The sequence below is a fragment of the Peromyscus leucopus genome, chromosome 10 (assembly GCF_004664715.2).
Source record: "Peromyscus leucopus breed LL Stock chromosome 10, UCI_PerLeu_2.1, whole genome shotgun sequence".
Lineage (NCBI taxonomy): Eukaryota > Metazoa > Chordata > Mammalia > Rodentia > Cricetidae > Peromyscus > Peromyscus leucopus.
The window spans coordinates 88,379,281-88,514,734 of NC_051071.1; the positions used below are offsets into that span (position 1 = coordinate 88,379,281).

The following is a 135,454-nucleotide window of genomic DNA, read 5'->3' on the forward strand; positions in this document are numbered from 1 at the left end:
TTTTAAAGTTACAATTTACTGTTTTCTTCTTCTTCATCATCATCATCATCGAGACAGAATTTCACTATGTAGTGCCGGCTATCCTGGAACTCACTATGTAGACCAGGCTGGCCTCATACTCACAGGAACCGACCTTCCTCCATCTCTCAGGTGCTAGGATCAAAGTGTCCACCACACCTGGCCCTCTTTCTAACACCTTAAAGAGAGTAGCCTTTGAAGTTAGACTTCTAATATCCCAGCATCTTCTTGGACAGACTCTCTGAGTTTTCTTTTCTGGAAAACTAGGAATTATAAAAGCTAATATTTGAAGTTGTAAGTAAGGGAAACATTGTTTCCTACAGTGTCAACCACATAGCATGCTTATTATATTGCGTCTCTCATTGTTTATCTAGAAGCACGACAAAATGTGTCTTATATATGTACAATGGAATATTACTGAACTATAAATAAGGAAGAAAAATCTGTCATCTGCAGAAATGTGAATGGAATTGGAGGATGTTACATCAAGTAATATAAGCCAGGCCCAGGAAGGTGAATACCATGTTTTGCTCATTGTAGAGCCAAAAAAAAAAAAAATTTAATTATACAGAAGTAGAGAGTAAAACAGGTTATTAGAAAGGTGGCATGGAGAAAAGATCAAGATAGTTTTAATATTTAAGTGCACAGTAGGCTGGCAAGAGTCTAAGAACAACCAATTACACATTTCAAATAAATAAAGAAGAGTTTGAAGACTTTCAACATGAATAAATGATAATTGATGGGCTGGAAATGCTACCTCCCCCAATTTGATAATTATACATGTGTGCAGGTATCACATTAGAACATCGTAGCCTCAGAAGAAGCACAGATAGAATGTGTCCATTAAAAAATTAACAAAGTGCCGGGCAGTGGTGGCGCACGCCTTAATCCCAGCACTTGGGAGGCAGAGGCAGGCGGATCTCTGTGAGTTCAAGGCCAGCCTGGGCTACCAAGTGAGTTCCAGGAAAGGCGCAAAGCTACACAGAGAAACCCTGTCTCGAAAAACAAAACAAAACAAAACAAAAAATTAACAAAGAAATTCAAAAAGCTTTACATGTAAAGCAAAAAGTTATGCATCTGGTGAGTTACAACAAAAAAACTAATGCTTGCTGTTCCCAGTCATTCAGTTTTCCTCTCTCTCTCTCTCTCTCTCTCTCTCTCTCTCTCTCTCTCTCTCTCTCTCTCTCTCTCACTTTTATATTTTTAACTTCTCATATCTTTGAACTTTTTCTGAAAGACCAAACTATAAAGCACATAGGAAACCTTTTTAAAAATGTTGTTTACAGAGGCTTGAGAGATGGATTAGTGGTCAAGAGTGCTTGTTGCTCTTGCGGAAGACCTGAGTTCAGGTCCCAGCACCTACATTGGTCAACTGACTACTGCCTGCAACTCCAGTTCAAGGAGATCTGATGCCCTCTTCTGGCCTCTGCTGGTACCTGCAATTACTTGCTCCCTCCTCCCCATGAATAAAATCTTTTTTAAAATGTTTCTTATTAAACCTAAACCAGCAAAAGATGTCTGACCTCTGGGTTTAGACATCAAGATGTAACGCTGAAGGACTGTTGGATGGAGCTCAGTTCATGGAGTACTTGCCCAAAGCCCTGGGCTCAGTCTTCAGCACTATATGAACCGGTCATGGTTGGTACACACTTGTAATCCCAGCACTCAGCAGGCAGAGGCAGGAGGAACAGAAAGAAGGTCGGGTCATCCTTGACTACACAGAGAGTCAAGGGAGAGACTTCAATACATGAAACACACCTCCCCCGACACCCACCCATAAAAAAAAAAATCTAACACTGAGCTAGGCATGGTATATATCAATCTGGGCAACAGTGAGGCCTGACTTAAAAACAACACAAATAACTAACACAGACTTTCTACCATTAACAACACCGGTAACAGACCCGTGAGTCCGGGGTGTTTTGTTTTGCTCTGGAGTGCCGGAGCGCCAATCCAGTGTCTCATTCTCCCAAGGCAAGTCACACACCTCTGAACAACATCACAGCCCATGGGCAATTGCTTTTGACCAACATCGTTAAAAGCATTTATCAAATACCTCGTGTGTGACAAGCCCCAGGCACAGAAGGCAGAGAAAGCTGGGACAGAGAACATGCTCCAAGAAGGCTAATGCTACGACGTGGATGGCACCGGTATTCTCTGTTCCTTCTGATGGCGTAAGCAGTGGCCCGCACCCTCATCTGCTCCAGCTCTGTCACGCTTTATAGTGAGACCGATGGACTTGACGCTGTATGTGCTTGGCATCAGAACATTTCTGTCATCAAAGGAGCATAGTTAACTGTTGGTCTCTCTGCCAAAGCACTTTTGTCCCCTTCCTTTAGCCGCCCAGGGAGACAATTGGTCACAGTCTCAGCAGACGCAGGCTCCAGAGAGTGGGCAGCAAGCCGTGGGCAGCCTGCTCCGTCAATTTTCAGTAAGATCTCTGTGCTTTTTATTATATTAATTGGTGTCTTGGCAGAGCGGGCCCAAGACTTTTAAACCAGCAGGGGGGTTGCTGCTCCCTCAATTTGCAGCTTGTGACTGCTCTTTTGTTTTTGTTTAATTTTTCCACTCATTAAGCACTTGAACCCCGGCATTAGCTGGAACCCTCAATAATGCTCTGTATTTAGAGACCGATATATGGAGACAGATGGTGGCTGTGGAGATGAGGCAACATGTACTTTGTTTGTGTTTACTGCTGGCCTGTGGTGGGCTGTGACTGTTGTCTTACGGCACAGACAAACATCCTGGCACTCAGGATGAAGGTGAGCGTTGGTCACAGGGAGTGTGAGCAACATGAGCTTGTGTCTGAGGTGGAGACTGAGACTGCAGGGGAGGAACTGAGAAACATCTTCCCTGTGCAGCCAGCAAGGTTTTCTCCCGCTCCCCGGATTATCTTCGAGACTTCTCAACTCTACCGAGGACAAAGATCATCCGATCAGTAATATCTCGGTTCATGAAATCCAGCCTATTCTAACCTAATGCTTCCTTCCAAATTCATATTCCCTCTGTCTCCGTGTGTGTGTCTCTCTGTGCCTCTGTCTCTCTGTGCCTCTGTCTCTGTCTCTCTCTCGGTGTGTGTGTCTCCATCTCTCTCTGTCTCTCTGTATGTGTCTTTTTCTCTCTCGCTTTCCTTACCGTGCTAGAGATGGAACATGGGGGCTTCCCAAATGCTAGTCCCCCATCCTACCACTGAGCTGTACCCCAGCACCCAGTATAAATCTCACCGCTTTCTATTCCTAGGGCAGCAAGACCATGGCCTTGAAGAAAATCACGTGGGCAGCTCGTCTATCTCTCGGCCCAACACCTACAAAAGTAAAGCACTTTAAAATAGCTATTTCTTAGTATGAAAAAATAATCCTAAGCACGGGCCCTGGCTGAGGAAAAAGAGAGGAATGAGTAAATAAATGCTTCACCGTACAACCAAACCACCCACTGAAAAGCAGGTTCCTATCTTTTTTTTTTTTTTTTTTTTTTTTTTTTTTTTTTTTTTTTAGCAAAGGGGCCAGTGAGATAGCTTAGTGAGAAAGGGCATGTATTGTTGTATTGTTCTGGCAGAGGACTGGAGTTTGGTTCCCAGCACTCAGGTCACATGGTTCATAATTGCCTGTAGCTCCAGCTCTGGGAGACCCAACAGCCTCTTCTCGGCTCCACATGTACCTGCACTCAGGCACACATACCACCCCCTGCCCACGCACATATACACATAATTAAAGATTAAAAGTAAGCTCTTTAAAAAAGGTGTTTTGATATGGCTGGAGAGATGGCTCAGTGGTTAAGAGCTCTGTCTGCTCCTCCAGTGAACCCCGATTCAATTCTCAGCACTTACGTGGCAGCTTACTGTCTGTAACTCTAGTCCCAGGGGATCTGGTGGCCTCTTCTGGCCTCTGTGGGTACCAGACATGCACATGGTACACAGACATATGTGCACACCAAACACATATGCACATAAGATAAATAAAAAAAATTTAAATGTTATGATACACTCTCAATAAGGAGGTAAAGTTCATGTGAAAAGATCATTACCAAATAAGTTCTTCCAAAATAAGTATAGATCTAAATTGTTAAAACATACTTGCCTCTTCTGGTTCCATGTGAGTCGGCTAAAATAAAACTCAATGGGCAATCATATCCCCTTCCCTCCATGAAGCCAGGTTAGCTGGTTAGAACCACTGGGAACCACATGAGTAAGTAAGGGAAGGGAACCCTCTAATCCCAGCACAGGACAGGAGGACTGCAAGGTTGAGGCTAGCATGATCTACGTAGAAAGGTCTTGTCTTCAAACCAAATCAAACCAAAAAATCCAAAGACAAAAGAGCAAAGAAGCCAAACCAATCAACTAAATCCCCAAATGAGACAGAACATAATGCTCATTAGACAGAGCTGCATGTGCCTGAAGCTTGATGCCCTGAGTTTGAACCCCAGGAACTCACAGGAAAAAGGGACAATGAAAATATAAGTGTCTAATTTCCCTCCCTCCAACCCCTCCCAAAGCTGATCTCCCTCAAATCCATGGCCTCTTTAATTGTTATTATTATAACACACACACACACACACACACACACACACACACACACACACACACACACAGCCTGCTCAGTCCATTCAGTCTTACTTATATGTAACTGATTTTAGGACTGACCTTTGGGTAACTGTTTATGCAGCTAAGTTGCATCCTGTGCAAACATCTACTTTCTCTAGTCTGTTCAATTTTTATCCCAGGACATAACTTCTAAGGAGCTGTCACTTTTGAGGAGTTTGAGAGAACTGTGGTATGTATACATTTTAGTCTGTCAATTTACCAAGAATTTCTCAATTTAAAGGACGTAGGATTGGATGTCATCTTTATAACGGTTTATACACACCATGGGAAAACACTCCTCCACTGTCACACCAGACAGACCGGGATGATCTCCGTTAGATGATCAAACACACCTCGGAAAACTGTTGCAGCACACAAAACATTTGCTGCAAACACCCTGGGTTCTCTTAACCGATTCCAGTGACCCTTCATAGGATTCAGATCATCTGAAAACATTTGCAACCATCTCCAAAGCAAGGCAAGGGCGTTGTGTACTTGTGATGAGAAGAGAGGGGAACCAATAACATTCCTACAACCACTCGTCTACAAACACGGACACAGACACAGCCAAACACGGTGTCGACAATGTTTAGGTGACAGATTCTTTTACCCCCTCTGGGGGACGCTGTCTGCAAGGAAGTCTTGTTGCCGCAAAGAGAAAGGCTTTGCAGTCACTGCTCGAGGCATAGATGACTGTATTTAGACAACAGCTGTTTTCCTCAGATTATTCAAAGCAGCCACTGCCTAAGGTGGCGATTTTCCATTTAAACAATTTACTTCAGCAAGTAATCTACACTCAGTGTCTTAGAAGTGAGGTGGTGCTAAGGACTACCGGAGGAGCGGGGCCCCTCTGCCTCATTCAGCTGTCTTCTTGTCGTCTGGTACTTGGGAGAGGTGGGGGAAGAGAGGAGGAGAGCCGGGAGAAAGCACAACTCTTTGATGCATCAGTTTCAGATATCATTGATTTCTGTATCAGTTCAGTGTCTTTGTTAGGATTTCTGTTGCTGGGATGAATACCGTGACTGAAAAAACAAGTTGGGGAGGAAAGGGTTTATTTGCCTTACAGTTCCATAGCACTGTTCATCAAAGGAAGTCAGGACAGGAACTCACACGGGGCAGGAACCTGGAGGCAGGAGCTGATGCAGTGGCCATGGAGGGGTGCTGCTTACTGGCTTGCTCCCCATGGCTTGCTCAGCCTGCTTTCTGAGAGAATCCAGGACCACCAGCCCAGGGATGGCACCACCCATAGTAGGCTGGGCCCTCCCCCATTGATCACTAATTAGAAAATGCCTTACAGCTGGATCTCATGAAGTCATTTTCTCAATTGAGTTTCCCTCCTTTCAGATAACTCTAGCTTGTATCAAGTTGACATGAGACTGGCCAGCATATTGAGACACTCTAAAAGACAGATATAAAAGTGAGAAATATTAAGGGAAATGCCTATAAGAAGACGCGACGACAACTGAGAAAGTTCGTGAGGGGTCTCAGGCAGCCCTGCAGGCCTTACCAAGGGCTGGAGAAAGGAAGTCAGGAAAAATCACCTGTGACAACCATGTAGTTCTTAGGAAAGTTCAGCAAGATGAGTGGGAAGTGTGTGAAACTCTCCTGCCTCCTGAGGAAGAGAGCTGCCTGCTTCAGCAGTTTTCCACTCTTAGTCATTGGCTGAACAGCCACAGGAAGCATGGATCCCACGGGAAGGTGGGTAGGACACAGTGACTGGTCCTGTTGGTCAACTATGTTCCCTGTGATTTGGGGGTCTGAAGGTGGGGTCATTCTCAGGATGCCACCACTTCTCATAAGACAGATGACAATTTTAATGACATTATAGTCCACATCTCTTCCTTCCATAATTCAGTTTGAATCATAATTATGGTTTTTGCTGATTACTTCATTTCTCTGATGGTCCTTATCTGCACATGAAGGTTCCAGCTTACCACTGGAACCTTGTAAGTTCTTGTCCTGCGTACAGATGGGTGCCCTGGATGCCCTCCCTGTCCCTTCTGCTCCAGTTTGGAGTTGTCATTCTTTAGGCCTCCATAGCCACAACCCTTTGCTGTATCTGCTTCTCTTTGGGCTTTTGTGGGGGGCCAGCCCCCACCTTTACCTGGGTACTCTTGAGGAGTGAGGGATAAGAGATTTAGATAGAAGGATAGAGAGGAGAAAAACAGAAACACAGGATAGCCTCAGGAGAGCCTGGATCCTTATCCCCCAGCCCAGAACTTTATTCAAAAGGACTTTTTATAACAATGCCAAGGGGTGAGGCAAAAGACCTCCCCCTTGCTAGATACAACCAAGTGTAGACCCTTCCAAACACCTGGTACCCAGGCCTGTGGTCCAATCATCCTCTCATGCAGCCCCGCTGATAAAGCAAGCTCAGATCTCTGTGGGCTCCCACAGGCTTTGAGATCAATGCAGCCTTAGTTTACTCTCTCGTCTTGCTGAAAACTACCTTCCAGGCACATCCTGACAAAAGCTCCAGAGAAAATTGAGAATGTTCCCCTTCTACTTGCATAAGGAAATTGGGTTTCCCTGGCTCTCAATTAACTCGTATTATAGAAAACACCAGTTTCTAGGCTGCCTTGGCCAGGAGTAACTTGATTGGATTGAGAGGCACCTGGAAGATTCACAACGCAAACCTCTAAAAGTACATGTGGGGTACTTCCAGAGAGGGTCAGTTAAGGAAAGGACCTGTTCTGAATATGCGTGCTACCACTCATGGGCTGGGGGCTTGGTTGGGATAAAAGAATTGAGCCGTCCAACTAGGCATCTATTGTCTTTCTCTGTTTTCAGGCCACCATGATGAGAGCTGCTCTACCCGCCATTGTGGATGCAAACCTCTAAAACTGCGAATCTAGATACATCGTTCCCCTCCTGAGTGTTTGTGGCAAGTATTTTGACACAGAGATGAAAAGTCTAACACAGAAAACTAGTACCCAGAAACGAGGAGGGTTTTTTTTATTATTGTTATTATTATCTGATGATGTGGTTCAGAAGCTTTTGGAGTTGGTTTGTAGGAAAACTTTTAGAAGAGTTTGCAGATGCAGGGCAGAGGCAGTTGTGGGATGCTATAAACAGGTAAGGGGCAATTCCACTGGGAATTCCAGAGACCAGATGCCAATAGGAAGGTGGGGGGAAAATACTGAGTTCCTGCGGTTTCAGATGGATCAAGGGCCTGCTGAGAATTGACTTGAGACCCTGCATCTTACATCATTGCAAAGAACTTGTCTAGAGTCTGTCCACGGCCAAGAGTTTGGGGAAAGGTTGGATTTAAAGATAACAAACTAATCTGTCAGGGGAAGTTCCGAGGCAGCCCAGCATCCACACTGTGGCCTTGTTATTGCTAGCTGCATTTTGCCAGGTTGGTAGTAGGAGCTGGGAACAAAATTAGAGTAGAAAGGTTTTAAAAACTTGCAGTTTGGCCAGAAAAGAAAATCATGCAAAATTGGGACCAAGGGAGGTATGATGGCAGAAAAGTCTTTTCCCGCTAAAAAGAAGTCATTATTTTTCACTAACACAGTGAGAACAATCCCTTGAAGGCATTTGAGGGATCAGCTGGGTCCCATCTTTCACAGATTATGGTTGCAAAGGAGTAAACTCATTGGAAAGACTGTTCTGAGAAGAGGGCTCTGAGATGCCATGCAGGTATTTCTTTAGCCATCCAGGCACACAGAGGCCTCTCTACCCATAGCCCAAGAGAGTCCAGGTATTGTTTGAGCTGGCTGCATACCTTGGGATTGTTCACATGATGCTGGTTTTGTTTGCTTGAAAAATGCAAGAGCTACAGGGTCATGTATACTTCCAGGCAGATATCAAAGAAAATCTTTAGAAGCTAGGAAATGCTATTCTGAAAATATCCTCCACATCCTAAGAGGCTGGAACTTTTGCTAGACCTCACAGCCAGAGTTAATAATACACCTTGAGGTCACTCATGACTTAAGACTGCTGTCCTACTGTGTACTCAGGCTGTTTAACTTTCCTTTAGGGAACAGTGTAACAAACTAATCTTACTTTCCTTGGATTTCTCATGTAACCAACTTTTACAACCTAAGCTAATGCATAGCCACACTCTTAAACTGTGTAGTCTTCGCTGCCCTGAACCCAGATTACATGTCTATCACTTACTGCAAGCAGCAACTACAGATGTGAAAAGCAACTTCCTAAAATCTATCACAAAGGTGAAAGCAACCATTTATGATTATTGATTGATAAACAATGATGTTTGCTATTGAAATCAACCATGTATAGATATTGGTTGATACACAATGATGTTTGTTTTCTGGGTCAGTCAGGATTAGTCGGAGCCAGTGACTTAATCCCTTGTATAACTGTCAAAGATTTCTGTAAAGTCTCCCATTCCTTCCCCATGTGAGGTTTTCTGTGGTGTTCAATAAATACCAAGCAAACCCTTTGTTAGGGACAGACACACACAACCACACAGACGCTCATACAACAGATACAGGGACAAACAGATTCACAAGATAGCCTTCGGGTAGGCCCAGATTCAGAGTCAAGCAACAGACGGAAGGCAGAAGGTGCAGGGAGCATGAAGTAGAGAATTCATGCTTGTTCTTGGCTAAATGACCCCAAGGGGAAGTGCTTTGCTTTCTTTCTTAATGCAACACTAGTGCATTACTGGTGACTTGGACTTAATCCCTAATGCGTTATAAAATAGGACTAAATATAGTTAAATAATGTGTGCCGTAAATGTTATCTCTAAAGCTAACAGAGTCAAAGTAGTAAGGAGATACTGTCAACATTGAGAGCAAGCATTGACTCGTGAGATGTTTTATTTGAACAGGCTTGTGAGTGTCCCCACTCAGTACTTTTGTCTAACTGTAGTCACGGTAACTTTCCCAGTTGGTGGTTAGGTTTCACTAACACATTGTACTCTCTCTTCCCCATTGTGAAATTACTCCTGGGAGGGAGCCACTGTGTAGACAGGAACCCTGAAATCCAAGACTTTCTGACTAATGCTGCATTCTTTTTATGTCTTTAAATTTCATGGTAAACACACACACACAAAATATAATATTTACTCCTTTAACTATTTGTAAATGTACAGGTCAGAGGACAGTAAGCATGATTATGTTGCTGTGTAGAGGTCACCACTACCTGTCCCCAGAACTTAGTCATCATTCCAGGCTGAACCTTGTTGACATGAAGTAGTAACTTCCACTCCACGTTTCCCAGGGTGCTGGGAACTATCCCCCATCTGTCTCCATAAACTTGACTGTTTCAGATACTTCTGATAAATCCCACAATACTTGCAGGATTTGTCTTTTGTGTCTGATTTCTTTCACTTAGAGTAAAGCCTGCAAGGCCCATTGGTTGCAGTGGGTTTAAATTTCTTTCATTTTTAAGGTTGCATAATAGTGTAGTGTATTACTAGGCCATTTACCCATGGATGGACCTTTCTGTGGGGCTGTTGTTTCCTAAGAAACAGGTGAAGTTTCTCCACCCTCCTTCACACGGTTCACAGGCCCTAGTAAACACCCGAATAACAAGAAAGAATATACCTACACCCTGAAGTGGCTGTGGGGGCTGATGGTGGATGCACTTGCATTACTCTTTTGTGTAGGAGGCAAACCTTTGCTACATTAATTAACCATTGGGAATTGGACATCTTGGGTTATCTTCACAATACATCAGGCTTCCATTCAATGAGTGCCATGTGTTGAATGCCAACCTACCCCAAACAATTCTATTCATCTCCCTCTTTCTCCTTTCTGCTTCTCTCTGCTTCTAGGAAACTATGTCCTCTAAAAATAAAAATCAAGAAAACAAACAAATAAAAATATTGAAAATCCTCTTCCTACTCTCCCCCCTGTGAAGAGTAAGGAGTAAGAGTTATTCCAGAACTTAGCCGGGCGGTGGTGGCGCACGCCTTTAATCCCAGCACTCGGGAGGCAGAGCCAGGCGGATCTCTGTGAGTTCGAGGCCAGCTTGGGCTACCAAGTGAGCTCCAGGAAAGGCGCAAAGCTATGCAGAGAAACCCTGTCTCGAAAAACCAAAAAAAAAAAAAAAAAAAAAAAAAGAGTTATTCCAGAACTTACTCTAAAGGAGCCCACCTTGTGCTCTGATTCCATCAAGATAAAAATGTTTCCCAGTGTGAACCCGACGGTGGCATTCTTCACACCCAAGCCATGGGCTCTCCGAGTGGGCAGAAGGTTTTGCTCGGCACCGTGCCTGCACAGTCTTGCCAGTCAGTATTTATCACCCTTTCTTTTTCTTCTCTTTACACAGTTGCCGGTCAAGGGAACAGCAACAGCGCCTTTCTTGTAGACAGTAGGATTACTCCTAGGAGGAACTCAGTGTGGTGCAAGCCACTGGTTCACCAAAGCTGGATATCTGGCACCCTCTAAACAAGCTTTTTATTGAATTTATTTCAGGCCAGCTATTTGCCCTGGGTCGTTCACTGGATTGTGTTTTCTTTCAAACCTGGCTGTACAGCTTAGAGGTTTGTCTTTAAAGGCCCACGCTTGCCTGATGCATAGTCACCATTGTGAAGCTGACAGCTGTCCCTAATTTTTAATATGAGCTGAAAGACAATGTTACACTCTCAAAAGAAGGCTGGGGACTGTTGTCTGCTAAGGTTCTCACTCGGTTAGACAGAAATCTATTAGACAGGCTGAGCGTGGCTCCCTTGCTGTTAGCAGTGAGCCATTAAGTGCCAGAGGCCTTGAGCTGTTAGTGTTGCCCTGTGTTCTGAATTCCCGCAGCCCGGCCCCCTCTCTCGTGTGGGGGTTCCTCAGCAGCTTGGTGGAACTCTTCCAGCTACAGGGACCTGCAGCTCTTTCAGAGTCATTTGGCTCTCTGGTCACGGCTCTCCCCTTTGCCTTTGTGGTTTCGGCTCCCTGCAGCTATTTGCCACCCCCCCCCACCTCCATCACCTCCATCACCTCCACCCCCTCCCCTGCCCCTCGCCCCTCCTCCTTTCTCCTTTTCTCAGCTCTCTAAGGCTCTCCCTATTCTGCACTTTTTCTGCTCCTTGTCACTTTGAGGAACCCTTAGCAACCATAGCTTCGAGGTGTGTTTAGGGCTAGTGGCCCCGACGCTATCTGCTCTTGGTGCAACCAGCTAAGCCGACCCTACCCCAAAAGATCGTGAGTAGGCCATAAAACCACCCAAAAGGTGGTACTGCAGTGTGTGCACGAAATAACCGTGGCCGCGGCCGGTGTGTCCAGCTTCTGTATCCAGTCACACGTGTGTGCAGTGTCCTATCTGCTAACAATAAACTTTTTGTTTAGTCGTGCCAGACTGCACAGGTCACTGGACCTGTCTACTGCGATTGTCCTAGGTGGGCATATCTGCCAGTTGGATAGGGACACCTGGAGCAGTTATAGGTTTGGGAGTCACCTGAAGCTGCTGTGGTCGGAGCCGTTGTGGGATGTCTGGGGCCTCCTGATAGACAGCTCTTTAAGCTTCCGTGGAGTTGGTGAGTTTGAAGCCACAGTTGCTACTACAACTTCTGGTGAGAATTTAGGAGCTGTGGCAATGTCACTCACAGTCCGGCCACGTTTGAGGGCCACGGCAATGGCTGTCGATCTGCTCTGTTTGGGTCCCCTGGGGAAGCATGACAACTGTCAACCAAGCAGCCAGCTCCTGCCAACCCCCGACAGTCTCCGGAGTTTGAAGGGAAGCCAGCAGACGCTAAGAAGTGCTTGTAAACAAGATCCAACATGGAATTAGCATAGTCCTCCCATGAACTCTACCCAGCATGTAACTCATGGCCAGACGCTGCCACAGAGTAAGAAACGCCTGTGTGGGAAGGTCCAGGCTCCCTTGCCGTTGTCTTTAGTGTATCAAGCACAGGAAGCACTTCCCGTAGTCACGTCAGACACAGGAAGAAAACACTGAGAAGAAACCATGAGAATCTACGCACATCCAACTTTTAGAAAAGCCGAGGAAGTTCGTTTAATTGGTCGACTTTCACTGTGATGATAAAGTGACCCTCAGCCATTTCCCCTCTCTGTATTACATGTTTCCAACTTCCAAATTTAGTTTGGCTTTTGCAATAAAATGGCCGTTTTTAGTAAATATCATAGACTAACAGCTTGGTGGGTACCTGGGCTTGGTTGCTGGCATCTGTATGAGACAGGTAGCTAGGTTCCTGGCCAGGGCACTCTGGGCATTTTCCTGCAGGATTTTAATACTGCTGTGCCTCCCACAATGAAAGTGGAGGCAGCCTGGGACATTAGCTGTGAAGAGCCTCCCTCCTCAGGAAAGAACAGGCGGTCCGCCTCACAGCCAGTCTTTGTCTCTCTCTACCATTGTTTCATCTTGTCTATACATTGTAAGACTGCCACAGAGTAGGGAGAGAAAATTAAAAATTTTTCTTTCCCGAGTTTAGTGAAATTGTAATAAACTGTTTTCTTTACCCGTTTCCTGTCTCTCAGAGGCAGAGCAGAAGGATTACTATAAATCTGAGGCCAGCCCCAGTTATATAATGGGTTCCAGGCCAAATAAGGCTACATAGAGGGACCCTGTAAATAAAAAAGAAATGAACAAAATGAAATAAATGAATTAAAGAATATGGTGAGAAATTACCCTGGGGGCCTGGCCACAGCTGTGGACTTGAACTGCCCTGGCAGGAGGAAGACTGAGCCTATTGCTTTAAAAAAAAAAAAAAATATATATATATATATATATATATACACACACACACACACACACACACATATGCTTTACCCTTTTATCCTATTGGACTTTTCTATCAGGAAAACCAGGCCTAAGAACTTATGAAACACAACAGCCCAAAGAAAGGGCGCAGCATCTGCACCTAGACACCATAACCAGGAGAACCTCTAGCATCGAGACGGCAATGGTTCCACTAGCCTGTCAGCTGACCACCCTGTGTGCATGTCGAGGGACCGACAGGCAAAGAACTCCCAACTCTCCCAGGAGCTTCAGCTCAGCTTGTCCCCATTGTAGACATGGCCGACTGCCATCCGTCTGTCCATCTCCTGTTTGTTCATCTGGACCTGCTCCATACATCTGCTCACTTGTCTGTCTGAGCCTGGTTCAGGGCTTTTCCTCTCCAGTCTCCACTGTTCTCCAACTTGTTTCTGCAGCTCAGCTCAACCCCGAGGCTCAGAACTGCTCTGATGTACTGGGCTCAGTGACAATACCTTCAGCAGCTCTGCTCTCCTCCCCAGGGAGCCCCTTGGCAACCCTCTCGGCTTCCTCCTCCTCCGCCTCTCCTTAGCCCTCTCTAGAATGTGCTGGACTCTGCTGTGGCTCCTTGAGCCATTGGGTAACCTGCAGACTACAACCCACCCCTTCTCTCTCTCCATACACACATGTACATTCTCATGGTGATGTGCGGCGTGTGATCTGAGAGTTATTTGTAGTTAAGATCAGAATAAAAGAACTTCTGTTTGGCTTGGCTGGCTCTCAAAGGAAATGGAGACTTCTTGGCAAATTGCTGCCATGGAAGGTAGTTTGTGAATTTATAATTCTAATCTCATGGAAAGACAAATGTGTCATCCGTGTTTCTGACAGTCACCCACCCTCAGTACAGTTTACCTTGATTCTGAGCCAGAGCAGCTGTGTGGTACTTCATCCACCTAGTCTAAGCCCGCACCTTCAGAGCAGATTAAGTGTTTCGAAACAGACAAAATTTGTGTTTAGGAGGCAGAGTTCATGAACTTGGGGAAAAGGAATAGAAGTCTTTGGGTTTGGGGTATTGCAAGTTGACTGTCCAAGTTCACATTCCAAAGGTGAACCAGACTGGGTTTAGGTTGCATTTATTTCCAGCAAAAGTGTATATGTCAAGCCTTCGACAGAGGTTGATGTCAACCCCAAACAGTGCTGGGACATGGGTCTCCCCTGGACCTGAGGTCTCTCTCGGACCCTTAGATGGCAGCGGAGAAACAAAGGCACCAGAGGTGATGCCCGTGGCCGCTCTCTACACTCCTTCCCGCCGAGCCGGCCAAGCCAAGTGAGAAACAAAATTAAGCACCCACTTGTCATTGGGAATCTTATCTTTTAGATTTCAGCCTTTGGGGAAATCAATCTACCTGTAGTAACGTTTTCCTACAGAGAAAAAAAAAATCCATGGGTATAAACATTCCCCCAAACAACTTTAAATATTTACAAAATTACTTGTAATTATTTATTTTCAGCTGAGTGCTGTGGCACACACCTACAGTTCTACATCTGAGGGCTAAGATGGGAGGATTCTGTTTAAATACTCGTCAATAAATCACAATACTGTGTGCACGGGAACCTAAGAATTCTCTAAGTAAATGGTTCACATGGATGGAGTCTTACTTGGGGATCTGTGCACCCTGGTGGTAGCCTACGGGGCTGCGATGTTAGCAGGAGTGAAAATTATGAACATGAAGGTTGTCATAGACAAATATTTAGAAATGCACCTGGTACTTGTAAGGAAGATGTCTACACTCAAAATGTGCAGGAGAAGTGGACAAGAGAGATCATCACCACGTTCCCGGGCATTCTGCCGAGCATCAGTTAAAAAGGACTAAAACAAAAGGTGGAAATAATGCTGGAAGTTCATGGATAGGAGGTCAGAGCAGAAGGCTTAACCTGTGCAAGTCTGTAGGTTCAGTCCCCTACAGCAGAACACAAAAGCCAAACCAAACAGCCAACAGACAAAAAACCAGGTAGGTTTTGCACTTCATAATGGGATTTATTTGGGGGAGATTGTGTTGCTGTTAATACGTGTACAGTTGAATATTTTTTAGTGATTGCCTAATAGAGTAAAAAGAAAAACAAGCGTGTTCAAGGTCTTTCTAAAGTAAAGAACAAGGTGTTGAGGTTTCACAGTTGCAAGTCTGTACAAATATTTGCTTCACCAAGTTAGGCAAATAAAATTGCTTCATTATTCACTCACATGGTGTAAAAAAAAACTGTACACTAAGAAAAATCGTGAAACAAAGCAAAATAAAAATCCTCCTTTCTAATTCGTATGGCAAGGAAACAAAGTTTTCATCCTGTCCACAAAGAGCAGACTGAGAACACTACCAACCCCTCCATCAATGTGGAAAGTACTACAACTTGTCAGCATTTGCCCAAGATTATCTTACCCCTTGGTCTACATTTCGATATCTAGCAATAATTTATTTTATAAAACCCACACTGATTATCTTTCTACTTCTTTGTTTAATAGATATTATCTTGCTATATTCCTGTTGCCATTACCAAATACTACAGATTGAGATCTCTACAAGCCCAGAAGACCTTGGTCAGCTAATCAGTCTTGTTCATTAGATGGCTGCTAGTGCCGAAACCACATTTTGCACACCAGTAGCACTTTAAACACGTGAAAGAAAGCTTTAACACATCGACTCTAAACCTAGGTTCGTGTCATTGGTGTATGCACAACTCCGCAGATGTTACTTCATTTTGGTTTTGTGGCCCACAATTGCTTCAAATTGAATATTCTGTATACGACTTATAGCTTTTAAGGCACGTTCAGGAAGAAACCTACATTAAGAAAAAAAGATAAGAAAATTTCAATGTACAGTTTGGATACCAGCATTCTCCCCCTCCCCCCCCATCCCGTCAATTTAAAAATGTCCCGAAGCTTACCTGACCCGAATTTAGTTTTCCTCCATTCTCTGCTTCTTCCTTAGTTTCTTCCCCATCCCCCCCCCCACCTACACTGACCTATACTAGATCACCACTCTTTCATAATAGTAAAATTGTATGAGATCTTATACCAACAATGATCTAAAAACTGAAGCTATGAACTCACTGCTGAGTCGGTGAATTCTGGCGCCAAGAACTCAGAATCCATGACACACACACACCCTTCCTCCTGTTCTTATGTCCAGGATACCCATCACTTTATGAAAGGGAAAACTAAGGAGCCTTTGAAAGCCTGTTGCCTCTGAGCATATTGCTGTGCCAAGCCAAGCGGCTGCCACAGCTGGCCAGAAACCACCTGCTGTCTACAATAAAATGTGGAGGATTTACATGGGCTGGATAGTGAAGCTTGCCAGAGGGTTAGTCAACCTGAGCTGACGGGTGAAGGAAGAGCATGAGTGTACCGAAGGAAGGAGGCAGAAAGAGCACGCTCTACCCAGAAAGCCGTATTTCAAATTACACTGGTATTGCTAATGCAAGATTTACTTCCCTGTCAGCCCCTGGGCAGAGAGAGGGTGGGAAGACGTGGGGGGTGGGGGTGGGGGTGGGGGTGGGAATGAAGGGGTGAGGATGACCCGGCTGTGAGGACGACAAGGGTCAGAAGGAAGCTTCTGCAGACCTTTGAACAACTCCCCCAAAGACTAGTGATTGCCTCCGAGTGCGAAACTGTCTCTCTCTAAAAGGAGTTAAATGTAAAGAGCAACAAAAGGCCTGTTGTTGCCAGAGCAACAAATCACACTGAGCTCTCTACAAAGAGGCAAAGGCTTTGAGGCGCCTCCTTGTTCAGGGTTACCGCTCTCATCCCAGGCAGAACAATCAATCATATTTATATCATGGTCATATACATGCCTGGTCCTGTTTGGGGATTTTCCCACTCTAATGAGACCTGTTTTGAGCTGTGTAGAGGAAATTTGTTTCATGGGATTTTGCTGTCTTTGGGGCTCGTGAGCCTGGGAAGGAAAGAAATGACTCCATGCTAAGGTTCTTGGATTCTAAATGAAGTGATGTAAAAATCACATGGAAGTGGATTGTGAGACATTTAAGATGCACACTGTCACAAAGAACTGCAAACACTGAGCACCCAAGTGTTTGGGGGGATGGCCACACAAATGTGGGGACCTGAGTTTAAACCCCATAAGCCACATAAAAAGCTGGGCATGGTGGTATGCATGTAACCCCAGTGTTGGGGGATATGGGGTCTGGCACATCCCTGTTGGTGGACATCTATCCTAGCCTAATTGGTGAGTACAGATCTCAATGAAAGACCCTGTCTCGAAAGAAAGAGAGAAAGGAAGGAAGAAAGGAAGGAAGGAAAAAAGAAAGAAAGAGAGAAAGAAAGGAAAGAAAGAACAGAAGGAAGGAAGGAAGGGAGGAAGGAAGGAAGGGAGGGAGGGAGGAAGGAAGGAAGGAAGGAAGGAAGGAAGGAAGGAAGGAAGGAAGGAAGGAAGGAAGGAAGGAAGGAAGGAAATCCTGCCTCCACCTGCACCCACATAGACACCACACACATACACATGAATACACACACAGAGCCCTTATGATGTCTCCATAACCTGTATGCTTTAAAATGTCTTTCCTTCAATTTGCATAGTCTTGAGCAAAATTTGGGCAGAGACAGGATGTACTTTACAAAGGGAATCGGGGACTCGAGGGCTCATTTTCCTCCTCTGGAATGAGTAAGGCAGTAACAAGGGAGACTTAATTTTCACTCCAGGCATGGAGAGTTTCCATAGCAACAGTCACATCTGAAAATCTCTCTGTAATAACATTTCTGTTTGTGTGTTAGTATTTCAGGGTTCTACACTGTACTTACTTTTCCAGTACTAGAGAAATACTGATATAGGATGGGACGAAGATCATCTTCTTGTTGGTAAGTATTCCGTCTATCAGGCTTCTTGCAACTTCACTTGTCTCTAATACAGGCCACAGCCTGATGGGAAGAGGGGGAAAGAGTTCATCTCTGTTTATACTGTATTTCTTCATCTGGGTGCTGGGATCAGACCCAGCACTTCACACACACTAAGCATGCACTCTACCCCTGGGATAAAACCCCAGTCCCTCAATTTTTATTGTTTTTAATTAATGAACAAAGGATATTAACCCATCTCTTCACCAAATTTAGAATTAGGCTTTAAAATGTCTCAGGATTCCCTTTATGAAGGTCATCCCACACACACACACTTTCTACATCCCACGCTGATACCTTGTTATCACATTCTTATACTTTCAAGTCCAGTATGTGTGTGTGTTGGCTCACCAGGTCAAAATAATTGAATCATGACAAAGTACAAGGTGGGAAGGAACAGGGGAGTGGGGGACAAAAGGGTGTGCCAAGGATGAATCACGAGCTGTTTCCAGGCCTCTTGGATGTAAAGAGACTATTCTACAGCTGAGCACACTCCTGCTGTGGGTGGGTGTGTGTATCCCGTAGAGCTGTATTGTTTTGAGGCGTTCAGTAGTTAAGATTTGCTTCTGACTTGTTTCTCCTGCAGTTTTATGGGAATTTAAGATTTGTGTTAAGTTATAGCTTTTTTATATATGTCACATCTGCTGGCATGGCATTCCTTGATCCAAAGGTTGTGCCCATGTATCATTGAGAAATGCTCATAACCTGTGCCCAGTGGAGAGTCTTGCCCATGGATGAAAATGATGAGAGAAAAACCAAAGCATAAAAATGGGTTTGAAATGTCACACCAAGGTTGGCATGCCTAGGTGTGGCTGAGTGAATGTTAGAGCTTAATTCCCTGAGACAGTGTGAGGTTTCTGAAGGCTCAAGTGTGAGTGAGATGTCTGTGTTTGCAGACTAGCAAACCATCACACAGCAATGGAAATCACTATTTTTTAGACTACTGGGGCTCTGTCTCTTCCCTTTCTAATTTTGCAATGGAGTCTTCAATCTAGACTTAGAGCCACACCTGATAGAGTACCTTAATGTCGTCAGTTCTAGAGGAAGAAATTCAGGGTTCAGTAGCCTGAGTGAGAACATCCCCGAGTCCTGGGCATTGCTGTGTCTGCAGCTATGGTTGCTCTAGGGCGACCGCCCACCAATCTTACAGAGTTTTTATTTTTCTTCCCTATTTTGTCTTCCCCTGGAGTGGAAGGCACTCCTGGCCAAGTACATCAGACTCAAAGCTGAGTACTTGCCAGGATTTTTAGGAGACCCACTCTCCCATGTAAGAAAGCTGTTAGGGATTGAGATGGTGCAACAGGATTTACTTAAATAAAGGTGACATACTGTTTTTTGTTTGCTTGTTTGTTTTTTGTTGTTTTTTTTGTTTGTTTGTTTGTTTGTTTTTCCGAGACAGGGTTTCTCTGTGTAGTTTTGGTGCCTGTCCTGGATCTCATGCTGTAGACCAGGCTGACCTCTAACTCAGAGATCTGCCTGGCTCTGCCTCCCAAATGCTGGGATTAAAGGTGTGTGCCACCGCCATCCAGCGGTGACATACTTGTTAAATACCTATGACCTACTCAAGGTGTCATTGTCTGGGAGGGCTCCAGCTTCAAGGTCAGCATAACTAACCCCATCTCACCTTGTGCTTGGGTTTTTGGTGAAGCCGGTATTTACAAACACAGGGCACAGACATGAAGTTTTGATACCAGTTTTCCCCAAGGTTTCAAGTTCTGCAGTTAGCGCTCTGTGGAAGCCAACAGCAGCAAACTTGCTTGAGCTGTGAGAGAAAAATCAGCCATCAGCAAAGTTGTAGGACAGTCTCAGTCCCCTGTGAGAAGACAGCTTTGTTTGTTTAGGGCAAGAAGACCCAGGGCCTGCTACTTACAGTTTTTCTGAGAGGGTAAATGAGCATTTGTTTTTATTTTCTTATGTGATTAAGCAGAATTCTGAACATGCCCAGTACCTTGTTTTCTTTTGGGGTCCTGGGGATTGACCCCAGGGATCTGCACATGCTGAACATGTATTCAACCATTGCTACACCCCAGGGCCCTGTTCCTAATTTCTAACTACAAGTATAGTAAAACAACCACTTTACAAACAGGCTTCATGTTTTCTATTCTGTATGTGGCCTTTTCTATGGTCCCGTCAACCTTACAAAGTTTTCTTAATCTTGGTTTATTACTGTTTTATCTTTAAAAGTATGAGTCAGTAAAAGACATTGAAAACACTATGAAACCAATATTGACAAATTTGTGGAATGGTATACATCTCTCCTGTCTTGATTAATTGGTTGATGGCTTCTCTGTTGACATTGGTGGTCTTTTTGGCTTCTTAATGTCATTGAGTATTTGGAGTTAAAGGACTCCAGATGGTGTGGGTGTGGGTGGGTTTGTATGTGCAATCTTTAACACCAGATTCTGTATTGTTTCTCTGATTATAAAATGTTGGTAATAAAATATAAGGCTGCTTTGGGGATTCAATAAAATAGGATAGGAATAGTAACTTATGATTTACAAGGATCTGTACAAGTATTAATTTCTGTTTTAATCCAGGTGACAAAAAAATCAGTGTTAAAGGTTCGTTCTGTCTGTCTGTCTGTCTCTCTCTCTCTGTCTCCCGTGTGTGTGTGTGTGTGTGTGTGTGTGTGTGTGTGTGTGTGTGTGTCTCCTCTGTGTGTGTACAATGGAAACCTATGTTGAAATGTTACTCATCTGTGATCATGTTCAGTGTGAGAAATTGTTTAGTCTGCAGTTAAATTTAGCTTTGAGTGTGCGTATAAAGAAGTAACAACCTATGCACCCACTGCATCCAAATATCTTGGTAAAATTGTTCCCGGGATTATTATACGGCAGAAGCAGGGAAATCAGATGCCATTCGCAGAGTTCACAGGGATGTGTTGCAGATAGCGTGTCTGTGTCCCCAGGACATGGTGTGTGGCATCTGCGTCTCCTGGAGCGGCAGGGCCATTCTGTATTCTTTCGCTCACACAGGTGTGCACCTAGGCCACGCTATACCTGTCAGCTTCTGTGTGCTTTTGTTTCCTAGTCTGCTGGGTGTCTTGTCCCCACATCCACTCATGTCAGGATGCCATGGAAAGAGTCTAAGAATTTTATAATAAAATTAGAGCCAATTTCCTGGTTTCAGAAGTCATTTGAAAGTTGCACTAACCTTCCATATACATTCCCTATGTCCAAATGCCCAAGCTGGGGGCCTGAAGACTAAATCACCCCTCAGAAGTCCCAAACTGCAGAGCACCGCTGCTATTGCTTAATACCTACCAATATGGGATGAGATAAGGAATCACTCCGTGGCCACATACTGAGGCCACTGTGACAATGTGGCCAGAGTTTCTTCTTAGCATCGATGGAAGAAGTGCTTTTATGATCTTCAGGTCCATGTAAAAAGAAAAAGAAAAAAACAATGACCCGGGCATTAGGCAGATCCCCAGGCAGGCCATTTCATTTCTGCTAAGGTAGAGGCTTTAGAAATTAAATAGTTGCAAGACTCTGTGGTCCCTTCTACACAAATGACCGAAAGGAAGGGTAAACCTGCTGGCTTGGGACAACACTGGGAGCCGAGGACCTGTGCTAACGTGTCCCCTTCTTCTCTTCAGAAGTCGTCAAGTAGCTCCTTCCTGGACATGCCATCTAAGCAACATTACCATCATTTTCTTTTATGGTGCTAGGGATTAACCAGAGGACTTTGTGCATGCTAGACAAGCACAGTACTGCTGAGCTCCGAGCAACATTGTCAAGGGATAAATCCACAGATGTCAGACCTCAAGGGTAAGTTGGCATTCTACCAGTTCTTGGTTTCAATAGAATCTACTTCTATAAAGGCAACTGAAGAGCATAAACTGAGTTCTGTCCTGGTCCACAGCCACCAGGCATAGTGAACAGACCTAAATCTCTTTCTTATAACAGTATATATGATACACTATGTTATGGGAAACAAAATTTTTTTTGTTTCCAAAAGAAGCCTCACTATGTAGTGAGAAATATAGCATCTTATGAGAATTTTATAGACCTACCCTTCAAATTCTATGCAAATTCCTGGAGCCCAAACCAAATCCCGAACTAGCTCCTGCCTACAGATCTGTGAGGAGATAATGAACGTTCGTGGTTGCTCTAAACCCCTGTCTTTTGACATATTTTGTGACATAGCTATGATTTGCTATTAATTATTAGATTACTAACATACGAGGTCTCTGTACAGTGTGAGTGGCATGATGGCCGGATCACATTAGCATGCATGAGGGGCTGAGGAAGGATGATCTTCAAATCCATATTTGCTCCAGGAGCTACACTAAATTCAAGGCCCCATGCTCTCTCCAAAGGGTTGAGACTCACACTTCATTTTCTAACAAACAACCAATAGTAAAAAAATCTCCTGACTCATCTTTCTACACTCCAGCATTCCATGGATCTAACAGGCTTGTTTGGCCCATAGGCTGCATATGGCTGAGATTAGCTATGAATACAAAATTGTGGACTTATTAAAACATTTTGAGATTTTTTTCTTTGTAACTCAATTGTGAACTTCTCAGCCATGAACTTTATAGATGATAATGTTACATCAAAATGTCAACTTATCTCAGAGCCTCAACCCAAAGTGTCCCCAACTCCTGCACACATCTGTTGAGTTATTTCGATGTCTTTTCTTTTCAATTCTATATTTCTATGAAAGGAGGCCACAAACAGAAGTACACGGCATATACTTTCTCTAAAACACTGGAAAGATGTACAGAGACAACTCTTAGCAAAAATAAACATTTTTCTGTTGACCTAGAACATGCCGGGCTCTATGTTGGATTCTGTTTAACAAAACAACCCAGGTGGCTTTTATTTGAGTGTACCATGTCCACGTGAACTCTAAATCCTGACGCCAGACTCTGTGGCTCGTCTACTCAAACACATTACACAATTCCTGACTTAAAAAAAAATCCAACAACTTTACATTTTCCCACCCCAAATACTGTGAACTCGATGAGTTTCCAGCACTGAAGAGGTGCCAGACCAGCCAGAAATGTTTCTGACTCACTCACCCAAAAATGTCCTAGGATGTTGACCTCAAAGGTTCTGGTGATCTCCTCATCCTTGGTGCTAAGAAGGTCAGCTGGATATATCGCCCCGGCATTGTTTACCACGATTTCTACATCACCCACTTCTTTCTTTACCTTTTAAAATTAGGAAATGCACACACAGGGTGGGTTACTCTCACACGATCATGGGGCTGATAGTGATAGGGATCGATCGGCTGCTTAGAGGCATTTTTATGTCCTCTATTATAAGGACATATACTCCACTTTGTAACCAGAACATACACATCATGTATAGCTTGGCAATTGCACACTGTTAATGGGTTGCGTGTTCTGAGCTAACCACTGCACTTCCTACTCCTAGCCCAGAAGCCCCCAAAGGAGTACAAGGTTGATACCAGCAGAAACTAAGTGGATTCAACATTTCAAGAAATGCCTGAGTCCAATAACACACAGAGGGAGGGAACGGTGCAAGGAATGATAAAGAGAGGCACACAGACATCCCAAGTCACAAAACCGTGGCTGACTACAAGAGGGGAGACCGAGCTCCGGGGAGAATGCCTTTGTCCACACCCACTCCGCCGGCTGGGCGTGACCAGGAAGCCGGATATCTGGGGTATCAATCTGCCCCTCTCAGGTTGCCAGCGTTCTGAGTACAGAACAGATCTAAGAGGCAATTTCTGTCTGTGCCCAATGGCTTCGGTGACAGCTTGGTCACAGTGCCATCTAGAGATTAGGGTTTTATTTTTCTGTTTGTTTTTTTATTCCCCTGCCTGAGGTCTCAGAGGTCAGACAGGAAGAAGCTGGCTCAGTGACACAGAAGGAGAACTGTCACTAGGTTGGCTAAATGGGCGAAAACCTGACATTTCCTGCCCAGCACAGCGTGGGTAGCATGAAAGCTTGTGAATTTAAGGTTTTAAGTAAACAATAATTAATGTTTGTGCTGGTAAACTAATGCTTAAGTTCTGACAAAATGTTTTTTAAGTGTTAAGTAATTAATCTTGGTTCCACTACCCGAGGCCACATGATCTTTTTCTGAGCCAAACCTTTCAAGAATGTGTTTACTTATCTATAGAGAGGCTGGTGGGGTTTTCAAGTTAAATTAGGTTAAGGAAGGTGGTAGCTTATCAGAGGATTTGGTTCATTGAAGCACCTGATGTTTACTTTTTCTTAAAAAAAAAATGGTTATACTGGGATGGTGAGATGACTTAATGGGTAGAGGCATTTTTTCTTATTTGCCAGAGTGACAACCCCAGGACCCACATTGTGGAAGGAGAGACCTACTTTCAAAAGCTGTCATCTGAATTCCACATGCACATTGTGGGGTGTGCACCCCCTCCCACACACATGTGCACATATACACATACACACGTACACACACACTAAATAAATACAATGTTTAACTTCATTAACTGTATGTTTTCCATAAAAGACTAGATTATACACAAACCAATAAAATCTCAGAGAGGAAATAAGTAAACAGTAGAACAAAATGTAATTAAAAAAAAGTTAGAAAGGAAAATTTTCTGAAGATAAATCCTCGGTCATAGCTGGCTGTGGTGGTGGTGCACACCTTTAATCCCAGCATTCGGGAGGCAGAGGCAGGCAGACCTCTTTGAGTTTGAGGCCAGCCTGGTTTACAGAGTGAGTTCCAGGACAGCCAAGGCTATGCAGAAAACACCTGTCTGGAAAAATCAACCAACCAACCAACCAAATAAACAAACACATAAACAAACAAACAAAACAGAAAGAAAGGAAGGGAGGGAGGGAGGGAAGGGCAGAGAGAGAAACAGAGACAGAAAGGAAAAAAGGAAGGAAGGAAGGAAGGAAGGAAGGAAGGAAGGAAGGAAGGAAGGAAGGAAGAGATCTGTCATTTCCTCTGGGCCATTGCTCAGACTTCTGATGAAAGCAAATTTGACTGATGATATGAAACAGCCACAGAGGCCAGAGCTGGGTAGATTTTAATACCAAGAAAGTCTATGTATGTTCTCCTCCGGTCACACAGCAACTTCACTGAGCGCCTGGTATCTAGGCCGCCCTAGAAAACCTTTTCCTTCCCCAGCCCAGTGTCAGCTGATACCTGTGGTTATAGGCAGACCACTGCACCCTGGCTCTCACCTGATCCACAGAGTTGTAAATCTCCATCCGGTTGCTGCAGTCCACCACAAACACGTGCACAATGGCCCCCAGTTTCCGGCATTCGGCTGCAGTTTCTTCAACACCGCGCTGGGGGGGGGGGGCGGGGGATGGAAGAGAGGGAGACAAATTCAAGGAAAGATAAGCGCTGGAGGAGAAATACTCTAAAATCCTTGTCCCAAAAATCTCCTTAAGTGTAAGGGAATTTCTTGAACTAATTACAGCGACTTTACCTCCCGACCAGCACCAGCAAGGAAGAGAAACAAGCCTTTCCATTTAGGGTTTTTGCAGCGTTTCATCCTAGCCTGGGGCTTGCGCGTGTAGGTGATTCATCTAGAGGGGCACTGTCATAGTGTGAAGGGCATCCTCACAAGGTCAGGGGAGATGTCTGAGCACGGAGGGCAGAAGGAAGGCTGCTCCATCCCTGCAGCTCACACTTGGGGGAGCATCAGCGGGAGCGGGCAGTAAGGTGCTGAGCACGCCGCCCAGCAGTGATTCAGGTTTTAGGTGGAAACTCTTGCCAACCCGTTGGGTGCCATTTGTAGCTGGAGAGTTTCTCTCCAGGTCCCCCCAAGCCCCCGCAGTCCCACAATCCACGTATAAAATAATCATTCAGACACTTATATTATTCTACTGACAGGCCTCGACAACTCGGATCCAGCACCCTGGGGCCGGGAGAGGAGAGACTCTTGTCTGAGAGAAGCTTCCACGGAGGAACTGTTACTACACCAGATAATCTACGGGGTGTTTATCCTTCTGGCACGTTGAGCGAAAAAGGCCAAGAGCCAGCGATTGAAATTGTGCACGAGTCCAGGACATGAAGTCCACTTATTTTTAGACCAAATTCAGAGGCCCCTTACCTCAGATGAATGGTCCTAACGGTGTGTGTGTGTGTGTGTGTGTGTGTGTGTGTGTGTGTGTGTGTGTGTGTTCTCTGTTGTTTTAGACTAGTTGTCACTATCAATCTATCCCTTGCTTACTATGTGTACCCCAAGCAAGTCTCCGACTCTGGCCAGTCTCCAGCCTCATCCTCCTGAGTGTTGCAATTACAGGTGTGAGTCACCACCCTTGGATGTCTTAAGTTTTTTTTAACTTCTATTTTGAGAAAATATGAATTCTTTCCAAGTTTTGACATCTGTTGATTTTACAGGGAATATTATGAAGTTTAAAATAATTTTTTTTGAATTATACTTTCCCCCACTTCTCTGTGGATGAAGAGTGAGGACGCCTAAGAAGCTCTCTCCTGTGCACACCGGGACAGAAGTGGTGTCGCCATCTTGTGGGTTTGGCTGAGGCTGGCTGCCTCCCTTGGGCCCCCTTCGCATTTCATTATCTTAGGCTCAACCACAGAGCAGTCTCAAAGAACAGACTTTACCAGGATTAAGACATCACTACAAAACCACTGTCCCTGCAGCACACGGCAGCGGGCTGGCTGGGAGAGTTTTCCACTGACTTTGGCTTCAGCTGGAAGCCTGCTTACTTCCGCTGCCCCCTCATGCCCCAGACCTCTAGATCTGAGGTCTGCAGAGAGTGGCAGTGACCAGAGCTTCAAGCAGGTGCTTTGAAGAAGAAACGATTTGTCACTGTCACCTTCTGTAGCAGCACAGCCACTGGCGAGCTGGTCGTGTTCCTGTAATGAACCCTCGTCCCAGCGAGCTCACGGTAGCAATCCTAATTAAACTCGTTAGCACACGCACACACACACACACACACACACACACACACACACGCACACAAGACGTGAAAGCAGAGGGGAGCAGCTAGAAAGGGGGTCAGCAGGAGTGGGGGGGGGTCAGGAGATAATAATGGGGTGAGGTGTGAATATGATCAAAACACACATGTGTGTGATGAAACCCCTTGTTATGTATGGCTGATATTTTTTAGTAAGAGCTTACAAAACCCCTCCGGTGTTACAGCGGATTTGGAGCATGGCAGAATGTAGCTCTATTTTGCACATGAAGCACCTTCTGTAGGGTCAAGTCCTCTCTGCCCCGTGCTTCGCTCATCTCCGTGTTCTGGTTTTATTAGTGTACAAAATAGTAGGTTTCGCGGTGGCATTTCCATAGACACACACGAGAGACTCTGACAGTCCCATGCTTGCTGTCCTCTCCTAGTCCCTGGCAGCCCCCCTCTCTTGTCTTCTTTTATAATTCTACCTGTAGCCAAGGCTGGCTTCAAGCTCGCAACAATCCTCCTGCTCGGCCCCTCCAGGGCTGGGACTGCAGCAGAGCGACCATGCCCGACAGAGCCTTTCCTTTGTGAGCCTGACATCGTGACCTCCGGTTTCACCCTCTTTAGTTTTATCCCAATTGTAGAGAGTAAAGAATAATAATAATATTAATAGGAAGAAGAAGGAGGAGGAGGAGGAAGAGGAGGAGGAGAAGAAGAAGAAGAAGAAGAAGAAGAAGAAGAAGAAGAAGAAGAAGAAGAAGAAGAAGAAGAAGAAGAAGAAGTTGAGATAAGTTATGTGGCTCGCCTAATTTCAGCAGCTTGGAAGCTTCCTAGCTCCTACAGCTCTTGTTATCAAGTTGTACACCATGGTAGGAACAAACAAAACAAAACAAAGCTCCCACAACAGTCCTCCAGCTTATTAGTTCCATCTGGTCAACCTGTGGCACAGATCTTGCAAGGCTCTGGGGGATTTATTAAAACTTCGAAAAAGGAAAACAAACAAGAAAAGCTAAATCAAATAACTAAAGAAATACATGCCTTGTTATTTGGTGACTTTAAAGGTTGGCAGGAACATGCATTACCTTATTGATATCCCACAGGACCAATCTGCTTTTCCGCTTTGCAAATTCATACGCAGTCAGTCTGCCTATTCCGTGTCCAGCCCCAGTGATGAGAACAGTCTGTCCGGCCACAGATTTTCTTCTCCGGGGAATGAAAAACTTTACCAGTGACTCCAAGTAGGAGTAGATGATGATGCCTACCAGCAGGAGAAGTTCTAGGACAATGTGCATGGTTCCACACCACCCTCTCCCTTCGGCTCTGTTCTCAAAACAGACACCTCTGCACAGAGCTCCACAGAGAGTCCTGTCAGGTATTACAGGCTGCAGGAGGTGAGGTAAGCTTTGCCTTCTGCCCCTGACAAATCAGATGCACCTTTGGGTTTTGAAATGATGCCAGTTTCTAACGAAGGCTCAGCACTGGTCAGGGAACCCAGCAGTATGTGCCCTTTGGACCAGCTTATCAGAGAAGCGGTGTACCCTGTTTCAACATGAAACTTCACCTCTCAGAGTTATTCTGGAAATATTGCGTCAGCTAATGGTCTATTCTCATGGAAAGACCCGACTGTTTCATATAACCTAAAATTCTCCTCAACCTCAGGGTTGCCATGTAAGCTTTGTCACCTGAGTCTGAGCCCCAGAATCCACAGTGGAAGTGGAGAACCAACTCTACATGCCCCACCCCCAAAACACGCCATAAAATAAAAATGAGGAACCCAAAATATGGTTCAACAAAGCTTAGCTGTTCAACTCATGTATTCACAGACGTTCAGCATTAAAGTTGTAACCGTCCTCTGCAAAGCCTCCGAGGCTGAGAAGAGTGTTAGCTTATAGGCAACAGCTCTCTTCATGGTAACACTGGGAACATCAGGAGACCAGGTGTCATAAATCCCCTCTTAAAAGTGCTGGGACCTCTGTCTTGGCCCAGGCTAGGTGGCTGATTGCTCCGAGTCCTAAAGGCTATGTAGGCCAGGGTGTAAGTGTGCTGTGTGTTGAGTGGGAACTGGCCCCTTGGCTTACAGACAGTGTCACCTCACTGTCAGTACATATAACAGAGTGAGGAAGGGGTTCTCTGTGGTCACATTTATAAAGGCCATAAGTGGTCATCGTGACTAAATCACCTCCCAAAGTTCCTACATCCTAATGCAATCATATTAGGAACTAGATTTCAGCATATGAAATTAAGGGGGACTCACTCAGGCTAGAGTAATTTCTACTAATGAAAAAAAAATGAAAATAAACCCTGTCCATCAGTGGGTGGGTACATAAATAAAATATATTGGGCATATATACAATGGAATGATATTCTTCCTTTTAAGGAAGAAATTCAGATACGTACTAAACATGATGATCCTCAGTGATAACATACAAAATGAATACACCAGACACAAAAGCACAGATGTTTTATGACTCCTAAGAGAGTCACATATAGAGACAGAAGGCAGGAGGATGGCTGATAGAGACGAGGTGTGAGGGGAATGGGGTGTTACCATTTAATGAGTACCGTCTCAGCCCTGGCTGATGAGCGTTCTGAAACGGACCATGGTGACAGCTGCAGCAGTGGGAAGCCGCTGATTGCCCCTTAACTGCACATTAAAGTGTGGTCAAAGTGGTAAAGTTCAGGTCACCCACGTGGGACTCCAGCCATCCCATTTATTTTCCCTGTGTTGCGTTTCCCTTATCTAGACCATACAGGTTAAGAATAAAGCATGCTTTATCAAGCATGAACTTCCAGCACATACCATGGACTCAACACACATCCACACCAGAGCTGTAGGAAGCTGGGTGCATGGCACTTCCTGTAAGTCCAGCCTTCAGGATGTAGAGACAGGAGGATTGAAAGTTCTAGACAAGCTAGGATTAACAATGGAATTCTATATCTCTATCCACAAAGCTCCCCAACAAAGCTGAAAAGCAGAAAAGAATGAAATAAAAAGCATGCACGCAGATATGCAGACGTACATAGACACACCCATGCAGCATGCAGGAAATTTCGCAAGTAGTAAATGGTTATAGAAATCAAGTAAATAGTAATGGTTTGAAGTTATCAAGCACATTTTTAGGCATATATTTATTTACTCCCCACAGGCTGTGTTTGGTGAGATATTATTAGAGTCTGCAGTGGGAGCTGGAGAGATCTGGTGTAGCATGAATCTTAAAAGTTCTTATTAATAAAATCAAACCTGAGGCGAGTTATTGGGGTCCATGCTGGTAGATCATAGAGACAGAACAAGCCACAGCTATCTCACCTCGCTGGATCCTCAGCTGGTCTTGTCTCCTCAGACTGGAGGCCTCTGAGTCCTCATCCTGAATGGGTCTCAGCTGAATTACTGCTCAAAAGCCTGAATGCTTAACCAGCCAAAATCTTCTAGTTTCTGGCCCTCACGCCTTATATATCTTCCTGCTTTCTACCACCACTCCCTGGGATTAAAGGCTGGCTTTCTGGGATTAAAGGCGTGTGTCACCATGCTTGGCTATTTCCAATGTGGCCTTGAACTCACAGAGATCCAGAGGGATTTCTATCTCTGGAATGCTAGGATTAAAGGTGTGAGTGCCACCATTTTCTAGCCTTTGTATCTAGTGGCTGTCTGTTCTCTGACCCCAGATAAATTTATTAGAGTACACAATATTTTGGGGAACACAATACCACCACAATCTGGTTTCAAACAAAACAAAAAACAGCAAACAAAACCTTCGACTCTATGTCCTGGAGCTGGAGAGCTAGCTCGATGACAGGAGCGCTTGCTGCTCTCCCAGTGGACCTGAGTTCAGTTCTCAGGACCCACATTTGGCAACTTACAACCTGAAACGCCAGCTTCAGGGCACCTGACACCTTCTCTCATTCCTGCTCCTGGTGCCTGAACACACATGTCACAGAAACACACAAACACATAAGTAAAAATAATAAATCTTTTCTTAAAAAATCCGCAGTGGCTAGAGATATGGCTGAGTGGTTAAGAGTGCTTCGTGGTCTTGCAGACCTGGGCTCGGTTCCCAGTACCCGTAGCAGGAAGCTCACAACCTCTTGCAACTCCAGTTCCAGGAAATCTGGTACCCTCTTACAGGGTACCAGACACTTGCAGGGACCAGACCAGAGGACAGACACCATCCAAGTTCACACAGCCCTCACGTGCTTCAGAAAGGCAGCCTTAGATTTGTAGTGGGGTCCATATTTTACTTTTAGAGGACATGTGGTATCCAAGAGTTGAGGAACACTGGGAAAGTGCAAAGCAGTTAAATTTTCCTCAAATAGCTGGGATGCTGCAAAGAGTCAGTCTGAGGGAACTTGATGCATCATCTTTTTCTCTCTGTCCCCATTTTCTATGGGCCAGAACATGTATGTTCTTCATTTACCGGATTTTAACTGTTCGAAACAGATCTGCCTCCTGATTGAAAAACTTTTGTGGGGTGGGGGTGGTTGTGTGTTTTTATTCCTTTGGAGACAGATTCTAGCTATGTAGCTCATGCTGGCCTCAAACTCATGATCTTTCTGCCTCAGCCTCAGCCTCCCGAGTTCTGGGATGACAGGCATGCATCACCATATCAGGCCAAAATCATTGTCTGCAATATATTTTCATTGCAAGTTTAGTCTGGCCATGGTTTAGATCAATTGTTTGCTCCTGACTTGAATCTGGAAGCTTAAACACTTATTTTCTTCACAGCACATCCCAGGACAAACTACTCTGTAAAAATTTCCCAACTAAACTGGAACCATTTCCATTATTTAGAGTCTTATTAAACTGAAATACTTTCTAAACTCTGTTATTTTCTTTTCTTGCTCAAAGGTCCCTGTTGGCAGACCTATAGAGACATCAAGAAATCACTTAGATGTATCCCTGAAGTTCAGAGGAGGGATCCAGGCTGGAAGCAACCTCGTGGGGGATGGTGACTGACATGGAATGTGTGAAGAGAAATGAAGGAAATTATTCTGTGTTTGGTCTTGGACACTTGTCAGAAGTGTCATTGTGGTGGGAAACACCAGTGAGGCTGAGAAAGTGCTACCTCTCTCTTCCTTTGACTCAATGGCATGTATTTAACAGAGCAAAAGGTCACAGGGTTTATGATTATGTGGGCTGATTTAGTCACTTCATAGACAGGAAATTGAAACTCATGACCATCTAGCCCAGTGGTTCTCAAACCTTCCCAATGCTTACAGTTCCTCATGTGGTGACCCCCAACCATACAATTATTTTCATTGTTACTTCATAACTTTAATTTTGCTACTGTTATGAACTATAATGCAAATATCTGATATGCAGGTGGTCTTAGGTGATCACTGTCAAACAATTGTTCGATCCCCAAAGGGATCATGCCCCACAGGTTGAGAATTTCTCAACTTGCACTAGATTCTAGCTTGGACTAGGCCGTCTAGTACTCTACACTACCAGGTACCTAGAACTGGACAGAAGACCATGAAGTAAGAGGTTCATCTCCCTCAGTCTTTGACAAAGGATGACGAAGTAAAACAAGCCAAACCTTGTTAGTTCTACAGGAAACAAACGCTCTTATCTATTTTGAGGAAGATTTTGTGTCCTGAGAGGAGTTAGACCGTACTCCACTGCTGACCTGTGTTTATTTTAGTTTCCGGATAACTTACACTGTGGCGTGCAGAGATAGTCCAGGTCCCACACTTCCAAGTGGAGGAACTCAGAGTCTAAACTGTAGTGTTTGTTCTAGGGTAAGCAGTTTCCTTCCCATCCTGGACATCTATATGCTGATTTTTTCAAGTATATTTTGAATTCTGAAGAAAGTGTGGGTAAATGGAAATGGAAGCAGAGAACCTTTAGGGCAATCATTTATTCTTGGGACTTACACTGAAATTATACGGTCAAAGATCAGCAAACTTGGGCCAAAGAAAAGGGCCTGACTTCCCACCATTTCTAGTCTTTGTTTCCAATAAAATGTTAGATTCTGGCAAGCCAGCAGGGCAGCTGGGACAAGGCAGACACTTAAGTAAGCAACTCAAGGGAGGAAGAAGTGACTTTTACTCGTGGGGTTACAATCCAAGACCAGCTCACCTGGTGATTCTGACCTGTGGTAAAACAGAGGATTATGGCAGAAGAGCCGGTGGGCAGGGCTGTTGGACTGTGGTAGTCAAGGCATGGGGTGCACCTGGGCTCTGGGGTGACCCCCATCACCCCTCTGTCCCACCTAAAGTCTCCCAGGCTATAGGACAGTGCTGCCATATCAGGGAGACGTTCCTTTCTCAGCCACTGTCCCTGGAAAGGACCTCCCTGGCACACCCAGCAGTGAACGTTGCTAATTCCCTAGGCATTCCTTAATCCAAATAAACTGAGAATCAGCATTAGTCATCCCATGAAAAGTGGCCCCAGTGCAGAAACACAATCCTGACAGCTGGCAATCAGCCTCTCAGTTCTTGGATTTGGGTGTGATCCTCAGAGGCAGCCCTCCTGATGAACAAGGTGGATTTTCTCATCAAACTAGTGAGAGGCAGATTTCAAGTGAGGATTAACTTCAAACAACATTGAATAAGCCTCGGACTCTGAGTCAAGGGAGCCACTGCCTAATGTTGGTGACTTAGAACAAGCTTTTTAAGAAACGCAGAGAGAAAGACAAAGTCGGAAGTCCTTCCCCATCCTGTACACATTTACCACCCTGCAGACTGGAGCTTTAGACTCAGGCTTGCTCTTCTGGGTTCCTGTGACTCCTGCTCTGTCCACAGCCAGTTTGGGTCCCAATGGTCCCATTGCACAGGACTGCTGTGAGATCATGTGTAGTTTGACTTTCTTTTGGGACCACCAGCTCACAAATAATGACATGGAGACTTATTAATTATGAAAGCTTGGTCTTTAGCTTAGGATCATCCTCAATTAGCTCTTATAACTTATTTAACCCATATTTTTAATCTATGTTCTGCCACATGGCTTGGTTACCTCTCCTCTATACAGCATGTCCAACTTGCTCCAAGTCTGCTAGTGAAATTTCTGTGCCTAGATTCCTCCTTTCCCTTTCCTCTCTCTGCCCGGAAGTCCTGCCTATCCTCTCCTGCCTAGCTATTGGTCATTTAGCTCTTTATTAAGCCAATCAGAAGGTGCCTTGGCAGAGACATATCTTCACAGTGTACACAAATATCCCACAACAATCATGTGGCAATCTCTGCCTGGTGTGTGTCTTAACATTAAAGAAATGAGTTTCCACAACCTAGATGCCCCTCAACAGAAGAATGAATTAAGAAAATGTGGTACATATACACAATGGAGTACTTACTACTCAGCAGTAAAAAACAATGAAATCATGAAATTTGTAGGCAAATGGATGGAACTAGAAAAATATCCTGAGTGAGGTAACCCAGACAGAGAAGGACATACATGGTATGTACTCACTCATAAGTGGATACTAGATGTAAAGCAAAGGATAACCAGACTGCAAACCACAGCTCCAGAGAAGCTAGCTAACAAGGAGGACCCAAAGAGGGATGCATGGATTGCCCTGGGAAAGGGAAATAAATGAGATCTCTATGGGTAAACTGGGGGGGGGGGGCAATGGAGAGTAGGGCATGGGGGATGAGAACATAAGTGAACAGGATGGTCGAGCTGGAACAGGGACAGAATAGGAGAGCAAGGAAAGAGATACCGTGATAGAGGGAGACATCATGGGGATGGGGAGAAACTGGGTGCTAAGGAAGTTCCCAGAAATCCACAAGGATGACCCCAGCTTAGATTACTAGCAATAGCGGAGAGGGTGCCTGAATTGGCTTACCCCAGTAATCAGATCAGTGAATACCCTAACTGTCATCATAGAGCCTTCATCCAGTAACTGATGGAAACAGATGCAGAGATCCACAGCCAAACACCAGGCTGAGCTCCAGAAGTCCAGTCGAAGAGAGGGAAGAGGGATTCTATGAGCAAGGGGCATCAAGATCATGATGGGGAAACCTACAGAGACAACCAAACCAAACTAGTGGGAACTCATGAACTTTAGACCAACACCTGAGGAGCCTCCACAGGACTGTACTAGGCCCTCTGCATAAGCCAGACAGTTGTGTAGCTTGATCTGCTTAAGCCCCCCCCCCACACCCTCCCCCTCGAAGTAGGATCGGGATCCATCCCTGGTGCATGAACAGGCTTTTTGGAACCCAGTGCCTATGGTGGAACACCTTACACAGCCTTGATGCAGGGGGAGGGGCTTGGACCTGCCTCTCCTAAATGTACCAGGCTCTGCTGACTCCCCGTGGGAGGCCTTGCCTTGGATGAGGTGGGAATGGGGGCTGGGTTTGGGGAGGGGAGGCTGGAGGAGGAGGGAAAAAGGGGATCTGTGATTGGTATGTAAGTGAATAAAAACATTTTTTCTTAATTAAAAAAAAAAAAAAAGAAAAATCTACCAAAAGAAATGAGTTTCTATTTTGCCAGCTTCATAGGTAAAGAAGCAGGGCACATGTTGGTCACTGCTAAAATTCATCTTTGCGTTAATTTCTGATGAACGTTTTTGGAAGCTAAAAGATGTTTAGTGGGAAAAGGGAGATATTGTCGGTATCCTGAAATCCACAGTGAGTTCTCTCACTAAAGATTCTGAAGGCTTCCACCATGGCCGCTCCACTGGCAGCTAAGGTCACTAAGCCTATGGTACATGGTTGTTAGCCCAATGAATGAAGCCATTTCTAAGGGAGGTGGGGGCGACCATACCGTGTCAGGTGCTTCCCCTTCAAGTGTCTTTCTTCTTAAAACGGGGTCTCAGGTATCCTAACTCCAACTCACAACATAGCCGAGTGTGACCTTGAACCTCCTCCTGCCTCTGGCTCTAGAACCCCGGGATAAGTGTGTGTGTGCTACCAGGCCAGATGTGCAGAGTGCTAGGGATGGAATCCAGTGGTTTGTGCACGTCACGTTTGTACTCCACCAATAGAGCCACATGCCCAGCCCCACCCGAGGCCTGGTCATACAGTTCCACCTCACCGAACTTCACGTTCAAGAAATTTCTGGAGACAAAAAGCAAAACAAAACCAAGAGAGAGAGACTTTATTGCATCATCGATTTTCCTTTAAAGTTCAAGTCATGTTCTATGTGTAGCAGATGGAGACACTGAGAACTGAAATCTGGTCCATTTATTATTAGCATTTGTAAGTGTATTCCCCTGTACTTCAGCCTGAAATCCTGCAGATGCTTTTATCCCTGCCACAGCATCTACCCCCAGATTCCTTGGGCTGGTATTTCAGGAAATGGTATTTGATAAATGGGATGGAATGTTCCAGAGCACTTGAAACCATTGTGAAATGACACTGGACACAGTCCTTCATTCAATAGAGATAAAGGTTTCTAATTGTATATGGAATAGAAGAGGAAATGTGAGTTATATAAACTGAGAGCGCAATTACAAATATTGTAAATAAAAATTGATAGTACAAGCTCTGAAAACTTGGTGATGAGCTACAAAATCTGGGAAAAGTATTATCATGAAATAGATTGTGTGCCCCCCCCACCCCTTTTCAGTAAGAGCAACTTGTTTTTGTTGTTGTTTGTTTTTTGAGACAGCGTTTCTCTGTGTAGTTTTGGTGCTTGTCCAGGATCTCGCTCTGTAGCCCAGGCTGGCCGTGAACTCACAGAGATCCGCCTGGCTCTGCCTCCTGAGTGCTGGGATTAAAGGCGTGTGCCACCACCACCTGGCAAGAGCAACTCTTAAGGCCACTTGGCTCTAGGATGTGAAACTGGCTTTCATGAGCATGGTCACACTTCAAGAGGAGACGGTGAAGAAGCAAGATATTGAGAAAAACAAAAGTTAAAAACATTAAAATCTTGATTAATATGGGAAGAAATCAACTTGCGCCCGGTAAATCAGCTTTCAAGAAAACCAGGCAGTCTTCATCATTTATCTTTGTATCCAATAACTGCATCAAACTTAATATTGATCCTGTGTTTTAAAACTGCCAGGAATCGCTCAGGAAGGATCCTAGAAGAGATGTGTAAACACAATTAGGGATGTGATACTAAGTACATTTGTAAAACATGGTCATTTAAAATACTTAATATTTAATTTATGATGTAGCATATCAGATTCATTATAGACATGATGAAGAACCTTAATTGGACTTAGGTTTTCCATTTCAATTCACTTCCTTCTTAAATGAGAAACAAGGTTTTACTTTCTCTAGGGCAGGAATGGCCTGAATGTCTTTTGAAATTTACACATATATGTATTTATTTACTTTTGAAATCAACATATTCTTCCCTTTTTTTAAAAAAAAAAAAAGATCTCAGAGAGGAGGTATACAAAGCTGAATCATTGAGACGCTAAAGGGTTAAAAAGAACCCTGAAGCTGGAAAGTAAGTAAAACCCAGAGCTAAAATGATGCTTTCTAATTGAAAACATCACTGAAATGTTGCACTAAAGCCTCGAGAAGTGAGCAGCTAAATGAATATGCAGGCAGTGCCCTGGACTTTGAGCATAATGTTGAGCAACTTTAATTGACTGTTGAGTTTAAATTTCCCATGAGTACATGGAAAAATTTATGCCTAATTGTTCTTGTGAACAATCTCTATGTTAGCGTTCAAGGTTACAAATAGTACAGACATGCAGCTCATCTCATTCTTTTTTCTCCCCAGAGTGCGCACTAAAGAATATTTGGAAGCTTGTCACACGGTCCAGTGGGTCTGAGAGAAAGTAACTGGAATATATAAGTCAGTGTAACGACATACAGTGATCGGCTGGACAGCATGCAGTGTTTGGAAACCGCACACCCTATAACTGTTAACAGCCCTAAGAGTAGTGGACAGTGGCTCACAGTGAACTTCAGATTGTTTCAATAAAAAGATTTCTTTTTTATTTTATGTGGGTGAGTGCTTTTTCTGTGTGTTTGTAAGTGCGCAGTATGTATGCCTGGTGTCCTCTCAGGCCAGAAGAGGGCACCAAATCCCTTGGAATTGGAGTTATGGGCGGTTGGGAGTCACCATGCTGGGAACTGAACCCTGGTCCCCCTGGAAGGGCAGCAAGTGCTCTGAACTGCTGAACCATTTCTTTAGCCCCTCCCATGAGCTTTTCACCTCAGCGCGAGGGCATGTTCATCTGGGTTTGAATAGAAGGGGATGGAATGCTTGTCATACTTAGATATCTTAAGTTTTTTTTTGTTTGTTTTTTTTAAATCTTTAGTCCAGTAATCCTTAAAATACTATTTTTTTGGACCAGCTGCTCGTAGCAGTCCAGATTCAAATACCCTGTATTAAAATATCTAGAAGGTGGTGGGATCTACTTGTTAAACAGATTTCTCAAGCAACCCCACGCAGCTGTAGAAGCCCCTATCAGAGGGTAAGGGCGGTTGTTCCTCCCAGCTCTCCTGAGGCTCACTGTTACAGCCTCAAAGGCCACACAGATATCTCAGGTAGGGAAGGAGGGTGTGTGTTTTACAGGCAATCTTAGTACCCCTACTTTCTAAATTCTGCTGTGCCTCAGGGTCACGGGAAGAGCTGGAGGAGCGGGTCTCAGACATCAGCACTTTCCTTAGCCTCTCTGCGCGACTCCAGTGTGCAAAGAATGCGGCTGACACTTTACCATGCATCTTCTGGGGAGTCGCAGGGAATGCAAATTCTCACTTCGTGCTCCTAACAAACTCTCAGGGAAATAAATGCTCATAATCCAAGGACCACACTGCAAGCAAGGCTAAGATCTCTAAAATTATAGATTATTTAGTGGCTCCTATGCTTCAAAATGGCTTTTCTATAGCATGAAAACACCCATGAGATCTGTGAATGAGTATCTAAAATGCAACTTTGTTACCAACTGAACAGAAACTATGACAAATAAGTGAACTGCTTCATTCAAAACTTTTCAAGGCCTCTTGCTAGTATTTCTTCCTGCATTACAGATGCTGAGTTTTTTTTTTAATTTAATTTGGTCTTTTCTAAACTATCTTTTGTCTATGGATCTATATGTCACTAAAGGTCTATATATCACAAATCAAAAGGGCATTCGAGATTGCTGGAAGATAAGCTTTGTGGAGAGAGGACGACCATCCGTTTAGCTGATGCAGGTTACAGCAGACAGAGCAGAACTGCTTCTTGAACAAGAATCAGGAGTGAGACATCCTGGACTCCACAGATGGGTCCCCAAATGGGAAGCGTCTTCATTTGGAATCGTCTCCATTTGGAAGCCGGAAACAATGAGAGCTGTGACTTCCGGGTGGGTACAGTGATGGCTTTCTCACACCACCGTCTTTATGCTGTCCATTACAGAATTTAAAACCCAAACCAGTTGTCATTGGTAATGTGAGATTGTGTCTCTCAGATTTCCTTGAAATTACAAATTGGGCTAGAACCAAGTATTGATGATAATAAGCATTTTGCTTTACAAATGACAATAAGATTTTTTAAAAAATCTAACCTTGATCTCCCTTCATCCTACTTAATTACTGGACAGTAAACATGCTTTAAACACCCTTGCTCATCGATAAGAGACATAAACTTCTTAAAAAGAACTCTAACAAACCTTAAAAACACATGAAAATGTTTTAGTGACCATTCCAGTCTTCCCTCAATGATTAGTACCCTCAGCTTTAAAAACCCAGAATCTCTTCACCTGTTATGAGCTCGTCAGCTTACTCCACATAACTGCATTTTATCAACTGACTTTAAATCTAGTAGGAGCATGTTGACTTCCATTGCCGACAAACCCAACTGTCACTCACCTTTCCAACACCATCAAAAACGCTATAGCACCTGGAACAAATATCATTTTCTTCTCAGTGAGGATCCCGTACATGAGATGTTCTACCACCTCTTCAGGTTCCAGGGTGGGCCCTAAACTAAAACAGAGGCAGGCTTCAGAAAAAAAGACATCTTACTGAAGCTGAAGGTGGTGAACAAGTGGAATTCTACATCACGGGAAAGGTCATTCTGGAACCCAGAGTTCATAAACACCTGTGCAAATGCCATAGCACATGGGAGGGCTACACTGTGGCCTGGCACCCACCATAGGAAGTCCACACTGTGGCCTGGCACCCACCATAGGAAGTCCACACTGTGGCCTGGCACCCACCATAGGAAGTCCACACTGTGGCCTGGCACCCACCATAGGAAGTCCACACTGTGGCCTGGCGCCCACCATAGGAAGTCCACACTGTGGCCTGTAGGTGAATCTTAAAAGGTCTTATTAGTAAAAAACAAACCCGGGAGCCAGGTATTGGGGTGAACGCTGAAAGATCAGAGAGACAGAACAAGCCTCAGCTAGCCTCACCTTGCCAACTTCTCAGCTGATCCTGTTTCCTCAGGCTGGAAGCCTCTGGGTCCTCATCCAGAATGAATCTCAGCTGAACTGCTGTTCAAAAGCCTAAAAGCTTAACCAGCTCTAGTTTCTGGTTCTCACACCTTATATACCTTTCTGCTTTCTGCCATTACTTCCTGGGATAAAAGGCGTGAGTCACCATGCCTGGCTGTTTCCAGTGTGGCTTTGAACTCACAGAGATCCAGAAGGATTTCTGCCTCTGGAATGCTAGGATTAAAGGTGTGTGCTACCACTGCCTAACCTCAATGTTTAATATTATGGCTGTTCTGTTCTCTGACCCCCAGATAAGTTTATTGGGGTACACAATTTATCAACCACAGTGGCCTGGTACCCACCCTCAGGAAGTCCACAGTGTGGCCTGGTACCCACCCTCAGGAAGTCCACACTGTGGCCTGGCACCCACCCTCAGGAAGTCCACACTGTGGCCTGGTGCCCACCATCAGGAAGTGCTGCCATGATGGACTGCATGTTGTTTGATGTACCTGCACTGCCCAAGGTCAGACAGCTTCTGAATGAAGTGCAGTAACTGTCAAGTGTTGTGGTTTTAAAAGGCCAAAAGAAATGATTTCAGAAAAAAGCTCAATTTCTTCCAATATCTCCGTGTTGATAGGAAATTCAGTCATATTAAATAAGTGCTCACCATGGCTTTTTTAGAAGCTATAAATCAAGCTGGGTGTGGTGGCACACACCTTTGATTCCAGCACTCAGGAGGCAGAGGCAGGTAGATCTCTGAGTTCGAGGCCAGCCTGGTCTACAGAGTGAGTTCCAGGAAAGGCACAAAACTACACAGAGAAACCCTGTCTCGAAAAACCAAAACCAAACAAAATCAACTGTACATCAATACTATGAGCCAATCTGTTGGGATGGGAAAGAGGGCATGTTGGACAAACAGGAAGACTGAGGAGGATTTCCAGGCCAAAGAATTGGGTTTGATCGATTTATCACTTAAGTAGCCGAGTAACTGGGTGGGGAAAACAAATTCAATTGCTTACAACAAAAACTCAGGTTTTAATGTTTGTTGCTCCTTAATTTAAAAAAATGGGCTCAAGGCAGCAGTGTGGTGGCCAGTTTCAACACGTGACTCCAGAGGACAGATTTCCCAGTTTTGCGGGACTTGCTGATTTCCATGGCATTAACGCTCCCTCCCACGGCAGGTCTCAGCTACTCATGGGGCATCATCACTAGGTGAGCACAAGCCAGCAGCACTCCCTGGGATGTGATGGTGAAATGGACGGACGCAGCCAGAGTTTTGTGCAGCTCTACTACACAAGTACCACCTTGTTACGCAACATCTTCTACTTATGAGCTAGCTGAAGTAAAATAAAATCCTCTCTCTCTCTCTCTCTCTCTCTCTCTCTCTCTCTCTCTCTCTCTCTCTCTCACGCATCACGCACACACACAACTTGAAAATATTTAGAGAAAAAATAGAGCTATACACAAGAAGAGCAAATGTTTTAAAAGTTGGCTATGAAAAAAGATTATCAATTACACTGTGTCTAATAGTTTAGATTATGCTGCATCGTTTACAATACTAAATGAACAGAAAGAGATAAATTATTTCAAAGAGTCTTTTAATTAAAAACAGTTTGTTCTTGAAACAACAGGGTCTCTGTGGGGGTCGCTGTGACCACCAGGGCCAGCAGAGTGTAGGGAATCCAGTTCAATATGACTCAGTAGCTAGTGTTGGTTCAAACTTCTAGAGTCTGACCCCAAGTAGTTTATTGTAAGCATATTTAAGCCCAGCATGATTTAGAGAGAAGTTTCTGGTAGAATGCAGTCTCCTGTGCACAAGGAGGCATAATCACATCAAAGCTCAATTTAAAGTACTTGTCACTTCCTCCGAGAAGATGCATTCTGGAGATAGAGTACCTGAATTTGCTTATGGGGCTAGGGGAGGATCTGGCATGGTCTCAGTCATACAGAGAGGCCGAATAGGTCACTTGGGCTATTAGTCACCTCTGGTCCTGGCTGTGGGAGCTTGAGGGAACCCCTGGTCATACAAATAACGCAGATCAGCAGACTATTAGCCACCTCCATTCCCAGCCCTTTGGCTTGAAAAACGTGTTATAAAGTCTTTTCTTTGAAACGACAGTTCTACGGACGGATATAACATTCCTGGTTCCCCTAGTGCTGTCTCTAGGCCCAAGGACCCTTGCTCCCAATAGATCTCAAACCACATGAAGCTAAAAGTGTCAGAATTGAGAGGAGAAAATAGAGTTTGGAAATCATAGTTGGAGATTTTATTCCCCACTTTCAACAGTGTATGAAACAATGAGACAGGACTAGACGTCAGCTAGGCTGACCCAATGTGGATAGTCTCCCTCCACAACAGCAGACTACATGCTTTTCAAGAGCATACAGAAACATTTTCTTTAGGGCAGGCCATGCACTAGACCACAAGAAGTAAGTGTAGGTAAGTGTAAGAAGATTGAAATTGGACAAAATATGTTCTGACTATAATGGATAAAACCTACAATGGATTGAAATGAGAAATCAGCAACATAAAGGGAACTGGGAAGTTCGCAATCACAGGGAAGGAAGCAGCACACACGTGTATATCCAGTGGACTGGAGAAGAAGCTGCAGAAAACCAGATGCTTTGAGATGAAAAGAAGGCACACCCACAGCAAAATGTACGAGACACAGTGCTCAGAGGGGAGCCCGAGGCTGGGAACCGACATTAAACAAGAAGAAAGGTATCAAATCAATTGATGTGAAAGTCCATATTGAGAAGCCATCCAGACTTCCAAGGGAAGGAAGCTACCCAGCTATGATGCCTACGAACCAGCACAGCAAGGTAACCCTAGGGTGCAGTAGCGGTCAGTGCTCTACTTGGACTTAAGTCTCACTCAACAAGAGGGAAATCACACTGGTCCTGGAAACCTGGCCAACTCCCCAGGGCTGGTGAAGTCCCGGATCTTAGAGGAGACCCCACAACCACCTCTCTACTAAACCAGCACAGGCCCCCTAACGACCTTCTAAATATTTATCCCTTTGAAGTCCTTACCCCATCAAGGAAACTTCTCTTTGTAACAGATGGAGACCACTGCAGAATTCACAACCCATCAAAAGGCAGAGTGGAAGAGCCCAGTCCAACAGATACATCGATGTGGTGGTATTGTGTTCCCCGAAATACAGTGTACCCTAATAAATTTATCTGGGGTCAGAGACAGAACAGCCTCAATATTAAACATAGAGGTTAGGCAGTGGTAGCACACGCCTTTAATCCTAGCATTCCAGAGGCAGAAATCCAGGAGTTCAAGGATTCAGCCAAGCATGGTGGTGACTCGCCTTTAATCCCAGAAAGCGAGCCTTTAATCCCAGGGAATGATGGTAGAAAGCAGAAAGATATATAGGGCGTGAGAACCAGAAACTAGAGGCTTTTGGCCTGGTTGAGCTTTCAGGCTTCCAGCAGCAGTTCAGCTGAGACCCATTTTGGATAAGGACTCAGAGGCCTCCAGTCTGAGGAAACAAGACCTGCTGAGGATCCAGCGAGGTGGGGTAGCTGTGGCTTGTTCTGACTCTCTGATCTTCCAGTATTCACCCCAATAACTGGCCTCAGGTTTGATTTTAATAATAAAACTCTTTAAGATTCCTGCTACACATCGACAACACAACCCCTGAACCTGAGGCTTGGGATCATAGCAAAAGAAGGGCGGGAAGACCGTCAGAGCCAGAGGAGTAGACTGTGTCCCCTAGGAATGTCAGAAGCTACACCCATCAAATCTCACGAACGGGACCGCTTAAACAGGAGCTGAACAAGGACAACGGCAGACATGCTAACATGAAAGGGAGAAGGCTCACCGGGCTTCAACCTTAGGCAAAGAACTACAGGTGACTAAGGAACACTGAGAGCAGGAGAGAGAGTCGTCCCCAGGGAAGGGCACACCAACCGGTTATCCAGTACCAAATGGTCAGCCCTGAAAACATACACATACAGGAAACGTTATATGGACTGAGCAGGTTGTATTTATACATTAAAAAAACACACACACACACATACACACACCACCAACAACAACAACAACTTCAATTAAAGAAAAAGAGGCCACAAATTTGAGGAGGGGTGAGTGGTACATGGGAGGGTTTGAAAGGAGGGAAGGAAAGGGAGGAAATGATGCAATTATAATATAAATAAATAAGAAAAACATTTAAAAAGTAAGCTACAAGTCAAAAGTAAACCAAACACAAAGCAAGGCAAATTGAGAAACAGAAAAGATTTAATTATAGGTATGTGGAGCAGAGGCCAGCAGAGAGAATCCATAAAATCAAAACTGATTCTCTGAAAAGAATCACAAAATTAACCATGTTTTAAGCTAGAATAACTAAGGAAAATAGAAGACACAGAATATAAAAGCGGGAGTGAAAGCAGGGCCATCTCTAGGACCTCTCAGAAATAAAGATTCTGAGAGCACCATGAACAATGGTGTGCCAGTTAGAGTCCACGTGAAATGCACCGACCCAAGAAATAGCAACCACGGAGACTGGCCCGAGAAGAAACTGAGAAATGGAGCAGGACTTTAAAAAGAAATTCAATCAGTACCCAAGACTGCTTATGGAAGACATGGTCTGACTATGTAGCTCAGGGAGAACCGACAGAAATCGTTGGGTCTTGGTATTTAAGCCCAAGATGGTCTGTAGCCTGAGATACCCAGCTTAGGAAGCACCAAGATTAGAGGTGTGAGGTGCTACACCTGCTTTACAGGCTGCTGCCTTGATACGCTGCCTTGCTATGTGCCCCAAAGTGTGAGGTCAACCAATCACAGGCAGGAACCTCCAAAACTGTGACCCAAAATACATGCTTTCTCTGTGTAAATTGATTATCTCGGGTACTTTGTCTGTCAGAGTGACAGCAAACTGACCCATCTCACAGAGAGTTAGAGCAAGACCAGCTGGTGGAGTGGTTCACGCCTGTAATCCCAGCAAGTGGAAGGCTCGCTGCACAGTGCGTTTGAATCCAGCTTTGGCTGTGTGAGATGAGACAGAGACAGAGAGATTATGGATATATCAAACTGTGGCCAGAGGATGAAACCTGGCCATCCAGGATTAGAGCAGAGTATAAAGGCAAGTATAAAGTATACAGTACAGCTTCTGGCATTCAGCAGGTGACTATTTTGAAATAATGCTATTGTTATCTGTCTTAGGGCTTCTATTGCTGTGATGAAAGACCAGGACCAAAAGCAAGTTGGGGAGGAAAGGGCTTATTTGGCCGGCACTTCAGCATTGCTGTTCATTATTGAAGGAAGTCAGGACAGGAATTCAAACAAACAGGGCAGGAACCTGGAGGCAGAAGCTGATGTAGAGGCCATGGAGGGATGCCTCCTCTGGCTTGCTCAGCCTGCTTTCTTATAGAACCCAGGATCACCAGCCCAGGGTTGACCACCCAGCCTCGCCTGGGCCCTCCCCCATTGATCGCTAATTGAGAAAATGCCCTAGCTGGGCCTCATGGAGGTGTTTCCTCAACTGTGTCTCCTTCCTCTCTGTGATTTGTATCAAGTTGACACACATAACCAGCCAGTACACTATCCCAGTTTATTTAATAAAAATAATTCTTAGTTCTCAAGAACTTAATTGGAATGCATGATAATATTTAATTCCCATAAATTTAGACTACAGTGACCTCTAGCTGTCATGGAAAGCCCGGTTCTTTGCAGTGTGTGACATATATGAACACAGAAGCGATAAACTACACCTGAATGCCCTTTAGAGTGGATTTAAATACCAACATTAACATGAGACGCATCATTTCAAATTCAGCCACTCAGAAGCTGTTCCAGTTTCTTCAGTGAGAAATCTGGCTCTGTGTAACCAGATCTGAGGTTCCATTCTGCTGCTCATGGGTGAGTTGCTAGATTATCTGTAAGCCTCAGTCGACTCATCTACCTGATAACAAGACAGCATCTGCCCCAGCCCTCAAGGTGTAAGAAAAAGACAGTGTTAAGTGTTCGGCTGATGTACACGCTGCCGTTCACGTTTTTAAAATGTCCTGTAATTATTTCTTGTATGGATACAGTTTTGCCAGAAGAGGGCACTCTTGCTTCGTCCAGCCCAGCCCAGGGCGAGGTTAAACCAGTCACAGCTGTAAAATGTAGCATCTGATTTTAATAACTGAAAGACAGCCGGGGTTTTTAAGAACACAGATGCCAATGTCAGTTTAGCATCTAAATCCTGAGTAAGAGAGGAAAGTAGCAAGTGTTATTTCGGCATGCCTGCTCTTGGATTTAACGAACAAGACTCCTTTCTCAACTGCTCCACACCCCCAACTGATCATCTATCCCTTTTCTTCCTTCAGGGTCAAATTAGGGTTTTATAGTTAATTCAGATGGAGTTAAGAACTGGCTTTTTGAACTAGACAGTCTTGATTGGGGCTTTTTGTTTGTTTCTGGGTTTTTGTTTTGTTTTGTTTGTTTGTTTTTTGCTTGTTTTTGTCTTTTGTTGTTTTGTCTTGTGCTCAGGCAGGGCTTCCCATGTTGCTGAGGCTGGCAGAGATTTCACCTCCAGAGTGTTGGGACTACAGGAGCCTACTAGAAGACCCCCAGGTTCATTCTTGCTTTTGTTTCCTAACAAAATTGTGTCTTAACATAGATTATTTTGGGGGCGAGACTCATGACATTGAAAAGCTTCTGCACAGAAAAAGGTAATCACAAGTGAAGACAGACAAACTACAGACTGGGACAGAATCTTAGCTTGCTGAACATCTGACAGAAGATTAATATCTAGATTGTACAAAGAACTAAAAACCTAAATATCAAGACACCCAATCCAGGCAAAGAAGTAAATGGAACAGATAGTCCTCAAAAGACAAAGTACAAACAGTCAATAAACACGGAAAAGACGCTCAGCTTCAGCAGCCACCAGAGAAAGACTGAACACGGCACCCTGAGCTTCCACCCCCCCTAGTCAGCATGGCAGCGCTTCCAAAAGCAAACCAGAGCTCAGGTGAGGACGTGTCAGCTTTTCCAAAAGCAAACCAGAGCTCAGGTGAGGACGTGTCAGCGTTAAGAATACCAGGACAAGCTCTGCTTTTCCTCACACACACTGCTGGTGAGGAAGTGGACCGGAAGGGAGATCAGATCTACCATAAGGTCCAGCTGTACCATTCCCAGGATGACGGGAGGGACTCCACACCAGCCTGACACAGAGACACTTGCACACCAGTGTTCACTGTAGCTCTACTCACAGTAGTAGCTAAGTGATGGAGAGGACGTAGGTGTCCAACAACAGGGTAAAGAAAATGTGGTGTGCACACAGTGAAGTTTTCTCAGCCGTAAAGATGAAGTTACGTTGTTTACAGGAAAATGGATGAAGCTGGAGATAGTCTCATCAAGTGAATCCAGCCATGCTTTCGCTCACTTGTGATTCCTAGGATGTAAATAGGTACATACAGTTGTGTATGTACACACGATGTGAATGTGCAAGCAGGGGCTGGAGAGACGCTCAGCTCAGCCAGTAAAGAACTTGCTGTGCGGCATGAGGATGTGAGTTCCATCCCCAGCACCCAGTAAAAATTCAAAAAGCATCTGGGGTGGTGCAGGGGGTGTAAAGTGTTTGTTAAAAATTTGAATTGTAACAATAAATATAATTTCTTATGCATCTTTGAAGTTAACATCCTGTAAAATGTATCTGTATGTGTTACTGACATTATAAATTCACTAAATGTGCATCAGCCTATGGTTTTAGGAAACCTGATTGATCTGACTAAATGCTATTTTTATCAACCATTTTCCTGCAAAATATATACTTTAAGATTCTTAGCATCACACTTAATGACCACAAGACAGGAGGGCTCTTTGATTGTCAATCAAAACAAGGTTTCAGCACTAACTTCTAACCACACTGTAACTCACCATGATGAATTTTACATACCTTTCCCCCCCCCCCCTTTTTTCTCAAGACAGGGTTTCTCTGTGTAGCCCTGGCTGTCCTGGAACTCACTCTGTAGCCCAGGCTGGCCTCAAACTCACTGAGATCCACCTGCCTCTGCCTCCCTGGCACTGGGATTAAAGGCCTGTGCCACCACCGCCTGGTGAATTTTACATTTCTAGCCCCAATCCTAATTGCTGCTGAACCATCTGACAATCTGTTATTAGTATAAATTGCATCACTGTATATCGATCTTCATAAGTTGTGACTAGTTCGGTATCACTTGCATATTGCTTTGTAAAACAAATCCACTTAGTGGTTTCAAAGTAATTAATTAAAAAAACAAAACAGATGCTCCCGGGTTAAAAAGAAAAAAGAAAGAAAATGTCCTTATTTAACATAACCCCAAGGACAATGAATATGCCCGATGGAAAAACTACAGAGAAAACGATTTTTATACTACAGATAGACTTAGGAGGGTTCACGGCTCAGTCATGATCTTTCTGCTTTACGGTGGCTGTACTCTCTGTGACATCGTATTTCAAAGGTTAACTTCAGCATTTTTCTGTCTGGGCAGCTGCAGCTTCCAGCGAGCACAGCAGACCCCGCCTCACTGTGTGGCTGTGGTGTTAGGTAGGGCGGGTAGGTCACATGCATTTCAGCTCACCAGGCTCTCAGTTGTGATGGCATCACAGGGGCATGATCCTGCTGTAGGCAGGAGCACGTGTGTGATGGGCCCTGGGGGACTTTTAAACAGCTCTGTATTTTGATCCAGTGTTGGCTTTCCATCCATCCCATAAATTTAAGATGGAATGTGCCATCTTCCTAAGTGAATTACCTACATATTCCTCATTAATCTCAGATACATTTCACAAAGATCAGCCAAATTAGAAGAAAGCAGAACAAAATGTGAGGGGGGAGGGTGCAGAATAAGCTGAAAATTTTTATGTTATCAATATAACCAAATAGAGAATCCAAATGCATAGCCAAGTACATACATGAATTTATGATATAAATTTAGACCAGTGAGGGAAATAATGAGTTATTAAACAATAGAACAGAATAACTCATTAACTATTTGGGAAAAGCAATTAGGCTGTGTTATAACCTTAGTTCTTTCTCAAGCCAAAGTAAACTGAGGTAAAGATTTAAATGTAAAAGTTACAGCCATAAGAGTCTACCGAAAGGACTGGAACATGGCGTTCCCCGGCAGAGCACCTGCCTGGCATGTGTGCAGAGCACTGGGCCCGGTCCTTAGCCCTGTCACCGCCATCTCCTCCCACCCAAGCTGCTAGAAAGTGCTATGGGTGGATGTAAGTGTGGCATGAGAGAGATCTTTCCAAACACCTCATGGAGCCTAAAGGCCATGGGGGTGGCTACCAATGTGACATGTAAAGGGATCTCAGAATCACGAAGGGCTGTTTGCTTGAAAACTCTGCAGCCCCCTAGAAAAGGGAGCAGATACCAGGAAACAGATGAGCCATGAAAGCAGTTATTAGTATAAAGATTGCTCATGTCTGGAGTTGGCAATGATTTAAAAAGTGAGCAGGAAGGAGGCTGATGAAGGAGTAAGATACCTGTCCTCACTGTGGGTAGACCGTCAACTAGTGCCTTGCTTCTGGAGGGGCACTGTGTAGGAATAATGACAATTTCTAAGTATTTGATTTGATATACTAATGACCCTTCATGGATCGACCTGAAGGAAATAATTACCCAAATTTGAAAATACCCATACACAAAGATACTCATTACAGTCTTGCTGTTTTAAAAATCTGAACAATTTAGTTAATTCTTAAAATCATCACCAGAAGACCCTATTATTCTGAAAACCAATATCATTTACGTTAAAGCTCTGAATTTTATGACTCTGAAAACAGGCTCCAAACAGCATGTGGTAGACTATACACTGCACACAGTCAACAGCGCTGACAATCCTCTGTGTGCACGGGTCAAGAAGATACGCTCAGGACGTGATGCTGCTTCCTTATGTGTATAAAGTTCATGAGTGTGACTTAAACTCTGTCAGGCACAGTATCTAACACCTTTCATCCCAGCCCTGGGGACACAGAGGCAGGTGGATGTGTTCAAGGCCAGCCAGGTCCACCTGGTGAGGTCTTACCTCAGTTAAAAAATAAAGTTTATACTTTCATTTAACACCTGTAAAGCTATCTAGAAAGATGTTATTCGATGATAAGAGAGGGTCTGACCAATGAAGGAAAGGGTATTATTTTGTTGTTGTTGTTGGTTTTTCGAGACAGGGTTTCTCTGTGTAGCTTTGGAGCCTGTCCTGGAACTCACTCTGTAGCCCAGGCTGGCCTCGAACTCCCAGAGATCCGCCTGGCTCTGCCTTCTAAGTGCTGGGATTAAAAGCGTGCACCACCACCGCCCAGCCAATGAAGGAAATTTGAAAGAGGATCTTTTCCATTAGTATTTCCTATAATGTTTGAATCTTAAAAATATGCAACTATGGGCCAGGTATGGTGGTATACATCTTTAATCCCAGCACTTGGGGTAGGGGTGGGGTAGGCGGTGAATATCTGTGAACTAAGCCCAGCCTGGTCTACATAGTAAGTTCCAGGTTAGTCAGAGCTACGTAATTAGACCTGCATTATGATCACTAAGACATTAAAGCTAATGCCGAAGAGATGAAAGATGAAAAAATGATGCCTAGCACTGATTCTCTAGGATTGTTTTCTTAACCAAACAAACAGTTGATCTGGAACTCATTTTGGAAGATAATTTCTAAACGCACCAAGAGAAGAACTTTTCACACCGTAGCACCAGAGTCACCTACGTGGCTTTTGACCAGGGATCCAGGCAGCATCCTCACCACTACCCCACCTCAACCCAACAACGTAAGTCATCTCTGGGGCTGGAGAGACCAGCGTTTGTCCCAATCACTCCGAACACACAAACGTCCATGTGAGTCTGGACACCGCTGATCCAGGGTGGCAGAAAGAAAAGATTAGGCCGTTCACCTGCGTCATTCAGATCTGCGTTACAGTCACGCTCTCCCCGCGCGTCCTTTGTTTCCGCACCTGTTTTCCCACAACCTACAAGATCTGAAAGCAAGGTGAACTGACAGCATCGGATGTCGGCTGTTTCAGGGATTAATCTGTTCAGGAGCCCCCTCCACCCCGCAGAATGAGATCCATAGCAACCGCCCACACGGTGCTCTGGCTCCGGTCCCAGCTTACTTGGTACTCGGGTTCTTGATGAAGCCCGTGTTGATGAAGTTAGGACAGAGACACGATGTTTTGACGCCGGTTCTTCCCAGGGCAGCCAGCTCGTCAGTCAAGGCTCTGTGGAAGCCAACAGCAGCAAACTTGCTGGAACTGAAAGAAGGCAGTTTACAAGTGGATTCAAGAACACTGTGGTCCTGCGGTTAGGCGAGCTCTTCTGACCAGACGCAGGGGCACCCCTCCTCATAGGCTTGGGGTAGATTTAGTGGCCCAGAGCAGCACAAGGTAAATTCTTAGGCACGGGAAAGCCTCGGGCACATGGCACACAGTAGTTCCTACGTGTCACATCCCTAATCGGCTGGATTTCGGTGCATTAAGTGAGCTGACAGGAGACTTGTGGACCGTTTGCTTTCACTATTGCTGTTTCCATAAGCTCCAGGTCACTGTAAGTCTGTTCATTATCTATTCTAAAACAGTCATGGGATTCAGTGGGAAGCTCTTCTGTACACACCCATTCTTCCTTTAAGTCACAGCTTAGCTTCCTCAGAGTCTCCCCCCCCACCCCCCCATTATACAACACTCTTAAGCTTTCTAGGACAGAATGTTTCAGATTTGTAATGAAACATTGACTGTTTATTTTTTTTTGTATATATAATTTTAAAAAAATTACCTGTTCCTGAAATTGTATGCATGCATGTGTGTGTATGTGTGCCATGTGTATACATTTGTGTAAAGGCAAGATTTTAACATTGATTTTTTTATTATTATTATTAATGCACTTCACCTTATTTTTTGAGACAGGGTCTCTCTCTGAACCTGAAGTTTGCCCATTGGCTACACTGGCTGATCAGCAAGCCCCCGAGATCCTCTCTCTGCCTGTCCAGGGCTGGGATGTGGGCGTAGGCTTGTGCTGCTGGGCTGGCTTGTCCAGGGAGGCAGGGGGATCTGAACTCCGTTCCTGAGTTTGTGTGGTCAGCCCAGCACTTGACTGGTGGAACCTCCCCCAAGCTCCTTTTCTCTTACACCTTTACTATCCTCTCTGTGACTATATTGGTGACAGATGAGTCACCAGGGCCTCGCCTAGGACTGGCTTCTTAATAGGTACTCAGTAAATATTTGTCAGATAAATGAATCATAGTGCAAAGCAATTCTTACAAAAACATCTTCGTTGGGAAATATTGCGAAACTACTCTAAATGGAATTTTATTTTTCCAGATAGCTTTAAAAGGAGCTTTATTGAAATATAAAGTATATAATACTTTAAATTTTATATTAAAGCATATAATACTTTATATTTTATATTAAAGTATATAGTTATATAACTCAATCATTTGTTGGTATCTTACATTACTAATTTAAAAACTGTCATAAGAGACATGTAACATAAAATCTGTCACCTCAAGTGTCTAGTTCAGTGATATTAATAACCATATGGTTTATGCTTTTAAATCTCTATGAATAAGAAATTAGACAAAGTCTCCATACATGCTTGTTAATTAAGTTGTACTTTGAAAAACAGAAAGCTGTAGGGAGTTTTCTTTTTCTTTTTTTTTTTTTTAAGCCTAGAAACACACTGCACTGTAAATGAAATACTGTTGGTTTCAGTGATGAGTTGGAAAGCCTTGGTACACTGAAAAACGTCACAAATAAAGGTGTTAACATCTAAGACTAGTTAATGTAGGGCAGGAGCTGCTCCCGTTAATCAGATGCTTTCTTTCATTTAAACTTCACAACTCCGTGACATAGGTGTTTGCAGAAGTCAAGGTTCGAGACGCAAAGGACAGTGATAGAACCAAACTGGGAACTGGAGCAAGAGCCGCCGGAGGGGCGGAGGGGCGGAGGGGCGGAGGGGCGGAGGGGCAGCTCGGCGGCCGGAGAGCACTTGCTGTTCTTACAGAGGCCTGGGGTTCAGTTCTCAGCACCCACATGGCTGCTCACAGTCGTCTGTAACTCCAGTTGCACGGGATCGAACACCCTCTCCTGGCCTCCCAGGCACCAGGCTCACATGTGGTGCACATACAAACAGGCAGGCAAAACAGTTACACACAAAAACTAAAATAAAAAAAAAAAAAATTAAAAAAAAAGTAATCAATAAATCAGACCCAAATATCCTACAACCTAAAGGAGATATGCTTCTGACCAAATCATCAAGTAAAAAACAAAAAACAGGGGGCTGGAAAGATGACTTAGTGGTTAAGAGCACTGACTGCTCTTCCAGAGGACCTGGGTTCAACTCCCAGCGCCCACATGGCAGCTCACAACTGTCTGTAACTCCAAGATCTGACACCCTCACACAGCGATACATGCACACAAAACACCAATGCACATAAAATAAAATAATTTAAACAAACAAACAAAAACCCCAAAACACAAAAAACACAAATGGCTGAACATCTGCAACACATAAACAAGAGAAAAAGTTAAAATATAACAGCTTGGGCAAGGGGCCTCTCTTAGTGTGGAGTGCTGGCCTGGCATGTGGGAGGTACTGAGTTTTGATCCTCAGTGCTTCAAAACAAAACTCATTGAAAAAAAATGCAAGCTTTAAGAACTAATAAGAGGCCGGCAGTGGTGGTGCACGCCTTTAATCCCAGCACTCGGGAGGTAGAGGCAGGCAGACCTCTGTGAGTTTGAGACCAGCCTGGTCTACAAAGCAAGTTCCAGGAAAGGCACAAAGCTACACAGAGAAACCCTGTCTCAAAAAACCAAAAAAAAAAAAAAAAAAAAAAAAAAAAGAACTAATAAGAGGCTTGTTCCAATAGAAAAAAACTCAAGTAATGGTCAAATAATGTGAAAATTCATATTTTCTCAGTTTGTTTTTCAATATACAGGTGGATTTCCTCATATTGAGCCTAACAATCTTTTAAACTCTGGATCCTAGCTTTTAAAATAAATTGAGATTAAAACAATCCTTTCAGAGCTTTCTGTTTTCTGAAGCATGGGTTAAACCAGCCCTATGTGAAAGGCAGTTTGACAAGAGCGTCGAATTCATTGAAGTTGAACAAATTCACGGTGCCCTCTTCCTTGATTCGGTCATGGCCAAGAGTTTACACCACAGAAACCATCAATTGTGTTTCTAAAGGTTAATGTTGGGGTAAAGCTCATGAAAGTGAACCGCCGAGAACGATTTAAATAGTCTGAGATGGGCGGCGTTGGATCCCGCACTCTGGTCACACCAGTTATCAAGCAGTCAAATCTGTACCATTGGATCCAAGTTGGTGTCGACACTGGAGCCTAGAATTCACTTGTCTGAAGGCACTTTGGGGACGTGATGGCCTTGCTGAGCTTGAGGTTTATACAGGTCGGCTGACCTGCTGGTGGCTAATCCTCAAGAGGGAGGAAACCTGCCAGAGATTGCCCCTGGCTCCTCCCTGCGTCTGGAGTTTTGTTATTTCTGGTAACTGAAAGAATCCTGAGAAAGTCTTAACAATAATGAATAACTGAGTAGTGACGCACAAGGTATCATGTCACAGAAAATGGAAATGATGCTGGCGGGCTGGGTGTGGTGGTGCACACCTTAATCCCAGCGCTTGGGAGGCAGAGGCAGGTGGATTGCTGTGAGTTTGAGGCCAGCCTGGTTTACAAAGTGAGTTCTAGGACAGCCAGGGCTACACAGAGAAACCCTGCCTCAAAAAAAGAAAAAGAAAGGAAGGAAGGAAGGAAGGAAGGAAGGAAGGAAGGAAGGAAGGAAGGAAGGAAGGGAGAAAGGAAATGGTGCTGGCATATATTATGTACAACCTAATAATTTTAAATTAAAAATGCAAGAATGCAAGACTATATTGCAGTTGGGTTTTTTTTTTTTTGTTTTTTTTTTTAGCTCATTTGTTTGTTTTGAGACAAAGTCTCACTATGTTCCACAGGTTGGCTTTGAACTTGCTATACAGCCCAGGCTGGTCTTGAACTTGTAATCTTTCTGCCTCAGTGACACTAGACAGGGCTAACTATGGATTTTCTTTCTCTCTTTCCTTCTCCCTGCTCTTCCCTCTCTCCTTCTCTTTAAACTCAGGACCGAGTACAGACTAGGCTAGTACTCTCCCGCTCCAGCCCTTGTTCTTTGAAAGCGTCTCTCTAGACAGCCCCCACGGGCCCTGAACTCACAGACCCCTGATGCTCTTGCGTCGACCTCCAACACCGAGATTGCAGGTGCACACCACCACAGCCACAACTAAAGGCGGGCGTTTTTCATACGTGGGTGACTGTGTTTAAAGTGTCCAAAAAGTTGTGCCAAATGCTTAACTTGGTTATCTGAGTTTGGTGAAATTATCAATAAAGTTTCTTTTACTAAAATCTGTTTTCTGAGTTTTTTTTTTCCTTAAGTGAATCAAAAATGCAAAACCAGCTCAGAATTAACAGTCTCAAGTGTCTAAAAGAAGAAGGGTATGCATGGATTACACACATCAGTGATTAACTCTGAGCCACCAACAATGCGTCAGTGTGGCTTTAAGACACGGTACTTCCCCTTGGAGTCTGTCAGCCAGGATCAAGCCCAGATTTGGATTTTCTACTTCCTTTTCCTTCTGTCTCCTGTCCTCTGACTGTTGTATGAGTCTGCACCCGCCTGAAGGCTGTGAACTGTCCCTGGGTCTATATCTTCTGCCTTTGAGTGATTGTGTGTGTCTAATAGAGGGTCTGCTCTGCATCCGCTGAACAGCACAGAAAGCTGTTCCATAGGGAAGGGATCAGATACTCTACAGAAACCTTTAACATACATTTACAAGGGATTAGGTCACTGGCTCCGACTGATCCCGATTGACCCTGACTGACCCAGATAACAAACATGATTGATAATCAACCATGTCCATAAGTGGTTGTTTTCAGCCTTTACGGTAGATTTTAGGAAGCTGATTTCCACTTCTGTATTTGCTGCTTTCAGCAAAGGATTCATAAGCATTGCTCTGGATCAGGGACATGGAAGAGTGAGTTAAGATTGCAGCTATGCATTGACTTAGGTTGAACAAGTTGATTACATGGAAAATCCAAGGATACTAAGGTTGGTTGGACACTGTTCTCTTAAAGGCAGTGTACTGGGTAGTTTTACGCCAACCTGACACAAGCTAGAGTCATCGAAGGAGGGAGCCTCAGCTGAGAAAATGTCTCCAGAAGACTGGGCTGTAGGCAAGTCTGTAAGGCATTTTCTTAACTGGTGATTGATGGGGGAGGACCAGCCTACTGTTTGTGGTGCCATCCCTGAGCTGGTGGTCCTGGGTTCTATACCACAGCAAGCTGAGTAAGCCACAGGGAGCAAGCCAGTAAGCAGCACCCCTCCACAGCCTCTGCATCAGCTCCTGCCTCCAGGTTCCTGCCCTGTTTGAGTTCCTGCCTTGACTTGTTTCAGTGATGAACAGTGATGTGGAAGTGTAAGCCAAACAAACCCTTCCCTCCCTATGTTGCTTTGGTCATGGTGTTTTATCACAGCTAACAGTAACCCCAATGAAGACAGGGAGGTTAAACAGTCTGAGTCCACAGAAGGATGGCAGTCTCATGTGACCTCAAGGTGTGTTGTTAACCCTGGCTGTGAGGTCCTGCCTAAGTTCTAGTCACTGAGGATGTAAGAGAGATTTTCAGAATGTTGCATCAACATAGAGTAGGTTTGAACTTCAGGGTGAACCTAGATACGAATATAGGAAACCTAAAAGTGAGTAGACTACCCCCTACCCTTTGCAATATTACCTCTATTCTTCACTATAGTCAGGATTATTATTTCTGACTTCCAGTCATGTTTTAAGCAACATTTCATTGTAAGCTAATGTTCACATTCAGTTTTATTGAGTATTCCAATACTGGCTATGTGTGTTGACAAAATATATTACCAAGCTAATTGTTTTCTTTTAAAAATCAGCTTTGAAGATGGGAGCAGGGAAGGAGTATTGGGTCTTAAACACAGGACAAACAGCTTAGGTGCCTATTTAACATATCAGGACAGATGTTGGTTGCCAAGTTCTCCCAGCATCCCTCAGTCCTACCTGTTATAGGGTATGGCTGGCATACCCCACCCACACCCTAAACTTCTCCAGCGCAGGGGCTGGGCTGCCCTTCCCCCAGCTACCCTTCCCTATATAATCCCACCATTTTGGCTATGCCAGTCTCTTGGCCAGTCCCTCGGCCCAGGCTGCCCCTCTTGATCAGCCATCTTCTCCCTTCACCCTTCCCCTCTACCTTCTCCTAACATGGCTAAGGGTCGTGTCTGCTGTGGGATGGTCATTCTGTATGCTGTGGATATATGTTGCTATCATTGGTTAACAAAAATGATGCTTTGACCTATGGCAACACAGGAGACAGCCAGGCAGGAAATTCAAGACAGGAGGAAGAAGAGGGGCGGGGTGAGAGGAGCCACCACCTAAGGAGCAAGATGTAATGGAATTTAGGTAAAGCCATGAGACATGTGGTGATACATAGATTAATAGAAATGGGTTCATTTAAGATGCAATAGCTAGCTAGCAATAAGCCTGAGCTATAGACCAAATAGTTTGTCATTAATATAAGCCTCTGTGTGTTTATTTGAGACCCAGTTGCCATGGGACACAGGAAAACTTCTGACTACACATGTCCACTGTGGACTCTCCCAGATGTCTCTGCCTCTGGCTCTGCTCTCCCACACATTTATAATAAACTTTCTCCTTCACTATACCTAGGAACAGTCATGTCCTTTCCTTTCTATTTTATTATTTTCACTCAAGGAAGGGGGTGGATCAGGGAGAAGTTAGAGGGAGAAATGGGAGGCTGTGAATATGATCAAAATACAATGCGTGAAATTCTCAAAGACTTAATAAAATATCATATTAAAAAATCAAGATACCATTTAAAAAAACCACTTAACAAACATCAAAAATCATCTTAGGGAAGAATCAAAACAGCTTTGTTCTTCCTCACTATGAATTCAGTTTTGTCACCATGTAATTTCATGTTAATCATTGAAACTGTTAGCTATAACTCCTCAAGTATGATTAATTTTCTCCCGAGAAAGACGGTCAGAGAGTTATAAGAAATTCTGTTGCTGTGACAACCAACTACATTGATAGGTGAGGGCTCCGTTAGAGAGAAAAGAACCAGTAATTCCGTCTTTCCTTCCTTCATCCCACAAAGAGCAACTGGAGAACACAGAATCAGTTTCCAGTGGCCATATTCTGGGAGCCGAGAGGCAGGGCCCTATTGTCTTTTGTGAATATGTGGAAGTGGAAGTGAAATTCCAGAAGGTACCCTTCAGATACTGAGGAATCTCAGGATCCCAGAGTCAGTGCTAAGTTCATTGTGTTGCGGGATTTACATCAGACACGGTTATTAAACTATGTTATGGATGAGGAAAATTCAGCACAGAAGAGGTAAGCAGCTTAGCCTAAGGTCCTAAGCCAGTCAATGCTTAGTCAATGCTCACATCATTACCCCATAAGAATCCTATCCTAGAAACATCCCAGATGTTCATAACGGTAGAACAGGAAGACAGGTTGTCGTATAGTCACATGATACAAAACTATGTGTGATCAAACAATAGCCACTAGTGGCATTATGGACACATCTCGCAAATACAGTTAGATTCCATGTACATAAAGATCAAAAACAGGCAAATTTAACCTGTGTTGTTATAGGTGGTTTGTGGTTGTCTGTGGTGGTAACTAGGAAGAGCACTAAAAGGCTCCAGGGGTGGTGGCTTTTTTTTTTTTAATTATTATTTCTTAATGGATGCATCTACTTGGAAGTAATTCATTTTTCATTATCATTATGCTTTTCAAAAGATTTACAATTAAAAGGCCGCGCCAGGGCCAGGTTGTAGCTCAGTGTAGAGTGCTCACCTGCTCACCTGGCATGCACAGGGCCCTGGGTGTGATCCAGTACTGCAGAGACTAGGCACGCTGGCACACACCTGTAAGCCCAGGACTTGGGAGCTCAACACAAGATCAGGAGTTCAAGACCATCCCTGGCTTGGCCACATGACACCCTGTCTCAAGAAATAAAAAAACGAGGGAGGCAGGGAGGGAAAGAAGGGGAGGGAGGGAGGGAGGGAAGGAAACAGAGAGGAGGAGGAGGAGGAGGAGGAGGAGGAGGAGGAGGAGAGAGAGAGAGAGAGAGAGAGAGAGAGAGAAGCACAAAGAAAGAAGGAAAAAGAAAGTAGTGTGTTCACTTAGAAGCATCCAGGCTCAGTCGACCGCTTGTCACCAACGTCTGATGACCTGGCTTTCTGCTGGTGGAAGTCTTCAGTGTCTACGAAAATTCCAGCCCTGAGCTGGAATATCCCTTTACATTGTGTGAAGATCACAATTCACTGCGATTGGTTTAATAGAGAGCTGAATGCCAATACCTAGGCAGGAAAAAGGACTTCTGGGGACAGAGAGGACCCAGAGAGGAAGGAAGGTGGGGATGCCAGTTGGACGCAGAGGAAGCAGGGCATGGAAGAGGAGAGGTAAAAGCCACGAGCCACGTGGTAGCATATAGCTTAATTTAAGTTATAAGAGCTGGTGGGGCAAGCTAAGCTAATAATTAATATTAAGTCTCTGGGTCATGATTTGGGGGCTGGCAGTCCAGAGAAAAGACTGACTCCAAATGGGTGAAGGTTGTGACCGGCTCACAGACGAAGCTGACAGCTGAGACTCCAGTGCGGGTCTGAAGGGCTCAGAAACCAGAGCTTTAGCTCAGACAGAGGTCCACCCACTGCTCTGTGGTTACAGTTATCACAGATGACACCCTCGTCACTTGTAAACATGGCCGTTCCTCTTTGTAAGCTATTTTACGCCATCTCCACGGTGCAGAAACACTACTCTGTTGTTTCTTTATTGCTAGAAGGAAGGCATGGGAAATGTTTTAAGTGACTGTCTCATAAATGGACCAGGGACTCCAGAGACCTCCAGGACAGCTTTTGAGGTGAACTAAAAAGGGGGTTAGCAGTTGATGATACTGTTAACCCCAAGACTTTTCGAAGCTCCTCCTCTTTGGGCAATTTTGAGACCATTATCATGATGATGATAGTTCTTATTAGATAGGGTAAGAAAGATTAAGTGCCTAAACTCTAAAAACAATAATATGTATCCATACATGTACCTATAGATGTGTGGAAACATGCAGATATAAGTACAAATAGGTAGGTGGGTAATTTGTTTTTATATATGTGTGCATCTTACATAAAAGTTTCCAAGGATATAACCAAAATAATAAGACATAAAAGCAAACAAGTCAAGCACAGAAATCGGTGGAGGAAAAGCACTCACTTACCAGTAAGCCAGCAAGAAGGGAACCACCGTGTGCCCAGCTGCTGACGCCACGGTGACAATATGGCCGTGATTGTTCTTCATCATCTCTGGAAGAAATGCCTTTGTGGTCTAGAAATAATTTTTATTAAAAAAATACCCATATATTATTTCTGGTTCACAGGCTCATAGAAAATATTTTGAAACAAAGATATGTTCTCCAAACATTGTTCCTGATATAAATGAAGACACCTTACTGCCAAGCACAAGCCCAGACAAATGGACAGGACATGACATCAGAATAACTACAAGAGAAGCTCAGAGTGTTGAGAACCCATCTTGTGTAAACTGCTCACTGCTCATATTTCTAACCTATTGGTGAAAATATTTTATTTAAATCAGGTTGATTATAAATGTGATCTCTTTCTTAAGAATAAAAGGGGATATGATATAGATATGATAGGATGAAAGGGTAGATTAATGAACCTACTTTTAAAGAGCAACTTGTTTAAAATGTTTTACATTGGTATAGATTTTAGCTTATTGATACAAATTTAAACTTAACTTTGTTATACTATGTGTATATTTCTACTCTTGTTTAAGGTGTTGTGTTTGTACAGCTCATTTAAATTGTAATGGATAATTAATAGATTAATAATTAGTCATCTATAATAATCATATTTATAGCCATGTTAGTTAAGTCTTCTAGGTATACATGGATATATTTCAGATAGATAGATAATTTTCAAATACTTCAAAGACCTACAAAATATGGCATTTAAAATATTTTTAAAAATTTAGACTTTCTGGACAGTAAGACATGTTTGCTCCTGACAGCACCAGATTTACTTCAGAGAGGAGGATGGGCATCGAAGACAATCTATATGGAGTTTATCTTCACCTTGGCAAAAAATAGCCATTTGGGCAAGAAACGGTTCTTGCCTGGACTGCTTGATCGACTGAACATACAGGACCCATAGAAACATGACCACTGAACTTTGCTTAACAAAATGGTCCTTCAGGTTCCTGCTTCACAGATACCTGAAACTTACAATGACTTACTTCATTATTAATTTTGGAAGGTGCAACTGTTGGTAAAATGTAGTCATATCATTAGAAACAAACTCTTTGTTTTTTGGTTTCTCGAGACAAGGTTTCTCTGTGTCCTGGATCTCACTCTGTAGACCAGGCTGGCCTCAAACTCACAGAGATTCGCCTGGCTCTGCCTCCCGAGTGATGGGATTAAAGGCGTGTGCCACCACCGCCTGGCTAGAAACTCTTAATCTTTGAGTATTTTGTAAAAGAAATCACACTCACCCAAAAGTGTGCAAGCACATTGACTTCGAAAGTCTTTTCAATTTGAGCGTCTTGCGTAGCAAACAAATCTGAAGTGTAGACAACGCCGGCGTTATTTACCAGAATGCTAACATCTCCAACTTCTTCCTTTACCTTAAACATCAAAAGAAAAATTATATTCATAAAAGAGAAAATTATATTCATTAAGTGGTTTGACTGTAGATTTGAATATACTAACTATTAAAAGAGCATATGTTTTTATCTACGAGGCATGGAAAAAAAGTAGTTTCGTTATCTATAGGCCAACACGGGGTAAAAGATCCTTCTCATTTTATGTACTTACATCCAAAACAGCTCTGTTTAGAATTCTTTTGAAATTTAGTCTATTGGCTTTACTCTGTTGATTATGGCTAAAGAGATATTTGGATAAACAACATTGATTTTGAAATGCTTCTTCTAAAGTTAAGCAGAAATCAGTTAAATTTATTAGCAGATTCTAGGACAGGTTACAAGAAATTATGTAAAACTGGCTACACTGTTAACACATCTGTTTCCTTCCTATCATGATTGTTTTGTTCTGTTGCCCACCAGCCATTCTCCGGTGGGTGGCAAAGGCGTAGGATGTGGAGTAGGGTTTTGGTTAGCCTTGAGTTGAGTTTGACTCTGTCACTGTCTGGACTTTAAATGAATTTCCATTGCTACTCTTAGAATAGAGTTAAGAATGTAGCTCGTTATAGTACTGTGGGGACAATGAAAGAGCATGTAAATGAGCAGCTATCTGGTACAAATTATAATGTACTATTACTATTATTATTATTATATCATCAATACATATCCATTTATACCTATGTCCAAGGGATATGTTTGTAGATGCTTTTCTTGATCTTATGAGGAGTCTGAGAAGATCTCAATATGGAAATATATGAGGTACATAATTTAAATATTTTATAAATAGCTGGGCATGGTAGTATACATCTTTAATTCCAAAACTCTGAAGGCAGAGACAGGTAGATCTCTGTGAGTTTGAGTATAATACAATACACATAGAGCATTCTAGGCCAGCCAGAACTGCATAGTGAGACCCTGTCTCAAAACAAAACAAAAGCACCAACAAAAACTTACACATACATGGTTTCTAACATGTAAGTGTTTCCTCTTGATAATTAGCTTCTCTCTTTGGTATTAGTTCAAAAGGAAGAACATTTGAGAAACTAAAGTGATTATAAGAGAGGGCTTATATAAGCCACTGAAGCCAAATTTCAAAGGTAAAATGATTTCAGTTGAGAAAGTATAACCCTAATAACAGGGCTGGCTGCCAAGCGCTGTACAAGGCTTCCTTTGAGCAGTGAAGGCTGAACCTCTGGTGATACATTTTTCCATGGCATTGCTGGCATCTTCTGGGTTCTGCTGTAATCACTGATAGCACCTGTAAACAGATGCTCACAGACTCTTGGAGTTGAAACTCCTTTTCATAACATGGGAGCACCATGGCTCTTGCAGGCCTAGCAGGGCAAGGGTCATATAAGAGCTTTTGTTTTAGCCTGTGAGTAGTTAAGCTTCCTGACTGCACAGACCCTAGAGTCGGGACAGCACTGTGCTGTACGTTAGGCTCTAAGCAAGAGCTGACTTCTCCGAACCAAGTTGCCATTATCTGGGGTAGTACCAAGGTGATACTGGGGGACTGAAAAGTGGCAAAGAGCCTGTTGGAAGCCTTTGCTCGGTTGTGCATTTAGGATTAGTTCATTCTTCTTTATATGTAATGTTCTCCGTAATACTTCAAGGCAAGGACTCTTGTTTGCCCATTTTTAAAGTTAAAGAACGGGAACCAATAGAATGGTTTAGGCTATTAAAGGGTAGAACCCGGACTCTTCCAGATCTCCACAAAGAACCTCACACAGAAAGGCTGCCAGGGAACAAAGGTTCAACACTGCCAGGGAAGCTTCTGTGGACATGCCAAAGTATCATGGTCAGGACTGAATCCTATCAGGGTGCGATGAAGGCAGTAAGGGCTGAGTAACAGCATTTGGTCCTTCATCTGCAATAGCAACTCTCCCATCCCTAGAGCACAGTATGAAAATTATTAGCAATGCCATAAAATTACTGTTTTCCCAAACACTATCAACCTTTCCTTCTTTAAAAATATTTATTTAGAGCATATATGTTTAGTATATTTATCTAGTAAAACATGACAATTTTGTCTCTATACAAATAGGGTTTTTTCCTCCTGTTAAATAACCCAATTGATTATCTAGGGACATTGTGGGTTTGAATCTATAATCTTACATCTTAGGCCCAGCAAACTGAGTAGTTTCTTTCTTCCTTCCCTAATTATTTCCTAATCCTAAAATTTACTAATTATGTATACAGTGTTCTGCCTGCATGTGCAGGCCAGAAGAGGGCGCCATATCTCGTTACAAATGGTTGAGAGCCACCATGTAGGTGCTGGGAATTGAGCTCAGGACCTCTGGAAGAGCAGCCAATGCTCTTAACCTCTGAGCCATCTCTCCAGCCCGAGTAGTTTCTTTCTTTCTTCCTTCCTTCTTTCTTTCTTTCTTTCTTTCTTTCTTTCTTTCTTTCTTTCTTTCTTTCTTTCTTTCTTTCTTTCTTTCTTTCTCTCTCTCTCTCTCTCTCTCTCTCTCTCTCTCTCTCTCTCTCTCTCTCTTTCTTTCTTCCTTCCTTTCTTTCTTTTGTTTTAAGATTTATTTATTATGTATACAGAAGAGGGTGTCAAATCTCATTACAGATGGTTGTGAGCCACCATGTGGGTGCTGGGAATTGAACTCAGGACCCCTGGAAGAACAGTCGGTGCTCTTAACCTCTGAGCCATCTCTCCAGACCCCCGAGTACTTTCTTAATTGTAACAGTTCTAGTAATTTTTTTTACAGATGCCTTAAAAAAACAAAAAATGTTTTTATTTTTCATTGTCTTTTCCCCCAGGGTGGGAATGCTGCCAAATTTGCATATTTCTTAGTAAAGAAAGCAAGTTGACGGTTCAGTTGGCCAGGTGGTCACATGGCTAACTCATTTAATCATAACCAGCAGCCCCAAGGCATAGCGTCCTAGTCCACAGTCCAGTGGACGTAGTAGACACAAATAGGTTACCCTATTACCTGACAAAACAGACTTCAAATTAAAATTAACTGGAAGAGAGAAAGAGGGACACATCACTTTAATCAAAGGAACAGTTTACCAAGGAGACATTAGTATCTTAAACATACAGGCACCAAACTCTGAGGCACCCAATTTCATAACAAACAAATAAAACTACTACTACTAGATTTAAAGACACAGATTAATATCAATCCAATAATAGTAAAGGATTTCAATACCCCACTTTCTCTAATAGGTCATTTGAACAAAAACTAAACAGAGAAACACCAGAATTAATTATATCATACATCAAATGGACCTAACAAATACCTACAGAACAGTCTAACTAAACACCAAAGAATATACATTCTACTCAGCAGCAAATGGAAACTTGTCTAAATTGGACCACATCCTGGGGCACAAAATAAATCTTTAAAAATTCAAAAAGAGAAACCACTCCTTGTATCCCATCTGACCAAAAAGAAACAAAACTTAAAATTTACAGCCAAAAATCTTTAGTAAATACACAAACTCATGAAGGTTAAACAGCACATTACTGAGTGATGAATGAGCCTCAGAAAAAATTAAGAAAATTAAAAAATTTCCTAGAACTAAACGAAATGAAAACACAACACAACAAAACCTCAGGTACAAATTGGAATCAGTCTTATGAGGGGAAAATACATACAATACTATACAAGCTCTAAGTGACTATATTGAAAAATCAGAAAGAGCATAAATAAATGACTTAATGATACAACTCAAAAATTTAGAAAAACAAGAACAAACCAAATCCAAACCCAGTCGATGGGAAGAAAAACAAATCATAGTGGGAATCAACGAAATAGAAACGAAGACAACAACACGTAATACAAAGAACCATCAAATCTAAGAGTGGCACTTTTTTTTTTTTTTGAGACAATAAACAAGATTGATAGACCCTTGGCTCAACAAACCAAAAGAAAGAAAGAGAAGACTCAAATTAACAAAATCAGAAATAATTACAACAGATACTAAAGAAAGTCAGAATATTATAAGGGGATATTTTTAGAAACCTGTTTACCATTAAGCTATTTTTTGAAAATCTGAAAAAAAACGGATGAATTTCTAGATTCAGCCAAATTAAACCAAGAAATCAACAACCTAAACAGATACACAACAAATGAGGAGATTGAAATAATAAAAAGCCTTTCAACTAAAAATCAAAACAAAACAAAAACATAAAACAAAACAAAAAAAAAAAAAAACACGCCAGGGCCAAATGGATTCATAGCAGAATTCTACCAATCTGTCAAAGAAGATCAGCAGCCAATCCTTCTTAAACTATTCAAAAGAACAGAAACATTAAGGAGCACGCCCAAGCTTTCTATGAAATCAGTATCACTTGAAGACCAAAACAAGGGAAAGACACAGAAAGAGAGAGAGAGAGAGAACTATATTCCAACATCCCCAATAAACATAAACTTAAAAATGCTCAGTTAAAAAAAAGGAATATAGACATACATCAGAAAGATTATCCACCATGACTAAGTTGGCTTTCTCCCTGAAACGTATATACTTCACTAAATGTAATAAATGCAAAAATTGACAACAACAAAAACCATATGATCACCTCAACATATGAAGAAAAAAGCCTTTGACAAGATCCAATATACCTTCATGATAAAAGTCCTGGAGAATGTAGGGCTGAAGGGATCATACCTCAACATAACAAAAACTATACATGAGAAACCCACAGCGATGTCATCATAAATGAAGAAAAGCTCAAAGCAATCCCACTGAAGTCAGGAATGAGACAGGGCTGTCTACTATTCTATTCCTTCTCAAAATATGCTTGAAGCTGGAACAGTGAGGCAGAGAAGGAAGCTAAGGGACACAAACAGGGAAAGAGTCACACTATTCCTAGTTCCTAGTTGACATGATACCATGCGTTACAAAATTGTACCAGAAAACGTCTAGAAATGATCAATTCAGCCACGTGGCAGGATACAGAATCAACCTGCACAAATTAATGACTTTTCTATACACTAACAACAAACAACAGAGGGAGGATCATGAACACACTCCCGTTCACACACTCCCGTTCACAACAGCCTCAAAGAAAATAAATATCTACGGTTAAACTTAGCCAAGGAAATGAAGGATCTCTACAAGGAAAACTTTAAACCGCTGAAGAAATAGATAGAAAAAATATTAGAACATGAAAAGACATCAGACATCCCATGCTCACGGATTGGTAGAATTAATATTGTGAAAACGATCATGCTAGCAAAAGCTATTTATAAATTCAATACAATCCCAATCAAAATTCCCATCTCATTCTTCACAGGGGAAAAAAAAACTATCCTAAAATTCACATGGAACCTAAAAAGGCTCCTGATAGTCAAAATAATTCTGAACAAAGAGAACAAAGCTAGAAGGATTCCAGATATTAAGTTTATAGTACAGGGCCATGGGAATAAAAACAATGCAGTATGGGCATAGAAACAGGCATTCAGAGTAGTCAAATAAAATCTAAGACCCGAGCATGAGTACACATACCTTCAGCCACACAGTATTTGGCAAAGAAACCAAAAACAAAAGCTGGAAAAAGGAAGCATCTTCAACAGATGAAGCCTGGAAAACTGGATTCCATATGCAGAAGACTGAAGATAGACCCGTATCTATCACCTTGCCCAAAAACTAACTCTACATGGATCAAAGACCTAAACCTGGAACACTGAAATTGCTAGGAAAAAATCATAGGTGGAACCCTACATGATTTTCTGAATAGGACTCCGTTTGCCCAAGAACTAAGGCTAATATTTGACAAGTGGAACTTCATAAAACTAAAAAGCTTCTGCACAGCTGAAGAAATAGCCAGCTGAGTGAAGAGGAGGCCCACAGAGTGGGAGAGAACCTTTGCCTGCTACACATCTGACAGAGGATTCATATGCAAAATATATAAAGAACTCAAAAAACAAAGAATCAAGAGACAAACTGTCTTCTATTGCTGTGAGGAGACACCATGATGAAGGCAACTCTTAACGAAGGAGAGCACTGAATTATTATCTATTTTATTTATTTTTTCATTTTACATACCAATCCCTGTTCCCCTTCCCTCCCCTTCTCCCACTAACCCCCACCTCCCCCCATCCCACCCACCTCCCCCCTCATAGCTAGTAAGGCCTCCCTTGGGTAGTCAACCCTGGCTGGCATACCACGTCGGGCAGGACCAACCCCGCCCAACCACCCCCCCACCCCCCACCCCGGCATCACGGGTGAGGGTGGCATCGCACCCTAGGGAATGGGCTAGAAAAAGCCAGTTTGTGTACCCGGGATAAGTCCTGGTCCCATTGCCAGGGGACCCACAAACACATCAAGCCACGCTACTGTCACCCACATTCAGAGGGCCTAATGCAGTCCCATGCAGGCTCCCCAGCTGTCAGTCCAGAGTCCATGAGCTCCCAATAGCTTGAATCAGTTATCTCAATGGTTTTTCCCATCACAATCCTGACACGCCCCCTCCCCCCACCCTATGTTTCTTAAACTGACGTCCAGGATCTTGGCCAAGTGCTTGGCTGTGGGCCTCTGCATCTGCTTCCATCAGTCACTGGATATAGGTTCTATGATGACAATTAGGGTAGACACCAATCTGAGAACAGTGCAAGGCTAGTTCAATCACCCTGTCTCCACCACTGCTATGAGTCTCAGCTGGGGACATTCTTGTGAGTTCCTGGGGATTTCTCTAGTTGCAGATTTCTCCCTAACCCCTTAAAGGTTCACTCTGTCAGGATATCTCTTGAAGTATTTAATTGGGGTCTTACCTACAGTTTCATAGGTTTAGTCCATTAGCATCACGGTTGGAGCATGGCAGCATGCATGTAGGTGCTGGGGCAGTGGCTGAGAGCTACATCCTGATCCACAGGCAAGAGAGAGAGAGAGAGACTCTGGGTTTGGCATGGGCTTTTGAAACCTCAGAGCTCACCCCTCGTGACACACTTCTTCATCCCTCTAATCCTCTCAAAGAGTGCCACTCCCTGGTGATTGCCACTCAATCAAACGCATGAGCCTATGGGAGTCATTCTTGTTCAAACCACCACACAAATGATCCATTCAAAAAAACGGGCCTGGGACCTGAACAGAGAGGTTTCCAAATGAAGAAAATTTGGCTAAGAAGTACTTTTAAGACATGCTCATCATTCCCAGCAATTACGGAAATGCAAATCAAAACAAAATTAAGATTCCATCTTACTCCAGTCAAAACAGCAACGGCCAACAAAACAACAGAGCTGGAGAGGACCCAGGGAAAAGGGAATCCTCACTCACTGTTGGTTGGAATGTAACTGGGGCAGCCACTGCGGAAACTGGAGTGGAGAACTCACAACAGCTAAAAACAAGCCTACCACATGACCCAGCTACACCACTCCTTGGTATGTGCCCGAAGGCCTTGACATCCTACTTCACAGGTACTTGTGCAGCCATGCTTACTGGCACTCTGTTCACAATAGCTGGGAAATGGAAATAACCGGCCAATGTATAGTGAAAATGGGGTAAATACACCCTGGAATACCATTCAACTGTAAAGAAAGATGACATCATGAAATCTGCAGGTAAAGGGATGGAACTAGAAAAGATCATAATAAATGAGGTAACCTGCTGTGGGATGTCTTTCTGTATGCTGTGAATATGTGTTGCTCCCATTGGTTAATAAAGCCACAGTGGCCTATAGCAGGGCAGGATAGAGCCAGGTGGGAAATCCAAGAGTGATAGAGAGAGGAGAAAGGTGGAGTTAGAGCAGATGCTGCGAGCTGCCACCAGGAGGAGCAAGATGTAAGAGAACAGGTAATGTCATGAATCCACGTGGCAAAACATAGATTAACAGGAACAGGGTGAGTTAAGGTGTAAGAGCTAGCTAGCAAGAAGCCTGAGCCATAGACCATACAGTTTGTAATTAATATAAGCCTCTGTGTGTTTACTTGGGACTGAGCTACCGGACCGAATGGGACACAGAGAAACTTCCGTCTGCAGTAACTCAGACCTAGAAAGAAAAATGTCCATTGTTCTCTCTCATTGGGGCTCCTAGCTCCAAATCTTCAGATTGAGTCCATATCCTTTAGTAACTGCAAACCCAGGAAAGTAAAAAGGGACAGTTGCCAGGGTAGGTGTGTTGGGGATCAGTGTAGAAGGGAATAGCAGGGTATAATTGATCTGGTCCCAGAAGTGGGAAGAGGAGCTCAAATTAGGAAGGGAGATAAATACCTAAGAAAGAGCAAAGTAACAATAAGGATGTCTGCAAAAGTCACAAGGAATCACATCATCAACTATTTACTTAAAACAAAAAAACAAAAAAACAAAAAAGCCAGGAGTTGTGGCATGCACCTTTAATCCCAGCACTCGGGAGGCAGAGGCGGGCAGATCTCTGAGCTCAAGGCCAGCCTGGGCTACAGAGTTCCAGGACAGCCAGGGCTACAGAGAGAAACTCTGTCTCAAAAAACCCAACCCAAAACAAAACAAACAAAAACCGAGAACAACAACAACAACAACAAAGAAACCTATAATACATGTAAGCCTGTGTATAAATACATAGTTTAAATGGAATTTGCTCATCTGTGCTGACAATGTGCCAAAGACTACCTAACAAAATCCCCAACAACAGACATGAGAAGTCCTCTTGTGAGTTGGTCAGGTTCTCCAAGAGACTCCAAAAACATATAGCCTACTGTCATTGCTCTTGGTTGCCCTGTAGAAGTGGAAGGCAAGTCCCTTTTGCTGAAGACACCATGGGCTTCAGATGCGTGGCCAGAGACCCCTGAACTGGAACTGACTTGAATGACTCCTCCCTGAAGACTATCGTTCATGGTACCAGAAGGCACCACACAAGCTAGAGTCTTCAGAGAGAGGGGAGCTTCAAATGAGGAAATGTCTCCAGAAGATTGGGCTGTAGGGCATTTTCTTTATTAGTGATCAAATGGGTGAGGGCCCAGTCCATGGTGGGGCCATACCTGGGCTGGTGGTCCTGGGTTCTATAAGAAAGCAGACTGAGCAAGCCATGATGAGCACCCCTCCGTGGTCTCCGCATCAACTCCTGCCTCCAGCTTCCTGTCCTGTGTGAGCTCCTGTCCTGACTGCTTTTGGTGATGAACTGTTACATGTAAGTGTGAGTGAAATAAACCCTTTCCTCCCCAAGTTGTTTTTGGTCATGGTGTTTCGTCACTGCCACAGCAACCCTAAAGAAGACAGTAGCCAACACCTCTCTAATTGGACTAAAGACCTGCTCGGCGAGAGGGAAATCATGCCTTGTACTGGAAACCAAGCCAACCATGCAGGGGTAGTAAAGTCATGGATCTTAGAGGACCTACAACCGCCACTCTACTGAACCAGCACACTCCCTAACTACACTCTAAACATTTGTCCTTATGCCCACAGGTAAGCATAGTTCTCACCACTCATCATCAAGGAAACTTCTCTTTGCAACAGAGAGAGACCATTGCAGAACCTCACAACTAGTCAAAGTGCAGACCTGCAGAGCCCAGTCGTAACAGACACAGCTACAAAACTAGCCTGCACCTGACACCCAGGGAACACTGGAAGAGGGGGCAGAAAGATTGCAAGTGCCAGAAGATCTGTGTTTGCTGTGAGATTGTGTCTCCTAGTGATGTCAGGTGCCACACCCACGGAGTCTCACCAACATGAATGCCAAACATGATCTGAACAAGGGCAGCAACAATACACAAGCCAAGGTGGATGGGGAACGGCCCATGAGACCTCAGCCCTGCAGAAAAGACACCCGGGAACGCTGCTCAGGGGAGAAGTAGTCTTCCCCAGGCAAGAACACACCAACTGGTTATTCAATAGCAAATGAACAGACCTGAAAACATACACACAAGTAACATCATCCAGACTGAACAGGTTGTATGTAGGAATATATATGTATACATACATACATACATACATACATACATACATACATATATATACAACAATTAGTAAAAAAGGGGGCCATGAATTTGGAAGAGACCAAGGAGGGGTGTATGGGGGAGTTTGGAAGGAGGGAAGGCAAAGGAGATATGATGTACTTGTATTACGATGTCAAAATTTTTTTTTAAAAATCCAAAAAACTAATCTATTTAAAAATAGAAAAAAATTTATCTATATCTAAATCTAAATGAAGAGGCTCTCAGCCTGGTTGAGTGAGGATCTTTGTGTCTACCAAATCAGATTGGCTGAGGGAGAGGCCTAGAAATGCAGATTTTAAAGAATTTGCCTGTTTTTCTCATGACCTTTCTTCACTGGTACAAATGGGAACACATTTCATACAAAGAACATTTCAGTTGTAGGGAGAGGAGGCCAACAATCCTTGTAGGAATAGATCAACCTACAATGCAAACAAAACCCAATACAGAGTAAGTTTCACTCCCACATCTTTGACTAGACTGCAGAAGACACTGTCAGTGTCGGCAAGAGTCAGTCAGGGACATCCCACTGCATCAGACCATGGGGGAGGGAAGGGTGTACAGGGTGCTGAATGTTAAGTTCCTGGACTCTGCCCTACACCTTCTGAAAGAAAACCTCTGGGGGTGAAGCTGACAAAGCATACATGTGCATGTCTATTTCTACACACACACACACACACACACACACACACACACACACACACACACACCTTGCTTTTTCTTTTCTGGAGACTGATACCTAGGCCTCGTACTTGCTGAGCAAGTACTTCGCTGTACAGTACCCCTCAAGCTCCCTCAAATATATATGCATAATATATATGCAGACACGTATGTGTGTGTGTGTGTAGTGTATGTGATGTGTGTAGTACACATGTAGGTGCATGCCCCTGTGTAGACACACAGAGGCCAGAGGAGGACTTTGGGTGTCCTGCTCTATCGTCCTCTGCTTCCTTCCCAAGCTAGGCTGGCAGTCAGAAAGCCTTGGGCACAGGTGGCTGTTTTGCATATGGATGTTTGTCGGCCTTGTGCAGCGGAGTGCGTCTACCCACTGAGCCTCCTCCCTTACCTACCGAGGCATCTCTCCTTCCCCAGGCGTGTGTATTTTCAGGAGGCTCCCTAGCAGGCTGCGGAGCACACTGATGTCTGAGCCTCCCAGTCGCGTGGTGTAATTGCAGGTCTGTCACTAGCCAGACACACGGTCTTGGGAAGTACAAACCACAGTGTTTCTCAGTCACTTCGTGTAAGGAGTAAAGGCGATCATCTCCAACACAGTTCCCGGCCCTCCCCACCCCGCCCGACATATTTCTAACTGCGGAAGAACTCCACCTTTTTCGCAGCGCTGTAAATCTCTTCCCGCTTGCTGCAGTCCACCACGAAGGGATGGGCCTGGGCACCCAGTTCCTTGCACTTTGCAGCTGTCTCCTCGATGCCGTTCTAGAAGAAGCCCGAAGAGAGGAAGAGGACAGCGTGAACGATGGGAACACATCACTCAAAAGCTGAGGGTCTGCCGGGCAGTGGTGGCGCACGCCTTTAATCCCAGCACTCGGGAGGCAGAGGCAGGAGGATCTCTGTGAGTTCGAGGCCAGCCTGGTCTACAGAGCGAGATCCAGGAAAGGCGCAAAGCTACACAGAGAAACCCTGTCTCAAAAAAAAAAAAAGCTGAGGGTCAAGTAAGATGACGTCATACTAAAATACAAGGTGGGTTACTTAAATAACTAACCTCGTAAGCTCACTGGTCTTCAATGATTTGGGCACAACCTCTGTGACCACAGCTGGTCACTGAAACTCCAGTCTTACCTGAGTGCTCACAACCGTCGGTGTCCTAACCGCTGGCCTCCTTCATTCCCTCTTTCTATGCCTCCTCTCCAGTCTCCTTGACCCCACGTTATTCCCAAACTCGCCACTGCCTCCAGGGGTCAAAACCAAAGTACACACAATAAAAAGCTCCCCAGACACCATGAACTGGGGCTCCTGGCCTTAGATCTCCAAAAATGTCAGAGTCACATTCCTCTTTTTAATTTTTTAGTAGCATATTACAAAAATAAAATTTAAACTAGTAGATTTTTTTTTTTTTTTTGGTTAGTGGAAGAATTTGTTTCTCTGATGCCTTTAATTAGTGTTTTCCCCAAAATATTTGTACTAAAATATACCATAGCCAAATATCAAAACAGGACAGTATTTGGACAAGATCAGTAAAAGCATCAGATCAGTTACATCACAGGGATACGAACAGTAAAGGAAATCAGAAACATCATTTTCCAATCAACTGCACCCCACACTTCAGCCAACATACAAAGACCAGCTCCTCTCTGTTGTGTCTGTGCACACATGCATTGTACGAATGTGTACGCGTTTGTGTGTGTGTGGTATATGTATGTGTACATATTCACATGTGCACACTTGTGTGAGCGACATACATGCACATAGAAGCCAGAGGTCGACAATTTCTTTTAATCATTTTCCGTCTTAGTTTTTTGAAACAGGGTTTCTCACTGAGCCTGGCATTCACCAAGTCCGCTAGGCTGACTTGCCAGCAGGTCCCTAGATCCTCCAGGCTCCCCACTCAGGGACAGTCCTTATAGGCCCCGGCCCCCGCACTTAGATTTTTAAATGGGCACTGGGGTTCCAAACTTGGGTCCTCATGCACTTTATCAGCCAAGTTGTCTCCCCAGGGTTTCTCTCTCAAAGTCTTGCACTTATCTGTGCATTTGTTACCACAGATTCCATGTTTTGGTTGTATTGTTACAATTAACCTAAGTATGTTAGAAGGCATGGAGAGGCTGAACTAAAACACTGTGTGCAGCCCACAAGTCAGAGTAAAAAGTTGAAGCAGATAAAACAGGTGGCAAAGCATGGGCACAGCTGTTGCTCACCATTGCTAAACAACCAACAGCTGTTTGAAGTTCCTCCAACTGTGTGCATGTGACTCACAGACATTGTTCACTCCACCCTTTTCTTTAAGCCAGTTCGCCCACCAAACTATGACCATCTAAACAGCACCAATATAATAGTCTACATTTCTCTTTTCACACCAAATGTTTGGAATCAAGAGGGTTATCCACCCAGAGCACTTCTCGATTCCGACCAGGAATATTTTAAAAGCTGAACAGCTATGAGGGATGAGTGCTTTCTATCTCCATTACCAGCTCAGACCTTGATCCAGATCCTACACTCTTCTTCTGTTCACTCTGTTCCAGGCTTCACATTTGCTGAGCCCTGTCAAGGCAGCTGTCTCCATGTGTTTGTGTGTGTCGGTGTTGGGGACTGAGCCAGGGCCTTGTGCATGCTAGGAAAGTACTGTCAGAACCAAGTGACAACCTCTGTCTCTCATGTCTCCATCTACTGAGGTCTTCCTTCCGTGGCCACCTATATGTGATTGGCAATCTGTCTTCCTCACAAGCTCCTTTCACATTTATTGTTTTCTTTCTATTTAATGCCACCCAATTGTATATTTTATTGTACAGTTTGTCTATAGTTCTATATTACACCACTGTCTGGTAGACAGAGTATGTCAATAAACACTCATTGGATAAACACACTTCTGAGAAAATACTGTGCTCACCAGTGCTAGAGATTGGAAGTCATCAGCCCAAATCACTCTTTGTTAAAAAATAAAATGTTGCACTAGTTTTCTTACCATCTGCTAGACACGTGGCTGAATTATCTCACACACTGGCTTCTCATCTCCTTGGCCTTCTACGCCTGATACTGCTATTTCATAGATTTGTACAGAAAACTGAAGGTCTGGGAAGTCAAGTCTCTCAACAAAGCAGCCAAGAGCCCATTCTGTGTCTGACCATATGGCCATGTGGGCCTCAGCTAGCTGGTCTATGCTTGCCCAGTTTGTAGCTTTCTTTCATTGTGTAAATACCTAATGTCTGTTTTCTCCACCACACTGAGGGACCCTGCTAGGGGATGTCTTTCTGTATGCTGGGAATATGTGTTGTTCCTTTCTCATTAGCACTGAGAAAAATCAAAGTTAATAGAGCATTATGTAATCTATTTCTGGGTTTTTTGTTACCCCTTTCTGTTTATTTAACATATCCTTTAGAGTTCTGTTTGATCTTTCTATGACTGCTTGGCCTGCAGGATTATGTGGTATACCTGTAATATGCTTTATATTGTAATAAGCAAAAAACTGTTTCATTTTAACAGAGACATATGATGGAGCATTGTCAGTTTTAATTTGTGCAGGTATACCCATGATGGCCATAACTTTTAGCAAATGCGTGATTACAGAATCAGCCTTTTTGGAACTCAGAGCAGTTGCCCACTGAAATCCTGAATAGGTATCAATGATGTGGTGTACATATTTAATTTTTCCAAATTCTGAAAAACGAAATACATCCATCTGCCAGATTTCTTTCTTCTGAGTGCCCTTTGAGTTACATCCTGCTGGTATTGGAGTTTGATTGTAAAAAGAACAAGTAGGACATTTCCTTGGCTTGTTGCCAGGTTATGGAAAAATCTTTTTTAAACCCTTACTATTGACAGGATGTTTTTTTTTTATGAAATTCTGAGGCCTTCAGCACATTTCCTCATAATAGTATACTAATCTTTCCATTACCTTGTGCTAAAGGGCCTGGCAGACCCATATGAGATTGGATGTGAGTTATATATAAAGGATGACTTCTTTTCCTGATTGTATCTTTTAACTGAATAAATAGTGACGTTAATTCTGACTCATCAGGGATAAATTCTGCAGTCTCAATATGTAATACCACTCTTTCAGCATACTGAGAGTCGGTAACTATGTTGAGAGGTTCTGAAAAATCCATTAATACCATCAGAATAGCATATAATTCTGATTTTTGAACCAAATTATAATGACTTTGAACCACTTTACTTAAATTTTCTGATTTGTAGCCTGTCTTTCCTTGTTTGTTTGCATCTGTATAAAATATACAAGCTCCAGATATGGTTGTTTACCATATAATGTGAGGCAGAATCCAATCAGCTCTCTTTATAAGTTGAATTCTATTGCTTTTGGGATATTTGCTGTTAATCTCCCCCCAAAAATTACTGCAAGCTCTTTGCCAAGGTTCACTTTCTGTTTATAATTTGTCAATGTCATCCTTAGTTAAAGGTACTACAATTTCTGCTGGGTCTATTCCTGCTAATTGATGAAGTCTCAATTTTCATTTTAAAATCTACTCAGAGATCTTTTCCACATATGTTTTTAATTTTTTACTCTGTTTATTTAGTAGAAATATCCATTCCAATATAATATTTTCCCTCTGCATTAAAATTCCTGTAGGAGAATGCCTAGAGCGTAAAATAACCAAAATGCAATCCAGCTTTGGATCCATACCATCCACATGTCCTTCATGCACTTTCTTTTCTACCAAGGCCAATTCTCTCTCAGCTTCTGCTGATAATTCTCTTGGACTACTTAAGTCCTTGTCACCTTCTAAGGTTTTGAACATATTACTCAGTTCATCATTTTTTACCCCAACAGTCCATAGATGGGAAACGTCCCCAAATAATCTTTGAAAGTCATTAAGAGTCCACAATTGGCCAGGTGGTAGTTGTGCACGCCTTTAATCCCAGCACTCGAGAGGCATAGCCAGGCAGATCTCTGTGAGTTCGAGGCCAGCCTGGTCTACAGAGCAAGATCCAGGACAGGCACCAAAAACTATACAGAGAAACCCCATCAAGGGAAAAAAAAAGAGAGTCCATAATTGATCTCTCCTAATTTGTACCTTTTGGGGTCTAATTTTTTGTAGACCTATTTTATATCCTAAATAATTAATAGAATCTCCTCTTTGTATCTTTTCAGGAGTAATTTATAATCCCCAACAAGGCAAAATTTTCTTTACTTCTTCAAACATTCTTCCTAAAGTATCTGCATTTGAATCAGCTAGTAAAATATCCTCCATGTAATGATAAATTATAGATTAGGGAATTGTTTACATATCACTTCCAATGGCTGTTGTACAAAATATTGGCACAGGGTCGGGCTATTCAACATTCTCTGTGGGAGAACCCTCCATTGATATCTCTTAACCGGCTGAGAATTATTATAAGTAGGCATTGTGAAGATAAATCTTTCTCTATCTTTTTCTTGTAAGGATATTGAAAAGAAACAGTCTTTTAAATTGATAACTATAAGAGGCCATCCTTTTGGTAACAGAGTAGGCAAAGGAATTCCAGATTGTAGAGAGACCATTGGCTGAATTACTTAGTTAATTGCTCTTAGTTCTGTTACCATTCTCCATTTACCAGATTGCTTTTTAATAACAAACACAGGAGAATTCCAAGGGCTGCTTGATTCTTCACTATGCTGAGCATTTAACTGCTCTGGTACCAGCTCTTCTAAAGCCTGCAGTTTCTCTGTTGTTAAAGGCCAATGCTGAACCCATACTCCTTTATCATGTGGTCTTAACATCTAGGCCGCAGATACCCAGGGAGAATTTGTTACCTGCTGTCTCAGCCACTCCTGGGTGAGCTCTCATTTGACCTCATGAACCTTGGCTTCTTGTTTACATAACTGGATGTACATAGTGTGATGAGTGGCGGGTTAGGCCACCGGGCGCCTTCAAATACCCCAAATTAAAGCTTCGCTGCCACGTCCTGCCAACTTCCCTCACACACCTCTGCCTGCAGTCCAGGGGAACCACACCGAAATTCTTTCTCTTTTTATTATTTTTTTTCTGCAAAGCGACTTAAGTCAGTAACTATGGCCACGTAATGGTGATTTCTATAGGGTATCATTTTTTGATTAATCTCAATAACTGCAAAAGAGACAACAGCTACACAGATCTGACTCTTTTAGAATACAACCTAAAACTGCTGTAATTTTTTAAAAAGCTTATGAGGGTCAGTAGGGGGAGATAACAGGCGATTTATAGTGTTAATGTAGCGATGGAAGGTAACCAAGATTCTCATCGCCCATAGGTCCATTCATGGTGTGGCCTTACAGATATCAATTCATGCCTCTCCCGAAATCTGAGAAATATCAGTAACAACTAAAAGCTCTACGTTCTTTACCGAGAGCTGTAAAGGGTGGTTGTTTGCGAAGTGTAGACCCGTCCCCAGAGTGAAACTCCACAAAGGAAGGGCACCGAGGGAGCGCTGTTACCTTATTGATATCCCAGAGAACCAATTTGGTTTTAAGTTTGGCAAATTCGTAGGCAGTCAGTCTTCCAATTCCATGACCAGCTCCAGTGATCAGGACAATCTCTCCGGAGACTGATTTCTTCTTCTTGGGAACAAAAAGCTTGATGAAAGACTCTATGCAGAAGACGATGAGCAAGGGCAGCATCAGAATAAAGTCAAGCAGATACTTCATCCTTCTGGCTGCCCGGTGTTCTCGTTCCTCGCCTTAAACTGCTTCTGGAGGTTGTCTGGTCACGCACAGAGTAAAAGCCAGAGCAAGGCAGAGTCCCTTTATCAAAGAGAAACAAACAACTCTGAAACCGTTCCTTCCGCGGGGCCGGGCTTCAGGACGGTTTTTGCCATTGGCTCCGGCTGCGGTCAGAGCAACTGCTCGCTGGCTGGGATATCTGGGAGGGACGAAGTCCAGGCGCAAGCCCTAGGGCGGTGCGACCCTGACAGCGTTCACCTACTTCCTCGTAGGAGGGGTAGGTACCGCACGCTCTCCTCAATTGGAAAAATCCCCTCCCTGTCTGCAGCCGACCTTGGAGAAGTAGTTACCCCGTGCGGTGAAGGATGAGCGGCCAGTGCCTGCAGCTCGCAGACTACTGCGGACGATCGCCTGAATCTGCATAAGGGTTGCAAAACATGTGGAACCACATCTCAAAGGACCAGGAAGCAAGGAAGGGGGACTCTCAGGAGGAAGGAAGAGGAGTAGCAAGAGGGGGATGGGAGGAGGGCTATGGGGGAGGGGCGAATAAGAACAAATAATGAAATGTATGCGTCACAAAATCCATTTCTCTGGACGCTAACCAAAGATTAATAACAAAGCAAACGAAACATCAAAACTCTCCAAACAAAACGAAGCACAAAGGGAGAAGCCAGTTGCCGTGCTCCTGATTTAGAAATGACCCTACATGGCGTTTTAATTTGAATTAAGCACAGTTTCTGGAGGGCAGAGGAGACTGTATCCTCCCAATGCATCATCAAGTTTTAGGAAAGGCTTGCAGTAAACTCATTTCCGTAGGGAAGAACAGTGTAGACGGGCAACCAACTCCCATTTGGACTCAGAGCATCTGGAAACAAGAAAGAAAGTGAATATTCAAGGAGGGTGATTCTTCTTGAAATTTATTATTACTTTTTCTATGTGTATGGGTGGTTTGCCTGCATGCATGCACATCACTTTTGCTCATGGTGCAGGTGGAGGCCAGATGAGGGTGCTGGGTCCCCTAAAACTGGAATTACTGAGAGCTGTGAGCCTGTATGTAGGCACTGGGGAATTGAACCTTGGTCCTCTGGAAGAACAGCCAGTGCTCTTAATCAGGGAGCCACACCCATCTCTTCAGCATTCCCCTCCCCTACAACACTTTTTGAGACAGGGTATCTCTATGTAGCTCCGGCTGGCTTGGGAACCCCAACCCCCTGCCCCTTTTATTTCCCCCAAGTTGTTTTGGCTCAGTGTTTGATCACAGCAGCAGAAGTGAACTGTCTGTTGAGTGACTGACTCCCTCGCTCTTAATAAAGGTTCCCCACAGCTAGTTCTTGGTGTATGAACTATAAACATCAGCAGCTGACTTTTCTCCGGGACAGTTGAGGATGTGGCTTGCTTAACTTGCAAAATACTCTCTCCTATCATCCTCATATAATTATCTCTCCCTTTGCTACTTCTGTTAGCTTTTGTTTGCAACTTTAGGGAACAAACTTCTTTTTCTGTCCTGTTCCAGCGACTACAGGCTACCGCTGTTGTGGAGAAAGAAGCCCCGTTCTTCCCCCGGAGTCCATTTCTAACTCCCAGTTTCTGTCTTCTTTACTTTCCCATCGTCAGGACTGATCACATTTACTTTCTGTCTTGTAGAGGTTACATTTGTTCCCTTTTCCTGATGATTCCGAACACTGACAAGTAGTGTTTACATTCCTGTAAATCAAAGGAGGCTTCCCTCAGTGTGGACCTACTTCGTGGTTGACTTCCTGGGACTATGGAGACCCTGCTGGCCTCTTTTAGATCCGGGGCAGTCTGGTGTGAGGGTAGATGAGAATTTGCGCTTGAACAGGACACAGTAGCACTTGCATGTGGTCCCAGCATCTGGAAGTGGAGGCAGGAGGATCCAAAGTTCTGTGCCAGCCTGAGCTGTATATAAAAGATACGGTTAGTCAGGCATGGTGGTGCACGTCTTTATGTTCAGCATTTGGGAGGCAAAGGAAGGGGGATCTCTACGAGGTCAGGGCCAGCCTGGTCTACTGAGTGAGTTCTAGAACAGCCAGACCTATGTAGAGAGACCCGGTGTCAAAACAAAAAACAAAAACATCCAAATAGGTAATAAAATAAAATAAAATAAAATAAAATAAAGAATACTGGTTTTGTCACTTTCTAGTTGGATGAATTTGAATTTAAAAAATTATGTGTCTCTCTCTCTCTCTTTTTTAAACCCTTAAAATAGGGATATTAATAGCTACTACCTTTTAGGGTTGTTAGGAAGATTAAAGGGTATATAAAATCTTTAGAGTAATGACTGATACATTTTAAATGCTTTATAAATGTGAAAAAAGGAATCCCTTGGGGGAAAATGAGGAAAGATTAGAAACATTCTTGTTTAAAATACGATTGTGTCTGCTGTCTTCATCACAGGGACAGCCATTGAATGTGGCTGTCTTAAGAGGTTTGATTATGTTAGGACATGAAGACTTGGCTCTTTAGTCTCACTTCCAGTCATACAAAACTCACCTTTAGACCTAAGACTTTGTTGCGGGGAGGCTGAGGATCAAACCAAGGGCCTTGCACGTGCTTGGCAAGGGCTGCTACTGAGCCCAGATGTCAACCTCAGGCTCTCTTAAAGAGGTGATAAATGCTAAAATACCAAGGGAGATAGTCCCGACTTCCACTTCCTCCTATAAAGCCAGGGCTGACTGGACTAATGACAGCTTTTGACGAAAAACAGGAGTAAGTGATTCACCCCTTGCCCCGGCACACTCACCGAGCTTTAGGTCAAAAGGCTTTCTAGTAGCTTCAGAGAACTGCCCTGCCTAAAGCAAAGAGAAAAGTGACCTCCGGATGCAGGGCAAAGGGCAGAGAGGGAGAGGGGGAGTGCAAGGGAGGATCCCTTATCACATCTCAGGTCTAGGAATGGCTTTAGAAGCCACACTTAGGAAAAACCGAAGATGCATCACTGACCTTTGCTTTCCTTGGGACTTCCCTGGCTGTTAGCTGTGATTTTTAGGGACTCAAATGCAAATGTTCCCATTTCCTCTGGAATTGAACAAAAGACTCTGCTTCTCCAAAATGTAGGATTTTTTTTCCCCCAGACCTCTGTTTCCCATCAGGTTCTGAATTTCCAGGCTTTAGAAGGTGGAGCTGAGCTCTGTATCACATAACTCACTGCATATTATGATCCAAACACTTCTACCAGAAAGACCAACATCACACATGATTTTATTGACTTATCAAGTTCAGAATTCACTTACTGAAAAATATAATTTTATGTGATTTCCTTGTTTACATTTAATTTTTTTTTTCTGAAACACCAAAATGAAAAACGTGGCCATGGAATATGAAAGGAACCCTCCCTGAACCAAAGGAACCAAAGAAAACGTCTTTCCCGTAGGGCTGAAACCTGGGAGGACTCTTCTTCTTCCTTATTCTGAAAACAAACAAATATGTTAGATATCTTTAGTCTTCTTACGCACCCCCAAAGAGGACAATTGTTTCTATCTAACCCAGTTCATTAAGGGCTACTATAAATTCTTCATGTACAGACAGCATCTTGAGGGGGACAAAGGAGAGAGAAAGATCTCTCTTTAGGAGATCTAAGGTCTAAGGGTCAGGAAGCTTGTCCTGGAGAAAAGGAGGCTAGAATATTTAAATAGAAATTAAAGCAACTAGAGAAAAGAGAGGGGGAGAGATGGGTGGAGAGTGGGGTGGGAAGAGAGGGACAGAGAGAGAGACGGAGAGAGGACTATGCTAGTCCAGGTGAGCAGAGGCTTTGTTGTAAAATAGTCTTATGTTGTTGAAGACCATTACACACTTTAATCTACTCAATATTATTACAATGGCTTGTTTCAGGGCTGGAGAGGTGGATCTGTGTGGAGAGCACTAGTTCTTGCAGATGACAAGGTTGTGAATCCTAGTACCCACCCACAGGGAAGCTCACAGCCATCTGTAACTCCAGTTCCCCGAGATCTGACATCTCCGGCCTCTGCAGACACTGCACACACGTGGTACACAGGTAAGCATGCCAACAAAACACCCACATAGACTTTTTAAAAAAATTAATTGTTTGTTACAACAAAGATAACCAACGGAGCTCCAGCCAACAGGGAATGGAAGTGTACTAAAATTCCAATGTAGCATTTTAAAAATTATACACCAACATCTATTATGTTAGAGAATCAGTTTTATTGCCAAATCAATTTAGAAGATTATACTAGTGTTTTAAAAATCAAATATGTTTACAGGAGACTTACAGGAAACATCCCAGGCACTGATCGGCAAGCTCTGCTGCAACTTTTCTTTTTGTTTTTTGATGGGGTGTGAGGTATAAGAGCGTTTCTGTGTATACCCATTATGGTGTTCACTTTGGAAACCAGAGTGCTGTTAAGAATAAATTCTGGGGCTTGATGCTGGAGGCTCAATCTTCGCTCAATTTCCTATTACTTGTGACCCAAGGCAAGCTTTATTACTATTTGGTTTTTGCTTCCTCAAAAATGAAAGGAAGATATAGTATTAGTTTTATTGTGATGAATAAATGAGATATTTACAAAATGCTCAGAGTAGGGCTTGTTACATGACAATCTGTGTTCATGCATCCGAGAGCCTCAAGCAAAGAATCCTGGGAATCATTCTTCTAGGTGGGTCTGAGTAAACCCCAGCACTTCAGAATTTGAGAAGGGCCACTTGGTTGTTCAGCACTCATTTAGGTTGAAGACATAGTCTATGATATAGCCCTGGCTGTTCAATTCCCCCTCAAGGAGGGTACAAGGAACAGGTATTGAACAAATGAGGGAAAATGTTTCCGAGGGAAATTAAATCAAACCCAATTCTCAAAGAAACAGTTCTGGGAGAGTAAATGACTTGCCTAAGAAGACCCTGCCTCTCAGGAGCAGGGTTAGGATTTTGTGCACAGCATTTTCAAAAGCAGCCTCGTGAAGTAACAGTTCATATACCATAGCATTGACTTGTAAAGTCTATAGCTCAGCGGATTTTAGAACGCCTTTGGAGTTGTACGGTCATTACAAATCAGATTAAATTCTCATCTTCCCACAAAGAAACCTTGGGCTCATTAACGGTCAGGCCCCAGTCTCTCCTGTCCCCTCCCCAGGGTAACATGACCGTCACTGGTCATTCTCTCTCACTATAGATTTGCTCACTCTGAACATTTCATGCAATGCAATCACACTGTCAATATAAAAACTACTCATAAGGAAATACGAAAAGAATTTATTTTGACCTGGGAGCACAGAATCAAGTTATGTTGGTACTATGTTCCAACTTAGAAGAACTGAATAAATGTTGGCAATAGAACAAAACAGGTCATAAGTCAATATATTTACCAGTTATGTTGGTGGGCATCAGGCCAGGTGAGCTATGAAAGGGCAAACAATTCTCCTCTATATTTTCCTGATGTTATTGCATTCTTGGCTTTAGGGTTGATGGAAGTTAAGAGTCTTAGACTTAGTGATATGATTCAGAAGGTTTATCTAGACTTCAGGAGGCAGAGGCCAGACAGAGGTTGATCATGTAACGTTGGCTCTTGTTCTGAAATACTCCATTTCCTCATCACTGTGCTGTTCTAGTCAGCCAAGCTCTGGTAGATTGCTCTCAATCAAATGTGGCTTCTGTAGACAACTTTGGTTCACAACAAAATAAGTCATCTTTTGTGACTGATCTCTTCCACTTGCCATAGAGTTCAAGGCTGTTTCCACCCTCTTCCTTCCTCCCCCTCTCCTCCACTCTTCCCCCTTCCCTGAATATTATTCCACTGAATAGCTATAGCACATTTTGTTTGTTGGCTCATTGAGGGCTATTTAGTACATTTATAACGTCTGGCTATTATTAAGTATTGTTTCTACAGGGACAGCAAGATGGCTCAGTCGATAAAGGTGTGTGGTTTATCCCTAGACCTCACAGAGAAGTCAAAGGAGATGACTACCTCTACAAGGATGCCTTTTGACCTCTACCTATGTGCCATGTCACAAGTGCCCACACACACAATTGTAGCAGGAATCTCAAAGAGTCTTATTAATAAAATCAAACCTGAGGCCAAGTACTGGGGTGAATACTGGGAGATCAGAGAGCCAGAACAAGCCACACACAGCCACCTCACCTCACCAGTTCCTCAGCTGATCTTGTTTCCTCAGAGTGAAAGCCTCTGAGTCCTCATATCCGAATGGCTCTCAGCTGAACTGTGCTGCTCAAAACCTAAAAGCTTAACCAGCCAAATGCTGCTAGTTCGTGGTCCTCACGCCTTATATACCTTTCTGCTTTCTGCCATCACTTCCTGGGATTAAAGGCTGGCTTTCTGGGATTAAAGGTGTGAGTCACCATGCTTGGCTGTATCCATGAACACTTGGATTTTTGCCTCTGCAATGCTAGGATTAAAGGCATGTGCTGCCACTGCCTATCCTAAGTATCCAGTGGCTTTTCTGTTCTCTGACTCCAGATAAGTTTATTAGGGCACACAATATTTTGGGGAACACAATACCACCACACACAATAAATAATTTTAAAATAATTTTAAGTGATTGTTTAAAAATGCCACTATGAACACTTATGAACAAGCTTTTGTGAGTCTTCAATTTTCTAAGATGTACACACAAACACACACACACAGAGGAATAGGAGTATAGGCAATGTGATAATATGATATCTGTTTAACTTTTTTACTATTTTATATCTCTACCAGCAATGTATGAATGCTTCAATTTCTCCACATTCTGACTTACATTTGTATTTTATGCTTTAAAAATTATTTTTATATTAATCCTGTGAATATGATGTGGTTTTCCATTGTGGTTCTGATATGTGTTTCTTTAATAAAAAATGATGTTGAATGTAGCAAGCTTTTTCTTTTATGCCAGCAGCCAGCTCCCTAATCATGACATGGAGACTAATTATTAGTTTTGGATGCCTCGCCTTAGTTTAGCTCTTATTTCAATCTGTTTCTCTTTATCTACGTGTTGCCTGGGCCTTTTTGCCTTTCTTTCTGTTTATATCTTACTTTCCTGCTGTCTCCATGGCTGGCTGGTGGCTGCCTGGCTTCTGGCCCTGGGCTGTCCCTCTCTTTCTCCCCTGTTCTCTTCTCCTTCCTTCTCAAGCCTAAATTTCTCCTTCTACTTATTCTCTCTGTCCAGCAGCCCTGCCTATCCCTGTCATGCCTCGCTACTGGCCGTTCAGCTTTTTATTGGACCAATCAGGTGCCTTAGGCAGACAAGGTGAAACAAATACAACACATCTTTGCATAATTAAACAAATGTAGCACAAACAAATGTTGTTGGGGCCCATCTAGGTTTCCTGGTGGCTTTACCCAGCAGGACTGCCTAAGAGGATGACTGGACCACCGGCCTGGGTACCAGGTGTTTGGAAGGGTCGACACTTGGCTGTATCTAGCAAGGGGGAGGTCCTTTGCCCTGCCCTTTGGCATTGTTATAAAAAGCCCTTTGGAATGAAGTTCTGGGCCGGTGGATAAGGATCCAGGTCCACCGGGTCTATCCTGCGTTTCTCTCTGTTGCTCTCCCTCCGTATTTCTGTGTAAATTTCTTATCCCTCGTTCCTCAAGAGTCCCTGGGGTAAATAAATGTGGGAGTTGGTCTCCCACAAAATGTAACATATCTTTATGCCATTAATAAAGGCAGCAGAAACAGATATAACACACCTTCACATAGTTAAACATTCCACAGCATAAACAAATGTAACACATCTTTGCCCAGTTGAAATAATACTCTGCAACAGTTTAACATGTTTTCAATATGATATTTTAATGAATTCTTTGAGAATTTCATACACTTATTTTGATATATTCACCCCTACTTCTACCCATAAATCCTCTCAGACCCAAGCCTCCTCTTCCTACTCCTCTCAGCTTTGAGTCCTCTTCTGTGTTTCTTCTCTGAAAAGTGTTGACTCAAGTCCTTTGTTTGTTTTAAAAACCAAGTAGTCTTTCAGTTGCTGAGTTTCCAAAACTATTTATATATTCTGGATACTCATATCTGATATTTACTTTGTGAATATTTTATTCCATTCCACAGGTTGATTTTTTTCCCCTTTGTCAATAGAGTCCTTGGTAGCACTAAAAGTTTTTAATTTTGGTAAAGTCTAATTTATCTTTTTTTTTTTTTCCTTTCAATCCTCTACCTTGGATACTACAATGGCCTAGTAAGGAAGTCATCTTGGCTTTAACTTTTACAGGGAGAGCGACTTCGAAATGATCAGTCTTTTCGTTCTCTTTCTCTTTTGCTCAGCCATTCTATACACCTTCTTCTCATCCTGGGGATGGAACCCAGGAAACCACTATGCTGCTTATTCTGTGCCTCTGTAATAAATCTCAGATTAGTCAGTATTTCTGTCTATAAAAATCAACCGCTTTTGCTTAACTCAACAGAACACATTCATAAAATGAGATGTCTCCCAAGCCTAGAATTGCACATGAAAGTCAGTTTTTAAATCTGCGGTTACTTTGTCTTTGATACTGTCTTCACTTTGCAGATGAGGAGGTCAACTATAGAGAAATGAAGCTATTTCTCTGTGTCCCATGACTCAATGTGGGCATCCAGGACTCAGGTACTCTTAAATGTGACGCTCTTCCCTTTGGCCATGAAGAGACTATCAGGTTTAGCACTCAGGTACTCTTAGATGTTATGTTCTTCCCTTTGGCCATCAAGTGATTATCAGATTTTTGACAAACTGTTGTAGAAGCTCTTTCCCTGGGGAGACACAAAGAAACAGCTACCTCCTTTGGAGAACCAATGACAAATTTCCAGAAGAGTCCTTGGAAGTTCACCCTGGGCAACCAGTGAGGGTACTTACAGTGCAGGGTGAGGGGGTTACCTACAGCAGCCACATCACCGAGACTTCTCACCCCAGCATAGACGACATCATAGCTGTATAGGTGGAGTGGCCATTTCAGTTAACCTTCCACACATACACATTTTGGTGCCTTCCAAGACTAGAGAATTACTACAGAGATTGGGAGGTGCAGTCGGAGGGAGTGGAGCTCAGGTGAGGGTCCTGGACTCTCTGCATGTGCTGGATCCTTCTAGGAAGGAGCATCGTCAGTCAAGAAGCCCGATGTCAACAATTTTTTACAAGTGGTCCCAGCTACTGTGATGAAAATAGTGAAGTGACTGTTGTGCTGGAGGACAGTTTCTACAACACATCAGGGAAGGAAGAAGGCCCACTTCAATAGGTGAGCAGCCAGGGAAGAAGGAGGCCCACTTCAATAGGTGAGCAGCCAGGAAAGAAGGCCCACTTCAATAGGTGAGCAGCCAGGGAAGGAGGCCCACTTCAATAGGTGAGCAGCCAGGGAAGAAGGAAGGCCCACTTCAATAGGTGAGCAGCCAGGGAAGAAGGAAGGCCCACTTCAATAAGTGAGCAGCCAGGGAAGAAGGCCCACTTCAATAGGTGAGCAGCCAGGGAAAGGAGGCCCACTTCACTAGGTGAGCAGCCAGGAAAGAAGGCCCACTTCAATAGGTGAGCATCTAGGAAAGAAGGCCCACTTCAATAGGTGAGTTGGCTTCAGGTCAACTTCGGCAGGTGCAGAGAATGGCCTTAGAATATTAAGAAAGCATTAACAACAAAACATTCCTCTCCCAACTAACTACAAGAGAGTTACGGAGACAACCAACAGACAAACATCTGACAAATGCCTGGGGTAACAGTCCATCTGCATTCCAAGTTACACCAAGGCTAACGGGCGAAAGACACAACTTTCATACAGTTTAGCGTTAGTGTCAACAGCTGGGAAGGGTTCCCAGGGAGGCGTCAGGGAGGCTTCCACAGCGCAGTGTTTTCAGACCTGTATTTTTGCATCTACGAAATGAGAGAATTCTTCTTGAAACACTGGCATGGATATAATTTTTTTTGGTTCACTGAATTAATTTAATGTTTAATTTTTGAGAATTTCATGCATGAGTGCTGTGCACACACACACGTTTTTAAAGCTAGGTTTCCTGTTGGCCTTTCAAATATCCTTAGTGTTATTTATCTCTTCCGCCTTTCCATCTTTATTACCTCCCCTCTCTTCTCCCAATTAACCCACCCCCTGCCCCATCTCCCACTCCATATCACCTGTCCTGTTATCCCCGCCCCGCCCCGCCCCGTTCCTTCATCTCACAACAGTCCCTTTCTATTTTCCTTGCTCCTAAGGTTACCCCAAGTTGTATACTCAAACCTAAAGTTTGGTAGCTAGGAGCCACAAATGGGAGCAAGTGAACATGTGGACTTTCTGAGTCTGGGCTACCTCATTCAGTATAACAATCTCCAGTTTGGGATATAACTTCAAAAATTTAAAATTATTTTTATTTTATTACTATTTGTGTTTGTATAACACAAACACAATGGTGTACACATTCTGCACGGGGCATGTGGAGGTCAGAGGACAATTTTGGAGAGTCAGTTCTCTCTTTTCACTGTGGGCTCTGGGGAGTGAACTCAGGTAATTAAGCCACCATGGCAAACACTCCTACCTGCTAAGCCATCTTGCCAGCCCAATAGGACTTTTACAGATTTCATGACATATAGTCAAATGATGACTTCCTAGAAAATTAGTAACATATGATCCCAATTTTATTAACAATAAAAAGTAAAAAATAAAGGGCTAGTAGAGTGTTTGTCCAACAAGCATCAGACCCTAGACTCAATTTCCATAAACAAAACAAAATAAACAAAAATAAATAAATGAATAGATAAAAGCTATGATTTTTAAAAATCTTATTGATCCTAAATGATAATGTGCTCAGATCTCTAGAAATGAGATGATCAGGTAAATTATAGTTCACGTTCTCATGTATCATTGTACTCAACAATTATAATGTGACCATTCTCACAGATGTATCTGTGTTAGGTAGGGTATCTTTTGCTGTTATAAAGCCATGACTAAAAGCAACTTGAGGAGGAAAGGTTTATTTCAGTTTACAGTTCTATATCACAGTCCACCACTAGGACAGGAATTCAGCAGGGCAGGATCCTGGAGGCAGGAGCTGACACAGAGACCATGGAGGGGTGCTGCTTACTGGCTTGCTCCTAGTGACTTGCTCAGCCTGCTTCCTCATAGAACCCAGGACCACTTGCCCAAGGGTCCTGGGCCTGCCTTCATCATTAGTCAATCAAGAAAATGCCCCACAGGTTTTCCCACAGGCCAATCTGGTGGGGACATTTTCTCAGTTGAGGTTCCTGCTCCCAGATGGATGTAGCTTGTATGATGTTGACATAGAACTAGCCAGCACATATCTCAGCACTGAAGGCTGAGGTAGGAGGATCACTAGTTCAAGGTTAGTCTGATCCTGTCTCAAAAAACCAAGGGTTGGGCATATAGCTAAGTCCCAGGAGGCTCACGTAATATCCTAACACGCACCACATCTTATACCGTCTGATTTAACATACCATTTTGTATTTTAATAAAAATCCTAAACAATAAGATTCATAGAATGTTATTAAATTGTCTATTTGCATACAAAATTTTGACAGTTTGTATAGAGAATTGCCATCTAGACTATTTAAATGAGTCAGCATGAATGACAGGAGGTCAAATGTCAAACACCAGCTTGAACTGAAACACCACTGTTTGACATGGCGGGAGAAAGCCGAACGAGGCAGAGAATGGAACTTCATTTATTTCCCACGGTGTAATGAAAATGTACTGCTATTTAATCTTTGTTTTTCCTAACCTTGGGCAAAAATTACTGCTATTTGTGGATCAAAACCACGAGCAACAAGTGACCTGAGTTAAAGACTAAGAAAATGCCATTGCAGCTTGTTTCTCTTCATATTTTTGCATAAGCTATACAAACTGGGATATACCAAATAAATCAACTTGACGACAAATAAATCATGAAAGAAAATAAAAAGGCAAGGGCGGCTAGTCAATGAGATGCTAATTTATGAAAAGATTAGTTTCCTTGTGTAATTACAGCTGTTTCTGTTTCTAGGAGAATGCAGGTGGGAGTGAGCGGACATGTGGAGGTAACTGTCCTGGGGTAGTGTCTTTGGGGCATTTTCTATCTGGAAGCAGAGAGAGAAATAAACACACTTTCACTTCGAACCTCCCGCAGAGTTAAAAGGAGTCATCCTCACCACTGGCAAAAGGGATGCATGGCTCCTCTCTTAGCCTATGCCTGTGGTGCTATTAGCACATCAAGGTCGACTCTAGCCTCTAGGCTCCCCCAGCCCCTACTCACAAGTACTTGTCACTGAGTTGTTCTGACTTTCCACCTCCACCCTAAACCTCTCCAGCCCCTGAGCTTCCATTCCCTTCCCCCAGCTTCTCTGATTCCTATATAACCCGGCCATTTTGGCTACACACTTGTGGCTTCTCTGTTGGTTCTTCTCTTGACTCTGCTCCTGGACCTCTCTTTATTGTCTGTTTGTCCTTTCGCCTCTTCCTTCTCTCTCGCTTCCTGTCTCATTTCCCCCTCGGTTCTCCTCTCATGACCTGGTTCAGCCTAGACCCTTCCAGATGCCTGAGGCTGGGCTCTCCCTCATATCTACCATAAACCTTCTCCTCAACCACACCTAGGAGCAGTCACATCCTCATTCTCATTCACTAGCTGGTGTTTAAACATGCTTAGGGTATTATTAGCATCCATGCTAATTAGCTCCATGCACATTTACTATGCCTCTGGTTTAAGGTTATGGATTGCTCAGCAGTCATGGTTATCTCCCTGTAGGGAGTGTCTCTGTTCTGCCCTCTGGTGTTCTTTAGCCTTCATTGAGACTGAGCTTCACAGGATCTCAGCTGTTTGTGGCATGGGCAGCTTCGCTTATATACTATATACAGTGCATCTCCTCTTGGGCAAACTCTTTGGGAACTCACTGTGTTTGTCCTCACGTCCATCATGCCTTAGCTCCATGTGCTGACAACGTAAGGGAAGGTGCCCACAGGCCCACCTTCCCCTCACCATCAGCTGCTTCCCTGCAACTTTAGCATAAATTATTAAGGAATTATATTCAACTTGTTTGTGTGTGTGAGCATGTGTGTACGCTCATCGGTGCACCGGTGCATGCATGTGTGCAAGTATACAAACATGTGCACCGGTGTGAAGGCCCAGAGGGCAATCAACCTTAGGTGTTGTTCCTCAGGACAGTTGTCCATCTGGGTTTTGAGACGGGGCCTCTTCTCTGGGACCTGGGACACACCCATTAGGCGAGGCCAGCCCCAGGTTTCTTCCTGTCCCGGCCTCCCCAGCACTGGGATTCAAGCATGTACCACCATGCCCAACATTTTATGTCAACTCTGGGAATTGACCTCTAGTCCTCATGCTTAGGTGGCAAGCACTTTGAAGACTGAGCTGTCTCTTCAATTCTTAACTGTATTATTATTATTTATTTGTTTTAAGACAGGGCCTCTCTGTGTATCCCTGGCTGCCTTGGATCTAGCTCTGTAGACCAGGCTGGTCTCAAACTCACAGAGATCTGCTTACCTCTCTGCCTCCTGAGTGCTGGGTTTAGAGGAATGTGCCACCACTGCCTGGCTAACTGTATTTCTTGATAATGAGGCAACGAATAACTTGAGGCAATGAATAACTTGTGGGTAGCACTTTGGAGTATAGCTGAAGTGTCATTCCTCAGGTTCTTTTAAAATATAGTACATTGTCACTGACCCAATGATCATCTGTGTTTTAAAGATGGAATCAGAGAAACAGTGATCACATAAGCATACATGTTAACCATTTGGAAGACTAATTCAGCCACAGAATGATTTCAGAAAACTATGATCAGGCCCTAAGTATGGAAATACTTCCCAAGGACATGCATCGAGAAAAGTAAATTAAATTCCTGGCTGATATTCTACAGCCATGAGGCCAGAGCTGAACTAGATATATAAAGATCAAGTGTGACATGAATTTAAATATGGACATCTTATTTAAGACTTTCTCTCCACCAGCTGTCCAAACTGTACCTTTTTATTATTTTGTAGTACTGGTACTGGGGTCCAACTACAGACTTGAGCGTGCCAGGGAAGCACTCTAGCACTAAGTGGGAGTCCTTGTCCAGTGTTTCCACTCTGCACCAGCACTCACTGCCTCTCTGTGTAATTGATTCAGTTTCTGTGACTGCTGACTCCAGGACAAGCTCTGCATGAGGAGGAGGGGGAGGAGGAGGAGGAGGAGGTTCCAACCTTCTCCATGGTCTCCACTTGTTATCTTGGTCTTCCCCTCAGGATGACTACGGATATTCATTATATGAGAGCATTTCCACTCAGGGAGGCATAGAGTAAAGGGAAGGCAAGGGGCTCGATGGCCTCACCTTGTTGCTGGGGCATTAGTCAACGTTCTTATCGCAGTTCCTCTTTCCTGCTCTGGACCTTACCTTTCATGGCCCTGAAATCACCTGACACTCAGGAGCCCTCTTCCTTTTTAAAGATCACCTTTCTTATCTGTAGCCTTCCAGGCCCCTAAAGACTTATCTGCTTGATTTCCCAAGGGCTTTAGAGAATTGCCAACCCTGTCTTTGCCCTTTTTATCTCCACATTAAATAAGGTGACCTACTGGTGTTAACTCTCTACCACTGATGACCTGTAATAACCTTTCCAAGTTCACTGCTCTTTGATTCATGTGGGGAAGGTGAAGCTCTATCTCTGAGCTCTCTCTGTTACACAACCATGAAAACATTGCACAATATTATGTATTAGAGGCCCATCTATGCAGGGTAGTATAAATAAGGCAAAAAATTATAGTGGACCTCCTTTTTATCTGACTTTATCATTTATGCTTCTATTCATGGCCTTGAGCTTTCCCAACTATTGTACTGCTTGCTCTCCAGTTTCAGCTTGGAACTTCCACCTCCACCCACCTACCCTCGCTCAGCACCCTAAGTCCTCTAGCTCACCCACTTGAATGAGCCTGCTAGAGTCTGCTTGACTGGCTTTCTCTAATAAAGAGTCACTTCCATGTCCCATCCCCAGACTCCTTCCCTGCTCTCCTGAGCGGACCCAGGCTGGTCGTGCTAAGTGTTTGTGAGGCCCCAGCCATTCCCTCCTATGATCTGATGCCGCAAGCAGAACACTCCCCATACCAACCCACCCCCTCAATCCCTGCGGAGGGAGGGGACCCCGAGGCTCCTGGAGGAACTGCTGCCACTCTTCAAACTCCCTGTACTGCCTTTCCCACCCTCCACCCTCTGATGACATCATGGCCTCTGTCAAAAATAGAACTGATAACAAGAAGTCTCCTCATCCCAGCACCAAACCCACCTGATCCCGGGAGCTGTCTCTTCCATTGATGCTACTGAGAGGCTATATGGCTTTGTGTACACACACACACACACACACACACACACACACACACACACACACACACACGAGAGAGAGAGAGAGAGAGAGAGAGAGAGAGAGAGAGAGAGAGAGAGAGAGAGAAAACCTTTCATTCATTTCAGCCTTCTGCAGATGTTCCCTCTTCTTGGTGGAGTTTTTTTTTTTTATTTTTTGAGACAGGGTTTCTCTGTGTAGTTTTGGTGCCTGTCCTGGTTCTCACTCTTTAGACCAGGCTGGCCTCGAACTCACAGAGATCTACCTGGCTCTGCCTACTGAGTGCTGGGATTAAAAGTATGCACCACCACCGGCCCAGCTGGAGTTGGTTTTTTAAAAGCAAGTGATTTTTTTTTTTTTTTTTTTTTTTTTTTTTTGGTCCTGGAAAGAATCTTTCTTCAGAGCCCAAAGGCTTGGCTGTCAGAGAGGAAACACTTGACTCTCTGGTGTCCAATATTTGGGGTTCTGTGAATTGAACTGATAAAAGATTATTGGGAGAATTGTGTGTGTGTGTGTGTGTGTGTGTGTGTGTGTGTGTGTGTGTGTGTGTGTGTGTATCAGAAGCATGTGATTCAAAGAGGCAGGATAAAGGGCACATGGGCATTGTAGGGGGAGGGGAGGGCCTGGTTTGCTTTTCTACTGCTGTAATAAAACACTAACCAAAAAGCACCTTGGGACTTACCATCTTACAGAATTTGGAAGAACATTTGTAGTTTCCTTAGGCATTAAATGTTTTTTTTTTTTTTTTTTTTTTTTTTTTTTTTAATAACATGTTGGTCATTGTCACTTGAGTTCTCCTGGTTGGGGACTGGTAGTCTACTAGGGCTGTGTAATAGGCCTACAGTTAATGTCCAAATAGCAAATATTTCTGTTCCATAAAATTCAGAGTTCTGCTCCAGAGTGACAGGGCCTTCTGCTCTTGACTGTCCACTGGAAGATACCATACAGCCTCTTATCTCCCACAGATAACTCCTGGGCCAAGAACGCATCCTTCAGCACAGGCTGGCTTGACCTAGAACACTGTGTTCCTCTGGGTTTTACTCAAAAGTGGACATGTTTTGAGGTAAATAATAAATATGCCAAAGCCATTTACCCAATGGTTATCTATATTCATGATATTCAAATCCAAAGAGGCCACAATGTCACCTATTCTTAGTAGAACATGATAGAAAGAGCAACATTGTGCATCTACCTTCAAGGGATGCCCCAGATAGTTGGCCCTCTATACATTTCATAGAAGCATAGGTGTTCAGATTGCAGTGGAGTTTAACCTCCATTTTCTGGTACTTGTATGTCTCATTAGTGCACCTGGATCACAAGCTGTTTGTTGACCACAGAGTCCATGAAAACTGATGTTATCAACATGAGCCAGAACAGTACTCTGCAGAATGTCACTTTATGTAAGGCCCTTAGGAGCTCTATTTGTGGACGACAGCTGAAAGGTTTACAAAGCCCTAGAATGTGTCTGCCCTTTGTGAAAGGAAACTACTTCCCACTTCTTAAAATGACCAGTAGCAGAAAGAAAACATGCACCAGGGATTAGCCGTTAGGACACCGAGTGCCGCAGATGGAGTAAGACCGGTACCACAGTGGAAGAGCTCTCCAGACTGGAGCTGCTGTCTGATTAACCGTCTGAGAGTCTACCAGCATTCACCACATGCATCTGATTTGGAAAATGGAACTGAGGAAAGTGAGATTCTGATGGAGATGATCACCCCTATACTATAGAATCTCCTGATAGTGGTGCTGATCTTTGCTCTACTGAATGAGATTACCTCTGACTCACTTGGCCCTTCTTTACCCAATGCCCCTTCCATAGATCAGGTATGGAAGTATTCCTATCCCAATTTCTATTGGTGATCAAGGGAATAACTATAGGGTGGGCTCAGAGAGCCAAAAGATCTGCTGTGCCTTGAATGTAGGTCAAGAGTCCATTTATCACTTAGTGTTGGTGAGTGTCTAGCAGAGAGGCCATGAGAGCATTCCAGCTTCCTTGATGAGTGTCAGCACAAATATTACAGTCTGGACGTTACCTTTTGCCTAGTCTACAGCTGCCCTGTTGAACAGTCATAAGCCTATTTGGGAAAGTAATGGAGGAATATGTTATCTGTATTTTTGTGGTGTCAGTACAGCACTCCCCTTTGGTTAGTGACCCTGGATCAAAGAACAGGTTCATGTTGATAAACTGGGTGAGAGGTCATGATTATCTATTAGGGCTTGTCCACTCAGCTTTATGTGGGAGTTGGGGACCTGAACTCCTGTCCTCAGCTTGTGCAGCAAGCCACCTGCCCATCCTCCCTTTCTGGACTCCTTTTGTTGTTTTTATGCTGCCCCCCCCTTACTGCTTTTCACCCTTCTCCCCCTGTTCCATGGAAACACCCAATTCCTCTAGATCTTTTTTCTCTGCTAGCTGAAACAAGCTAAGCCTCATTAAGGGAGAACACGGCTAAGTTACATGAGGAAAAAGTGAATTCCTGATCCTGACTTCCTTCCCTCGGGTTCCCGAAGCCTATGCCCCTCTACTGCACCTGATTCCTGCAGGGCACAGCAGCCAGCCGCCAGAAGCTAGAACATTCACTGTCAACCCTAGGGGAGACCTACCCACTGAAGAGACTTTTCTGGCAGCCTAGATGGTCTACTCTCCACAAGACTCAGGGGGTAACCTCCAGACGTTTCTGTAGGTGGACAAAGATGGATAACTTATCTTTCAGTAAACCACAGCCACACCCTCTTCAACAAGACCTCCATCTTTTCCTTGGGCATTCTGTCCCTGCTGTATTGGATCTTGCACATTCCTGCTGTACACCCTTTCTTAGAGACCCCCATCTCTCAGTAGCCAATCCTGTATCATGCTGGTCCCCTCTTAGAATTAGTTCATTTTGCTATACTTGACCTGTCCCAGAAGTTCTAGGTTTTCTTTTACCCTAAATACCCTCATCTCAGCCCTTGAGATCTTGCTCTTTTTCTACTAGGACCCAAGTTTTGGCCTCAGACACCTAGCAAAACTGCATTCATCTTTAAATTTCTACTACCTTTATAACTAAATCTGAGGCCTGCACTTTAGTTCAAGGTACTACATGGTTCAGTGATATAAGGTGTTCTTTAAATGGTGATATAAGACTCCCGAATTTAATATCCTATATTGGATAGATGACTTATTGATTTGTTCTTCTGATTTTTCTTTTTCAAGACATCTAAAACCAATTCTAAACCAGCCAACTTTATCCCTTGACCCAATGATTTCTCCTATCATTGGAGAGCCAATGCCTCCCACATGAGGCAATGCTTGCCTTATGTCTCCACAAATGAAGTCTTGGTACAAGTTTTACTGTTGCATTCTGTCAGTTCTCTCTCAATTTAACCATTTGCCATGAAGTCCTCATCCTGAATCTGAATCCTACCCTCAACATCTCACTGCCAGGCTACTTCTCTTATCAATTGTCACAGCTTAGATGCCAGAAAAGCAGAGCCCAAGACAAACATGGAGAGCTTTTTAAGTGATTCTAGGGAAATGAATTCGGAACCTGTGAAACAGTAGAAAAACAAAAAACTAATGAATACAAGGGTATGTTACTGATGTGTGATGCAGTTTGAGACTTGTGATTCTGACGAGTCATGTGGTACTCAGAATTTTCCATCCAAAGGATGAGAGAGAACTCATCTATAGGTTCTTGCTCTCCACTGTTCAATGGGTTGTCTGTGGAATGTCAATTTGCACTTCCAGGAGCGCAGGTGGCCTCCAGTACAGCCGTATGGGATCCTTATGGGTTTATCTCGCAAACCTGGCATCAGAAAAGCCCCATGGCAGATAGAGAGATATGCTGTACAGGTGTTTATACATGAGCAAAACTGATTGTGGCAGCAATAACTGGTTAAAAAATGTGATAAGAGAAGATGGCTGACATAGTGATCAAGGAGGAGACTATTGTCAAGTTCCAAAGCTAAGCAGAAGCCAAACTATGCAAGATCTTGCAAGCTATGGTAATTTGAATTTAATTTTAAAAATGATTATTATTTTGTGTATGTGTGTGCATGTGCACGCGTGTGTACACCATGGTGCATATGTGGAAGACAACTTTGTGGAGCTGATTCTCTCCTTCCACCTTTACACAGGTTCTGCGATTGAACTCAGATTATCAGGCTTGTGCGCCAAGCACTGTACTCACCAAGCCACCTCATAGGCCACTATTTGAATTCTCAGTGCACTTGAAAATCACTGACCAGGGGACTGGAAAGATGGCTTAGCTGGCTCTCAGAACCCTTATGGTGGCTTACAAAAACTCATGTTCCAGGGGATTTGCTGTCCTCTTCTGGCTTCCATGGGCACTGCATGCATATGGTACACTCACATACACACAGGCAAAACACCTACCATATACATAAAAAATTTAAAAAGTGGAGAGACAGAACCATTGAAAAGGTTCTAAATAATACAGTCACATGCTCTGACTTCAGAGTTTAAAAAGACCCACTCTGTGGTCAGTGTGGGAAATTGGCTTCTGGAAGAGAAGGTATAGAAGACAAATGGAAGTGATCATAGTGTACAAGAAAAAGCTGATGGTGGGTTTAAACAGGGTGACTGAGGTAGACAGAGTGGAAACAAATCAGAATAAGAACTGCTAAGGGCCTACATGTGGAATAGGAGCACTCAAGGATAATTCTCGGGGCATTCACATAGGTTATATACTATTCATGGTTTATGGCTTCATTTAACTGTATATACTCAAAATAAACGCAGTGATTCCAGTTTTTTGAGTCAGGCCTTTTTGTATAGATGGGCTTTCCTCAGGATCATGATCTTCCTGCTTCAGACTCCTGAGTGCTGGAATGATAGGTGTATATCCCATGTTTGGCTTCAAGAGGTGGTTTTTATGTGATGGGGAACCTCCTCTAGTTTTATAGATACTAATGTATTGATGGGAGTTTACTTATAGGACACAATAGAGGGATCAAAATGATTAAAAACATCAAATTCATGCATATTTGTTTTCAACTAGCTGCTTAAATACTCTTATTTCTTTCATGTAATAAATGTTGATGAAAACCTTGAAAAATACTTTCAACTCAAAAGTACATTTTCTGAACTCTCTCTTGTAACACATAGCAACACATTTTACAACAATTTGTAAAAATTGTCCTTGAATGAGTTTGTCTTCCTTGACAACTTATCTGAGAATCAAGACTTATTTTTCTCTAATGGCAGAGTTTGTCAGGCCCTTTGAACATCCTTGATCATGTCACATCTTAGAACGTTGAGTAACTGAGAAAATGCCTGTCTCTTGGCACAGTAGACTGTTTTCTTTTTGTTTTCTGCCTCGCTTGAGCAACATATAGTACAGGTTTATTAAAATCTACTCAATTATGACCCCTGGAGACAACGTTGTGTGGCCTGCTGCAGTGCAAGTTAAAAAGACTCTTGGGGAAAGGGTATTCCACAGCCACATCATATTGTCAATCTATTGATCAAAATAACCCTGTAGCTGCCCTAGTAATTTTATTTACATGTGTAAGAGTGTTTTGCCTGTTTGTATGTGTGTGTACCATGTGCCTGCTTGGTGTCCTAAGAGGCCAGAAGAGAGCTTTGGATCCCTTGGAACTGGAGTTACAGATAGCTGTTTACTACCATTGGGGGAGGGGTGCCTGGGAATTGAACCCAGGTCCTCTGGAAGAGGAGCCAGTTCTCTTCACCCCCGAGGCATCTCCCCCAGCCTGCCCCAGTGGATTCCTTAAGGAACAGAGGGAGAGAGGGAACTTGACTTTCTGAGTATGTAACATACATCTTCTGCAGTAGAGGTGTTGTAAGGCTTGCTTATTCTCTATGTTCAGTGACTCTTCCTTTTCCTTAAGATCTCATATCAAGTGTTGTTTCTTAGGGGACTTTCCCAGCCTTGACCAGGTCTCCCATCATCCCTCTGCAGAGCAACCTGACTCTCTGGTCAGAACATAAGTCATACTTGCAGCTTGACATTAATTTGTGTGATTATTACTTTCTTTTTAAACCACTATCTACCTCCTCAGCTAACCCGCAGGATTGTAAGGGCAGCCTGATAATTAATGGTGGTTGTTTCATTCACTTCACATCCACAGTATCTGCCACTGTGCTTAAATAACTCAGGCATTTAATAGTGAACACGTACATGTTTGGTTAGGAAGTGGAGGTCATAGTCATTCAGATCTAAATTTGAATCATGATAAAGTAAGCTGAAACATTATCCCCAAAAGTACCTGTAAATAGTAACTAATATGGAAATAAGGCTTTTACAGACATCAGTAAGGGTCTGGAGATGCAGTTCTTATCCTGGATTGTCTGGACTGGCACTACTTAAATCAAAGAGTGAGGCGAAAACAGACAAGGTAGAAGGCAATATGACTACAACAGCAGAGACTGGAGTGATGTGACCACAAGCCATGGGATGCTAGGAGTCACAAGGACCTAGAAGGCAGAGAAGGCGAAGAACAGACTCTTGCAGAACCCTCTGATAGTGTGGTCCTGCTGCCATCTTGACTTTGGAACTGTGAAACTAGTTTCCGACTTTTAGAACCATGAGATTAAAAAATTTCTAATTCAAACTATTGATCTGTTGCGGCAATGAAAGAAAATGGACACAGTGGGCTGTAAAAACTATTAGATATGTTGTATGAACCTGGACAAGTTACCTAATTTGCAACTTGGTGCTGAGTCTGTACCCCATCCCAGGGAAAACCACAGCAGATGCCCTAGAGAATGTGGTAACATGTATAACACAGGACAATTTGTAGAGATTATGTTGAAAACATAGTTATTATGTTTCTTAGGCATTTTATAAACTGTTTTGCTTAGTTCTCATGGCTCCGTATTGACTATCACATCTCCTCATTTCACAGGCAAGGAAACAGAAGTTAAACAGTCTGCTCAAATTGCATGATCAAAATGAAAAATACCATGGGAATAATTTTTTGAAATATTTTAGATGTATTTTTAAAAATATTCTCATATTTTATTGCCAGATGCACTCCATCCACTGAAATAATAGTTCCAGTGTTTCAGAGGGAAGAACAGATATGGTCAGAACAAAGGCGTGACTGTCAGGGGGACTTTCAGTCTCTAGCACAGGATTAATCTTGAAAGCCAAGCTTTGTTGAGTGAGAGTTTTAAAAATTCTTTCATTGCCCCTTAACTCATCAAAAAGCAGAAGCTGTGGGGGCGAAGCTCAAGAACACAGGAGGCATGAAGAAAAAAACCCTTAGGTTTGGGAATGGAGAGGGAAGCTATGCTTGACCCAGTAGATTGTGAGAATGAAAGGAGAAACGAGAGTAAGTGATACATCAAGAAACCGGCCACCCACTTTTCACTCTGCTAGAGTTTGGGTTTCTGAATGTCTCCAGGAGGCCCATGTGTTCAAGCCTGGTTTCCAGACTTTAGCACTACTGGGAGATGATGGTGGAACCTGTGGGAGGTGGTGCCTATCAGGAAGAAGCTGGGCCACTGGTGACCAACCTTCAAGGGGTATTGGAACCCCAGCCCCTGTCCCTTCTCTCACGTTCTGCCCACGAAGTGAACAGCTTGATTGTGCTCTGTGCACAATGTGCTGCCTGGGCATAAGTCCGAGAGCAACAGGGCCAACCAGCCCTGGGAAACCATGAGCCAAACAGAACCTCAGAAGTTCATGTATGTCATCCAGATAATGGAAAGCTGACTGTGTACCACCATGATAACTCATGATCCCACCATGATAACTCATAATAAACTTCTGTTTATCCACTTTCAACTTGGGTAACTTCGTCTTCCTTCTCTTCTTCTTTTTCTTTGACTGCATCTCCCTACATAGCCCTCACTGGCCTAGACTTTGCTGTGTAGACCCAGCTGGCCTTGAGCTCAGGTCTGCCTGCCTCTGCCTCTGCTGGGATTAAAAGCAGCACTACTACTCCCAGCCATGTATCTATTTTGTGAAGACTAAATCCGTGGAGTATGAATGGCTTTTCATAGCATGAGATCTAGAAAAAACTCAGCAAATGTTTCACTGTCATGTCAGATTAAAAAAAACAAACAAACCCAACCATGATTTAGCCAATTAGAAATTTATTTTCCAGCTGGGCGGTGGTGGTGGTGGTGGTGGTGGTGGTGGTGGTGGTGGTGGTGGTGGTGGTGGTGCACACCTTTAATCCCACCACTTGGAAGGCAGAGGCAGGAGGATCTCTGTGGGTTCCAGGACAGCAAGAGCTCAACAGTGAAACCTTGTCTCAAAAAAACAAAACAAAAAAACAAAAAAAAAAAAAAAAAAAAAAAGAAAGAAAGAAAGGAAGAAAGAAAGAAATAAGGAAAGGAATTTGTTGTCCTCCATTCTGAAGCAGCTTGTCCAGGCTTGATGCAAATATTCACACTGAAGCTGCAGTCTCCTTGTGCTCTACTTGGCACAGCTTCCGACAGGGCAGTCTCCATTTTTAGGAGAGTTGCCCTCCTTCCCAGCAGGGACAAAGTGTGGAGGTGGAATGGATGTGTGGAGCAAGTCAGACCCTTTCACCAGGGAGACGGCATGTTCTCACAAGACCTGCACAGCAAACTTACACTTTCACTTTACTCTCACTGACCACAGAGGACCACGTGGCTCCTCAGCTGCAGGAGTGCAGAGAAGGTTCCATGTTCGTAGTGGTTTCCACAGGAACCTGAGGGAAGGAGGCCAAGCCTCACTGCTCACCGTGCTTCGTGTGCTGGCCTTCTGTTGTTAGCAGGCAAGCTCTCCCCTTTCCTAGAGCATATTCACTTTCCAGTCTTCTTAGATGGACTGCTCTTCTCTTGTGCCGTGGCTAGCAGCTTCGTGCCGTCCATCTCTGCTCTACTGGGACGGGCTTGGGAACGCCTACTGCAATGGAAAGTGACTCCTTCCTCAAGCAGTGACTCCCACAGGAGACTGTTTACTCCCCCACCCTACCCCTTTCCTCCTCCTCCTGCCCTTCCGATCTTTTCCCTTCTCCTTTCTTGAGGCAACATTGCCTCCGGACCTTGCTATGTGCCAAGGATGACCTTGAAGTTCTGATTCTCCTGCCTGCTGAGTGCCAGGATTACAAGATCACCACCACAAGTCCTCGGTGCTTTGGGCATGGTAAGTGCACACTGAGAACTTAGCTACATCCCCAGTCACTGAGCACTCCCCTAATCAGATGTCACTAGCTTCTTATTCCTCATTTCCCTCTACAAGAAAGCAGCCCTTTGGGAGACAGGGTCTCTCTCTATAGCCCAGGCTATCCTAGAACTCTCTATGTAGACCAGGCTAGTCTCAAATTGCAGAGATACATCTGCCTCTGCCTCTTGAGTGACAGAATTAAAGGTGTGCACCACCATGCCCTATTTGATATTTATTTTTTAAATACTTCTTTTTTGAGACAAGATTTTACTATAAAGTCCAGGCTGGCTCTGAACTTCTGATCCTTGTGCCCCAACTTTCCGAGCTGGAATTTACACTTACAAGCTACTAAGATCTGCTTTCAAATGTACATTGAACTGAAGTTCCTAGAAAAAAAAAAAAAAGCCACAACTACATCAATATTCTACAAGGTTGGCTAACTGATGAGGGGTCAATGACTGAAGAGTTGGAATGTTGCAGGTCCAGAGCCAAATTATTTTGGGTTATCTATCTAAATAGCTATTTATTGCCCTCACTGTGACTATTATATAAATTCTGTTTTAATGCATAAACAGACCCCATCTCAAAGAAGATCACATAACATCTGAGGTCCATATTAGAGATTTCACTGACGTGCTATAACTGGGGCCTACTTGATGTTTCTACTAATGTATCTAAAGTGTCTTGATTTGGGATTTTCTTTGTTCTACTGCTATAGAAACTTAATGAAACTGTTACCACCTCGGAACATGATATTTGGGGTAGTCTAAATCTGTGTTCCTGGGGCCATAGGCATTCACATTTTGCTCCAGAAGAAACTCTGAGACCATTTGAATTGAGAGCTATGCTTTTTCTATCAACAAGATTTTAAGAGAAATGCTACTGGAAGGAGCTGTCACAGATAAATAATGCCTGAGCTATAGTGATGACTCAGAGTTTAAGGGCACTGGCTGCTCTTCCTGAGGACCTGGGTTCAATTCCTACCACCTACACGGTGGCTTACAACAGTAACTCCAGTCTTGAGGGATCCAAAGCCTTCTTCTGGACTATGTCCGCACTACACACTTGGGATGCCCTTCAGGCAAAACACCTATACACATAAAGTAAATAAATCTTAAAAAGATAAGCCTATATGAGGACATTAGTTAAAGACACAAGGAGAGATTTTATTGGTGACAGCTGCCATAAGAAAGACTGCACTATGAACTGGATTCGATTTTCATGAAACAAAAGGGGGGGAGATTTTTAGAGGCTGGGGAATGTTGCTGAAAGATCTAGAGTGCTGGTGAGTGTTGATGGCTGTGACCGGGCCACTTGTCCAGTAGAGAAATAAGCTTCTCTCATGACAGGAGGCAGTGGAACAAGGTGAAGTAGGATAACCATCTCTCAGAGGGAGTGGAGCCCAAGGTGAATTACCTTCCTTGAATGCTGGCACCTCAGACAGACGGCTATCAGCTCCAGGAAAATGTTAGGCTGCACTCCAAAGTGCAGAGAAGGGATATATAGTTATAATCTTTACTTCAGGACCTACCTATATGGCACCAGGTTTGGGCTGGGAGAATAAAAAAAGGAAATTTCCCATACCTCGAGGGATTTTAATGGGTGCAGTACAATCACAAAGCCAACACCCTAAACTGCTGTAATCTGTGTTACAGCAGAGTCAAGTTCCTTATTGCTGTCCCACCCCGACAGTCCTGCAGTTTCCAGCACATAGCTGAAATCTGATCGATCCAGCTTTGAAAACTGCCAACACCTTAAGGTATGTTTCAAAAGTGCAGAGGCCGAAGTTGACTAGATCCTTAAAACTTACCAGCTTGTCTCATTAACAAGACTAGGAATGCCAGGACGCAGGCTGCTGTACACCGCTGGTGTTACCACTTTCAACCTGTCTGACTTTTGCCCTTCGTTAGTTAGTTTACTGCCCCGACTGTGCGCTTGTGTAGGAGGGGTTTGGGATCCAGTGGGACAGAGGCTGGCTGTCCTTCTGGACGAGAGACTTCCGGGGAATACTGACACCATGGAGAGCGGCACGCGGGCAGCTCCGGGAGGCTCGGACCCGGCTCCAGGCTTGGGATCCCTTCCTCTAGGTCCCAGCGGGGCGCAGGTCACCTGACCGAGCGGATCACGTGACTGGCGGGAGGCTCTCCCCACCCCTCCGCCCCCCGTTCCCGCTCACAGGGCGGTCGCCGCGTCAGCTCGGAGCGCGCGGTCCGAAAAGCGAGTTAGTTGGCGTCTGGAAAGCAGCCCGCTGCCGTCTCAGGAGCCGCCACCGGGCCATGACGTCTCCTCCGAACCTCGTACCGCCCACGTGACTCCGTGCGGCCTTCCTCTCCCGGCGCCTTCCCTTCCGCTTTGGCCTCCGCGGTCCTCCCTGCGCGCCCCGCCGCTCACCTCCGCGCGCCTGCGCAGACGGGGGGCGGAGGGCGGGGCAGGCCGGGGCAGCGAGGTTGGTTTGCGGCATCGTCGTCGTAAAGCGCCGTCGTGCGGCCGGTGCGTCGTGGGGCTGCGGGCGCCGCGGGCTGCGGACAGCCGGCTGGTGTGGTGGGGGGGACACGACGTCGGCGTCCCGCCAGGGCCGAGCGCCGCCGGGTCCTAGTGCCCGCTGGCTGCCCGGCGCACCCGGCGCGGGGCTCGCTGCGGGGCTCGAGCCAGGCCGGGCGGCTTGCAGACCCCGCGCGCCGGGCGCCGATGGCCGGCCGCTCCCTGGGGCAGGCGGTCGCCACCGTGTCGCTCTCAGTGGCCCTCGCGTCCCTGACTGTGCGGTCCTCAGGCTGCCGCGGCGTCCCCGCGTCCAGGTACCCCGTTTCTGGGACGGGCTGCGGCTCCCTCCCCCGACCTCGGGTGGGCTGCGACCCCCACTTGCCCTTCCTGAAGGTTGTGTTGTAGGCTTTGCTCGCGTACTGGATTTTGGAAAAAACAATGAGCAAGGACCTTTCTGGATCTCTGATGTCTAAATTTGCCATCATAGCTAAGCCGCCAGTGTTAATTCATAGACCACCAGGGAGTTGAATGAGCGTTTTCTGCGTGGCTGGGTGTGAGGGGTGGTACTGGACACCTGTAATGGAAACATATATACTGTTACTGTGAGTAGCAGATAGTGCTTGCTGTGCGCAAGGAAGGCGATTGACTCTTGGCTTTTGGTTCCATCGAGAACCAAAGTGTAACCTCGCTCTTTCTCTTTCTGCTGGACGAGGTGGCCGCGACTTTCCGAGTGACTTGGAAAGTTTGTAAGCCTGGTTCTGTTTTAAGTTCTCCGACACCAGTGTCTGTAGCAGTGGTCCTAACCCTCACCTCCTTAAAACACATACACCCACACCTCAAACTTGACTGTCCAGGAGGTAGACTATAACCAAGCTTCGGTTTCACAGAGGAAAAGAGGTTAGTTCCGTGGCCGGCTTATAAGACCAAATTTGAAATTCCTGAGGGCTCCGCTTACAGGAGTGACATCTTCCTTCACCTTTTTGAAAATAGAAACCTCTTCTACTGTGGTTTGTAGGCCTCATGGTTTCATCTGTTTTCTGTCTTCCTGACAGGTTAAAACCTCTCAGAGTGTCCTCTGTCTGCTGGTGTGAATGAACTTCCTCTTGTACATCTGGTCTTCTTCAGTGGGGTTTGCAGAGGGAAAAAACTCAGCTCCCTGGAAGTCACTAATGCCATTTTTGTTGATTGTTACCAGAACAGTGCCAAGCTGCTTGGTGTTTATTCTTTGTTTTAGTAAGACGAGGAAGTGAACTCTGGAAGTGGTGTATCCAGAACCGAAACTGCATGTTCAGAAGTCAAGTCCAAAGCTGAGTCAGCAAGAATGTGTTACGCGCCCGCTAATCTAATACTGTAAACCCTCTGGGGATAGGCAAGAGCAGTGTGCCATCAAGAGTTTGGGACTGTAGTTTTCTTTAGGGGTGTGGCCCAGCTGAGAGCCTGGATCTGGATTCTGATTCAGCTGAGAATATATGGCCTCAGCTAACCTATTAAGGTTCCCGAGTCTTTATTAGACTTATTTCCAAATTAGTTTCCTAATTCCTATTTGTTAGGGCAAAAGTTTCTTGCATAGATCTGTTATTCAATAAAAAAAGACTTAGGCTCTGTATATGTATGTAATAAGTATTCTTGTTCTAGTAGTTGTCCCTGTCTCACATTGGAGAGCAGATGTAAATGGGATCGCACTTCTCTGTAGGGAAGATGCATAGTCTGATTTTATTTTGCTATTTGTTTTAAAAATATTTATGAGTGTTCTCTCTGTTATGTGTGTGCTTGTGTGTGTGCGTGTGTGTGCGCGCGTGCGTGTGCATGCATGCGTCTGTGTAGTTATGTGTGCCTGTGCACCTGTGTGGAGCCCAGCAATTGATATTGGGTGTCTCATCACTCACTGTTTGCCTATTCATTTGAGGAAGATTCTCTTCCTCATAAAAGAATTGTGGGGTTTTTTTTTAGGCTAGGCTGGATCCTCCTAACCGCCCCCTCAAGGTGAGGTCACAGGTATGCGTGGACTACCTGGCGTTTTGGATGCGTCCTGGGACCTGAAGGCCTGAACTCTAGTACCCAGTGACTGGATGGTTGCTGGTCTTGGTGGAAGTGCCATCTCTCCAGCTCCACTCTTTTTTTTATGGAATTCAATTGACTTACGAAAGTAAGCAGTCAGGCGTGTAAGTCTGAGACCAGAGAGCATGTTGACAGAGTTCTGCTTGCTTAGTCTAAATTGGGGAACAGGGAACCTCAGATTACTTAAATATTTTTGGTACGTGGTTGGGATAGAATAATGAATTTTTTTTTCTTTTTTTTCCTATTCCCATCCATGCAACTTATCTCTCATTTCAATATAGAGAACAGACTCTGTTAACTTTCTAAAAACATATACCTGCAATCTGGTTAGATAAATACGTTTTATACTTACGTATTTTTGAGTGTGAGCTTTGAATGGTCTTTATTTTTCAGAGAATTCATAACTTAGATTTCCAGATCTTTAGTGCTGAAGGAAGCATGTCATCAGATAGGAAAGTAATGAAAACCCACCAGTTTTATTGGTTTGTGAGGCACTCTGCTGAGCATCCAGGCTAGCTCTGATCAGGTGGCCTCCCTAGCTGTCCCCACTGCTCAGGAATCGTACTTGTACTTTGCACAAAGTGAGTCAGGTTATATATTCTCCTGCTTTTCACTGGATCCCAGCTCCCTGGGCTGGGAACCGAATTGTACTTGTACTTTGCCCAAAGTGAGTCAGGTTATATATTCTCCTGCTTTTCACTGGAGCCCAGCCTTCCTGGGGTGGGAACCGAATCGTTAGTTGGGCATGCCCTGCAGGTGGGAGTTTGATAATACCTCATGGATGCAGAGTGCATGCAAAATGAAGTGGTAGTGTTTTGAAAGTCTCTAAATGGTGTGACAGAGAACAGCTTGCATTACACTCACAGCTCTAGACACAGACAACAGGGCGGAATTGGACCTGCTAAAGTCAGACAGAACAGACAGTCTGTCACTCTCTTACAAAAACATTCATTCTGTGTTGGTATGACTCAGCAGTCACACCACAGGTAACTCATGTCCACACAAAAACTTGCACATACTTTTTTATTAATAAACTCCTGTTTGTATTTTTGCCCATGGCTGATTTCCCATAACACTCCCGCCCATTTCCTGAAAGGAAGCAAAATGAAAGTTCTGCCTTCTGTTTCCTCAGCTAAAATAATTGCAGTCAATAGGCAACAGTTATGAGATTAACTAGTTTGTGTGTGCATGCTGGTGCGTGTCAGTGTGTGTGTGTGTGTGTGTGTGTGTGTGTGTGTGTGTGTGTCCGTCCATATGGGAGCCAGAGGTTGATCCTGGATGTCTTCCTTGGCCCCCGAGACAGGGTCTCTCTCACTGACCCTGGAGCTCACCCGTAGGCTGGCTGGCTACTGAGCTTTCCCGGTGAACATCCTTCACCTCCGATGCTGTCTGTGGTGACTGTGCGGAGGTGCTCACCTCTTGTGTCAGTGCCAGGGCTCTGACCTGAGGTCCTTGTGTAAGCCTTCTGCTGAGTTATCTCTCCAGTCTGATTTAGCTAATTTTCAAAAGCTCGATATTTAGAAAAACCCCTCGTGGATGCTACATGTTCTTAACTTTTTTGATTTACAAGTGTTTATTTTGCGTGTGCATGTGGATGCACAGATGAGTGCAGGTGCCCTCAGAGGTCAGCGGCCTCGGATACTCTGGAGCTGGAGTTGTAGGTGGTTGTGCGTGTCTGACTTAGGTGTTGGGAATCAAGCTTGGGTCCTCTGGAAGAGCGACATATGCTTTTAACCGCCGAGTCATCAATCTCTCCAGCCCCAGTTTTCTAATTTTTAAGTATTTGAAATTGAAAAATGTTTTGGCAAACTTTGAACTAGGTTATTTAATTCATATTTTAGAATGTTCGTAAGATGCTTTTCTTTTTTTCTCCTTAGGAACTCATTTCCATCCTGTGGATTTCACCTTAACGCCAACATCATGTCTGGTTCTAATGATGCCAAAGACAATTCCCACAACAAGGCTCGGACATCTCCTTACCCGGGTTCGAAAGTTGAACGGAGTCAGGTTCCCAATGAGAAGGTGGGCTGGCTCGTTGAGTGGCAGGACTATAACCCGGTGGAGTACACTGCAGTCTCTGTCTTGGCTGGCCCCAGGTGGGCGGATCCTCAGATCAGGTGAGAGGTGGATGTTAGCTGGGTGCAAGATGTCTACAGGTCATGTGTTTTCAGTTATCATTTGTTCCTAGAGAAATCATTTTTATCCATTCTGGGCGTTGTTACAAGTCAGTTTCTGCCCAGACCAAATAATCCATGTTTGTTTACTCTTTGCTAAGTTTTACAAGGATCTCTCCTAATAGGCATATCTATTTTGCTTTGAAATACCTGCTGTTTGTTTTGAAATGATAACAGTGGGTGGTGTCTGTGGACAGAAGTTTTCCTGTGTTCCACCCGGCCCGCAGCAGCTTATAAAATAATCACTCAGAGGCTTAATATTAATTGCAAACTCTTTGGTCTATGGCTCAGGCTTCTTGCTAGCTAGCTCTTTCATCTTAAATTAACCTATTCCTATTAATCTATATTTTGTCTTGTGGTCGTGGTATTACCAGTCTGCTGGCATCTTGTTCCTCCTTGGGCAACTGGATCCTGTCTCCCTGACTCTGCCTACTTCACCCTGTGTCTCTCTTAGATTTCCCACCTGGCTCTTATCCTGCCTTACCATGGGCCAAAACAGCTTCTTTATTAACCAATAGTAAGCAACACATATTCACAGCATACAGAAAGACCATCCCACAGCAGGTGTCTGTTTTTGCATGTCCTAGTTGGGTTAACAGTTGTACACCTCTGATGTTTCCAACAGAGCTAGGCTGGTATTTGAGGTTGTGAAAATGTTCTTAGACATTTTTCCAGACTATCAAAAACAGATGATGAGCATGATAAAATAGGAAAGGGAGAGAGAAAGTGGGGAAGGAGGAGAGGAGAGGCAGAGTGCTTTATGTTCCTGGAAGTGCTGGGTTGGTTCATATTTCATGATCATATTCTCTTTTATTCTCTTTCCAGCTTTGCCATGCTATAATCGACAAAAATTATATGTATTTAAGATGTACAGCTCAGTGGTTTGTTTCACGAGTGCACTGTGAAACAATTACCATAGTAACAGCAGTTAACACACTCACTGCCGTCCTGTATACTGCTTTCTGTGGTGTGGTGAGAACACTGGAGATCTGTCTCCAGCACAGTGTGGGCTGTGCTCACTGAGCCGGACAGAAGAGCTCCGGAACTGATCCTCATACGAAACCAAAACCTCGGGTCCTTGCCGCATTATCTTCTCCATGTGCCTGCTATTTATGTTCCCTTTAATGATACATCTAATACAGCTGTAGGACTGTTTGCTTTTTAAAAAGCTTTCAGGAGCTAGGCAGAGAGCTCAGTATAAGAGCACTTGTTGCTCTTATGGAGGACCTGAGTTTGGTTTCCAGCACTTACATGGTAGTGCACAACCTTCATAACTCCAGTTTCGGGGGCTTTCTTAGCTCCATGGGCAGCCTGGTGATGTATGTAATAAATGCAGGCAAAACACTCATACTTATGAAATAAAGTCAATCTAAAAATTATTTTTAAAAGTTACTCATTCATTGGATTTATTTTAATTATTTTATTTTACTTCTTTGTTGCTGGTCATTGCTAAGTATCCAAGTGGTTAGCACTAAGGTACATTCTCAGCCTAAGCTTGTATTTTGACTCATGTATAAAAACATAAGGCTGCACTGGTGTTGGATGCATGTATGTATTTGAATCAGCTTAAACAGAGTTGCCTCCTCAAACCTCCTTTCTTTAAGTTGGAAACATTCCAAATCATTTCTTCTAGCTCTTTGAAATGGTCTGTAATCGCTCTGAAGTCACCAGAGTGTACAATAGCACCAGAACCCGTAGTCCTATGTAAGTCTACCTCAGTGCCCGTTGAGAAGGTTGTTCTCCAACCCCTTTGTAGCAGTACTTTCCTGTCAGGGCCGCCAGCTCAAAATCACTACACAGAGACTTAGTATTAATTATGAAAGCTTGCTCATTAGCTTAAGCTTGTCTCAGCCGGCTCTTATAACTTCAGTTAACCCATTTATATTAATCTACATTTTGCCACTTGGTGTTACCTCTCCCATCTTGTATCTCCTGTTTCTCTCCGTGTCTGAGTGGCAGCTTCGCCTTTCTTCTTCCCAGAATTCTCTCTCTGCTTGGAATTTCCACCTATACCTCCTGCCTAGCTATTGGCCATTCAGCTTTTTATTACAACAGTCACAGCAATACATCTATCTTCACACAGTGTACAAATACCCCCACACCATTTCCCCCTTTTTGTCTAAATGAAAGGGAAAAGTTTTAACTCTGATACAGTAAAAATATATACAATAGGAACAATTATCAAATAAGAATTACATTTACAATGTCCAGTCCATTTGTGTTTGGCGAATTTGGAGAATTTGTGACCGTATGTTGGTCTGACATTTATATCTGAGCTGAGCAAAATGACTTTAAGCTGGAGAGAATGGTGAGTGGTTAAAGTGCTTGCTATAAGAGCATTTGGACCTGAGTTTGGTCCCCAGAACCAATGTAAAAAGGCAGGAGTGTGGGGGACGTGGGAGGGTTGGGGGGGGAGGTAGGAGTGGGGACAGGGGCAGGTGCAGCATGCGCTTGTAACCCCAGTGCTGGAGAGGCTGGGATCATGGGATCCCTGGAGCCTGCTGGCCAGCAGCCCAGGATATTTGGCCAGTTTCAGACCAGTAAGAGGTTCTAAGAAACAATGAGTGGATGGCTGCTGAGAATTAATCCCCGAGGTTGACCTCCGGTCTCCACACGCACAAACATGCACACTTGCATCCCCACCCCAGCACTTCTAACAGCAAAAATCAAACAAATTGATTGAGGTAGATATTAAGAGAGGGTAACTACAGGGTAGGAAGTGTAAGCGGGTGATTGGGTAGTCAGCAGCTGCCCACACACAGTTCCTTAGGGAGTGCTGCCATCTTATGGCTCAGCGGGGGTTACCATTCACAATACTATGTTTTATATCGTATATATATCATATAATTTATATATGTATAAGTATGTATATATGAACTAGAAAAGAGAATTTCAAAGTTCCCCATGTAAGGAAGTGGTAAATGTGTGAGATGATATAAACGCTAATGACTTAAATTAGGTTGTCACATTTTTATAAATGCACCAGATGGTCACTGTTCCCCATAGTATGTACAGTGATTATGCATTAATTAAAAAGACAAGCCGGGCAGTGGTGGCGCACGCCTTTAATCCCAGCACTTGGGAGGCAGAGCCAGGTGGATCTCTGTGAGTTTGAGGCCAGCCTGGTCTCCAAAGCGAGTTCCAGGAAAGGCGCAAAGCTACACAGAGAAACCCTGTCTTGAAAAACCAAAAAAAAAAAAAAAAAAAAAAAAAACCCAAACCAAAAAACAAACAAACAACAACAAAAAAAAAGACAAAAAAAGCCGGTGGCAGTGGCGCATGCCTTTAATCCCAGCACTTGGGAGGCAGAGGCAAGCAGATCTCTGTGAGTTCAAGGCCAGCTTGGTCTACAGAGGGACTTTCAGGACAGGTACCAAAACTGCACAGAGAAACCCTGTCTTTAACTCAGTTGCCTCCCGAGTTTATTCTCTTACACTCTGCTAAACTGCCATCACACAGCCTCAGAAGAAAAAGAGCCCCAGGCCTCCTTCATCCAGAATGTAGCGAATAATATACACATATATGTAAACAATGGACATGTGGGTGCAGCGTCACATGAAGAGAACAAGAGAGGCTGCATATAAGGGGTGAGGAAGGGCTGAGTGCAGGTGCTGGACATGAGCTACGAAAGAGGACATACAGCTAATTGCCATTCTAGGTCTAACTGGTGCGTTCTTTGGTTGTGGTAGTGGATAAGTGCATAAGAATATGTTTGATACAGAAAGTGTAACATGTAATTCAGAACTTCTCGGCCTCTGTTCCGAATGCCCACGCTAACTGTATAGAAGGCCATTGAGTTGTACGGGTTCTAGGTCTGGTTCATCTTGGTCTTGTTTTAATTTATTTGCAAGATTTTACATACTGTTTGTTATAAAATCTTTCTGTTGAGGCATGACATAAATGCAGTCCATGTGCATTTCCAAAGTGTGCAGTTTAGTAAACGTGCAATTCAGGTCAAGATCTCCAGCATTTCCAGAGGACTATGGCTATTTTTAATATACATCATATTTACTGTATGATTGAGGGGATGAATTCACCCTTTGTGAATTTTGATGATATGTAGATATTTGACAGCATTAACCAATATGCATTAAATTAAGGTAAAGTCACTTGGAGGCAGTAGGGATGTCACCCTGTTCAGAAGGAACCTTTGCTTGGGAACCCTGTGGAAGCGGCTGTTGCTGCAGCGTTCCCACAGATGGTTTTGGGTTTCTGGTATGATGTGGACATTTTGCTCATGTAGGAGGGGGTCCCTTCCTTCTTTTAAAAGGGTTAAATAGGCCTTATAATATGACATCTTTTTCTGCTTTGGCTAAGAGGGTCTTTGCCCACCTCTAGAGCCTGTTTTGATTGAATAAGATGATTTGTAAATCAGAACTTACTCTTAAAATTTTTCAAAGATACTGTTTATCATGAATAACAGTGAGTTAGGTTGTTAAGCTGTAGGCGGTGTTTAATCATCGTTTTATTTTGCATTGTCATTCTCATTGCAGTGAAAGCAACTTTTCTCCCAAATTCAATGAAAAGGATGGGCACGTGGAGAGAAAGAGCCAGAACGGCCTGTACGAGATCGAGAACGGGAGACCCAGGTGGGTGCTGGCGTGGAGTCACTCAGCCTGAGATCGCCAGGGAAAGGAGGTGTTAGCAGTCTGCAGTCTACAGTTAGTGAAACTGTAAGAGCTGGGCACGGTATGTGACCACCGACGTTTTCACAGAACTCCCCGTGCATTCACGTATTTTTAGTTCCATTTAACAGATGAGGAAAGAATGTTAGCAGTTTGCACACAGCTAGTAAGTGCTGGAGACAGGATTTTTGAATATATTGTTTCATTATTTTATCTTGAAGGTTGAAACAAATAATTGGATAAGTATAAAAAGGACTAAAATTTGTATTTTCAATGGATATTTATTAAATGAGCTAATGGCTTATAGTCAGAATTTATTCAAACATGTAAGACATGAAAGATAGTAAAATTCTTTGCTGGTAAAATTGCTCAGTGTATAAAGTCTCCACTACAAGGCTGACCACCTGCCCCCGGGGACTCAGGTTGGAAGGAGAGATTGAGTCCTATAGCTTGTTCTCTGACACACACACACACACACACACACACACACACACACACACACACACACACACACCACACTAAATAGAGTGCAATTTAAAAGACAAGTAAAACCCAGTAATTTAAACATCAAGGCTCTTTTTGCCCATCTCCTGTTCCTGTCCTTCTGTAATTTCAAAAAAAATTATTGTTAGTTGTCCAGGTGAGTTAAAAAAAGTTTGTGAGTTTAGTGCAAAGCAATATAAAAATTCACTCAGTTTCAACAGCAGTAATGCAGATGGGTGTGAGTGTAGATGCGGTGATGTCATGGGGTGTGAGTGGGGATGCGTGTAGCTGACATTTTATTCTGGGCTGTGGATTAGATTAAGAGATTAGATTAAGAAGTTAGTAGCACATACCTTTAATCCCAGCACTCGGGAGGCAGAGGCAGGCAGATCTCTACAAGTTCAAGGCCAGCCTGGTCTACAGAGTGAGTTCCAGGATAGCCAGGACTACACAGAGAAACCCTGTCTCAGAAAAACAAACAAAAGGTTATTTGGGGGCTGGGAAGATGGCTCTGTGGTGAAGCTCTTGTCTTATAGGCACACAGACAGGAGTCTGGCCCTCCAGAGCCCACACAAAAGCCAATCAGGCAGGGTGCCTGCCTGTGATCTCAGGACTCAAGGAAGGGACTGAGCAGGCTATGGCACGGGTAACTGGCCAGCCAGGCTACCTCAGACTAGCTGATTGGTCCTCTCTTGATAAACTGGAGCGCTGTTGATGAAGACACCTCAGGCCGGATGTCTACTTCATGCCTCCACACATGTACATGCATACCGCCTATACACATTCAAACGTGTGTACACACACGCATGCTGTATCAAGCCAGACTTTAAATAATGAGTGCATTTAATTGATTGTGTGTTGTTTGTGGTCTTGTGTTCTTTTCCCCATAGAAATCCTGCAGGAAGGACAGGACTGGTTGGCCGGGGTCTTTTGGGGAGATGGGGCCCAAATCATGCTGCAGATCCCATTATAACCAGGTAAGGACCGAGTAAGGTGTTTGAGTAGCAGAGAGCTAAGTGATGAGAAAAATACAAATGTCAGCTCTATGTCTGTGTTCTATGTGTAGGTACAGACTGTGTTTGTATGTACATGGGACCTTAGATGATGTGGTGTGTGGTGGAAGAACAAAGCTGTAGTTTTAGCGAGGTGTTGTGTCTTATGCTTGTGATCCCCATAGTTGGGAGATTGAAGCAGGAGGATTGCCATGGACTTGAGGCCCATCTCAAAGCCTCAAAATCAGTCAGTCAGTTGATTAAGCTGCGGTTTTATGTGGTAGGTGTACATCAAGCATTATCTACCAGGCATGTCCAACTTACTGTCCGAGAGCTGCGTTCTGTGCCCAGTGATGGCTGTGAATGTGGCCCAGCACCACATGAGATGGTTTTTTTCACTCGAGAGCCTGTTTCTCCAGCATGAGCTTTGTAAATGACAGAGTCATGTTTTACATTGTCAAAAGTTTGCATATACCTGGCAGATATTTATTGAACATTTGTTTTTTTTTTTTTTTCAGCATTGAGTATGAACTTTGGAGCATATAAAAAAGTATAAGAATTAAGGTTTTGGTCATTGACGAGCTGTAGCTTCATTTGTGAGGTGGGAAATTTAAAATAAAAAGCATGAAATATGACCAAGTGCAGTCATGGATTGCTCAGCATTGGAGACACGTCCTATGAAACACGTCATTAGGCAATGTCCTCACTGTGTGCCTGACACACAGTGTGCTTGTACAAGCCTAGATGATGCAGGCCAGTCACTCACTGTGGCCGCTTGATGGACATAAGACGTATGAGATAGCCAGAGTAACGTGTCGTAATGTTTTATAGTAAACTTGTTTGTCCATAAAATCACTGAGGAAGGCATGATTGTTAAAGAACTTGGTGCCATTAAAAAGAATCCAGGAGCTTTCAGTGGACTGGTATAGGAAAGACCTTGAGGGTATCTCAGGAATGGACAAGTCACTCCTACCCCTTGGCTTCCAACGACTAAAAGGGTAAACTCACTTATAGTCTTACCTTAGAAGGGAGCCGTGGAGCACCCTGCCTGTACAAGGGTGCTGCCCTTTCCAGAGGATGGTATCTATGAAAGCCGCACTTTCAGTTTCAATGAATGAGTTTATTAAGTGTAGCAGGTAAAAGGTAAAGAAATAGCAAGTAGCAGATGGTAACAGCATTTTGTCTGGTCTTTGAGTCATTTTGTTTCCCTTGAGTGATCTTCGTGATCTTCGTGCCTCTGTGGAAGTCAGTGAGCTCTCTAAAATGCTAACGGCATTACCCTGCTGAGCAGTATTCTCTGGCTGTCTTAAGAACACAGACTTGAGAATTCTGTGTAAACATTCGCTGCCTTCTTGAGCTTCACACTCCACCCCCCCCCCCACTTGCTTAGATGTTCATTTTCTTGGACCAATATTTTATTGCTTTGTATCTTTCTTATGTTGTGTTTGGGTCTGCACTAATTCTTTTGCTCTGTTTACTGTACTCCCCAGTCTGGAACCTGTTCTTAGGATGTGTCACTTTGGGGGTTAGCCCTGCTCCAGAACCTCTCGTGAGGACTTGGGGGTCAGATGAAACTTGGAGACCCATCCAACACTAGTGTGCCCTCACACTTCCTCTAGGGTGAGAGTTGCACCATAGGCTTCCCTACCTACTTGTTATTGGAAGTACAAAGTTCTTATCTTTGTCTAGAAGACCAGTTTTAGAAAAAGCATTGCAATTGAAGCTGTGGATCAGGAAAGGGAGGGAGGCTTGTCTTTGAGAAAGAGGATGTGGTTAGAAAAACGTTTTCTGAACTGCCTATTCCCTAACCACATAATTAAATTCAAGACATAAAATTAAAGTATAGAATGGAGGTTTTTTTCCCCCTCATAGTCTAAGGATGGTATAAAGATTGAAGAGCACTACTTTACACTCAGCTGAAACTACTTGGTAGCCTGCTTTTCTGATATCCCAGGGTGAGGTGCTCAGTCCAAGAAGTATTGCCGGGCCTGTTTATCACTTCCGTTTCTAAAAGGGATCCTTGGTGGAAAAATACCTTGCAACACCTTGAGAACCTTCCTTCAAATTATGTTCTGCTTTTAAATGTTTTTTGTTAAGGAGTAAAAATCTTATGTAATCTAAATTTTCCTTACAAAGAATACAGCAACCTTGTGTGCTGTAAACTTCCTTCTGGTTAATAACAGGGCTAAATAGATCATTTTTCTAATAAAAACAGTCTTAAACCGGCTGGTTTGGGTAAATAAGTACTTTGGTATGGAGAAAGCACCTTTATGGTCACAGATATAAGCTGGAATCTTGTCTTCTGTCCCCGCTCACAGGTGGAAAAGGGATGAGAGCGGTAATAAAATCACACATCCTGTCTCCGGGAAATGCATCTTACAGTTTGTTGCAATAAAAAGGAAAGACTGTGGAGAGTGGGCAATTCCGGGGGTAAGCACGGCCCCGCCCTCCGCTGATGCTGTCACTGTCCATTGCTTTGCTCACTGTGAGGCTCCCGTGTGAGGAGGCTGCTCCTCACTCCCCATCAGTCTCTATCACCTCCATGGAGGAGGCTGCTCCTCACTCCCCATCAGTCTCTATCACCACCATGGAGGAGGCTGCTCCTCCCTCCCCATCAGTCTCTATCACCTCCATGGAGGAGGCTGCTCCTCACTCCCTATCACAGTCTCTATCACCGCCATGGAGGAGGCTGCTCCTCACTCCCCATCACAGTCTTTATCACCTCCATGGAGGAGGCTGCTCCTCCCTCCCCATCAGTCTCTATCACCACCATGGAGGAGGCTGCTCCTCACTCCCCATCAGTCTCTATCACCGCCATGGAGGAGGCTGCTCCTCACTCCCCATCACAGTCTCTATCACCATCATGGAGGAGGCTGCTCCTCACTCCCCATCAGTCTCTATCACCTCCATGGAGGAGGCTGCTCCTCCCTCCCCATCAGTTTCTATCACCACCATGGAGGAGGCTGCTCCTTCCTCACTCCCCATCAGTCTCTATCACCACCATGGAGGAGGCTGCTCCTCACTCCCCATCACAGTCTCTATCACCATCATGGAGGAGGCTGCTCCTCACTCCCCATCAGTCTCTATCACCACCATGGAGGAGGCTGCTCCTCACTCCCTATCACAGTCTCTATCACCGCCATGGAGGAGGCTGCTCCTCACTCCCCATCAGTTTCTATCACCTCCATGGAGGAGGCTGCTCCTCACTCCCTATCACAGTCTCTATCACCGCCATGGAGGAGGCTGCTCCTCACTCCCCATCAGTCTCTATCACCACCATGGAGGAGGCTGCTCCTCACTCCCTATCACAGTCTCTATCACCGCCATGGAGGAGGCTGCTCCTCACTCCCCATCAGTCTCTATCACCTCCATGGAGGAGGCTGCTCCTCACTCCCCATCAGTCTCTATCACCGCCATGGAGGAGGCTGCTCCTCACTCCCCATCACAGTCTCTATCACCGCCATGGAGGAGGCTGCTCCTCATTCCCCACCAGTCTCTATCACCACCATGGTTTAGAATGATGTACTTTGAGGATCACGTACAGTTGTAGCATCTTTGGAAGAACATGAACTTGCGGCTAGACCGAGGCTCCTGCTCTGCCCTGTGCAGTGGCTGTGGGTGATGGAGTCCAGGCCCTCGTTGTTAAAATGAAGGTAGCCCTATTGACCTCAGAGAGATGCCAATGAATGTTTGACATATGGTTGGCACTCCTTATGTAAGGTTCATCTCAGCCCCCTACTCTAAACTCAGTTATATATTTTTAGCATTATTGATTGAATTCTTATTTTTAATCATAATACCACTGGTTACAGACTTTTCCTGAAGTTCCATATCACCATCAGGAAGGTGTACTTGTAGCCCATTTTGACTTTGTGCCACTGATATATTTGAATACATTAAAATATGTATCCTATGTGTGGTAGAGGCCTTGTAGTTTATGTCTTACTGTGAGATGGCGGTAGCTGAGTGAAGATGAGTTTTTATGAATATACTGCTGTCGTAAGAATATGTTTTTCTTTGTAGTGTAAAAGTGGAATGGAATGGCAGACTAGCTGACTGATCCAAGCTCAGCCTGACACCGGGAACCAGTTCACTCTTGCTAAGTGCAATAACACAAGAATGGCTTTATTGTAGGGCATTACATTTTTATCGTTATTTGAAATTCCGATTGGGAAGCAGCAGTTGTCACTGATAGGTTTCTGAGTACACTGATACAGTTTTCATCTCCTTATTGACGACTCCCTGCCTTTGTCAGTTAATGTTGTAGACACCGAGACAGAACAGAGCCAAATGAACAGATATCCCGTCTTCTGTTACATTTCAGTGGGAAAGGTAGCTCGTGTAATAAGATGGATCGGTTAAATCTAAGTTTTATGTCAGAACAGGAAAATCTAGACCAGGCCTGGAAGTAAAAAGTGATTGAGAAATTGAAAATTTAGTTACAGCTGGAGAAGGCCTTTGGGGAAGGTGACATTTAAATGACATTACGGAGGAAGCGAATGAGTAGTGTCTGTGGAGAGACATTTGGGGTTCTGTGGGGAGAATTAGCAGGCGCAGCCGCTCTCGGACAGAGTGCTGCTGGTGCATCTGGAAATGCCGAGGAAGCCATTGTGGCTGGAACGGACTAGTCAGTGTGGGAAGAGTCACTGTGCCGTTTTCTTGCCTCCAGGCCTTGTAGTTTGAGTTTGGAAAGTACGAAGAAATGAGTTTGCCTGGAACAGTTTGCCATAGCCTAACCTTGGACTGATTACTGTGGCTCAGTGTATGCGCTGCCTTTCTTGGCTGCTGATGCTGGAAACGAATGGTTTAAGAAGCACTTCTCACAGAGGGCTGGGAAACACAATAATACACGTTTATTGTACCAGTTGGTAAACATGTGTCGAATAAGCCAAAGCTTAACTTCTTAAACAACGTGCCTGCAGGGGATGGTAGACCCCGGAGAGAAGATCAGTGCCACACTGAAGAGGGAGTTTGGTGAGGAAGCCCTGAACTCCTTACAGAAGTCCAGTGCTGAGAAGAGAGAGATCGAGGAGAAGCTGCACACGCTCTTCAGCCAGGAGCATCTCGTGGTAAGGGCTCCTGGGAGGCTCCTGTCAGCGGGGCCGTGGGATCTGCTCACAAAGCAGACTGTGCTTAACGTCTCTCTCTCTCTCTCTCTCTCATGTGGAGTGTGTGTGTGTGTGTGTGTGTGTGTGTGTGTGTGTGTGTGTGTGTATGTGTGTAAGGAGAGAAGACTTTTTCACATGCCATTTGCTTTGCTTTTTGAGAGAGAGGTCTCATTGGTTAGACCCAGTTGACATGTCAGCAAGCCCCAGGGATCCATGAGTCTCCTGTGTTTGCCCAGCATTCGCCTTACTGACCGAGCTCTCTCCAGCCCTGGGCTGGGTCTCCTATTCCCTGCCTTGGCCTCCCAAGGGGATTTTCTGTTTGTTATATATGCTGTCTGGATCATCTTACATTTGTGCAGGATGACTAGATCCAATATTTTCTGTTGTTAATGAGCTTTAAATTTCAGTTTTTAGATTTCTGTTTCCTAGGTTTGTCAAGAATAATAATCCCTCCAATCTATGATATTATAATCACAGAAATTATTAAAACAGAAAAATACTTATACTATGGATGTGGCCCAAATTGACTCCCATGGTGCTGTTGAACTTGGGGGTCCAGCATACTAATCATATTCTACCACTGAGTTACACCTCCAGACCCTCTCAGATTCTGTGGTGCTGAGGATTTTGTGAATTTTAAGTCTGCCTCAAAAGAGAGTATTGTACCCCGAGGAACATAAGACAAGTCTATGAAGCTATGCTAAAGGTTGTATGCTGTTTACATTTCTTTGTAAGCATTTTTTTTGGGGGGGAGTAAAGTCATGTAATATAACATACAACTATAACTATTTTAAAATGTCCAGTTCAGTAGTGTTCAGTGTGCATCAGGATATTTTCACGTATTAACTGAGTCTCTCCTGCTCACTCCCATCTCACCCTAGACACTGTTTTTCTGTCCCCGTTTACAACAGATATATAAGGGGTATGTTGACGATCCTCGGAACACTGATAATGCGTGGATGGAGACCGAGGCTGTGAACTACCACGATGAGACAGGTGATTTTAGTCTTAAACATGTTCCCATTGGCTAGAGTTGAGGACCAGCTAAAGCCAGGATGTCTACTAGGACGTCAGTACATCTAGAGTCTCTTAGCTCTTAAACCAATTAACTATTGAGTTTAGGGCTGTGCTTATCTGTAAGTGAAGTTGTTAGTATTAAAAGAATACTTAGAACAAAATCTGCCAAATTCCATCAGTGACTGAAATGTCCTTAATCTGTTGATGGCACGTGAAGTTGGATTTATAGGCTAAAATAATGCGGTTGAGAGCCATCAATTATTTAGTACAGTTATTAAACTGCAATTAAATTTGTGTAAACAGAAGCAAAAGCAAATGGGAATTGGGGTGGGGCAGTTTGGCGGTGAAGGAAGAGATGGCATTTATATTAATCTTGTTGTGTGATGTATTGCCATTCCGGTGCTGCGGCCTTGGGATTGACGGGTCTGTAATAAGTGTGTGGTACTGAGCAAGTGCATTTCCTCACCTGTGGGTCTTAGGACTCTGGGAGAGACAGTCTGTTGTTACAGAAGAGAAGGGAACCTGCTGTCTTCAGAATGACTTAGGATCTTTATGCATCAGTTTGCTCCTCAGAACCCCCTTTCTTGCTGAGCTGAGTGGTGTTTTAAGCGTTTGGCATTCGTTTGAGGAGTGATGAAATGAGCCATGTTCAGAGAACTCCCTGTTCTTCTGGCTCTTTGCTGAGCCACCTGATCTTATGCTAATCACTTGTCCTTGGACGGCAGCTTAGATGTGGGAGGTCTCCTTTCACTCTGCCTTTGCCTGGCCTCAGGAAACTCCAGTAGCAATTAATTCCCTTCACAATTCATTACTTACTTGTCACGTGCAAATGGAGTTTAGAACAGGTTTCTTGTTTAACTGCACACAATGCATTACTTATTTGTGAGGCTAAAAACAAATGGCCTTTTTCCCAAAGATTGAAGGTACATTATATACCTGATGGGTGGTTGATCTCAATTTCTCTGTAAAACAAACAAACAAACAAAAAACAAAAACAAAAAAATTCTGCTTTAATTCCAAGTCTTTGGCCTGTATAGATTGGCCATGGTCTACCTAACAGAAGGAATTAAGGCGGACAGGCCTGTAGCACTAGACTCTGTCCTGGTCTTACTGATTTGTCTTCCTCGTGCCTCTGGGCATCTCTAAGAGACTCCTTGGTAAGGTCTAAGGTGTGCCCTTCTCTCAGCTGACCCCTTGCTGGTAAAAGAATTGTACCCGAGGGCAGTAAACGGTGGGTGTGCTCAGGCTGGTTGCTGTGCCCCTCTCTCTGCTGTGACGGGATTTTCTACCTGAGCATGTGGCAGTGTGGATCTGAGATCTGTTTTCGTTCAGCTTTCTTCTAGTGAGAGAGGGAGCGGGAGCTGCTGAACCCTGTATGTATTTAAATATCAGTGATCAGAGCAGTAAAAGAAAGTCTAGACATTGTTAGTTCAGATAAAACACAGTGTGCTAGAGGACTGTACTGAGGTAACAGGACACTGTAAATCAGTGGTTCTCAACTTTCCCAGGGCTGTGGCCCTTTAATACACTTCCTCATGTTGTGGTGATCCCTAACCATAAGATTATTTTCGTTGCTACTTCAGAACTGTAATTTTGCTACTGTTATGAATTGCAGTATAAATATCTGTGTTTTCTGATGGTCTTAGGTGACCCCTGTGAAAGGGGTCGTGGCCCACAGGTTGAGGACCACTGCTTTAGCTTCGCACCAGCTGTGCGTCTCTCAGTCTGTGAAGGTGTTGGTAGCTGGAGTATGGACAGATGTGGAGCTGGGATGCCAGCACTAGCACTTAGAGCCTGTGGCCAACCGTGTCCTCTTTAGGAAGGACTTCTGCTGTCTTACTGTAATGGTGATTTTGACGTAGGTAAAATAATTGGAACTTAGAGAGTAGTTGATGTAAAGAGGAAAATATAAACCACCACCTTCAATTGCTAGCTTGCCTTAGCTTCTTCCAAACCTTGTGTAGCTTCACAAATAGATAGAGAAAAGGTGCTCGGGCTGTGTGTTCTGTTTCATCGACTGGCATTTCACTTAAAAGCATATTATGGCCACTTGATGGCCACAGATGTGGGCTGGCCTCAGTTACGGTTGTTCTTTGTTTTTAGTTTTTTTTTGAGATAGGGTCTTGCCACATAGCCCAGGCTGCCCTGAACTCGCTCTATAGCCTAGGCTGTCCTGAGCTCGCTCTATAGCCTAGGCCATCCTGAGCTTACTGTAGAGCTTAGTCTGGCCACGAACTTGAGGGCATTCTTCCTGCCTTTGACTGCCAGATACTGGGATTGCAGTCATGGACTACCATTTCAGGCCCCATCACCTGCCTGTTTAACATGACACTCCACTGTGTATCTCCATCGTGTCTAATGACGTGACACTCCACTGTGAATCTCTGTCGTGTTTAACCTGTGTCACAAGGCGATAAGTCTGATTCTGCCCATTTTTCAGACTGAGCTGGTGCAAGGGCACAGCAGTTGAGAGCATGGCCGCTCTTCCAGAGGGCCTAGGTTCAACTCCCAGCTCCTCCCTGTGACTCAGGATCGCCCGTAACTGCAGTCCAGGGATCCAGTGCTCTTCTGGCCTCTTCCAGCACCCGGCACACACGTGGTGCACAGACATTCATGCTGGCAAAACACCATGCACATTAGAGATAAATAAAGAATGTAGTATATGATACTCAATGCTTATATACGCACATAAAACACACACATATATTGCCTTGAATAGTTTACCCTCTATTTCCTTTGAATAATTTTTTTTTGAGACAGAATCTTTCATTATGTAGCCCAGGCTGGCTCTGAACTGATGGTAATACCCCTGCCTCAGTTCTCTTGGGTGCTGGAATTGGAGCAGTAAGCCATCACACCTTGTTTAATGTAACTTTTGTTTTCAACGTTTGGGATTTTACCCAGAGATTCGTGTATGCTAGGTAGGTACTGACCACTGAGCTGAATTCCAGCTCTCTAAACTCCTTGTACTTCCACCTGGAGCAGAGTCTGATACAGGCATTCCGGAAGTTATTGATGACGTGCTCATCGGGGAGAATTCATTTCTTAAAGTACTGGGTAAACACTGACAATTTATCCTATAGGAAGAGCCGTTACATTTCTAACAGTGATGGCATTTATACGTGTAAAAATATAATTATGAATATATTATATTATGGTTTCTGATTTGGCATTCAATTATATAACTTAAACTACATGAGTTATAAATTTGTTTTTTAGGTTTTTTTTATATTTAACTCAGTAATCCTTCTGGAATTTATTTTTGTAAAGGGTTTCATATAGCATGGTATCTCTCAAGGAGAATAGTCTTTAAAGAGAAAAGTTTTCATCTAATATTTAATCAGTTAGAATTCAGGCATTTTGGAATATTATGGTTTTTAATTCTTTGGCCACCTAATAACAATGATTTAATCGTATTTTTAGTAAGACTGTTTGAAAATACAGAACTGCATTGATTAAAAGCGGAATCAACGGATTTCCCTTTTTTTGGTGCGTTTCTTAGGGGAAACCATGGACAACCTCACCCTGGAGGCCGGGGACGATGCCGGGAAGGTGAAGTGGGTTGACATCAGCGATCAGCTCAAGCTTTATGCCAGCCACTCCCAGTTCATCAAACTCGTGGCGGAGAAGAGGGATGCGCACTGGAGCGAGGACCCTGCCGCTGACAACCGTGGGCTGTAGCTCGTTCCCGTGAGCCAGAGGCATTCTGGGAGTGCTACAGCCATCCAGCCGTCAGGGACACAGAACTGACTCCACAGAGGACACTCGGGAAGGTCTGCAACCAGGTAAAATGAGCGAGTACGATGAAGAACACTGAACTTTCAGCTTTCTTCTCAAAGGACTAGATCTCCAGATTTTGTATGTATTTAAGCATGGCTGAACAAAATTTAAATAACAAGCGGTCTTTAGAGAATTGTAGTTACAATAAAAATTTAAAAACCCAACTGGTGGTGACTGGTGTTTCTAGTTCTTACTGTTAACTCCTCACTGCCCGTGGAGCCGGGTGGTGCCCTGCTGAGCTAGACTTCTGGAGGTGCCACCGCCATAATGCCTGCCTGACCCGATTGCCTTTCAACTGTTTGCTCTCTGTTTTGTTTCCTGTGCATGCAGTGCCCGAGGAGGGCAGAAGAGGGCGGTGGATCCCCCGGAACTAGGTTTACAGGTTGTGAGCCTCTGTGAGTGGCTGGGAATTAAACCCCTGTCCTGGAAGAGCAAGCAATGATCTTAACTGCTCAGCCATCTCTCCAGCCCGAGTTACCAATTTTACAGTGGAGTTTCAGTTCGTGCATTTATTTATTTATTCATTTTGAGGCAGAGTCTCACTGTATCTCATTTTTTTCTAGTGGTCAAAGATCAAAGTCAATGAATAGAAGCTCTCACTTTTAGAATATTTAAATTTTAAAAATATGCCCAGGTAAATTAGTAGTTTATAGAGATGTCACTTTACTGTGACTACTGCATGACTAAGAATAGACATAGAAAGGAGTTAATTGGTCAGGGTCAGCTGGGAGCCTTCGTGAGTTCAAGTGGCTTTTGATGGGAGGATAGTATTAAGGATTGAAGTAGTTTTTCTGAGAGATGCGGGTTAATATTATAAATCCCAGATGGAGAGAATGTGTTGGTGGGGTGCCCCAGAAAGAAGAAAGAAGTAATGCTGTCTCACCCCAGTGAACCCAGGTGACACATGCTGGCCAGGGCTGTCCTTTGGCAAGTTGAGGATCGCTCCAGCTAGAGGGAAAGACAAAGGGGGTAGGGTATATGTTGTTGTCAGGACCCTGCGGGTAGAGGGAGTTGAGCTGAGCTGGTTGGAGCCTCAGTAGTGTGACAGAGTCTGCTGGGAAACTCTGAGATGTTTGATGTCAAGGTGAACTCTCTTGACACGTTATTTTTAAAAGCGCAGACATGCCTGGCCCTCGGGCATGTCATGGGCACTTGGATTTGAAGAGGATAACTGCTCAGGAGGTGCTGTGTGAACCTGGAGAGAATGCCACTTCCCGGCACTGAGACCAAACAGTTTTCAAAGGCTCTCAAGAAACTTTGAACAGTCACGAGAACACTTGAACTGAAACCCACACGTGTTTTAGTGAGAAGTTTATTTAGAGCAGATGATCTGTAGATAGTAATCTTCCCTGTGTTGTCTGAAGTTCACAGAACTTTTGACAGAGAATACAAGATGGTAACCCAGTTCTGAGCTGCAGATAGCAGAGCAGGTAACCAGCACCACCTGCAGTAGAGAAAACAGTTAAACCTTTAGCTTCTGGTCTTCCTGTCAGGAGTGTCTGCCCACGGTCACTGGTGGTCCCCCTGTTCCTGCTCATGTCTGCCCACGGTCACTGGTGGTCCCCATCCTTCCTCATGTCTGCCCACGGTCACTGGTGGTCCCCCGTCCTTGTCATGTCTGCCCATGGTCACTGGTGGTCCCCTGTCCTTCCTCATGTCTGCCCACGGTCACTGGTGGTCCCCCGTCCTTGTCATGTCTGCCCACGGTCACTGGTGGTCCCTGTCCTTCCTCATGTCTGCCCATGGTCACTGGTGGTCCCCCGTCCTTGTCATGTCTGCCCACGGTCACTGGTGGTCCCCTGTCCTTCCTCATGTCTGCCCACGGTCACTGGTGGTCCCCTGTTCCTGCTCATGTCTGCCCATGGTCACTGGTGGTTCCCCGTTCTTGTCATGTCTGCTCACGGTCACTGGTGGTCCCCCTGTTCCTGCTCATGTCTGCCCACGGTCACTGGTGGTCCCCCATACTTGCGCGTGTCTGGTATGAAGAGTGCTTTCTTCTCTAAGAGACCTTAGTAGAATCAGTAGGAATACTAGATAATTCACTGCATATCGCTCCATCCTCAGGTATTTTACAAATGAAGCAGTTGGCATTTGGAAAGATTGATCAAGAGCTTCTCCCCCAAGGGACAGAGCTAGGATTTGATCCCAGTCTCCCTAGTCCCAGGGTGCGCTCTCTGTCGTCTGCTGTCTTTACCAAGGTTCTGCCTCTGACTTGCTCCTGAAGGGGCAGTGATGCAGACTCTGTGTAGTGATGTAAATTCTGTTACAGCTGGACTTCCGGGAGCCACGGCAGTGTGTGGGACTTAGGCTCTGTCTGATTGGCTAGTGCTGTTGAAACCGTGCGTAACTTTGGGCCAAAGATAGTCTATTTCATAATTTCTTAGTCTGAGGATAATGGCCATAGTCAGTATTTGTCTGATGCAGGCACTCTTGAGTTTTGGAAAACATTTCAGACATAAATATTAATCCTAATTTTACTTAATGTCATAGTTATCTTAAAAATTAAAAGTGTAGTAGATAAGGAGGGAACTTGAAATTCCAGCTATTTTGCAAGACTACCCAGGTGTAAAACGATAAGTCTGAGTGTATTCAGAACTTTGTGATACATTTTCTAAGGTATTTCTGGAGTTTTACTGAGTACATTTATGTTTGATTACATTGTGGTGCTGGGGGTGGGACACAGAGCCTTACACATGCTGGGCGATCATCACTGCCCCAGCCACACTCCAGCCCACCTTACACATGCTGGGCGATCACTCTGCCCCAGCCACACTCCAGCCCAGGGCCTTACACATGCCGGGCGATCATCACTGCCCCAGCCACACTCCAGCCCAGGCCTTACCCATGCTGGGTGATCATCACTGCCCAGCCACACTCCAGCCCAGGGCCTTCCTTACACATGCTGGGTGATCATCACTGCCCCAGCCACACTCCAGCCCACTTAGGCAGTTGGATCCATCCATTGAGAACCATACCCTCTGTAGTTCAATTGGTCTTCTGAATTCTTGCTTTTATCATGGCATTAATTTACTAACAGACACTATGGTGATAAAACTCTTAAAAAAGTACATACGAGTTCATGGGAGAGTTCTGAGGATTTTACTCACCTTGTGTGACTTCTGATGTAACAGTGAAAATTATTTCTGTTGAAATAGCCAATGCAGATACAGTTAGTATGTGAGGTATCTTCAGAGTTCCTCCGCCACCTCCACCAGCCTCTCCCATTTCATGGTTATTTTGTTGTTGATGTGTTAATATTGGTGTGATTGGAGGAATAGCATGGAAAATCCTGTGCTTTGGTTATATGTAAATGCTGAAAAACTGAATCCTTCATGATCTTGTCTATAACATAGAAGCCTATTTCTTCCACATGGTATGTGGTGGCCTGGTGGAGGGAAGTTGTTACAGCGATTTAAAAAAAAGTGCTAGCAATATTCCAGGGCAGCGGAACTTATCACAAGGAAGGCTAGTGGGTGAAAACCCAGTATTTTTCTTTCTCAAAATTGGAATTGAAAATTGCCTTGAGGTCAGGACATAGCTACATTTGGTAATTTTACAAAAGGCTTTTCTCATTCTGTTACCAGACAAGTCCGAGGTGAAGTACAATTACTTGAAAGTTCATGACCTAATGTGTCAGTTTTTATAACCTTGAATTTTGTAAAACCGCCTTGGGAAAGGATACTCACTGTTAGAGATGAAGAAACTCTGATGTAAAGGTCTGGGAACTGAATTCATGAAGCCATGAGTTGTAATTGGCCTAATCTGTTGGGTTGATTCTGTCTTATGCTTCTATAGTTTAGAAGAGTTGCTCTTACCTCCCCTGACATATTGGATGTCACTTTTATCAGTACAATCAGAAATAAACTCTTACCCCAAGGAAGCCCTAAAAATAAGGAAAGAAAAAAGTTAAATACTAACTCCCTTTACTAGTGAGTTTGTAGTTTATGAAAAAAAAGATTTACCTGCAGTTGATTCAGAATGGAAGTGATTAGCTGTGAAGAACAAAGGGATAAGTACTATGAGTGAGTGGGTCAGACTTCTAATTCATATTTACTGTAGTGCATGTGTCCCATAAAATGTTTTGTACATAAATGTTCTATTGAAAATTATATTTTGTTTATATAAGATTTTAAAATGAAGATATTGAACTGTCTTTAATTTACAAACCAATACTTTCTCTACCTTCTAACTGTATTTCCTGTATGTGAAAGTTAGAAAGTTGAGGAAACTCTGGGCCACTCGCAGTAAGTGGCGTTTCGGTCATGGATGTGAACGTCCCGTTGAATGATTTCTTTCAGCGCAGCTGTGAATGCGTGCTTTGTCCTGAGGATCTGGCTACACAGCTGTGTCACTGGAAGTGTGTTGCTCTGTAGCTTCCTTAAAAACTCAGCAGCTCGTTCAGGAAATTGACTTGGTCTAAGCCGTGTAAAGTCCTAGAACGCGCAGGCATGCCGAAGGGGACTGAACACTGGCCAGCCTCAACAGTTCTGGTGAATAAGCAGGTTCTGGGGGTGAGTGCTGGAGGGGGGCCAGGAAGGGGGAGAAGAGAGACTGGGTTCAGGGAGAGGGAGAGAGAAGTATCTGGTGCTGTCTTGGCTATATAGGGCAGTTCTGTAAGTATTGTTTGGATTTTTTAAGAAGGCCTCCGGTAACTTGAATGAGTCAGGTTCTCTGAAGAGAGAATATGCTCAGGGTCTGGCAGGGTCTGTATTTTCCATGCTGGGGGACTCGGCAAAGCCACAAAGCCTGTTCAACTCTACAGGTGAGATCAAGACCCAGCTTCCCTCCACTGGCTGCTCCGTGCGCCTGCAGCCAGGCTGGGATGGAAAGGTGCCCGACTGATTTTGTAATCACTGGCACTCAGTCTGAAGGGGTCCCTGAAGCATGTTTAGTAAAAGCGTGCTTGGAGTATTATAGATTTGGTCTTTGGAAATGCACTCTAAGGTCTAAACAGGGTGCGCTGTAGGAAGAGCACCAGTTGCTTGAACTGAAATTGACTGTAGGCTTCCTGGTACATTTGAACAGTCTTCAGGATGACTTGAACCAGTTTGTATTTTAAAATCCTGGGAAATTTTTTTCTCACACACATAAACTATTATGGTCCAACTTTCTGACCTTTAAAAGAATACTGCATGCCCTTTTTCTAAGACACTGTTAACTATGAAAATGTTTTATCAATAGCTTTTAAAAGGATAACATGCATTTTGTTCATTGTGAAATATGTTCCCATTTCAGAAATGTTTGTGTTTTAGACAGAGAAATGGAACTTTTTAGTTTTATCTTTTGTAATTATATTAAAAGTGTTCCTCCGATATTTTCTCAAACTGATACTCTAAGGTACTTACTAATCAATAAATAGTTTATTAAACAGTTGAATTATGTGCAGTTGATTTAAAAACATCTTTTGGGCCAGATATGACCTTTAATCCCAGTACTGCGGAGGCAGAGGCAGAGGCAGGTGGATTGCTATGAATTTGAGGCCAGCCTGGTCTACATAGTGAGTTCTAGGCCACCAAGGACTACAGAAAGAGAGAGACCCTGTTTCAACAAACAAGCAGGCCTCTTCCAGGGTTTCAATGTGGTAATGTTTCACGTGTTTGTTTGTGGCAAGTCATTAGTAATGGAATCTGTCTTATCTCCCTAAAACGCTTTATCCATTCCTCCGTTCTGACTCCTCACTCACGCCACTCACTTGCATCAATAGTAGAAGACATTGTCTTGACACTTTATAGCTCAGTGAACTGAGTCAAAGGAAAGAACTCTTCTCATATAATGGGTTGGTTTTGCCTTTGGGTTTAACAGGTGCCTTTACTGTGTAGGGATGAACTGAGTGAGTGCAGTGGTTTTCAGAATGAGCTGAGTGAGTGCAGTGGTTTTCAGAATGAGCTGAGTGAGGGCAGTGGTTTTCAGAATGAGCTGAGTGAGTGCAGTGGTTTTCAGAATGAGCTGAGTGAGTGCAGTGGTGTTCAGAATGAACTGAGTGAGTGCAGTGGTTTTCAGAATGAGCTGAGTGAGTGCAGTGGTGTTCAGAATGAGCTGAGTGAGTGCAGTGGTTTTCAGAATGAGCTGAGTGAGGGCAGTGGTGTTCAGAATGAGCTGAGTGAGTGCAGTGGTGTTCAGAATGAACTGAGTGAGGACAGTGGTGTTCAGAATGAGCTGAGTGAGGGCAGTGGTTTTCAGAATGAGCTGAGTGAGTGCAGTGGTGTTCAGAATGAGCTGAGTGAGTGCAGTGGTTTTCAGAATGAGCTGAGTGAGTGCAGTGGTTTTCAGAATGAGCTGAGTGAGTGCAGTGGTTTTCAGAATGAGCTGAGTGAGTGCAGTGGTGTTCAGAATGAGCTGAGTGAGTGCAGTGGTTTTCAGAATGAGCTGAGTGAGTGCAGTGGTTTTCAGAATGAGCTGAGTGAGTGCAGTGGTTTTCAGAATGAGCTGAGTGAGGGCAGTGGTTTTCAGAATGAACTGAGTGAGTGCAGTGGTTTTCAGAATGAACTGAGTGAGTGCAGTGGTTTTCAGAATGAACTGAGTAAGGGCAGTGGTTTTCAGAATGAGCTGAGTGAGTGCAGTGGTTTTCAGAATGAGCTGAGTGAGGGCAGTGGTTTTCAGAATGAGCTGGCTTTCTTTTCATGGTATTATGTGTTCTATTCTTAGAGTCCTATAGATCAACAGAACAAAATATATTTACCGCTAAAAGTTGAGTAGGTGTCAGAACCTTGAATAAAAGAAACAAAATAATCCAAGAGTTATAATTTAGCATTTTAACTTGGAGTTACAATTCTGAGTTAGCCTGGTAAATGGAAACATACGTTTAAGGGCCTTAGCATTCCTAAAATTTCACCATTAGACCCGCACCACTGATAGTTTACAGACCCTCCTGAACGCCTTTTCAAACCCATCCACGGTTTGCTCTGTGGGCTCAGCACAGCAGGGACATCTTGTGAAGATCACTCACACAGGCTCACCACACTATACTTAGGAGAAGCTCATCATGAAAAAGAGCCAATGGTCATTTCTCACAATTTCAGTAGTATTTAAAAATTGAATTACTGTGGTATAATAAACACACAGCTTTGTTTTTGGGTTCTTAGCTGATGAATGTATCATCTTGCAAATCATTATCACCTGCTTCAAGAAAACCTTGTTAAAAACTACGAGGTAAATACACCTTTTGTGCTCTGACCATAACCTAAAGTAGAGCTTCTAGGACAAATTACATCTCAACGAAGTCCTATTCCTGTAAATGTAAGCGCAACAGCCTACAGGTGAGACGACCGTTAGGACCCCCACCGCCCCGAGGTCCCCCACCACAGGCTTAAAGAGCAGGCCACATCTGCCTCCTCAGGCGGTTCTCCGGTTAGTGCTGGGCCCCTGCTCCCTCCATGCCATCACAGCTTGGCTTAGGCGCTTCCGCTTTTAGAGATAGGTGGGGTTGTACATTACATCGTTAAATCAAACAAAACAAGTTTTAATTTTTAGTCAAATATCTTCTTAAAGGAAGTTTTAAATATATTTACCTGATTTGGATCAAAAGGGAAGGGAAAAGGAATTGGAATCTACAAAAAAGAAAAAAAAAAAAAAGATGAATTGTGAGTGAAGCAAGCATGCCTGTTTTCCTTTGCGGTTTTCTTTATTCACTCACCATTTTAGCCTTTCAGTGTGTGCCTCTGGGACTGGGGTGGCGATAAACAAGGCTACTGCCCTTATGCAGCTCTGAATTTGATACACTATTTTTCCTTTAGGAGTTATAATTATTTTGATTAATTAGTTAAACATAATGTCCCAGGTTCTGTTGGTGGTTCTTGCAAACCCACCGATTTCTCTACTGCAGATACTGGCGCCCTCTCCTGGTGGAGAGCTTCCACTTCCACACTAAGGATTTCTCTCTCTTGCTCAGGACCTGTCTTCTTTGGGGAGTGTTTGACTCACAGCCTAGCTAGCCAGCGATGTCCTTGCCTCTGGGAGCGTGTCTCAATAAGACCCTGTCGTCCACTTAATATTTGTCCAGCCCTCACGAAGACAGTTATAAAAATCCAACTCTTAGGAGACACAGGGTGTCAGCAAGAAGGGCAACGTAACTTTTTGCTTTGACTTTTGAGGAAAAGTTATAGAAACCCAAGGAAACTTTTAAAGAAGAGAAAGCATCAAAGTGATTTAGTAACAGCGAAAGAAGGCTGCCACAGGCTACCGTTACCTTCACGGAGCCAAGGCTCCTCATGGTCAACGTCAGCAGCACAAGCACCCGTGGATTGGGTGTGGCAGAACAGGGAGAGGCCACAGTGCCGGAGCCGCGTTTCCCAGGCCGTGGCCACTCCTCACTACAAGCTGTGCTGGGAGAGGACTGTGAACAGCCGGCAGCTTTCTTTTTAACATGTCGTATTTCTGGGTCAAAATTTGGCAAGTGTGAAAGCCATCACCCAACTGATACACTTGAGACTTCCCACCCCCTGCTTACCAGAGGCGCCTGGGGGAAGGGAAACTGAGGAAAGAAGGGCAGGATTTGTGGTGGGTAAAAGCTGAATCTCTGTAAAAGGAAGCACAGTGTGAGTCGTTCTGATTATTAACGACAGCTTTGAAGTGAAGAACATGCTATTTGAATGTACACGTGTACCTGTTCACTGGAACTTCCTCCAGATTGTCCAAGCTTTAAAAAAAAAAAAGAAGAAAAGCACCAAGGTGAAGCAGCTGGCCACAGCACCTTATCCAGCAAGACGTTTCATTTCATGTGAGAACAGCTAAACGCCTTGAGCATTATGCCTGTCGGTCATGTAGCTTCACCTCTGAAATAAATTACATGTTTAACAGGGAAGTGATACGTTGATTTTGTCCAGTGACTTAGAAGGCCAAGCACTTTTTGGCTTTTATGTTTATATCTAAACCATGTACTTATTTACTCCCTTAAGATTTTGCCCTGCATTTCTTGTATTGGTATATTTAGCACCAGGGCTGCTCTAGATCAGTTTTCAGTAGGTAGACGTTCAAAGGGAGCGTGAGTGTCAACTTAAATTTTCGTAATCTCCCCACAACCTCTGAATGGTCTCTCATTCCCTTGAAAGCCCCCTTGTGGCCAAATACGCATGGAGAGGGTTTCATGCTTCCCTGGTGCTAGGCACTGTCCACAGTAAACATAAATTGTTCCTACAGGTCCCACTTACTACAGATGTGGGGAGCGTGGTTAGTTGTTGCACAGCAAAAGGTTAGGCTGCTGGTGGTAGTGGTGGGGTGTAGCTGTGCGTTACGTATTCTAAGGTGGTGTCATAAAATGCATCATTATTTCACAGATCACCTGCAGAGCAAATGCTCCCGTCAAATGGACACAGTGCTTTACCG

The 135,454-nt window shown here is 43.9% G+C and overlaps 3 protein-coding genes across 5 annotated transcripts; 1 reads left to right on the plus strand and 2 right to left on the minus strand.

The window, feature by feature from the left end:
- Nucleotides 1–15,223: 15,223 nt before the first annotated feature.
- Hsd17b13 (hydroxysteroid 17-beta dehydrogenase 13) lies at nucleotides 15,224–28,340 on the minus strand. Its single transcript, XM_028867309.2, has 7 exons — nucleotides 28,023–28,340; nucleotides 25,252–25,359; nucleotides 23,140–23,271; nucleotides 21,374–21,480; nucleotides 19,735–19,872; nucleotides 18,018–18,134; nucleotides 15,224–16,045 (listed from the first exon to the last, which is right to left on the minus strand). The coding sequence occupies exons 1-7, from the start codon at nucleotides 28,230–28,232 to the stop codon at nucleotides 15,955–15,957; spliced, it is 903 nt and encodes a 300-aa protein (XP_028723142.1). The 5' UTR covers nucleotides 28,233–28,340; the 3' UTR covers nucleotides 15,224–15,954.
- A 7,617-nt stretch (nucleotides 28,341–35,957) lies between these two features.
- Nucleotides 35,958–79,528, minus strand: Hsd17b11 (hydroxysteroid 17-beta dehydrogenase 11). The gene is made up of 7 exons (XM_028867310.2): nucleotides 78,849–79,528; nucleotides 73,094–73,201; nucleotides 61,764–61,895; nucleotides 60,472–60,578; nucleotides 51,286–51,423; nucleotides 39,631–39,747; nucleotides 35,958–36,902 (listed from the first exon to the last, which is right to left on the minus strand). The coding sequence occupies exons 1-7, from the start codon at nucleotides 79,056–79,058 to the stop codon at nucleotides 36,818–36,820; spliced, it is 897 nt and encodes a 298-aa protein (XP_028723143.1). The 5' UTR covers nucleotides 79,059–79,528; the 3' UTR covers nucleotides 35,958–36,817.
- Nucleotides 79,529–105,836: 26,308 nt separating this feature from the next.
- Nudt9 (nudix hydrolase 9) lies at nucleotides 105,837–126,297 on the plus strand. Of its 3 annotated transcripts, none has more exons than XM_037209234.1 (8): nucleotides 105,837–105,861; nucleotides 109,832–110,071; nucleotides 114,622–114,717; nucleotides 116,127–116,213; nucleotides 118,547–118,658; nucleotides 121,151–121,297; nucleotides 122,248–122,332; nucleotides 125,856–126,297. In XM_037209234.1, exons 2-8 carry the CDS (start codon nucleotides 109,875–109,877, stop codon nucleotides 126,032–126,034), a joined length of 903 nt encoding a protein of 300 aa, XP_037065129.1. In that variant the 5' UTR covers nucleotides 105,837–105,861; nucleotides 109,832–109,874; the 3' UTR covers nucleotides 126,035–126,297. The 3 variants fall into 3 exon arrangements, with proteins under 3 accessions (XP_037065129.1, XP_028723145.1, XP_028723144.1); XM_028867312.2 differs by lacking the exon at nucleotides 105,837–105,861 and adding an exon at nucleotides 105,883–105,905; XM_028867311.2 differs by lacking the exon at nucleotides 105,837–105,861 and adding an exon at nucleotides 106,021–106,210.
- Nucleotides 126,298–135,454: the final 9,157 nt, after the last annotated feature.

Excerpts from the sequence above, each read along its gene's own strand:
- Hsd17b13 (XM_028867309.2), bottom strand. The coding sequence starts at position 28,232 with ATGCACATTGTCCTAGAACTTCTCCTGCTGGTAGGCATCATCATCTAC. Across the intron at positions 25,360-28,022 it reads TCCTGTGGGATATCAATAAG|CGCGGTGTTGAAGAAACTGC; the intron begins GTAATGCATGTT and ends CCCCCCCCCCAG. Across the intron at positions 18,135-19,734 it reads ACCAAAAACCCAAGCACAAG|GCTGTGGCCTGTATTAGAGA; the intron begins GTGAGATGGGGT and ends TCTTCCCATCAG.
- Hsd17b11 (XM_028867310.2), bottom strand. The coding sequence starts at position 79,058 with ATGAAGTATCTGCTTGACTTTATTCTGATGCTGCCCTTGCTCATCGTC. Across the intron at positions 73,202-78,848 it reads TTCTCTGGGATATCAATAAG|AACGGCATCGAGGAGACAGC; the intron begins GTAACAGCGCTC and ends GGCTTCTTCTAG. Across the intron at positions 51,424-60,471 it reads CCCTTCTTGCTGGCTTACTG|TTCCAGCAAGTTTGCTGCTG; the intron begins GTAAGTGAGTGC and ends GCCTTCTTTCAG.
- Nudt9 (XM_028867311.2), top strand. The coding sequence starts at position 106,104 with ATGGCCGGCCGCTCCCTGGGGCAGGCGGTCGCCACCGTGTCGCTCTCA. Across the intron at positions 110,072-114,621 it reads TGGGCGGATCCTCAGATCAG|TGAAAGCAACTTTTCTCCCA; the intron begins GTGAGAGGTGGA and ends TTCTCATTGCAG. Across the intron at positions 118,659-121,150 it reads GAGAGTGGGCAATTCCGGGG|GGGATGGTAGACCCCGGAGA; the intron begins GTAAGCACGGCC and ends ACGTGCCTGCAG.